Here is a 144,179-nt window from a genome sequence, read left to right as displayed (position 1 = left end):
GCTGCTGGCGGAGCCGGTGCCGCCGCGGCTGGCAGCGCTTGCTGCTGGCGGGGCGGGGGCGCGGCCGCTGCCGGTGCCCGCGGACCCCGCGGCTGCCGCCGGACTACGAGTCCCAGCGTGCCCGGCAGGGCAGGGGCCGCGGTGCGCAGCCGCCGCGCCGGGCGCCCACCTGCCGCCGCCGGCGCTGAGCTCGGGGCGCGGAGGGGCGCGCAGGCGGCGGGCGGCGCCTGGCTCGGGCGCGGAGGGGCGCGCAGGCGGCGAGGGCCGGCCCCACGGCGGGGTAAGGCGGCGGGCCGCGGCCGCGGGCGGGGACGGGGCCGGGGCCGGGCGGGCCGCGGGGGCATCGCCCGCGGGGGCATCGCCCGCGGGCCCCGGGCGGGCGGCGGCTCCGCGGAGCTCCGCGCACTGCGGGGCGGGGCGGGGCGGGCGGCGGCGGAGCATCCCCGGCGGGGGGCGCGGGGCGCCGGCCGGCTCCGACCCCGCCCCGGCGGCCGGGCAGCACCGCCGCGGGAGAAGGAACCCTGCTCGGCGGGGGAAGCCGGCGGGGCTCGCCCGGGCCGCCCCGAAATGTCCGAGGCTGCCGCCGTGTGCGGAGCGCCTTTCCCCCTTCTGCCTGTCCGTGCTTTTAACCGCGCGGTTTACGAGGGAATGCGTACGTGTTTATCTCGGTGTGCTCGCATCCTTTATGTCAGGCGTTAAGTGACAAAAAAATAGATGAAGCAATTTAATGAAACGTGAAAAGAAGGTGTTCCCGCAAATGAAGATGACCCGTCTCTCCGGAGAGCTCTCCTGCCTTTTGTATGTCAGAAATACAGCGGGGCTGATGGCGGGTGGTCACGCTCCGCGGCCGCGGAGCGGGTCAGAATAAATGTGCCAATGACGGGTTCAGGGCCAGGGTGCGGATTTAGTAACATTTAGCAACACTTCCGAGCTCTTGACGGGCAAAATATCTCCTCAAAACCTGCACGTTGGCATTAGATATCACACGTGCTCTGCTTTGTCATCTCCTGGGTACAAAATTATCAGGGTGGCCCTCTGCTAATTCAAGGGGGTTTGCGTTGATGGAAGCCTTGGGGGAATTCCCTTTGCGAGGGTAGGAATCCACAGTTGATCAATGTGAAACGTGTAGAGAAATCTGATGACTATAACACCGAGAAATAAATGAAAACTGGTCACATTCACGTGACCACCCTGAGCTTAGGAGTAACATAAACTCATGGAAAAAAAAAAAAATTGTAACATCATTAATGATGAAACAAATTCAGAAATGTATCAATATCAAATATCAATTTAAAAAGAATTGGAAGAAGTAAGAATATTTTTATACCATGAATGGTACGCTGTGTAGATCTGTGCTTTTGAAAACATTTAGTAGAGGAAGTCTTCAGTAAGGTATTGAGTTGCGTATTTGTAGTAAATAGGTGCAGTCTTTCAGTTTCTTACCATAGGAAACCTTTTCTTTAACTGATTATTCTCAGAAATTGTCCTTGAACTTCCTCTGTTCTGCCCTCCACTTCTGGAGATAAGAACGTGTAATGGGAAAGAAACACCTGGGACCAACTGGCCTAATACTGCAGGCATCGCATCTTCTAATTCCATGCAAGGGACACAATTATTAGAAAAATGAACTCAAACTCAGGGATGTATGGAGGTGTCTCGCTGAATTATACTAACGATATTACGATCTTTTCTGCGTTATTCTGTACCCATTTGCTACCTAATAGGCTGTCTGCCTTTGCTGCAGTGCTGTGTGCTGTGCAGCTCTTAACTGGCTTCCACCATATATATTTAAATTTTTACCACTATGTAAAAAATGAAGAAGGTTATGTGAGTCATTTTAGTGACTTTGCCAACCTAAATTCCATATCTATCTTTTCTCCCATTCATCGAGCTTGGTTGGATTTGTCTGAGCTTAGCCAGTAACCTCTCTCATCTTCACAATCTAAATAATTTTGTTCAAAATGGTGCTCTTTGCTCTCTTGTTGCATAACTTCTCTTCCTTCCCCAAATTATTATTATTTCCACTATTTTACAACTTCTGGCAAGCAATGTTTATGCATTTCTGCTGTTACTAATCTGCTCTAGGGTTTCTTTGTAGCATTCCTAAGTTATTGAATCTCATAGTTTGATGTCTTCCTGTGATTGAGTATCCTTTTGACCGAGGCCGTGGTAGCTATGCAGGATTTTGCATTGAGAGGCGCCAGGTAGCATCCTGTAGCCACATGTATTTGCACATAGTAGGTTAATACCGGGGTGAATGCATACGTTCTCTTTACTGACCGTAACACACAAGTGTAGCAGTGGCTTGTGTTTAACAGTGGAGTTTGGTCGTCATTATTTGGTGCTACAGAAATCTGTAAACTTATTTTTTAAATCCTTCTTTATTAGGATTATTTCAAGGAACAGCTGGGTCTGAAGGTCCAGCTGCCATTCTCAAATAGGGAAATCTTAGAACAGCAGTGACAAAAAAGGTAGCACACTGTTTGCTATCTGTTGGCAGCACAGGTGGAACAATGCTTTTGTTAATATTACCCAGGAAAAAATAAACTTTTTTCCTATTGATGTTTCCAACATCTGAAAAACAAACACTGGTGTTGTCTTTTCCAGGGCTGGTCTGATCTATTTTGTTGTAAAAATAAAAAGTCTGTTTCCAGGTACAGCTCCTTCTCCTATTTATTGTTTCAGCTGTCAGGGTGTGCACATCATGGATGGTTTCTGGCTTTGGTGTACGGCTAAAATGCAAAAAACGTAGGTGGTTATGATGTCTCTGTACATCGTAAGGAGAAAAAACAGCTTAGGAAAGATGCAAAAAGAGGTTTTTTTAGACGTTATCTAACAGTGATCATTATTAATGGTCATAGTTCTGCAATCAGTAGTATATGCTCTTAACCCAGCCTTTGGTTCTGTCTGCTGTGTTTTCACTTGGTGTATATTGCTCATTTAAAAGATCCACTTGAATGAACAAGACTGTCCGTGGAAGAAGGGACCCGTAGCCAAAGGAAAAGCTGTCCAACGCCTGATACTTGGAAGATGGGTCAATTCCTTGTCTTGCCACAGACTTTCCATTTGACCTCAAACAAAGCATTTCTTTCCTCTGACAGGACAGTGGAGAGGCTCTCGTGTGGTTGATGGTGTTTAAGGCACCACAGCAGTTGGTTCCATGTAAATGTGATCAATCAATGAGGATACCAGACCCTGGCCTTTGGCTTCCTGAGGATGCCTTTTTACAAAGCTGCAGATAATTCATACCCCAATGTATGCTTTGCTTTGCATTCATGGTAGATGAGCTGATGACAAGAACTACAATTCTTCATGCAACACAAAATCTGGGAGACTGAACTGGATGAAGATACCGTCTTACAAACGTTGCAGCTATTACTGTAACGTGCATGATACAGGAACTGATTCATCCATGTTCATCTGGGGACCACAGAGCAATGGGCTGCTGTGTCACAAGAGTGGGAGCATATATGCTCCAGGGCGGTGCTCACCAAGGGAGGTACAACCTCTTGTTCCAAGGTAAATCAGCACCCATCTACTGCACAATCAAACCTGCAGAGTCTGGTAAAGAGGTTAAAATATCATTGGTGCCCCATAGAAAATAATGAGGCTGTTTTCTTCCAGTTGCTATCAAATGGGCACTTATACTGTCACTTATAACACTGATCAGCATCATTATTGATAGTGTCAGTCAGTCGTGATATTAAGCCTTATCCGAGGGGCTGTCAGTCAACCACTGCTGGTACAGCTCAGCAGCAGGGTGTTTCTGTTCATGTTAGAGCTGAAGCTTACAGATGACGAATTGTGGGTGGAGCTGCCATTTCGTAGTCCATTTTGTCTGTATAAAGGGCTCTGCTCTCCAGGATCTTCAGCTAGCCTTAACTATGTTAAATTTTTATTTTAGAAAAGCTAATTAACCTTGCAAGGATTTTCAAATAATCACTTAAGTTCTAAAGATGGAAGAAACCTACCTTCCAGTTCCACAACGTTACCAGTTGCAATGAGCAGAAATAGAAGATGGTTGCTTCATTATTTTATAACTAAACTTTACCCCTCTAAAAGTAAGGGGGAGTCTCTCCCTGCAGGAGACAGGACAGACGGACAGGTCTCTCTAGTCTTTTCCATTTCCTATACTTCATGCATCACTGGAGTGTCAGAGCACCATACACAATCCCGCTAATATCTGTAACGCTTAGGTTTGTTCTGTCATCCTCTTCCTGTAGGTAGAAACTGAGTGATTTAAAGGCTGCTTTTTTAAAGTAAGACTGGCTTAGATCATCATATGATCACTGTATAATCAGTCATAGTTTTTGTATGGAAACAAGTCTAGCGGTTATGATCTAAAAATATGACGATACCCAGACACAGGTTATAAATTCATCAGGCATTGTGAAGAAATCTACTTCCTTCCCCGGACTTAGTTTCATGTTTTGAATGGTTATGAATAATACCACTAATATTATTTTAGAAACAATCAGAAATTAGTTATATAATAACTTTATTCTGCATCAGTGGGAGAAGCATTAATGTTTCATCTCTCTTTAATCACCAGTGAAAAACCTTTCATGTTATCTGAATCAAAGGGAGTACATCCCTTTATATCTTCTGTAAATAACGGTACATTCATATGGATAATTTTGCAATATACATGATGGTTATTTTCTTATAAAGGGCATGCTTGAACTCCCATTAAAGTGAATTGATGTCTTGCATTTTATTTGCATAGGAGTTGTCAATCCCTCAGTAAAGAAGCCAACTGTAATGTAAACTACAGAGTGGCATAAGCATTACCAAGGTTCAGAAAGGCTCATCCAGTTATGAAGTGGAGTTTCTGATCACTGAATGATTATCCTAAAGGTTCAGGCCTAGTCTAATATTAGGACAACATCATTGTTAATTATTTACCAGTCTCTATATGGGACTAAACCAGTTGCTAGGGACTGAAATAACCCTACATTAGCCCTGGAGAAAAATGGAGTTTTAAATATACAGGGATTTTTAGAGATTCTTTGCTGCACTATGACAGAAGATGGGAAACTGGGCTGGGAAGAGAAGAGGTTTGGCCACGTCATTACTTGCCCAGAGCCAGCCCTGAGCTCAGTGCCAGCTCATCTCAGAGCCTGAGAGCGCTCCCCACCAGACCCAGAGACACCCTCTCGAAGGACCTGGTTCTGTAAATCCTTAAACAGGTTATTTGCTTTGACCCACCAAGTGATCATGCTGTGTCCTGGATGGAAAGGGTTAGAAAAGGTGACTAAACCGGAGCAGTTGAGTGCTCCTTATGTCATGAGTTCTTCAGAAGTGTTTTGGGGAAAACAGGCAGAAAAGTTGGGGGATTCTAGAAGACCAAATCCTTTTCTACAGATCTCTCTTCCTTTTTCTACCTATGTGAGTTTTTTTCACGTCTACTGTCTCTATCTACATCAGGACCTGTGGCTAATACCATTTTCATCATACACACTAAAAAATCAGTTTCATAATGCTTCACTATATTCCTATCACACTTCCATGCTGTGCTGGCCCTAATACATCCTTTCTAACTTTTCTGAGATTTCTGAACCTCCTAGTTCAAGAAGAAATTTTGTACCACAAAACATGATCTCTGAGTATACATCTCCTATATGTTTATGGTTAGAAAGTAGATATTGGTCTTGCTTTTTAAGTATAAAGATAAAAAAGGAACCTTATTTATATGTCAAGTAATGGAGTATTTCTCAATTTATTTTTTTTTTTTTTAAGTTTGAGCTTTCAATAGCCCAGCCTTATTTTTCATAGCAGTTCCTGGACAGCAGAGAGGTCCCCTGTCAGGCATTGGGTTAAGTGCATTGGTGGGAACACTCCATTGCCTGGATGGCGCGGGACAATCACCCTCCTTCTACTGAGCATCTGCTTGTGTTGCACAAACACGGCTCTTAATCATAAGGGCCCGCAATCCTATTTATTTGGTCCAGTATCAGTTTAACTTGGGATTTATTCCACCTGTTTCTTATTTCATGTTTAGCTACTTGAGCCTATTTAAAGAAAGGGAAGAATTTTTCCACATTTACAGATCCGTTTCACAGCTATTTTTCAAAACACAAATATCCACCACTGTGGATACGGAGATAGTTTAAAATAGATCATACATCAGTATCCCTTCTAAACATCGGTTGCCATGATTTGGAAAGGAAAAGTGAGAACAATTTCTCAAATCTGATTATAAAAAAAAAGATTTTTTTTCCATAAAAATGCAAAGAACTCTATTGGATTATTTCCCATTCAGCACATCTCTTTTTACATAATAAATGCACATTGCCATGCAGCTTCATTCTTAGCTTGTACACACTATCAAAAGCTAGAAATTCACATTGTCTGTATCATAGTATTCTCGTCTCCACAGGACCCCAGAGACATTATGTTTTTCTAGGTGTGCAGCCTGTGTTTTAGACAGCGTCCGTGATCTGATGTGCCTCTGTAGCTGCTGGTCCATAGAAGGTTCTATAGTTCAGATTGTTCCAACACTTCTCAAGGGATCCAAGCAAATGTGAGTGGGACCGCTCTGACATCTAACATTAATTCAGCAGAGGACTGATTCCATCTCAGAAAGAAATATCTGTACCAGCAGTAGAAAATTATGACAGTATTATGGTATCAGCAGAAACTACAGCCTAGCTGCTCTAGAAAATCCTTTCAGTAGTGTATAAGGATTATAATCAAAAAGTACTTATGGAACACAGCAAAGTATAGAGGAGTTATAGCACAGCAGGTGTTGACTACATAGAACAATCATGATTTTATGCAGGCTGGCTAATGACACCCTTTTTGTCTTTGAAAACATATTTTGAATCCTGATTGTTGACAGGCATGGGTGAAAAAGCTGCCCCAAATAAAACAGAAGTGCGTTTTTCTTTCTTTAGAAGGAATCACAGATAAAAATACAGCAATGGAGTCTTTGAAGCTCACTGTGAAACATCTGTGCTCCACAAAGATTTAGAAGTAGCACATGGTTAGCGTAAATGTTACCTCTTACCGTTCTGCACTATCCTGAGTCGGCACAGATCTCACCTGTTGGGCATCTAACGGCATGCTTTGCTGTTTAGCAGCGGGTATTTGAGCCCATGGTAAACTGATGCTCTGTATTGAAACAAAATGGAAAAAACCGAATGGATTTGTGCTCCTCCATTCCTTACTCTTCTTGTTCACTCTTCCTAGTAAGTTTGAAAGGAAACTCCGTAGTCTTACCTGTGGTCCCTCATTCTGCTTCCCTCAGTGTCCCTAATGCAGTGTAACATTCAACAGCGTATTGCCTCTGCAATTAGATTGAACATCTCCTTTCTACTGTGTGACACCTGATCTGCTTTTGTGTGCTCAAAATAATAGTAGCTAGGAGCTGTTGGTTAGTTATGATTGCTTTTTTAACTGATTAAAGTTTGGAGTCTGTTTGTTTCATACAGTAATCTTAACAAAAGAACGCCAGTGGATATAGTCTGTAAAAAATAAACAGTATGTGCACACTCAGAAAGGTCAAACCACAATAAGAAGCAGCACAGACAGCATATGGCCCTGCTTACATACACAAAATTAACAGTATGAAATCCAATTAGGAAGGTGGAGATCATAATCATCACATTAGTCAGCAATTTCCAGAGTACATGCACTCAAGACTTCAGCATTTCCTTTCCAGACTGAATGATGCTCAGTTGTTAGATTTATCTCGTTCCCTTGGTTTCTGATAATGTGATTGTGGTGAAAGGTCAATAGAGAGCATAAAGCCGGAACATGAACGATAGGCATTTCAGCAGAGCTTTCGTTAGCCTGTACAGCAGGGTGCAAGCTCCAGAAAAGCTTTACTACTTAGAGGGATTGTGGACAAAAAAATTCCCTAAGCAGTGTCTTTTGCTTTTGTTCAGCCACTGAAGAGCAAGATTCAGTTGTGAAACGGAAACTATCAAGGGAATTTCTGTTGCGAATGTATGCATGCAAGAAAAGCATGATTTCAAGCTCTTCCACGCACTGCTAATCTAACAAGGGTTATCCAACATAGTGCTTCATGCAGAAGTTAGACTGATACATCTTCAATATCTGGGGTTTTATTTCTCTTTGGGTATCCTTGCTGCACACGGTCAAATATCTTATCTTCCTAATAATTAAAAGGAAACAGTTACAATATTGAAAACTGTCACATGTTGGAAAGTGTGTCCTGGCATGTCTTCCCTTTATGGCTAAGCACTTAAGTAATTTGCAAAGAAATCAAAACCGTCTGGTACACACAAATCATATTCTGCGGTAATTACCCATTAGCACCTGGCTTCAACTTTGCAAACCTTTTCACAAAAGCTGTTACAGACCTGGTCTTGCCGATATCAGTAGGACAATTCTTAGCTGTGTTCCCTGATCGTAATCTGTGCAACGCCGTACAACCGAGGGAGAGGTGCTGGTACCAGGCATCCTGCACAACAGAAGTGCTGAACCTCAGCCTGGAAAACTGTTATGTACTCTTACCAGTTACTTTTCCAACAATATTTAATTAACCTAAGCTTGGGATTACATTTCTGTCTTTTCCAGGGATGCAGTTAAACTCTAATAAAATAACCGTTTAAACTGTTAAATAGTTTTAAAAAGCTGTAATCCCCTCAAAGAAATTTTCAGCCCAGTTAATGACTGCTAGCTGTACTGTTAGGTTTTTAATGAGTTTATCCAAAGAAATTTAGAGAAGGTGCTTGATGCCTTAGTATAGAAATGTTGTATTGCAGCTGAATTTGTTTTTACAGATACACTTATCACTTTTAAATAAAATGCTTTCATTATTTAACAAGTAGTTTTGGTAACAAATTGTATCAATTAAATGTATGTAGAACTAGGGTTCTCTTTAAGCACCAAGTACACAAAAACATTAACTCTTTTGGACTTGTTTTGCCAAAATATCTCTCACTCTCATTACATACGATAGAATTTTGATAATATAAGAATTTTTCACAACTGCTGTAACTTTGTGAAACATAAGATGCTGACTAACTTCCTGAAAGGAATTCACAATTTAAAGAACAGTTGAATTCTACCATGATATTTAGAATGGCTTGACAATGATGTCATGCTATGAAAACAGGGACAATAAATAGAGCAGTAATAAGGAAAAAAAATGAGAGCGTATGGGGGAAATAATGCTTTTTCTTGGAATAGGATGTTTAAGTGTTTCAAGTCAAGGCTTATCATGCCTTGCAGTATTCATAGAATTCCAGATTTTTCAAATTCATAATTCTGCTCATTATTCTCTTCCCATTCTATAGGTTGCTGATTTCTAGTGTTTTCGATAAATGGAAAAATGAGATATGTTTTAATATTTAGAATCATAGTAGAATATTTAGAATCATTTAGTAATTTAATAGTGAAACTCTAAGTAAATGCAACATTTTCATTTGGATTTTGAATAAAAGAAAAATAACGATCAGGCTGCCAGCTCATATGAACAGCGACAGAAGCCGCATAGATTTTGTTAGCTTATGACAAGTAAGGACCTGGCCAAAGGAAATCAGTTTGGGTTGATACATAAGCCAGATGTAGGTGCCAGTTGGCTGGTTTCCCTATCAACCATAACTTTGAAATTTGGGAATGCAGAAACTCATCCGTAAACCTGCACAGCTAGCTGTGTCATTCGGCGAGCTCTGGTGCTGGTGTGGAAACAGGGCAGGCTTGGGAGGGCCTGGAGCACAGTTAAAGTCCCCTGCCAATGCTGTTTCTGATCATACATTAATTCTCTTTCAGTCCATCCATTTACAGGAAGATTCTGGCTCTAGAATTGTTTCTGGACAGAGAGTCCTTTGTCATGTGACAAATTATATGACAATGACTCTTGGGGCCATGCAAATGACACTTTCTTGTTACTGGTCGGTTGGGATCATTTAACAAGGAACCACATTCAAGTTTTAAAACTTAAAGAGTTTGTGAAATACTACGTCTGTATTTTTTTCCATGACTCTGTTTTGAACACCCGCAGGAGCCCCATGCAGCAGACTAATTTACAGATGATCTTTTGAGCTATAAGTAGCATATCCCCACTGCAAGAATTATTTTGATGATAAGTGCTATCATTTGTAGCAAAAAATTTTGAAATAAGGCTACCAACCAGCAGACTTTAAAGCTGCTTAGGTAACCAGAATGTACCAAAAAGCCAGCCAAGACGATGTGGGTAAGCTTTCAGCTGTCAGCAATGCTGGCATAAGGTAGAATACCTCAAGGCATAACATTTTGTCTCTTGTTTGTCAGCATTGGACTATTTTCTGTGACTATACAACTTTCCTCTTCATTTAGCCAAAAGAACAAGCAGATACTGCTGTTTCTAAGCGAATTAAATAAAACAGATTTATCTCTATGGAAAAGGATAAGTTCCCAATGTTTACCTATGTCTCAAAGCTTTTCTTTGCCCCTGCACCCATGAGATTCCCAAGTGTGCTGTACCCTTCCTTGCTATTCCTTGGCTACTGCTGCACAGGCGGCCCCAGCGCTTCCCACACCCCGTCCGCTGAGCCAGGACATCTCGCTGCTTTGTTTTCATTAATAAAGTGTAAATGTGACTCTCAGCATGCAGGCTCTTTAGGACTATATCAGCTAAATGGAGATACTCGTAATGCTTTATTGTTAACAGTGAGTGAAGCCGCAAGAAGCTCAGTACTCCTGGATGGTGGAAATCTTGAAGAGCAGCATCAGTAAAGCAGCGCAGCAGGAGCCATGTCTCTGCCCTTCCGAAAAGAGTTGGAGAAATACAAGAATATCAATGAAGATGAAATACTCAGCAAGCTCTCGGAGGATGAACTGAAACAGCTAGAGCATGTTCTTGATGACCTGGATCCCGAGGTTAGTAATGGGGACCGGGGGGGGTCATAGTTCAGAAGCTGTCTATTACAAATGCCACATACGGCGCCTTTTTTGATTTGTATTCTGTTACGGTAGAGGCAGTGTATCCTAAAGGATGAGCAGCTCAGCTAGGGACATTTTGGTTTTATTCCTGCTGTGAGGTGCTACTTGCTTTTCTAGAAGTGTGCCCTTTCTCTATCCGTTGTCTATTTAGACACAAGCTTGTCTGCAATCTAAATCTTTAATCATGTTTGTACACTGGAGCACAAAGAGAAGCTTTTTATGGCTGCTATTTCTCAGCACAGCAATAAACAAACAAACATAATGTGTGCTTGTGAATATCAGATCTTTTGAACTTCTGAAATCTGTCGACTGTGTCATTCAGCACAGAGATTTTTAGCTGAAGAGAATATATTTAGCCATGATTAAGAAAAACACGATTCAGCTGCACAACTGTCATTTTCTAGAGAGCAAGGATAATTTGGATATTTGAAGACACTCTCACAAAAAATTTAACGATCCCTGGCCTGGGAACCACTCAGTCTTGCAATAATGAGGTTACAGTCATAAGTGTGCTGGCTGGGAATTCTGACTGTAGCTACCCCAAAGCCTTCCAAACTGATGTAGGAATTTGAAAACTGGCAGGTAAACTGGCAGATAAAATCCATTCACTCTGGAGACAAAATAAATTGGAAAAAACACAATAGATTTATAGCTTCTGGTTCTGTAGCACAAATTTACCTGGAAATTAAGGGTGGGCTTTACTGTTCTCTTCCCTCCATGTTGCCACTTCCCTCACTACTACCACTCCTACAGTGCATTTTCTGCTATTTTCAAGTATCTGGCATCTCAAATGGAGATACACAACATTCAACAACAACAACAAAGCCACAGTGCATTTGTAGTCAAGCTACGTATGTGCAGCGAATTTGGAGCACTCTGGGCATGTTTGTGCATGCACAGATAAAATGTCTAGTGACTTGAGTTCACTGGATATGCTCAGGATTCACTGGATATTTACCGTGGGTCAGATTTACTGTGCATGTTCTGGCCAGCGATCAAGTGTTTCTGCAGTACTCTGGGGCATCTTCAACATGCTGGCTTTACTGCACATGCAGTGCAAAGTCCAAGTACCTGTATTCCTTTCTGGGATTTCCTGGGCTGAAATGTGGGACCCTTATGCATCTTCCTATATTATGGGATGCAGCTGCAATCACGTGGTCACACAGCTACATGTTTAAAGTGAGGCTTCATCTGCTTGCTTCCTGCATACTCTAAATAGCTGAAGTCCACATAATTCACCAGTTACTTTCTGTGCATGCCATTCATTTCTGGAGTCCAAGAGACATCTGCATTAGAATGAAAGGAATTTTTGAAAAAATGAAAGGGAGAAAAATGGGGAGGAAAAAGAGTAAATGAAGAGAAGAAAATGTATATAAAACTTATCCTGGTATATTTACCTGGACTGCAGACTCTTTGGTTATAATATGTGTAACACAAAGGGCTCTGATCTTGCTCAGTTCTTTGGTGCTGTGATTGCAAATACAGTTAATAAAAATATTAATAGGTGGTACAATCAAGAAGCCTGGAAGATATACTGGTTTTAGTGGTTACATTTAGGTAATGTGTTACTGCTGTCACCAAAGAGCATTATGTGAAGTAACATGCAAAGACTGGTTTAACTTAAAAAAAACCATTGAAATGAAGTTTGGAAAACTATATGAAATTGAGTCATCTCCTTTAGATGCCTCCCTCTCTTTCACAGAACGCCTTGCTTCCGGCAGGATTTCGGCAAAAGGACCAGACCACTAAACCTGCCACAGGCCCTTTTGACAGAGAACGCCTGCTCTCGTACTTGGAGAAGCAAGCGCTTGAGCACAAAGACAGAGAAGACTTTGTACCATTTACAGGGGAAAAGAAAGGTACCGTCCGTCTTTGGGTGGGTGTTGAGTAGCGGACTGCCTGAGCGCAGGCATCCATTGCTGCCTGGCCTTTTTGTGAAACATGCTGGGACAGAAGAGGTGGAGGCTGTTAGTGTGCAGGGTAAAGCTCAGGAGTCAGATCTAGAGCTGTTGTAGCAGGAGGTGAAGTGGTGGTTTTGGCTGCTGCGTAGTGGTCTGCCTTGCTACTCTGGAGTTGTAACTGCATGTTTAATCAGGCCCGTTGGTGGGTATGGGAACACAGAATGCCAGTCCAGCAAAGGGCTCCATCAGCAGCTCCCAGGTCAGCAAATGCCTCTATTTGCAGTCAAGGATGGAGAAAGGTGGCCTCGCTAACCACACCGGCACTATTCCCACATGAAGCATTAGGCCCATGCAAAGGTATGGTAGTGGGGGAGCTGTTCAGGAGGAAATGTATTGCTTATAATTGCTGTAAGTAATAGCTTAGGGAATACACTTAAAAAAATAAGTATTTTTCCACTTGTTTACTAGCACATCTGGCAATGCTATTCATGCAGACAGTTTCTCTGCTTCCCCTTGTCCTACAGCTACAGGAAAAAAAGGGAAAAACAGGAAACCCTAATTCTAATCATTCAAACGTTGGTAGGATACCCTTAGGGCAGGAACAGTCATATTTTTAAGCGAGCAATGTTCCTTTAGCACCATTATCTCCTTTTCCTCATTTATACAAATGGATAAAAAATGCCTACCTTAGGCCATCTCTTCATTCAAGAAGGAACTTATTATGTCTAGGTCCATTTTTGACCATCTGATGAATTTGCCATTATTTCAATGGGACCTGCTTAAGGGAAAGCAGATATTTCAGGGAAGTCAAGTGCAACATTTTTTACTTTATGCATCATTATCAAAGATATAAAATATTATTTGCAGGCCAAGAATTGTTAGTCATTACTTTGTGTTCTCATTCTTTGAAACAATGGTTTTAGACAAACAAGACAGTTTTCAGCTCGATCTGATTGATGTGTTATTTTATCATGCAGCATATTCTTTAACCTACCTTTTCCTCCATCATATCTCACGCTCAATGCTATTCACAGGGTTGACACAGCCCACTGAAACGCAGTGACACTGCAGTGATCCTGCCGGTAGCAGGAGTGATCAAGCGCATACTGTACAGAAAAGAAAACAGTTTATTGTATTATGGATTTACTATCAGTTGTTTTCCTTTTCCCATCTCCTACACACCACAGTGTTACCAGTACAAGTTACCGCTTGCAGGTCTCTGCATATTTATACCAACACCTTCAGTCAGGTCTCACCTTACTGATATTTACTGACTTAGGGCTGAGACTGCGTTTTGCACTGTAGTCATGCCTGAGATCTCCAAACATGCCTGAAACCTAAGTACACAAAAAACCAGCAGTGCATGGGATTGCATATACCCATAGGATCAGCCCTTGATCTGTACAAAACTGATCCCTGTATTGTCCGTGACAATGTTATTGTATGCACTGGTTTGTTTATTCTATTTCAGTTTTCTTTTGATGAGGCTAAAGCAGTATTATTCCTACATTTACTCCCAGATGCCCTTAAAGTGCTTATTAGTGCTGCTTATTAATTCCTGGTGTCTCTGATGTGGAAATACCGCTGCTTTAAAACGCAAATAATCACATGTCACTTCCCTCAGCACAGAGTGAATTCAGCCATGCTAGCATTTAAAGCTATTCTTCGGGGTTTTTTTGATTCACTGTGATAATTTCCTTCAAAATTACAATTTTAAGAATTATCATCACAATTACAAAGTTACGACAGCATTTTAGGCTTAAGGGAATTATTCCCTTAATTTCTTCTGTTCCTTGTGCAACACCAGTTCCTGACAAAATCTTCAGTTTTGGCTTTAGCAGATAAAGTCAAATGAAAACAACCACATGTTCTGCAATTTCTGCAGTCATTTTACAATTATAATCTAAACACAAAGAATTCTACTAAATTGTCTTTGAAGTCAAAGGCCAAATACCATGAAAATACCCTTTGTTTCTTTGTTAATAGTAGAAATAACAATTAATCTGAGATCTGTACACCTGATGAGGTCCAGTACTTTGACAACTGAGAACTGGATGCACAGCACAGTGTCATTTTTGTGCTGCTTTAAGGGAACTGGCTTTGAGAAAGAATCTGTTTATTTTGAGCTTCATCCCATATTGGTACTTGCATCTCTCTCTGCCCCCGACTTGTCAGGAGGCATCCTGCAGAAAGACGACCAGACTTCAAGCACTGGGCTTCTCCGTCTCCTGTTCTCATTCTCCTTCCCCCTTGCTCCGCACCGCAAAGACTTCAGCAGAATCTGAGCCTTATAAAACATATGATTGAGATTTCCATCTGCCAAGTGTACTGAAATCTTCCTCTGAATTGTATGATAATTCTGCTAATTGGGTGCATCTGGTGAAACATGATGAATGTCACATAAAGGCCATGCGTGGCTGGCTCTGGATCTTAGAATCCGTGCTTGTAACTGTGGCATTACTTATTTTGACAGACTCAACTGAAGAGATAATAACAGAATGACTGTATTAAAATATTAATGACTTCATTTTCATTTATACTAAGATATTTTCTGTGCAAGGAAATAAAGCAATCCTGCAAAGACATTTCCAAGATATGATACTACATGCTAGATGTAAAGTCACTTTAATTAGAGAATAATTAGTATTCTTCCAAAGCTTAGCAATTAGTTCAGGATAAATAATTTACATTTCTAAAATGTGTCCTCAAAAGAAACTAAAGAAGAATATTTCTTGAGGAAAGCTTATTCTTCACTTTCTGCATGTTGATGGTCTCTAAGGTATATTTACAGATTGGTAAATATTTATATTATTGTATTATATAGATGCCTGTTAAATGATTTATTTCCATTATAGCAGCACTATAATGTAGCCATACTGTTAATAGTCCCCAATTAATTTTACACTAATTCTGCTAGTTAAAAATCAAGTTCTGAAGCAGCTCCAAAAGGTATCCAGTTGTGTGTAATTAGAAATGGGAGGTGTTGATGTCAATGTACCATTTGGCACTATTTACCTCCTGAGAATATTTGTGTAGTCAGTAGGATTAGAATATGTCAAGTGTTGTTTAAGCTTTTGTCACTGTTTGTGCTTTGATATTTTTCTGCCACTGGGAAAGTATTTATTTTTTTCAAATTTAGGAAGTGGGAGGCTTCTACCAGATGTTAAGTGACATTTCTACCAGTTCCTGTATTTATGACGCAAAGCTGATACTGACTTGAAAATTCAGTGATGAGCCGAAAAGAGGGTGGCATTTAAAATATCCTCCTTCCAGAATAGTCTGTGATACATCATTATTGTTTATCTAGTGTCTCTGCCTCTCTTTTTTCATGTGAATGTTTTATGGGAGAGTTCTTGACCAAAAAGCAATACCAAACAGCTGCTGAAGGACAAAATTCAGTTGCCTACGTAGGTCTCTATATGCTGAGCACAACCATCAGGTTTTGATTGTGCGAGAAAACAAGGCAAAACAAATTCCAGAGCTGGCAGGGATATTCAGAGTGGTTAAAACAAAGGAAGTGTTAAATATGAGCTCAAGGTAGGGGGCTGGTCGTGCAGGGAATTGCCTTGTTTTTGATTGTAATGGTGGTTTTGAGAGGTTGGAAATGTTTGGCAAAAACAATGAAACGTATGGCACGCATTAGGGTTTTGGCCCTCTTTTAGCTTGTTAACATACTACATTAATTGCTGTACAAAAAGAAGGTCATAAGCCTGTATGGGATAGCTCTCAAATTTCAACGAAAACCCAAGTTTTGCGCGGAACCAGGGCCAGAACAGTCACAGCCTGACAGGCGCACACCCAGACTGGCCACCAAGCAATTTTTTCAGACCGCTTTGCCCCACATCCTCCCCACCACAAGTCAGGGGCGGGTGCATCATTTGAATGTCCCCATGGTGAGTGTTTGCTCCCAGTGTGGTACGCAAGCGATCTGGTGGCTTTCAGGAGCTGTTGTGCAACACAGCTGTCAATCAGCCTTGCCCACAGAGGGTTCGTTGTTAATGAGCAATGGAGGTATAGGGAATTAGGGCCGATAATTGTAGCCGTGGCGGTTGGCAGTGTGTAGGTGTTTAGTTTATGTATTTTTGGATTGGTTCCTACTTAGGATAGATATTCTAGAAATCCTTACATAGAACCTGATGAACTACAGAAGTTACTGAGACTGACCCACTGCTCTTAACGCATATAGCTGGAACAGCTGGTTATCACACTTGGATCACTGTGAAGCCTTTTCTGTATCATTTCCAAGTTCGTGACAGTTCCAGGAATAAAAAGAAAAGGTGGAGAAAGTAAGGGGCAGTGAAGGCACAAAATGTTAAAGAGCAATGTCAATGCTGCATGTTTTCTCTTACTGAATGTGGTGTGTACATCTGATCTCAGTTAAGATCTGAGTACTACTGTAATACAAACATAAACTATTAACAACATTTCTGTTTCTGCTTTGTTGCAGTGGTTCTCTTAACTACATGATACTAATGAAACATAATTGAAAAAAGTTCTGTTGTTGTGAAATATCATTAGATATGAAAAGTTGGCCATGCCATTTTTAATTGCTGTTTCAACCCTTCGCCACTATCCCTGTTTTCTACGAGGTCTTCCGTTCCTTGCCAAACCATTTCGTTTTGGATCCAATCCAGTTCTCGTCAAAGTCATGGAAAAACTCCAGTGGATTGGGCTATTATTATTTGTGGCTGGAAAGGGAAGGGGAACACGCTTGTATGTGATTAAATGCTAACATTTTTAGCCAACTGATAAAAGGGAAAAGGAAGAAAATAAGGATGATTAAACCAGAGAACTTTTGGCCAAACCCCTGTTTTCAGTTGCTCTGGCAGAGACCATCTATCTTGCATGTTGTGCTGTGCCAAGCAGAGTATCAATAAGCAGCACTAGTAATAACGACAGTCATTTTCAGAAGGTCAAAGTATTAGAGTAGATGCTAATGAGCTCCAATTCCAGTTTCTCTAATGGACTCTATATAAGAACGTTAGCGTTTAGTTTAGAGACACGGTATCTTTCTTGGATTGACAAAGGCAGTCTTTTCACCCCCAGTGCTGAAAGGGTTTGTTTAAATTTTTGCCACCTTCTTCCTGTTCTTCAAGGCTTAAATTTAGAACCGGTGTTTGTCTTTTAAAGCATTGAAAGTGCTGCAGTTGCTGACAGTAATGCCTCTAGCCAGTGCCTTTCACTGCTTGCTTTTGTAAGACCCTGTTTTAGTTGCTCATGACTTTGCCAAACTCACACAGTTCACACTGAAATTTCCCATGCTGAGAGTCTGCCTCAGGCTGAATTTTTGGAAAGTGTCAGCAAAAAGGACTCAGCTGTTTCCAAGAACAAGATTAGGAGAAAACACATTGTTTTAGCCATCTAAAGTAAATTTTTCCAGCTGTTCTTTTATGAGCTGCAGTGCCTCCATGCTTTGAAGGGGGGACTTGAAATGTATGTCCTTTGCAATCCCCAGGGAAATGAATTTGGCATCTTCAAAATATTGTACTTGTTTGTACATCCAGTTTGTTATAGCATTCTCCAAATATTCCCCCTGCAGTATTAGTCATGTCCTCAGAGCTTCTGCCTGCATGTGCAGACAGCACATGTGACAGCACAGAGGCACCCGGAGAGACCTGGCGTGGCCGGCTGGAGGGCGCGTGGGCTGTGCGGGATGCTTTTTGAAATTGCTCATCTGAGAGGCCACCGCCACACCAGAACCAGGGCAGGAAGACTCTCTCCTGCTCTGACAGTGTTCCCCTCACTTTGGAAGGGCACTGTAAAGGAGAAAAAAGAGTAAACAGCCAGCAGAGAGGCTGCTGCAGAGAGCTAGAGGGATTGGTTTTCGAGAAGTGTATAAATATACTCAGGATGAAGGACTAGATGTAGCAGCTCTGGGCAAAGGAGCTGTAGAAGAGAGCAGTGGTAAGGAATAGAGGGCAGAGGGAAAGGAGGTGGTGGGAAGGGTCAGGATTCAAAGATGTGCAAAACCAGGAGACACAGGGGATGGGGAAGGCATGGGGGGCAATGAGGAAAGGACCAGAGGAGAAGGACATGCAGGATGGACATGGGAGAAAGGAGGTCAGAGAGGAACGTAACTGGTGTGGCATCTGGCTCTGCCCAAGTTTCAAGGTTCTTTGAGGTCCCCTCTTTCAACGTCCCTGAGAACCTGAAGCCCGGTGGCAGAGCTTGACTCCCTCCTCCTCTGCTACCATTCCACATCAGACATAAGAGCTTTCTGCTGCTGTTGGTGAAGCAGGTTAAGCCAGGTGGTAATCCAGAGCACTGCTGTAGGACTGCAGGGATCCTAACTGTTGTGATACTCCATGTGAGGGTCTGATGAAATTCTGGGCTTCCTTCTGTTTTAAAGATTGTAGGTTGGCTTTTGTTTATTTTTATTTGAGAAAGTACGCTTTTCAGAAGAATTCTTTAAAGGGTATTGCTAAGTCAGCAGAATCACAGCACGCTGATTAAAGGTGCTGGTGCAATTTAACTTCACTCTTTGTGTATATACACAATAGATTTAATAACTTTGGAAAGCTTAACTTTGCAACCTTCCTATTCCATTACCATAATTTTTAAGGCATAGAATATGCAGACACTAATCCAAGAGTAACGGTACAGCAGCAATTATGATACTGCATTTTAATTACTACTAGCTTTCAGCATGACACTTATTTGAACTTGGCCTGTTTTCTTCTTCATAATACAAATTTATTCCTGGTAAGAACTAATTTAGCTCCATTATCATAGAATATTTGTAGGGAGGAGTTTAAGTAAGCCTCAAAAGAAAAGAATAGTGCAAAATGGAACAAGTGAATCAGGTGCCTGTGATTTATGCAAGGCACCAAGATTATTGAATTTCACTTCTAAGGTCAATGTAGCGTTCTGTAGTTGAGAATAAACAGGCACTCACTGTAGTCAGTGATTCATTGAAAAGTAAGAAGTAATGAGTGTAACCAGATATTTTCTTGAAAGTACAATAATCTGAACTACAGTTTATAGGAAAAGAAAGTACATTATTGTTTTATAATTATGGCAGAAAAGGCATTTGTATTATAAAATTAAGTAACTATCCTTAATAAAACCGATTTTAAATAGAAGGACATTTTTACAGCTGGTATAAATGGGCTTATTTCCCATTGCTCTGTGCTTCGTTGAGTTTTGGCTTGTACAATTTTGGCTTGTACAAGGTGGGAATAAATACAAAGTATTTATGCTAAATAAAAATGGTGGCAATTTATATTTATTCACAAAAGTCTAGTGGCATAAGAAGGAAGGCAGAGAAAAGACATACCAGAAATGATGTTCCAAATACTGTAAACTATAAATGAAGATGAAATCCTCAAAATGTTTTTTAGACTGGACACACTAGTAAAATCCTACCAACTATGCTATTCAAATTCCTCCCCCCCTTCCCTTATATAACAATAAACAAATAAACTTACTTCAGGAAAATACACTTGAAGTAGTTCCCTGCTCAATTAATGCATTTTCCTATAGATGTGCATATGTGGTTATGTAGTTAACTATTATTGTACAAGGAGATGGAGGTAGGGATATGGCTCATGTCCTTGCTTTACTTTGACATTGCTTTAATGGAAGCATTTGCGTAATGCAGGAAATCAGAGCTTGCTGGAACCAAGTGGCAAAATTACATCTATGGTTTTATGACTGTACCCAGTGAATTTCTTTTTTTTTGTAGAATTTGTCTTCCTCTCATCTCACTCTGCATTTCTGTGTCTCTCTGTAGTCCTTTTTACTGAATCCTTCTTCTCTTTGGCTTTCAATGGATTTTTTTCCTGAGCCGCTTTGGAGTAAAATACGAACCATATCATATTTCAATTTGAATAGAAGTTTTGCAGTGTGTGAAAAGGAATAGGTCTGTTGTTAGACTGAGGCAGGACAAATCTCTACTCACTGCACTCACAGTCAGAAAGTCCCCTGGGTTATAATAAGCCACCTCAGTTGTCATCCAGGTCACTCCAGGCACTTATCCCAGTTTGACAGAAAGAAGGGGAGAATTGCATTGATTTACGCTTAAAATTTAATGTTGAAAAAAAGCCCTTTGGATTCCAGACATTTTGGGTTTCTATGCATGTGTAAAAATAAAATGATATTTTAATGCTTACTACTTTCTTTTACTGGAATTTTTGTTTTGCAGTTAAACACAAGAAGATATGATTTTTGTACATAAATGTGGTTATCTTTGTGTTGTTAACACTGATATAGCTCAAATATGATATGTATAAACATAACTTTTGTCACTGTGTTTTTCATTGGTAGAAGAATAAGCTATTACCATTAAGACTTAGCACAGAACATTAGCATATTCTGGAGGCAAAATGTAACACAGCCAACATTAATTATACCACATGGAATGTTATAATAAAGTACCTTCTAAAATACAGGGTGAATATAAAGAGCTCTAAGAGCAGCAGCCTTTCTTCATAAATCTCATTTTAAAATAATAAAACGTCACTGTTCTTCCAAGGCTTCTTCCAAATAATAAATTTTAAATTTAAGCTGGACCATTGAAACAAGCAAGCCACAATCCGTATTTTATTTTGTCAGTGAATTCCATGACGGCACCGTTTAATGAATTTACAATGTATGGATGTAGGACTAGGAGGGACCTCCTGAATCTTTAAACTCTGTCCTTAAAATAATGAAGGAAAACGGGTTGACAGCCATCTATAAACACAGACACACAGTTTTGCTGTTGGTGGATAGGTAATGAATTCCTAATAACGTGCTAAATGCATAAGCTCTTTTAACGTCTGTTATGCTACAGGATTTCTTCACAGGAGGATAATGCAAAAGAATGTTCTTATCTAGATAGTAGAAAAAAGAATATTTTTAAAACGCCACTGGATGCCAGCAAGGCCCACATATATGAAAGATATATATTACCATCTTTGACATGACCTTTCCCCTTCAAATATTTCATATAACCAGTAATAGAATTTTTTTCTAAAACATTTGCCAAGAATTCTTTAAATGAAACTATCATTGGGAGTCATATACGCATTTAAAAAGATTTGGGCTGCCATCCAAGAATTACATATGCCTGAAACAAATGCTTAAAAATTGTATTCATGTATATGTGAACTGCACAGAAAAAGTACGAGCCTGTGCTGGTTTCCATTACCCCTGTATTTCTTGCTACACGAGATACTTGGCCTACCCACATCCAACCTCCATAGAGAAGGACCAACTGTAATACATATCGTGTCCAGTTTACACAGGACTCGAGGTCCTGTGTCCCCTTACAATGTTATGTGTGACAGTACAGACTTCCGTCAGTATTTGGTAACGGTGTGGCTGGGGTTTGGGTCTGTGAAGAACCACTTATTGCCTGATGGAGGTGTTTCATGCAAGCTATGGCTCTGTGGAGTATAGCTGTTAGGGGATAGTATTATCAGTCAGGATAAAGATACGTAGGATTCCCTCAAGATCTCAAACGACCTGCTGATTACTTGAAACTCATATGGAGCCACCAGTGATCTGAAAGGAAAATATTTTACGGACAGTACGCCTCACTATTGATTTTTTAACTCAGACATTCTGATTAATTTTGGTCTTCTAGCTTCCAACAGAGTCATGAATTTTTTTCCTTATGTGTTATCCTTACCAGTCAAGCTGGCATCAAGTTAAGTCTTGGTCAGTGGTGTCTGGAAGCTGCTATCCAACACTTCAGATTAGGTGGTAGTACAGAGAGAGCCTGAAATCCTAGCACCTGTGCTGCTATGAAATCTGGAGAGCATGACTAATCTATCTTCACAGAGTATTTCTCACCCCAGATTTCCTCTTGACTTTTGTTTGATGTTGCTTGGATGGCTGTGTCTGATTCATATCACCCAGTGCATGTGGAAAGTTAAAATTATTCTTACCTTTGGCCCACAAAGGCTTTTATCTTCTAGAAGCCTCTTCTTAAAAAATGGCTTACTTAAAATATCGCATGAAAAATGAATCATAATATGATACGACTTTGTCTTTCTACATAACCTTCTGTCCAGTATTGTACTCAGAAATTATTTAGCCTTGGTACAAATATCTCTAGGGTAAATAATTCAAATCCTGCGTCAATAAACCTTGCCAGAGTTTCAGAAATTTCCATTAAAATTTTTTTCTGAGCTTATTCAGTGACCTCAGTCATGGAAGCTGACAGTATAGAAATTGCTGTAGATGAAGTTGGATGAAAAAGATAAATGAATAGGGTGTTATCTACATGAAAATGATACTTTGGACTATAATGGGGAAAAATTAAGCCACAGAAGGATGTCAGTGTTGAAAAACCAGAGGCAAAGCATCTGTAACTCAACACTAAATATCAGAACTGCATTTATTAATGGTAACAAAATAAGATCACTAATACAGTAAAAATTTAGCTATTTTAGAGACATTTTAGAAAGCCACAGGATATGCTTCAAGCATTACATCTAGAGTGTACAAAGCTGCACAAAAAGACAATTTAAAGTTGACAGTGGGCCAAAGCCACCTGCATCCAAAGGTCATCACAGCTTCATTACGATGGGATTAACTAAAGCCTACTTGAGAAGTAGTTGTTAGGGACAAGGTGAGGGGAACCACTCTGCAGCGGACAGTAGAACATGGGAATTCACAGAATTATCAGAGCAAGGACACCGTCTGTTGCATGTGGCATCATCTCGTGCCTTAGTGACTGTATGGGTTTGGTACAGGAAAGCGTTGACTGGGAGGAAGGCCCCAGCAGCGCTGGTGACTGAAGTGCAGCCCTAGCTCTGATTTAAAGGGCCTCACTCCAGGCATTTGCAGTTACATCGTCACACGACTGGGGTTAACTGTAACAACAGGCTAAAGGCGTAGTCAGACGTCTTGTGTTGTTTCTGGATTTATCCTACAGTTTTCTCATTTCAGCAGAAAAGCCGATGATCTCACTCTTGGGGGAATATCGCATGGAAACACACACCTGCTAACCCCAATGTAACAGCAGCGTACAAAGAGAGACAAATAGGTCAGGAGTCTTTCTTGGGGAACATGTGGTTCAGTTCAGTTCAGGCCTGCACAGATGATCAGGAAAAGGCTATTTATGTGAATGATCATCAGGAGACACAGAGGGGAAAATACTGATGGAAAGGCTGGAAATTAAACTGAATTACTGGAAGAGAACAGGTTTGCTGAGCATTCAGGCTCTTGTATGGAATTTGGTAAACTGAAACGTTCTTGCAGTAGGATGGTTTTAACTGCTTCTGGTGCCTCATGTAAATATAAGGATGAAATTTCTGCAAGCTTTTTGCGTAGACCTGATTCTGCCTATTTAAGGCCACAGGAACTTCAGAAAAATCCCAGCTGTGACTGCTCCTGGGGATTTATTTTAGGAAATTTGCTTCCATATTAACAATCACCAACACAGAGCAGAAGTCTGCACCTTTTATTTTTAGACTCTTAGTAAGATCCTGGTGTGGAGCACAGCATCAAGTAAGAAAGAGGAAAACATGCACTTGATAATATTTCCAAGCAGTTCCACTGTCACAGACCTATTCTCCCACTGCCAGGAGGCAGAGGAGTTGTTCCAATAATTCATTACTCACTCTGGCTTTTTTCTTCTCTTAGGAAAAATATTTATCCCTAAAGAAAAGCCTGTAGAAACCCGTACAGAAGAGAAAGTGACCCTGGATCCAGAACTAGAAGAAGCCCTGGCTAGCGCTTCAGATACTGAGCTCTACGACCTTGCAGGTTAGATAATATATAGGTGTGATCCCCCTATACGTCCAGTTCTTCTCTGCCTAGACCTGCCACCAGGAGTGTCTCGTGATCATCTCTGAAGTACCCGCTGTTTCACTATACGGACCGGTGGCCAACCCGTGGGCCACGCGTTGCCCATGAGGACTTCAAGCATGACTCAATAGCTGCTGCATTTTAGACTTCTCTCATCTGCTTATAATTGATGTGTCAGGGAAGGGGAGAAGATGAACCAGCTAACATGATTTGGGGAAAGGAAGGGTAGACAGTAGACTGCAGGCTGGGGTGTTTGCATTGTAGCGGAGACCATGGATCTTACTACACCCACACTGTAGCATACTATTGCTACCTCCTCTCAACTCTGACATCCCAAATGGCAGGATGAACTTGTTAGAGGATGCAATGCATGAAGATCCTGCATCAATGAGGAAATTTGGACTCTAACCCTTTGAATCAGAAAATTGGTTGCCAGCTGATTAGACCTGGGTGTCTTCACCACTTTTAATTCTTTTCCTTTAATCCAGAGTATAACCTCATGTTCTAGAGTGTGCACAAAGGAAATAATTCTGAAGTGTATCCACTTGCATAAATAACATTTGAACCTTCAGTATAACGAAGGCCAATCTATAGTTCTTGAGCCACCTGTGATTTTCAAGCAGTTAGTATCATGGGTATGTCATATGTTTTTGCTAGATCATCATCTGAATCCCTGATTTGGGAAGAAGTGAACTATCCAGGGCTGGTGAGATTAATGTCAATGGGTCATCGTAAAAACCTGCTCAACCTAGTTGTTGAGACCTTCCTATGGAACCACTGGCGACATATGCCTTGTCCTCCCACTTTAGAGTGGATCCTGTATTTCCCTGGGCTCTCTGAGGTCCACGGTCTACCTTTTTGGGCCCTAGTAATACAAAAGTTTTGGTGGGAGAATTGTGACTCCATTGACAACTTTTTTGTTTTCATTAGGAAAATCTAAATTAAATATTTCAGCATAGATTAATCTAAATCTGGGTTAGATCAACATTAAACTCAAAACTTCTGTAGCTACTATATTGTCCTATTAAAGGAAGTGATCTTGCCATTATCTTCTGTAATTCTTGGCTACACCACCCACTGCTGGACGCATTAGTCTTGGCTCTGACTGAAATGTGGGGTATCAGAGGAATCACAGGATTATAATGCAGCTGGCACTTCTCAGGAAGTCTGAAGTTCATGGAATGAAGTTCCAAGTCTTGCTCAGCTCTGGTCAGTATGCAGCTATTCATGACAGAATTTGTAGGTATTGAAGTCTAATTAAAAAAAAAAAAAAGGTAGCACACCTACTGCCCAGAGTTCTGAAAGTAGTCTGTAACAGCAACTGAAGAGTCATTTGCTTACAGAACAGAGTATTTTCTATAAGAAAAAACTGATGATAACAGTAAAAATCTACATCAAATTAATAACTTTTATTTAATGCATGATCCTATAGAATAAAGTTCAGTTAGATAATTTATGGGAGAAGTAACAGCAAACACAGCACAATTTAATCTCTGACACTATGGAAGTTCATTTGCACAAAAGATAACTTTGCAGCTTCTTTTGTGGAGTTTTGGTTTCTCTTATCATTTCTCTCATAATAGTTTATGTGCTCACTATTTATTTTAAGGTCCTGGAACATATATATTTTTTTTTTTCCAAGCACATTAGCATCCATGTGCTTCTATAAGAAAGCCCAGTGTGAATGCCAGTTTATTAAGCTAACCACACGTAGAGCCAAATTCTCAGATATGCCAAATACAACAAAGAGCAATAACAGGTTCAGGTTGTATATTAGGGAAAAAAAAATGATTAGAAGTGTAGCATTGAAACAAGTTACCCAAAGAGATTGTGGGATTTCCATCCCTGGATGTTCTCAGGATTCAGCTAGACAAAGCCACGGCTGACCTGGTTAATGTTGGCAACACTCCTGCTTGAGGGGGAGGCTGGACAAGATGACCCGCAGTGGTTCCTTCCAGCTGGCATTTCTGTGATATGCATACTACATTGATTCAGTTGCTCAAAAACCTGTATTAAAAATGTCTGTATCTCCAGTGTTTAGACCCCTGAAGACTCTCCCTGCAAGCAAGCACGACTCAGAAAGTTAATGTTTTACAAAGGGTTTTTTGTTTGGGGAACTAAACTAGAATTTGTAGCAGATACTTTTCTTCAGTCTTTGTTCCTGCTATTAACATTGTATCCTGTTGCTGGTATTTACACTTTTTAGCTGTTCTTGGAGTGCACAACATGGTCAACAACCCAAAATTTGATGAAGGAGGAGCCCGCAGTAAAGATGGAAAAGGAACCCTAAGAAGTAAGCAAGCAGATTTCTCTTGTGGGCTATATGTCATCTTTAGGGACTTGTACACCTATAGGTTGGGTGTATTGGTCTAATTTAGTGTAATGTAACTGGGCCTTACCACCCTAAGAAGTAAGCAAGCAGATTTCTCTTGTGGGCTATATGTCATCTTTAGGGACTTGTACACCTATAGGTTGGGTGTATTGGTCTAATTTAGTGTAATGTAACTGGGCCTTACCACCCTAAGAAGTAAGCAAGCAGATTTCTCTTGTGGGCTATATGTCATCTTTAGGGACTTGTACACCTATAGGTTGGGTGTATTGGTCTAATTTAGTGTAATGTAACTGGGCCTTACCACCCTAAGAAGTAAGCAAGCAGATTTCTCTTGTGGGCTATATGTCATCTTTAGGGACTTGTACACCTATAGGTTGGGTGTATTGGTCTAATTTAATGTAATGTAACTGGGCCTTACCTTGATTGATCAAATTAATCACGAGGGGGAGCTCTTTAAAGTAAATAGAATCTTAATATTCATTATCTATAATGACAACAGTACTATGCAAATAGATCATTCCTAAGGAGCTGTGTTTTCCTAGAGAGCAATATCTGGCTCTGCAGAGGTGGTTGAAAGGATGGGAGTATTTAAGAAGCCAAGACATACATACTTTTATTCCACTTCAGTTTAGGCAGCGGACAGAAAACAGAGAGCTGTAGCTGAGAGGTGGCCACGTCCCAGGTCAGGCCATCTTGCCTCGAGTACCTATGTTTACGCAAGAATGACTTGTAGCCACGGGGCTCGAATGTGGCAGAATCCCCGGCAGAGTCACGTGTCTGACGAGAGCCACGTCAAGCTGCATTCACAGGAAGGCAAAGACTGCATGGATGTGCTCCTGCCCTGGCTGCTCTCTCTGATCTACTACCTCCATGTTAGTCCTGTGGCAGCGTGTTTAACTGCTGGCTGTTACGCAGCTCCTTAGGTACATGGGAAGTGTAATCGTTCAGGAAGTCTCCCAGCAGAAACAGCTGTAGTTACTAAAAACAAATCCAGAAATGTTTGCACGAAATAAACAGACCGTTGGTGAATCAGATCTTAGCCCAACAACCGACAGGAGGCTGGATGGGGGGAGAAATGGGTATGTCTGAATTCCAAGTTTTTCTTGAGAGCTGCCAAGCCTCGATCCAGAGCTCATCACCTCCAAGCTCTGGGATGTCAAGTGGGCTAAACTTTGCTTTTTAAGACAAAATTGTGGAATGCTCTTTTCTAGGGAAGCAGTACTCAAAAAGTGTTTTCTTCTCGTAAGGCCATGAGAACAGCAGCTATCTTTACCAAGGACTTTCCTTTCCATCCTTCTTTACTAAAGGGGAAGTGGGAAAGTAGACAGGCCACTGTGTCACTTCATTTTTCTCAGGATTAAGACTGCTCTGCAAGCCTCCCCAGTGGGGCCCTGTGCAAGCTGCCATCTATCTCATAACAGGCAACTGCATGCATTACTAATCCACATAGATTTCAGATTATTTTTATTGTACTGAGTCAAAATATCAGCTATGTGAGTCAGCTAAACTATGCTCCAATCACAGAGTTAAGAACCAGAAAATCACCGTCACATCACTTTGGTCCAAGAGCAATACCTTTCCTTAGCCAAGTGAAATCCTTCAGTAAAAGACAGAGACATCTCGGAAGTTGCCCGTCGATGTCACAAAACAGCACCATTATTAAAGAAACAAGATAAAACTCATGGGAAGCAGCAAGAAGTAGAAAGTGAAAAATACTGCTAACTCTAGACTGAGTATACTGTGATGTCTAACCTGAGGACAGGGTGCAAGTCTTTCCCTAGCTCCCAGCTTGGCAGGCTGTTGCCACAAGCACAAAAAATGCTTTGCTGTTTTTTGTTTACTTTCCAACCTTGCCTTCAAGATAGTGTGAATTCTCTGTATGCATTTTACCAGTAGTTTTCAATTTCCTACTCCCTAGGAAGGCTGGAGTGCTATTCAGGCATATGTGAGGTCTCTCAGGGAATAAGTAAAAAAAAAAAAAAAGTTTGGGGTAAAAGGGAGCAGAGTGAAAACCAGCTCAAGGTTTATGTATGACTTCATCTCTACTAAGAGTATGAGTATTAAAAAATATTTTTCTTTTGGCCCATGATACGGCATGAACTTTACCCATTGCACTGAACAGAAATGCGTAGTGCATTGAGACAAGCACAAGCCTTCAAAATAACTCACTGTCTGCAACATGAAATAAAAGGGTTTAAACATGCTTGTGGTCAGTAACGTATTCCTTTCTTGCCTCTAGTGGCTTGGGTGGTCAGGGCTTATAAATTAATCTCCACAACTATGTGCGTGAGAATTAGAAATACTAATTGTGTTCTAAGCTATGATTTTTATGCATCTCTAAGAATATTTATGGCTCATAGCTGCCAACATTAAAAATTGTGTCTCTCTGGAGCACGAATACTCAAAGACTTCATAAATCTTGGTGCTGGCAGACGGACTTGCTTTTCGTGCTTTGATAGCTTTATTATTTAGAAAGCGCAGATGTTGCATTTTACAAGACCTAATTGAATTTATAGGAAAGCTGATAGCATCAGCCTAAAGAAGGAAACTGAGGGGCCTCCTGATCGTGCTCCTTTATGTTCGCAAAGTCTGTACATAGGTGCAGGGACCTTTTCTCACTAATGTAATGAGCAAGTTCTGAGCACACCTTCCTTTACAGGTGTTAGACAAAGAACAAAGCAGCCCTTGCAGTATATTACATCCTATACAATAGTCTTTAAAGCTGCTTTGGCTCGAATTAATTGTACTGGGACTTCTGTACAGAAAGGAGGAATTTGCCCGTGAGGATACTGCCCAGCCACTATGACTGCAGCCTCCAGTGACATGCTTCTGGGTGCACAGAAGGTGCAAAGGGTGTGGCAGGGATAACGGGGCTAAGTCTCCTATTTCCAAGTTTTGTGGTTCATATAAACCCTTTCTTGAATGCTACAGAACGAACCTAAATGGGAATTGAAAAGCCAGACTGTTACTGATGATGCCTGTTCCTCACATCAACATTTCATGAGATCTTGTGTTGCAGATGTGGTGAAAGGTGAAAAGGTCAAGCCCATCTTTGAGGAGCCACCTAATCCGACCAATGTGGAAGGAAGTTTACAAAGGATAAAAGCAAATGATCCTAGTCTCATAGAAATTAATCTCAACAACATAAAGGTAGATGCTGTGGTTTCACTTATGTCATCACAGGAGGGTTTATTCAAATATTTCCAAAGGCCTTGCCTTTTCTCTTAAAATTCTGTCTGTCTCTACTGTTCAGGAAAAGCAGGACACACAGGCAAGGGGTGTGGAGGGAACTGTTGTAGAGGCTCCAAGGCCATCAATGCCTGATATTGAATTAGATGTCCAAGGGGTGACTCCCTCCGGCTGCCTTTCTTAGCAGATTGTAAAACAAGATATCTCATGGGCACTATATAATCATCACTGGCCAAATTCAATTAGCCCAAACGTGCACACGGATACTGAACAACCAGCAGCAAAATAGGAAAGTAGCTCAGAGATTGGTCACATGCTTGCGTTGGCCTGACCCAGTTAAAGGCAGTGCTGACATCGCATCCTAGGGCAGGCCTCCATGGGTCTCTGAAGGCCACTAGAGGCAGAGGATGCTTTGTCCATTCTGAGATACTCTTAAAAGCATTGAGGATGCTTAAATTGTGTAGGCTGTGGCGATTAATCAATCAGTTTGACAATAATTAAAATCAGTGTCTAGCAATGTGACTGGCTTTCCTAATTACTGGATTTATCTTCTTAATGCAGAATATTCCTATTCCAACACTGAAAGAATTTGCAAAAGCTTTGGAAAGCAACACGCATGTGAAGACATTCAGCCTCGCAGCTACTCGAAGCAATGACCCTGTAGCTATTGTAAGTTTAAACAGTGTTTTGAAAAAAAAAAATCAACATTTTTTAAGTAGGTCTATGTCTGCTTTAGGATGCATTCTTCATTTTCCCTTGCAGAATTTCCCTGTGACTATGCAAAGTAGAAGTGTAATCTCTTCTGATCTACCTCTATGTTCTTCTAAGCCTATTTGTGTTTTATTTCTTTGTAGGTACTAAGCCATGTTTTGCAGATTCTCTGTTATTCCCTGAAACTCTCAAGACATTATCTCATATTCCCTCTTTCTGACCCCTCAGGCATTTGCAGATATGTTGAAAGTGAACAAAACACTGAAGAGTCTGAATGTAGAATCCAACTTCATCACTGGGACGGGTATTTTGGCACTAATTGATGCACTGAAAGAGAATGATTCCCTGACAGAGATTAAAATTGACAACCAGGTAAAGAGAGAGCATTGAGTGAGTCCACTTTTGTTTCCCTTCTATATGGATTCCCAGAGGGTTCTCCTAGAGGGCTCTGGCAAAGTCAGGACAGCGTCCATGGCTCAGTCATTCTGCAGCTCATGTCCCATTGCCTGTGCAACAGAACAGTGGAAAACTTCTAAATAAAACTGGTCAAAGGCAAATATAAAACCCAGAGCAAAATCTCTAGGGACAGAATTCTCTTTGTAGTTTGCAGCACAGGACTGAAATATAACCACTTACTTCTCTTTCATACAAACCCAAATATTTTCTTTTCTTTTGGGGACATTTCACCACATCACCAACAGAGGCAACAGCTGGGGACAGCTGTAGAGATGGAGATTGCCAAGATGCTGGAGGAGAACTCCAAGATTCTCAAGTTTGGATACCAGTTCACAAAGCAAGGTCCAAGAACCAGGGTAGCAGCAGCTATCACTAAAAACAACGATCTGGGTAAGATGCTACTAAATCTACTCATCATTTGTTTATGTGAGCCAAGCTCTGACCTTCCTAGACACAACTCTTCCTGTCTGTACATAAGATTGAATTTTAACTCTACAACATTCAATCTGCTATGTGTGAGGGGTGATGCACAGTTCCATGGACTCTCGAGTAGACAACAGCAAAGATTTGCAACAGCAAGGTGATTAGGAGCCACTATTCTTCTTTTCCCACTTGTTCTGGGAAAGGAAGTTACTTCAGCCTTTTCCATGGAGCACCCTGGCTTTCCAGCTGCTCTGTCAGCTGTTCTGGCCAGTAATTAGAGGGCCAAATCAATCCTGTTTGTTCAGTGAACCAGAAGTCCTCACTTCTTTGCCCTGCCCATGACAGACCAAGACTGCCCAACCAAGGAAACAAAAAAGACTTTTCTGCCTGCGTGACCAAGTACAGGCAAAGACAATAAAGCTTTGCAAGTTTTACTTGAGTGTGACATGCTCTACCCTGTGTGCTCAATACACAGAACAGGGAGGAGATGACTAGGCAGGAGTAGTTTACAGTAAGAATAAAAAAACCCCCAAACCTCTGTGAAGTAGAATTGATTAATAACAAAGTGGAGTGTCAAACCATGATGCCTTCTCTGGCTTCAGCTTGGGCTTCTCTCTGTGAGAGCTAAGATAAAAGTTGAGCCAGAACCTACTTCTTTCACGCATACTTTTAATTTTTTTTTTTCAGTTTTAATTTTTAGCAGTAGTTAAGTATTCCCATGATATACTATTGTTCTTGAAACTATTAGTGTCCCAGAATGTATTTAAAACATCCACCAAAGAGAGAAAGACTTTTTTCCACTATTTAACCAATTGCCATTAGACATATATCCTGTACCTAATCTTCGTTTTCCTTGTTTTGTATTGTATGGTTTTGTTCAAGATTTAGTAGGACAGAATACCTTAAAAAAATCAATAAAATAAAATAAATGAAGCGACAAAACACTGAAAGTAGACACAAATGACTGATGCTACACTGTAGGCTTTGGAATAATGCAGTCTGTTTGCCAAGAAAGCACTATGAAATAAACCTTCTGATAGTAAAATAACAGGATGTTTGTAGTAATATATCATTGTTATTGACTTGCGGTAGTGAAAAGCCTTCATTCATCCAGTTTTGCTTCTTTTGTTTTGTACTTCAGCAGTTCAGTATCAGAAACAGGACATGACAGTTCAATGTAACACCAAATTTTGTATCACATGAACAGGAGAACCTTACTAATCTTATCTGGCAAAATCAGAGAAGACTCAATGCATTTTTATTATGGTATGGAGTAGCAAATGCTGCCCAACTAGACCTGCTCTATACCAACTGTAGTGTATCCTAAGTGCTGTAAAAATTCACATGGGACTGCTTGTCAAAATAATCCTGCCCATAACACAAAGCTTGCTCTCTGCTTTGCTAAATGGCAACTTCAACCTATTTTGTTTCTAGTGAAAATCCAGAATTAATTAACGTACTATCTGATGACTGATGTGATCCGAGCATGTGAAGTTTAAACAGATACTGAAAGGTCCAATATGATGTTTTCCTTGTTGCCAGTACTCACTGATATCAGTACTTAGGAGTACTTCAGATTATTTTCTAAGAGGGTATGATTGTTGCTTACCAATAGTAGACACTTGTGCAATTAGAAAAGTTATTAATTTTTGATGCCTAACGCTTAAATAATCCAGAATACTGTCATGCAGACTAGAGCAGACTAGCATCAACTTAGTTGGAACACAGTGGCTTTGAAAAGAACAATAAAACTGTAACAAAAGTCTAAATTGAGCCATTGGGAGGAGGCACTGGAAGTGGTGAATTCATCATCTAAAACCTTTAGCTCAGAATCTGATTTTTATAGAAAATGTATTGATATGAACATTTGGTGAAATTCTACAGCCTGAGATATAGAAAAGTACAGTTTAAATACAATTGTTTTATTTAGCATCAAGATCTGTTAATTATGGCATTTATGGACATAATCCTGCTGAGTATTTTTTAGAAGCTCTTTTCTTCTTATGTTACTAACAAGGGAGTGTGTCAGTGAGAAAAGTCCTTAGGTTCTCAGGAAAGCCATTCTAACTGTTCTTTTCTTGTTTTATCGGTCTAGTTCGTAAAAAGCGGGTGGAAGGAGAGCGGCAGTAGCCATGCTATAGAGGATGCAAGTCAAGATTGGAGGCTGCCAACAACTGCAATCTCAGAGCGTTCACTGGTCAGAAGGGAAGGCACTGGAAAACCATTACAATGGGAGTTGCTCATTTCTGTTAATGTTTCCTTTTAACCTTGAAAATGCAGCCTGTTCATTTTTAACTTTCACAGTTAATTTAATTTTTATGAGAAAGATTCATAGTTGGTTTGATTTTAATGCAAAAAATGTTTTGCAGTATCTGAAGCCAATATGCAGAATCTTAACTGTGTTACTGAGCATAACATAGTGACACTGACCCTTATTTTAGATTGTTTTTGGTATGTTAAAATATGAACTTGTGTATGGCTAAAGGGATTCTCTGCTGAAAATAGAAATTTTAGGGCCAAGTCCTGCAATGCCTTATGTTTGTGAATAATCCTTACTTGCATAAGTATAGTCCTGGCGAACTGAATCCTTCAGTGAGATGCTCCCAGGCGTAGAACTAGTAATGCCAGTACAGGTTTGCAGAATCACACCCTTGAGCCTCTCTCCTGCAGCCGGAACTGCGTTGGAACAGCACCCTTCTACCTTCTTGGGTCTTGGTCTCCAGGTCCAAGTGCAGGATCACACCTAGATGTATAAACATTGTCAAAGCCTACTTGTTTACATAAGCTTAGGTTAGGTGGATCATTTCGCAATGTTACACTGATATTTGTTATCCTTACTCCACATTGTAAAGTAATACTAGTGCTGCCAACCCTGTAGACTTCAAATGTTTTGGTTTTTTTCCTAGGCCAACAGGTTTTTATTTGCTACTAGAATGCACAGTTTACAGCTGTTAATCTTAATCTAAACAAGTATTCTGAGCAATATTTGTTTTGCTTTGAGCCATGTGTTTGACTTTTTTTAGTTCTGGTATTTATGTACATTTGTTAGTATTATAGAACTGTTCTCAGGACCTTTTAAATGAAGATTAATTAAATAGTTAATCCAGGAGAGCAGCTGTGCTACCAGGAAAAAACATTAAGAGAGCAGTTGTACCAGCTACGTAACTTACATGTATAGGCTCCAGTTCAGATTTGGCTGTGTATCACAAGGCACTTAGGTATTTGCATCAGTGCTTAGCTGAATAAGGGCAGATTTAAGCATATGCACAAATGCTTTGCTAAATCAGGGCCTTAACTCGGATGCTGTACGTAATGTTAACCCAGTGGAAAACACCTGTGAAGCAGCAACTATCCACAATGCTCAACAGCATCAAAGTTTTAGTAAGAATTCAGTCTGATGTTTCATTTTGTATATTTTACAGTCTAAAACTATTCTCTACCACTGTTTTATCACTGCCAACAGTTGCCTCTGACTAGCAGCCAGAGGTTCATTTTGGTTACACACAGACATGCTGTAAGAGCTAAGGGAGACTCTGGTTAGGTGCGTCACACGTACCAATGCTTTCAAAAAAGCTGCAGAAATGCACCTGGGGCTAAGCGCTGCTACTCGGGAAACGCTAGCCTCTCTTCCGAGAGCTCCTTCAGGACAACAGGGATGAAGCACTGCTTCCTTCATCTGGGTGCCAGGACAATGCTGGAAGTCACGGCCACTACAGTGTACTCCTGACCTGGGGGGAGAGCTGTGAGCCACTGTGCAGCTGAGCATCCAGGGTTAGAAAGCAGGGGAGCCCCAGGAGCAGTCGGTACGTGTCTGACATACTTCCCTGAGCGATGTTTTTGTGACCAGAGCTGGAGTGCAAGCTAGCAGGATGAACCCTCCCTCTGTGCCTTTTGTAATGGAAATGAGCAGGTCCAAGGCGACACTCTTCCTGTTGGATATTGGTCTTCATACTGGGGTCCAAACTGAATAACGTACACTTAAATCCCACTTAAAATAGTTTGCTAAAGTGGTCTGCTGAGCTGGGATCTGATGTGCAGTATCCACAGTTTACTTCCCTGGAGAGCTCCCAGTCTTTACAATTTCCACCCCTCCTTCCCTTCCTCGGAATAAGGCTGAAACCTTTGCTTTGCAAGTAAAAACCATAACACACAGGGGACTCTTGCTGAGATTTTCCCTGGATCCATGCAGGATTTGCCGTGAAAAAGTTTGATATCCCATTAAAAAAAAAAAAAAGTCAAGTTCTGTAACACAGTCATAACTCTGCATGGGCTTAAATAAACAGTCCTTAAAAAACATGCGGTTACGAGGGGGATACTGGGCTTTGCAGCATCAAGTCTCATGGGTAGGAAGAATCCCAATCCCCAAAACCAGAAGATTGTGGTTGCTGACAAACTTCAGCGATTAGAGTCACACTGCCCTTATTTTCTTCTTCTTTTCCTTTGATCCAACCCAAGGGAATCCCACTATCAATCTTTTTTTTTAATGCATTTTGAAGATTTTTTTTTTTTTATTGGTTACTTTTTTTGTTAAAGGGTGGTGCGTATATGTGTTTAAGGGAAATAAGTGCAATCCGTTTTTAGTCTTAATTGCCATTTAAAGTGTTGGTATTTGCATGCAGCAGTTTTACAAGGATGGATTGGTCTGGCTGCTTCACGATGTCTGCAGCATGTCATCCTATATAGCTTTGCTCAGAGCCACACAAGTGGTTATATAGTCAGGTGGCTCCATCCATGTCAGCTACAGCTTGCATCATGGACCAAGGTACCTGGCTGGGGAAGGCCCCGTGGGCTCACCGTCCCTTCGTCTGCCACGCTCTTTGCACAGGCGTGTTTCTGAAGGGAGGATTCCTCAGGCACTCGAGAGTATCATCTCAAACACCAGCACCACCATGCATTAGCAGACAGTGCCTGGAGCTGTGCACCCCGTGGTGGGGACCTGGGAGGTCTGGCTCCTTCCAGCATGCGTGAGAACTCCTGATCCTGGGCCATTTTCTCCAGGCAGCTGCTGCCAGCCCCTGCCAGGAGCGGGGCTTGGTGACCAGGGACAGCTCTGTCCTGCCTCTTCTGTGTGCTCCACACCAGGGCTCGGTTGTCACCTGGCCTTGAGCATCACAAACCAAACATTGCAACAACATCAAGATCTGTTCAATACAACAACAGCACACGATGGTGATGCTTGGAGGCAGATTTTTCATATTAATATAGGATTATTTAGCTGGTTAAAAATCTGCAACTAACATGAAGGGGGGCAGCATGTGACTACTTATTTTAAATTCTATTTTCAAGCAACATCTGGCACACTCAATGCTGAATGGGGAACAGGGACAGAAGAGTCCTTTTTTCTTAAGCAAACATTCAGGAGTAACTTTGTCTATTTTTGCACATTGCTTCTCGTGTTGACAGCCTCAGTTTGGTTTGTATTTTTTTTATACAGTTTTTTCATGGAAAAGCTCAACTTTGTGCGTGTCCTAACATATATGTGAATCGTAGCGTGCACTAAGGACTGTATGTGTACATGTATAACTCTAGATGACGATGTTATCTCTGGAACAAAAGTAATTGCATGCGCACAGTGTGGTGCATATTACTCGAGAGGAAGGGAATTACCACGCTATGTAACAGTGACTCCCCAGCATTGTGGTTTTTCTAAATAAATCTTCATAAAGGATTTGGTTTCTGCAATTTCTCATGGTTTTGTGCCTTGAATCAAGCCTCCCTTGATGCTCTGAGATCAGATTAAGCAGCTTTCTCCACTGTGGCTCCTGCAGCTTTCACTTGTCTGGATTATCTGCCAGGTTTCACCTTCTCTCCCCACCACGTTACATGCACTGGGCTGAAGCTTTGTGAATGATGGTTGGTGCTCAGCACCAGGATTGGGAGCAGAGAAACCTGGATTCTCCTCCCAGGTTTAACAGACCTCTCAGATTGAAAGCAAGTTCATCATACCTGTCCATGTCTCAGCTTGCACACGCTAGCATCAACCTAATGCTTTCCTGCCTCCCAACTCAGTGAACGCTTGTGAAACTCTGAGCCTTTCAGAGGAAGACGCAGCAAGAGGTGCACTTTTCTCTAAAGGAAATAAATGGGAAATTAAAAACTCCCATTTTCAGAATGTGTCACTGTCTGAGATACTTTGGATCAGATTTCTGTGATGCATCTAAACATCTAAAGCTGCACGTGAAAACCCGTGGTATTTTCAGGAATGACTAGGTACCAACTCTCACCAGCTGCAATGTAAGTTTAGATACATAAAATACTGGTTCCTGTCCTTAGCTACATACCATAAGAATCTGGCCCAGGTGCCCAACCCCATTTTGGGAACTTACATCCTTTTGAAAATTATGCCCTATATTCCAACGCTAGATCGTATTACTAGCATTTTTTTTTTAATATATACCATTGCTCTAAAAATAAGTACACAGTGGAAAACAAAGACAACTGAAAAGCAGGGCCCTTATTCTACAACGCTTAATATTTTCTTTAGCTCTGGTTTCAGTTTTTACAGCTCTGAAATTATGTGACAAAGCAATAATAGATCTCTGCAGGCTGCTGTTCTTTTTCGAAGTAAAAAATGAGTGCAATTTATAAAAGGCTGCTGCCATTGGAGCTGCAAAGACTAGATTTCATGGTTTTTTCATCACTGAGGGAAGATAGAAACTTCACTGTTTTGCAAAATTTAGAATCCAATTCAACTGTGTGCAGTTGTATGCATAAAATCACTATTGTCTGATTGGGATCTTGCATCTAAAACACAGCAGAAACACTATATCAAATTATCCCTCCTCATTTAGCTTCTACTCAGAAAGCCTGCAAAATGGGCTTTCTGTGAGCATCAGGTAGACACTTATTTCCTGCCCTCTCTTCTCCACACAGTGTCTCAGCAATTTTCCATATGGTGCCTCATTAGAAGTTGACACCAAGAACATATACTGATTTCTTCCAGGGTATACACAGCTCTAAGTTTCAAGGGAATCAAGCACAGTGTAGAGTGCCTAAAGGCATAGGCTGAGTTAATGAAATGGTTAAGCTGACCCTTAAAACCCATGCTGTACGTTAAAACACCCTGCAAAATACACAAAACTACACATGCATAAGGACAGTTTAAAAAGAAACCTCAGAACATCTCCCCACAGACAATGTGCTCTCTGTAATCCCAGGGAAGTTCAGTTTAACCACAGAGAAACAAAACATCTTCCCTACCCATTTAAAGGCTGCCTTTCCTTCTGTCAATACTTTAACTCCAAAAGCTCACAGTATCTTTCTACTTCTCCTCTCTTGCATGTCAAAAAATGGATGAGACTCTTCAAGAAAACGAGGAAATCTCAGTGAAAGAAGAAGAGGTATCTGCGTCCCAGTATGTGGTTCTGCTGGGATTTGCAGAGCCTAATATGAGGGAGTGTTCATGGGAACTATGCAGCACAATTCCCAGATCGTCAGCCATAAGGGAATCAGAGAATACAGCTGCAGAGAAGCTGATGAGGTCATACACTCCATTTCCTATCTCCAAGATAGGGTTTTATTTCTACATATGTCATAGCTTTTGCAGAAAGACTGGTTTTGGTCCTGCATCCCATTACAGGGGTTGTGCTGAAGTGCCCTGGGATTTTGACTATGAATGCAATATATGCCAAGGAACACAGATACCGTCTCCCACCTTCTCACTCTGAATCTTTATGTTAGGAATCAGCTTCTTCCCTTGCACCCATTTCTTTTCAGAATGAAAATTTCGTGTACGAACAGTTAAAAAATAACTCATTTACAAGAAAAGGACCGATACTATTCTTACAGTCTCTGAGCATTCATCTTCATATCTTTCCTATTCCAATCTGTTCACTCCTCTCTGAAGCCTGAGCAACAGCAAGTGCAAACCCCAGGTGTTTCATTTTCTACAAGGAATGCCAGGTCAGTCTCCCCGGGAATGTGCTCTGGAGCAACAGTCTGAACTGCAGCAAGCAGCATTTACCACTGGCCATCCATCTCCTGCTGCTGCCATGCAGAAGGTCCTTTGCTTGTGTTCTTTTGATGCATCTACCCCAAAGTCAAATCTTCTCAATTTTGACTGATATAGAGATTCTAGGGAGTTTTAATACATCAAAGAAAGAGGTGCAAGCTGACTAAATCTTCTGCCATAGTGCAGTAACTCAGATCTGTCTGTCTGTGTGTTTCTTTAGCCGCAGCCAGGAGCTCTGCACTCTGTGCCCAGCGTCAAGCTGCTGCCAAACCTGCAGAAGGCTGGCATCCAAATGCAGCTCGTGGAGAGCACTGACTGCTGGAGGGAGAAAGCACAGGGTGAGGACTCTGCTGGGTGTCAGGATGTTGGACAGCAACCACTAAACCATACAGCTCTCAAATCAACTTTTTTGCTATTTTAGTAGAGGACAGCATTTGCACAATAAAGCCAACAACCACCAAGGAATTTCTGTCATTCTAATCTGTTTCAGCCATAGCAAATATTCGTCTGTCTGAACGGAGCAGAATGGTCAATGGCATTTGAGGTTTCCTTTTCGAGGAAGAGGAGGAGGGGAAAAAAAGAGCAGAATTGTGTTCAGCTGGTTCCCAGCCACAGCAAAGCGCTTTAAATATTCATGCTTTTCTTGTCCATTCCAGTAAAGCAGATGAGCACAAACAAAAGCAGCATGAGGGGCCTCCCTTAATGAGGGTCTGATTGTTTCATATAGCCAGCTGCCTGATACGGAGTCTGACATTAGGTAGACTCATTCAATGAGCAAGGGAAGAGAAAACAAGGCTGTCGGATAAAGCAATTGCATGTATTGTTCCACTCTCGATCTTTTCTGATAGTGACTGCATTGATAGCATATGGAAGAGAATCTGGAAGCAACATTCCATACTCGCAAATTGTTTGTTTCCCAGCTGTCACCACAGGTGCGGGTCACCTAAAAGCTGCCTGGACTCTCAATATATGTTGGTGAACACTACCTATAAAGAACTCCCCAAACCTGAGAATCTTGCATTAATTCTGCCACTTGTCCATGAGAAGGTTATATACTCATCATCTGTCTAAATCAATGTTAAGAGCTTTCAGATGAGGATGGTGGAGAGGGAGGTGACTGCGTACAAGTGTCTTGTGAACTGGGGCGTTGGCATTCTTGGTTAGTTTGTACTCCAGCAGTGTTTGCACACTGCACATACTGGTGTTCGTCATCCACATTAACTAGGTTGCTTAGAGGTCGAATCTGTTTTCTTGTCGTTATAAGACTTGACTTAACTCTGCGCTCAGGAACAGAAAAAACGAAGACATCGGCAGGAGCTGCTAGCGAGGCTTCCCCCGCAGCCTCCCCCCCGCCGCTGCCCGGCCCCGCTAGGCAACACAGTCACCCTATCCCATTCCTCTGTTTTTTCCTGCATGCTTTTAGGCTGCTTAGGGGGAAAAAAAAAAAAAGTGTCGTTAAATGTGTCAAGCTCACTAGAAAATAAGGATATCCCCTCAAAATAATCTTTAAATTTTGGTCTTCAGAACTGATTGCTCTGGGGCAGCTGATTAAAGCTCCAGTTAAGCTCTCCCCACCTTTACACTGCAAATGCGCTGGTTGATCCAGGCTAACTACTGTGACATCATCTTAAATGAACCACGGGGAAGTTTATGGCATCTCTTCTGAGCCTGGAATAAGGTCAAGAGCCCTCCTTATGAAGCTGGACCGGGTTAACCTCGCATTTAAGTTGCTCCTCTTAACCATGCTTTTTTGCAGAGTACTGATCTCATATGCATTTGTGGAGAAAAACCAGAGTGCCTGACAGAAGGGAAATGGAAGTCTGATGGTCATAAGCAGACAGAAGTGCTCAGCAGCTGCGACAAACCCAGCCAGCAGGGTCCTAAGCAGTTATGCCACCTGCCAAGAGCTGGAGTTCCTTCCAGTTGTTAGAGAATCACAGAGTTTGAAAGATCATTTCCATAATGAGAAAGACTGAAGGTTTAAACAAAGATATGTGATGACATTTAAATAAAAATGCGTTTTCTTCCATTTGGGATGCGTTTTTCATTAAAACGAGACAGTCATACTTAATATCTTCTAGTTATTTCCTATTCTATTTTTGTACTGTTAAGAAAATCCAATTAAAAATACAATTTCCCTTCACTCTTCTGAAGCTTTCAAACTCACTCCATAATTAAATTAGCAAGTCAGAATGAGTTACTTTTACCATTTGTACAGTGGAAAACACACTGTTTACAAGGAGAAGAGGCATGCTCCTGCATGCCCTGAAGTCAGCCGGGACTCAAACCTGCACACAGCCAGTGCCGAGAAAAGCAGCAGTCCCCAGAGACACCGGCTGAAGTACCTGCTGGTCCTGTGAAGGACTCACTGGGCTGACTTGCTAGCTTGGGGTCAGAATGAATCACTGCAAGAATATCCAAGGAGCAGATCTGGGTGCTGAGGAGGGGACTTGCAAAAGCTTTTGCATATTGTTTTTCCACTGATGCACACAGTCATTGTAGCGTCCAGCTATGCCACTCGTGTCAGTGTCGGATAAGCTATTGCAAAGGCCACGTGTGTACTTAATCACCCTGGTGGTACAGGTCATGGCTGTGCCCACGAGTTACTGTCAGCTCCTGCTGCTTTGAAACTGCTTGTTGCTCTATATAATGATCCGATTGGATCTCATTTTTCCGTAAGAGGGACTATGGGTCCACCTAGTCTGGCCTCCTGTGTATCTGATATCCTTAAATTGCATGCCAGTACCAAGCCTATAATTTAATCAGGCCAAATACTTGCATCATTTAGAATAAAAGAAAAAAGTTAACACCAGAACTATGTTCCAGAGAATAAATGATGCAATGGCAAAAATGAATGAGGTATGACATATGCAGGTATTTCCATGTGCTGAAAGTAAAATCCACCTGCTACAGAAGAAGTGAAAAGCCTAAGGCATCTGTCAGCTCAGCTGGGGTGGAAGGATAGCAGCTCAGAGCTGGTGATTAAGTTTACCTCTGGACATATGAGCAGTTTGGCACACAAGATCTGCCAGAGATACTAAAAAAGCATTGGCAGCGACCTTCTGGATCCTTTTCCGGATGTTCACATTGAGCCCAATCATTCGCTCTGCTTGGAACTTAACAAAGGAGACCTCGGCAGGCTAATTTACTTGAAAATGTTTAAACCAATGCCAAGCTAATCAGCCCTCTGGATGACCCTTTGAATCTCCTCCCCTGAATAAAGCTGCTCTGGACTTAAAGAGAAATTTACCCCCAAAAGCATTTAGGTACCACAGAGGGTACATACAGTAAAACTCTCACCCCAGCTCTGAGGAATCTAGCACTGCACAACCAGATCTTAACGTCATCACCATCCAAGTTAGCAAGCACCTTTTAACTGCTTTCACTCAGACCATGCCCAGTAATCATCTGTGTGCTGATAGTGCCGAAGCAGACTGCATCTACCTTGTAGGAGTTTAGAATAAACACTGCTGCTAGGCTGAGCTATATTTGGAAATCCTCTCTTATCTGCTGCACAGGACATGGACAGTCTTCCTACACCGTGAAGGAAAGCCCAAGCAAGCAGCAAGTTCACTCTGTTGGAAACGCTAGTCACCTACTATTAATTAACATCAACTTATTGCAAAGGCAAATGACGACATTACCCTCAGCAAGTTTTACAAGCAGCAGGAATGAGAAAGCGAGCTCTGAAAGAAGTGCTGGCATTCAGTGGGGTGCCCTGCAGGGCACACCTCCCCACTCCGCTGGGCCTGGGGGTGGGTTAGTACTGGCGGCTGCTTTGCCAGGGACAGGGAGTACAGCAGGTTTGCCTCCAGTAACAAAGTCGTCACAGGATGACAAACAAGTTACTTACGGTTAACTGAAGAGGGAGGGGAGGCAGGACTGGATTTGCACTGAATGTGTGGCTGTCACTGTAAATGCACTGAGATTTTTGCAAAGCTGAGGAATACATAAAGCTCATAAAGTTTTGGGGGGTGATGCATCTTTCCACGTTTCTCTAAACTGGGCATTAATGACTACCTCAAGTTACTGATCCTCAGAACATCCCCTCCAATGTCAACTTTACATTTAGAAAACAAGCCTGCTTTAGAAGGGGTAGCTATCAATGGCACTCCCCCTTTGACTGGTACAAGTGACATTTCAATTTTTGGACCATCCTGAAATCATTAATAAATCAGTTTGCTGCATTTTGCCAAACAGTTTTGGTACAAACATTTAAAAGTACTCAAACAGCAACTACTGTATGCATCCTTAACACACTACAGAGGTGGAAACTGAGGCACAGGTACATTCAGTACTTTTTTCCCATTCACCCAACAAAATGTTAAAAATAGACGTCCCCTTGACGTTTCCTGTAGCAGCTCCTTACAGAGCCTGATGCACCGCCCTGTCAATGAAGATTTATCTAGTAGTCACGCATTTGGTTTCCAGAGGAGCCCATTGGGGCTGCAGTAATACTTCTCCCTCCCCTCTGATCTCTGCTGTGACTCACTGAAGCCTTTGCTCACTGTCTGGGTACGAGCGAGAGCAGCGTCACCCTCTCTGCAGACACGCAGCTGGGCATCGGGGCACAGCAAAGGGGAGCAGGAGGAGCGTGACTCAGGCTGGAGCATCCAGGGGCAGTGCTGTCATGGCAACTGTGCTTTAACCATTGGATTACTCAGGCTAGGCAGCCTCTAATTAATGGCTTGATTCTTGCTCCTTCCTTTCTCCCACAGTCGTAATATTTACTGCACTCCCTAGGCAAGCCACTAAAAGACTTCAAACAGACAGCAAACAGCAGAGACTACAGCTGGCCAAAAGAGCGTATGGGAAAAAGCACTTGGCTCCAAGGATGAAGTGGGGCTGCATACAGCTGCTGGCATGACCACTGCCTCAAGGAAGGGCAGTGCGAAGGTGATGGACACCAAGTAGATCTGCCTGTGATGCCTGTGTGCTCATCACTGTAAGACCTGAGATTCACCGCCAGCACCTGTCAGCCTCTAACATTCAGAAAGTCCCTTCAGCATCAGAGCAAGGAAGGAAAAGACATACTTGGAATCAGAAGCTCCCAAGCATGCCCTCGGTTGTATCGTTGATCATGGGAGGAAGAGGTTGGGGTTTGTCCACTCTCCTCCCAGGAGGACCTACCACAATAAGTTTACATCTTCTGGTAGATGGACAGTAGGCTGCTAACCTTCAGGAATCCAAAGATCATAGGCTAAAAATCACTATAGTACAGAGTTCAAACTGAAGACACAGCTGGAAATGTTGGGGGGTTTTGCTGTTTCAGTGTTAGGTGAAAGTCTATACAAGCAAACATTCAGGAAAAAGAGATGCAAAATCAAAGACAACAAGAAAGGCTAACCCTCCATATGCCTGTAATTTTTAGCAATGACACTTTTGAAATGCTTTATAACACAGGAAATTCCAGTCACAGCATGGACCATGGGAAGACATGAATCCAGAGTGGTGCTAAAAGTAATTTTTTAATAAAGAAAAATCAACTTGGGACAAGGTATACAATAGGTACTGTAAAGACCTATATTTAATGATGAGGCACTGAAATTCACAGCCCGGAGTAACAGACCAGCCTCTAAGTTCTACAGACTAAATAAGTGTGCAAGGAAGACAAGAAAATACTCAGAAAAAAATAAAATTAAAACATGAAGCAATTTGCTTTTTCAGATGAGAAAACTTGCATTCTCACAGACCTGATTTAAGCATTTCTAAACTCATCCCTAAATCATTGCATAGCCAGAAGAGCACATACCCATTGTAAGTATTCAGAACGGTTAAGCTGTACCCTGTTCTTCCAGTACAGCTGAATGGAGCGACACCACCATTCCCTGATACGTGGCCTTTGCACAGTTACCCTTACAGATTTTTGGGACTGGCTCCTCAGTGATGAGGAGCAGTTGAAAGATGGATTCACCTGTTCTTACTCACAAGGTCATTACATGTACCACAACTATATGCATATGGTTGCTGATGCTCATCCCACCTTCAGATACCTCACCAAAAGAAGTCTCTAGTCATATTACAGAGCCCAGATCTCCTCAGTAACACTTTGCACTACCTTTCCAGGTAATACCTGCTGCTCCCAACCATTTTTATGCTGCTAGGGAAAGGGCTGCAGATCTACTAGCAGCAGTAAATGGCACTGCATTGAGAATCTCCATTTTCCCTTTAACTAAAAGCACTCAAGTTGATTTCTGCTTTACACATATAAAATAGGTTTTAAAATAAATGGTACTGCTAATACATACAAGGTATGCAATAGGAAGCAGGAGAATGAGACCAGCATTGTCCCCTAATTGCCTGATGTCCACAGCAAAAAAGGATCTGCAGTGTCAGGGATACAACCACAGCTCTGTTCTTTCAAAACTTTACAATTGGCTTCAAGGTTCAAAGTCTGAAGTGCTTTTCTCTTAATGTACATAGCACAAAAGACTTCTCCAGATAAAGCCAAGCCTTTAGCTAAAAGCTCTGCCTTGTGAAGAGCTCCTATTTTAATCTTGGCACTGAGTGATGTAAATCAGCATCTGGACTTCCCCCTCTACCCCACTCCTCAGATACCATTGACTCTGGCTCCCAGAAAACACTCGCCCAAGGTTCAGGGCTCCTGCTGAACTCGCCTTACTAGGGCCAAATGACTGAACTGCCCAGAAGAAATTCCTGAGGATAGTCTAAAGAGTTGAGGACTTATTTTGGCTCAGGGAGGAGCAGGGACACATTCTTTCTCCAGAACATCACTTTCTCTTGAAAGAGAGTTATAGAGAAAAACCTGTCTGGATGCAGATGAAAAACATGACTAACAAAATGTGCTCTCCAATGAGAGGACATTTTCTTGTCCTGCACGTCACACCTGAGACACAGTGCGGTTTGATGTTAACAAGGTAGAACTAACCTATTTACAGGAATTGTTGCCAGAACGACACAGGGAAGATCAAACTTATTTTTCAAAATGACCAGTCCAGTTGTAATAAAGAACATCAAGGTTTTGTTGTTTTGATTTCATCCCATTTACATATGCAAATTGGAAGAAGACTCATGATTTTAATTTTAACCCAGTTCAGACTGACTTGAAAGATTTGTTACGTATCACACCACAGACTAATCAGAGCTCATGCTCTTGTTAGGAGACAAAATATAAAAATAGGTAGAAACCAATGCCATTCACAGTGATAGACTGGCCGGAGTCTCCTGAAACTCAGCGTAAACAGTAGCTGCCATACAGCTACAAGGAGCAAGTAAGATGCTCTGTGTAATGGCACAGCTGAAACAGTAGCAGCCTCATCCCCAAACCAGAGGTAACCACCCAAAACAAAGCCACATGCAGGGAGGACTGAGGTCACTACAAGGAAATGCTGCTACTCTGCCAACAGCTGGGTTTATGAGAAGGACTAGAAAGCCTGAGAGAATACAGACAACATGGAAGACCAACATGGATACACTAATGTAATAGCTGATACCTTAAAATGAAATTTTACGGACTGTCAGTGAAGCTAAGGTAGATTTAGTGCGCAGATGATATGTTGGCAATAGAGATGATGAGCAGACATCCTTGCAAGCAAAAACATTTGCTAAGAGAATTCCTGATTAGTGAATGTAGTTACAAAAGTGACTAAATTACCAGTATGGCATAATGTTGTCCACTGCAGAGAAATATGATTTAGTGTAATCACTTTTGGAAAAATAAATTCAATCCTAGTCTAATCCTCATAGGCTTCACCTTTGAAATGTCAGCTCTGAATACACATTCTACTTGATTTACTCATTTGCCAGATTTAACATTCAACAATAGAAGCCTGCCTGTTTACAGAGCCAGGTCAGGAGCTGGTGATGAAGAAAGAGCTACAGGATGTTACAAAATGGACCGAGGGATATAGTCCAAGTGAGGATGAGTAATGGTACCTGCTTCTTCAGAGGTGCATCAAAACCAGCCATCATTAAGAGGTTTGGACTGTTAATCTTAAAATCTAACAGCATTGCTAATCTTAAGTTATTCAAGGACAGAAAGAGTTATGATTCATAAAGAGGCTTTTAAGAAGATGAGTCTAAGCCCTGCACTGGAACAGCTCAGGTAGTGCTCTCCCTGTGGCTTAGATAATCACTCAGGTCAATTAAAAGCTACGAAACTAGCTCTAAAGATTGCATGTGCTTTTGTAACAGCTATTTAAATTTTACAGAGCCTAGCAGCCTCAGCTGAATGGGAGGCCCCACAGTGTGCCACACAGAGCCCAGATATCTAGCAAAAGCATAGTTACCATTGAAAAGAGATTAGAAACTAAACCAGCAGTTTTGTTATTTCTATTTTAGAGTTAAAAATTACAAACGCATGTCTGGCTCCATTGCACCTAATGTATAGAAGCCCAGCTGCATTTACTTTCATGTATTCGGCTCTCTGGTGACCTCAAGCCCAGGTACCTCTTAAAGCACCTGCGGTCAGACAGGACCAGCCCAGGCACGACCGACTGCCCAGGGACCCCACTCAGCCTCTGCAGCAGAGCAAGGACTCCTCACCCACTGCTCTCCACAGAAGTCCTTCTTTGTTTGCAGGCGCTTTCAGAAAACCCCATACAGGTGACCAGTACCATCACAGCTACTGAATCCAAACTCATAAGCAGCTGCAGTCCTACTGGGGAGAAAGATCTGCCTGAATGAACTTGGGCTTCTTGTTTCCACTTTCAGATTTAACGTAAATACCAAATGAAAATGTCAAGTCCTTTTAATCACGAAAAAAAGGAAAAGTAGTTTATGAGTTTATAAACACAAGCTGAAAACTGCTGTTTTTTCAGGACATCGAGGCACTGGAGAACATCATGTGTATTCATGGTGTGGATTATACAAAGAATTCAAAAATCAGTAACTGGAAAGTAGCATTTCTTTAATTTGTTTGTTATTTTTTGGACAGAAACATTGAAACTATTTCCAAAAGGTCCACCACTGAAAAGTGCTTTCTGACTCCTACTTTGAAGCAAGTCCAATAGCTGCAAACGTCATGGATTTAAAAGGTCACTGCATAATCCAATCTCAGTGATTAACATTTTCCTTTGTAGTTATGACTATACTAAAATAATGATCCCAATTCACAGGACGATTAAACACGTTTATTAATTTTACTTCAGTAAAACAGACTGAAGAATCTCTGTATAACCAAGCTAGCTGAAGCGTGCTTCACAACACCTTTTTCTTCAAGGAAGCTAATTTGGCCAGTTAAAACAAAAAAACTAGTTCTTGTTCAAACCCAGCTTTCTTATTCAAAGCTGTGAAATAAGATTCCAATTTTAGTATCTAATTCAGAGCCAGCATCTCAGAACTACCGCTGAACATTAGCCTTCTGCCTGCTAATTTTAAGGCACTCATTATTGCCCTAGGAGGCATATAATTGTTTACTATAAGAGTTCCCATGCTGTTTGAGCCATTTGTACAAATATTCACTGAGATGAGTAAGTGCACTTGATAGGAGGTGAAAAAACCCTGCAACTTCACAGAAATTATGCCCTCAGAGCCACTTGATATCCACAGTCATATCTTTCTGTGAGAAACATGATTTTAGCAGACTTCCCTCGATTTTTATTAGATTTCATGTATTTCTCAGCACTAACTTGGACTGATTATGTGAACAGACTTCTCCCTCAACCAGAAGAGCAATTCATATGCACTATTCTACTTCTAAAAAGTTTGTTCTTTCTTGCATATTTTGTACTCAATATACATTTCATACTAATCAGTCATATGAGTGAGCAGAAATATACTGATAGTATGGAATGCTACTTTTAATGAAGGAAAATTAACCTCTTATCCTGGCAGACAATTAGAACAGTAATTAATGAAAGCAGATGGCAACTAGGTCACAACACTTTAAGAGATTCATATATTCAGTACTTCTTGTTTCTTGATTCATGCATTAAATACTGGTGGTCAGCTTGCTGAGTTTGATCTATGTGACTAAATACATGGAAGTAGGGTGAGGAGAAAAAAGCCTAGCCAGCTCTTTTTGCAGAGTCACATTATCTCATGTTATGCTGCAGAAGAGGACAGAGGCAATAAAAGGGTCTGAATACCCATCCCACAATGCCATCCTAATCCCTCAGGATCCATGCAAGACAAGGACCAAATCATGACAATAACCATTGTGTAAGGAAAAAAAAAAAAAAATTAAAAACTCATTGGAGAGGCACAGACAGCTCTACAGAGACTCTGGCTCCAGAGGACTGCTCTGACTCTGCTCCTGACTTGTGCTTGAAACCTTTGAGCTTTTGTTCCCAGCTATGGAGCTGCAGAGTTAAGCTTCGTGTTTTGTACATGCAAGGTCAAGAGACAGCTCCTGACCACTTTGCTCTTCTGAAGGATTCCTTAACCCCTTGCTCCACCTCTCCTTCACCTTCTCTTTCCTTTTTTTCTGTGGCACGCTCTTCTAGAAGCAAGATACCAAACCATACATATAGTGAACAAAGGCATCACTTAGCGGTGCCATGTTCATGATCAAGCTACATTTTTTTGATGGAGAAAAGCATCCCAGCAGCTGTAACCAATAGGTAGGCCTCAAGGGTTTTATATAATTTTACAAGAAGGTCAACCTTGATACTAAATGCTAATTAATTCCATGATTACTTCCTAATGAAACAAACCCACCAGGGATGCTCACCAGGAAACAGCAGAAGACTGATTCTGAGAAATTCTGAGAAACTGAAGATGCCTTTTCAGGCTCTTCATATGACATGGGGTTAGGAAATGATTCACAGCAGCTTGAAAGAATTGCTTAACAGGAAAGAAGATGTGAAGCAAGTTCCAGCAAACTTGTATGACTAAGAGCAGCACAGGTGTTTGCATAAAGTGTTTGGGCTCTTTCAGGTAATTCCTCCCATTGGCTCACTTGCCATCTTGAAAATATTTGTTCAGCTGCTGTGAATGACAGGACACTCATAGGACGAGGTAGGTCTCACATATTGCTTTGTTCAGGTGAATTAGCTGATGGCAGCAGTTTGTTCTGCAATTCTTCCACTCCATCAGGCTGGATGGCCAGCAGTGGAGTTCATCTCAGGAAAATGAAAATCCCTGGTGCCAAAGAATAAAGTGACAGATTGGGACAGTCTATTTTAGAAAAGAGGTGCCACATCTAGTTAGTATTGTACACAGATTTGCTGCACAGTAACAAATAGATGCTGGGCTGAGCTTAGAAACTAAAGCCAAAATTATATTGATGAATTCAGCCAGGAAAGGGAAGGAAAAACCTTTTTCTGCATTGAGTTGCAGGGAGCAGGCATGCCTATTTTACTAAATTTCTCCATTTTGCTCCCTTCATTTCTTTTCAAGTTATCTTTTTAAGGACACAAGACACTAGCATAGATGATGCTATGCGTGACCAAATTTCAAATTCAAGGGAAGCAAAGATTATTTGATGTAAGCAGCAAGCAAATCAACGGGTCCCCTTCCCAATTCAGGTTCCACCATTTCACATAGCCTGCCACCATACTGCATCTAAACTCTGTAGAAGAGAGTAATCACTATAGGAAGCTTCCATACAAAAATCCCCAATTTGCCCCACCCATCAAGCAAAACGTTTTATTTTCTTTGATCTCATTTCTTTTACAGAAGAACCAGGTGATTTAAATATGAATCCTAACAATGAAACTACTAATAATCTATTTCTTTCCAACTGATCATATTAATCTGTTGTTCCTATTTATTACTCTATGCCATTATATATTTTACTGCTTATGTTTGCACCCATTGTTTCAGTGTAAAAAAAACCCGAAACCCAATTTGATACACTCACGGGTGTTTGGGCATAAGTCCAGCATTGTTATACTGTAAGGTAATCATGGCGTTATATAGATTACCTGCCCACCAAAACACATTTGTGAGCAGGTATAACTGAAAGCTGTAGGGTGATAGTAGCTGTTACAGCTTCTGATAGAAACAAGCAGGGATTCTGTTCATTTTCACATAGTGACAGCAAATTATTTTCTTTAAATTTTTTTTTCCCATAGATTGTCTTTCCATTTTGATACATCTAATTCACATTTATAGTAAATTGTTAATGTATCAAAATTAAATGCATCAAATTAAAGTAATGGATTACATGTATCAAAATGTATTCACATTTATTATAAATAAATGTGAAATCTAATGTAACTAATGCAATCTAGCTGAAAGAGAGAACATGCCTCCTCTCATTGCAGCTCTGGCCAGCTAAGTACTTTCAGTTGCAAGTCTAGTGAAAATTAACTGCTTCCAGGAGCCACCATTGTCCAAGCCTCCATATACATACAGCCTAGCCATTGGTATTTAGCATCTGACCTAGCACTGGTTTAATATTAGAGATAACCACTGCTTCAAGCACTCCAGCTTACTAACTTTGGCTCTAGAATTAGCTGTCCGTAACTTCTGCTTGCCAGTCTGGCATTCACATCTGCAAATTCAGAGCATAAACTAGTATGTACCTGGCTAACTACCATAATATTCTGGGCATTTCCTTTCCATATTCTTGCCTGTAGTAATAATGCCCCAGACAGTCTTCCCATACTTTACTCTGTTTTGATGGGACTTCAGATAGCGCTGGGTAAAAGCACATGAAGTGCCAATATGATAATTTGGGGAAGGGGGGTGGGGGGTAGAAATCACATTCTATGGCCAGTACCAGAGTCTTAATTAAGGAGTTCTCAGCAAGTAGAAATGGAGATGTAAATAATTTCCAATAGAGCTCTTCAGTACAGGCAGTCTTCAGCTGAGCCAAATCATCAAGGAGATTATTTTACTGGCAATATTTGACATAGGTATTTCACATAGAGGCTCTCAGAGGCCTTCATACACTCATACAGGCCGTATATTCACACACATAGGCACAACTATTGCAAAGACTAATCACCCAAAGGACGGTGAGCAAGAATTAGCTGTTCATTGCAGCAAATACTTTAAAGGACAAAGGCTGAGCAGTGAGGGAGGAAACTAGCTAAAAAACCCAACCAACCAAACAAAAAAACCCCAGACTTGTACCTTCAGAAGGTATTAGGATTCAGAAGGAATAGGGAAGTAGGGAAGACTCAGGCACTTAAACAAACAGTCCTGAAGGACTCCCTAGAAGGGACTCTGCAGCTGAAATTCTTTGAGGAGGAAGAAGGTGTTCTAATTACATGACCTTATATACTCACTTACATCTGACTCCACAAACCATACTGATGCTTGAACAAACAAGCCTATGCCTAATTAGACGTGTTAATGCAGAAATAAAGTATGGCATCTGCACATTGTGCAGGATGATAGAAGTTTACAGTACATAATAAAAGCACTATCCTCTGTCTTCAGGAAAAGATGAGAACATGAGAATATTCCCAATAGGACACACTTGGTACTTGCCAGAAGAGTTAATAACATACAGGTAGGATTATATTGCCCTTTGGATAATAGGTCTACAATGAAGCATGGAAACATGGAGTATTCTTCAAATACCCTGGGAATGCTAAAAACAAAGTCCTCCCAAAAGACATAACTCCCTTCACATAAAACCCCTTTCTCATTTTTGTTTTTGCTTTTTAACTTGCAGGCAAAACAAGTCACATAGTGACACACTTTTCAGTGGCCCAGGAAAACAAGCATCTCTGAGTTAAAGCAGTACACTAAGCTATGACTTACTGACTGAGGAGCCAGTGTCCTTATGCTCCTAGCAAAACTGGTGTAAAGACTGTAACCTCTGGCAGAGAGGCATAGTATAAAACTGAAAGCAGCAATGCCTCAAGTTGCTTTCCCACAAGCCACCATTATCCCTTTATTAACTCTTCATCTTGTATTCTGACTTAATAAACTGGCAGGGTGCTCTGGAGCTGATTCAGAGGCCACCTTCGCTACATGGTGTTTCCTCCCTAAGTGTCGCATTGTCAGAGCCTAACTCGAGTCTGCTCAGGGTTTAACAGAAAGAAAGTTATAAAATACTGTCGGGAGACCCAGAAAGCACAGTGGAAGTACCACTTAGACAAGCTCAGAGATCTTTACCCTGTCACAGAAAAACATTCTTCTAGAAAGTTACAGTTTCTACATTAAAACCATGAACTCTGGTCCAGAAACAGCACAACGGACGGAGTTACTGGAAGAAGCATTCATATAAATTAAGTTTAGAGGGCTTGTGATCAGAGTAGCATCTCGAATCATTACATTTCCTTCAGAATTACAGTTCTCCATTTTCTTGTAAAAGCTGAGGACACTCTTGCTGCCAGGGAGTTCAAGCCGCTGTGCTGTAACATTGCTTGGAACCCTGACATCAGTTACTGCACAGAGCAGGCTGGCCAGCTGGCTTCAGCTGCACGCCAGCTCCGGAGCCTCGCTGCGCTGGGCGGCTGCCTGGGTACCGGGAACATTTGCCCCGCAAAGGGGCACACCGGCCAGGCAGGAGCAACGGCTTGGAGATCTCCAGTTGGGATCAATCAGCTGGTCGCCACTCGAGGGCAGTATTTCAGTAAAAAAAACCCCATGGGAACGAAAATGAAGGACACAAAACTGCCAGACTGTTGTAGCTCACCATGAAGATTGTGTTTACAGGTTGATCTCAAAGCTTTCTGTATCTATATAAACAGGGTGGCAATATAAGCAGAGTACTGAAGTGTAAGCACTGAAGAAATAATAGATCAACAGCAGAAAATAAGAGCAGAGACTGTATGGCCACTTTAGTTTGTTGCGCGTCTTAGCTAGCAGAAGGAAAGGCAGATGCACCCACACCCTCGTCTCCCACCCTCCTTCCCAGTGGAAACAGTTTACCTGAGGGGGGGTGGGGGAAGTCAGTTTTCACTCAGATCAGCCAAGTGTCTTCTACCAGATCACAGAAAGTTGTGACACAATTGTGACTTTAAAAGCTAAGGAACAGCACCCAGAAACTGTCCGAATACAAAACAATGACCCACTCGGTCCATCATCACCTTCTCACTTCCAATAATACCATTATAGCACTTCTAAGGCCAACTCCTCAGTACCCAAAGAGAGAAGCCTGTAATGAAAAGCATGAACGCTGCTGGTTTAGTGCCCTATTTACACCAGCTAAAAATAGTCACAGGCCAAAAACATACTCCAGTTTTGGACACTGCATGACAGCATGCGCTACAAAGCCAATTAGGCCAAATTAAAATATTCCTACAGGAAGAAAATATACACTAGTAAACATCCTGGAAGGCAAAGAGAGCTCTTGGAATAGAAACTTGCTACACAGCTTCAATGCACTCTTGTCACTGTTTTGTCTTCTTATTCAAAGAGTAGTTTTCCCTTCCCACCAGTAACAGGCTGCTCTCAGAGGAGCACCACAAGGGCCACCTTCAGGCCTGGGGAAGCTGTAATCTGAGGCATCTTCTGCGCTCAGTGAAGACAGGTAATTTCAGAAGTGACTCATGGCAAAAGCCTAATTTGAGTCCCTCTTTCCAAGGCAAGAGTAAAACTTTGTTTTTCCTTGAAGGAAAATATTCACATACAGAACCCTCTCCCCCTTATTTTCAATTGCTGCTCTTTCTTTTTCCTCCAGACGCATGTATACCCTGCAAGCATACATCACAAGAGCATGCATCTGTATGCCTCTCCTAGCTCTTCTCTCAAGTGGGCAGGGGGCTGTTGGGGTATCCGCAGGCAGCTGAAGATTCACAGCTTGAATTTCGAAGTTACACTCTTAATCACCTAAGTGACTCCACAGATTGAAGCAAAGTGGACTCTAGAGGACAGACCAAGTGTACTGGCAGTTCAGATTCCGTCTGAGACTACTTCAATTCCATAGCTGAAGCCAGATCCAACCTGAAGAAGGAGAAAGGGCAACGAAGATGGAAATGTAGGAGGAGGATGGACAGTTAAGAGAAATAGGGCCGATGAGCAGACATAAGGAAGAATAACTATAGTTTAGTAGGTAGCACATGGAGATGAAAAGCTTGATATTCTGATCTGGATTTTTGCATGTCTGCTGACTTCATTCATGTTCTTGGGGCATTTCTGGACAGCTTCTTTGGATTCCCTGATGAAGCAGTTTGAGGTACACTTTGATAAAGGACAGACCTCTTTGAAATCACTAGTCGATTGCTGTTGTACTGAACCCTAAGATTGAGGGAAGGGTGAAAAGCGCTGTTTGATTATTTTTTGAGTCTTCCTGAGCTAAAACAAATCTAAAAGTATGTTTAAAATAAACAAGTTATTCTTGACCTGTTAGAATAGGTTATACAAAACTGTTGGTAAAAATAAGCCTTAAAAAGGAATTGTAATAACATATATAAGTAAAGCAGTCTTTTCCTCTGTGGTTCTTCACTTAATTAAGTTCCCTTTGGCTCTAGACAGAGCTGTGACTGGAACTACTTTGGCAAAGCTAGGTGCATAATGACACTTTAAAGAAAAAACACCCACTGACAAATGAATATTGCGGTGCTGGGGTTTTTTATGAATAAGCCATTTCTAGTGGTGAATCACCTGTTTACAGATTTTTCCAATAAAATACTCTCCAACCGAAAATGTTGAGAGTGAAAAAGCCCGTCACAGAGAAGCGAAGACAAGACACTTCCTTATTACCATCCCTCTGGCTATTCTGCACAGCTCTCCCACGTGACAGAGCTGTGTTTCTTATGCTTGTTGTTGGGTTTACACATCAGTGGAGAGACATTAACTATCATATTACATCCAGATTTACTGTATTCATTGCTTTTTAATTAAAAGAGGCTAAAGCAGGAGTTAATTGCACGGAATTTGAATTCAGCAGGGAAAGGAAGACATTATTGGTAACGTGGCACCAGAAGGCTCAGCAGCGATGGCAGAGTGGGATAATGGTGAGGATCCTGCATATGGAGGCCGTAGCTGGGGTGCAGGTGCACGTGAACAGAGGAAGCTTATGAGAAGCAGCGGTTAGCATGGACAGGTGAGGCAGTGTGAATAGAAACATACAAAAGCTAAATTACAAACGTGTTTAAACTCAGAAGTATTCTGCAATGACTAGCATTCTAATGCAATACACAAGAACTGATTTTGACATTAATTTCACTTTGGAAATGGAAATCAAACATGGTGTCATGAAGTCCAATGATAAACAGTCAGCTGTCCAGGAGTCAAAAAGTTGTCTGTTCTTCACACATTTCTACCTCCATGTTTTCCACACTATTTTTGGTGTCCATCTCCGCACTCCTCCCCTTCCAAAATGAGCATGATGTGCCGCCATTGTCTTGCAGCAGGGTTTACATGGACAAAACCAGATAAGCAACACCAGGCAACACCACCTGCAAATCTGTAAGCCATCCTGGGAGGTAAAAGGTATGTTGCCAATATTAGCTCAGTTGGTTAGAGCGTGGTGCTAATATCTCCTGTCACTAATACACTGACTAAACAGTGTAAAAGGGACCATGCTATTGACACATTATGAAGTTAGTCAACATGTATCCATCTGCTACACGTAATTCAAGGTTGCATACGTCATCAGCGAGGCATGAATTTAAGGAAGACTATAGCCTGACATTTTAGTTGTAAATTGAATACATTTAACCCAGAAGTCGTTGAAGGACAGCAGATACTCTCCCAGAGCACCTTCCTAACAATTGCTTCTTAGTGTAGAGCAGCATTTTGTGTAGTTTATACTGTTAATGGATACATATGCTGCTGCTCCAAATGCTTCCTCTTTCTGTACTGTTGACTTCACTGCCTGATAACTTATTAACCAGACAGAGCTGTAAACAGTTTGATTCCAAGGATTTTATGACTTAAAAAAAAAAAGTTAACGAATAATAAAAAGGCTAGAAAAAGACCTAAGCAAAAAGAGAGCCTGAAGGGCAGAGGCTGTCCCTGAAGTGCAACTGGACAGCTTGTTCCACACCCCTCCAAAGCAGCGTCAGCAGCAACTCCCTGCCTGCCAAGTGGCCAGTGCTGTGCTGCGTACTGCCTGCTGGCCCCATGGCCCACGGCCTGATACAGCCATGGATGGTCCCCTCTCGGGTGCAGATGTGCAGAACATGGTGATTCCATCTTGCATGTTCAGCCCACCTATTTTCAGTGACAATAACCATGAATTGCGCAAGGACTGCCTGCTCTTTCAGGATGCAGAAGTAAAAAACAAGTACCAGTCAAAAGACGTCATTAGGAAGAAGCAGCTAACTGGCATCATTGTTCTCCAGCAGCTCACACCAAAAGCCACAGGGCTGGAGGAAACAGAACACATCGGTGATAGCACAAGCCAGCCCTCACCACAGGACCCAAACCACTTGCATCCTTTCCTGTGCAAGATTGCTCCTATGAGCATAGGACTTAGAACACTGATGTTACTAAGTAGCAGGTGATGTGTAAGTAAAGCTAGAAGCAATGAAGAATGGATAATCATGCACTACAACACAGCTTACAAAGATATCCAGCCTCTGCAAATGGTAGGGAAGGGAAATAAATAAAACTTCACTGACACTTAACGTGCAGCCAAAAAAGCTCTGAGAATGCAAACCCACAGCACATGATATTGCAACGCTGTCTTGCAACCTTATTACAGAAACCCATAGTAACCCCTGCTAGGAGTGTTAAATATTAATAATGGCTCACAGCTGCTACTGCTACATAATGAGCTTATTTTGATGAGGAATATGTGCACAGCTTGAGTAACGTGCATCGGTTCAGACAAACCTACTTTCATTTTGAAATTCATGCAGGACCCTCTCTCCTTGCTGCAACTAATTGCAGAACCCAGGGCTATTATTCTTAAAAGGCAGGATTTGTCTCTCATCTTTGTCCTACATTACGGGGTTTTTTTTTTGTCAGAGGTTGCAACATGAGCAGAGGTGGACAGCGTAGCTTGATACGCCACTCATTACCGGGGGCAGCCTTCTTTCTGTCTATTCTGTCCTAATTACTGTGAATCTGCCCACACATATAGTCCACAAGGATAGTTTTTTTATTGTTCCTGAAATTAAAACATCCCTGTCCTACATCAGTACAACTATTATAAATAGTAATGTCCCTGGCTTGCATCATAAACATCAAAGTTAGGAAATGCTCGCTGTTTCATTTAACCCGTTACTAAGCAAATCTGGATTTCTTTACTGCCAAGTAGCTGATGAATATCTGATCATTAACAGAATGATTACATAGCTAGAAGGCATCCTCTTCTCTACTTCTTTGCCATTAAATCATATGGGCCGCCTTAACTAGACTCAGTTGATACTGATCTCTATTTTAGAAGATTGCTGACTTTAGTCTGTTGACCTATATAATATTTAAAATAAATCAAGACCACTGTGCACTTACTGATCCAGATATGGATGATTTTCAATGATAAAATGGCAGCTAAGTATCCAATACTAACTGGAAGTCAATGGACTGCATAGACTTAAATACTGCTAGTTATTTAGAAAATTAATCATGAAGCTCTACTGAAAACTCTTATCCTCAGAACAAATTCAGAAAGACAGAAGAGGCAGTGAGAGTTCCTAAACTGAATGATACGCTAGAATTACCTTTAACTACTGCTTCATGAGTAAATAATTGTAATATTAGCTTCCATACATCTTTTCTGTCCTTATCCAGTTCCTGTACAAGGGTTTTATATAGAATGCAAAGCTAGTATTATCTAGGTCTAAACATGTCCCCAAGAAAAAAAAATGCAGAAAGGGGTTTCCCCTTCTTCAGACTCAGCTCTAAGGAACCCTCAGGTCAGGCAGGCACTCCACAATGCTTAGTCAAGGTCTCTGAAATTAAAGCTTTAATTTTTAAAAGTATGTTTCTAGCTGCTATAGTTGCAGCAATAACCTCCCAAACGTGAAATGAGTAATAGATGTAGCGATGTCTGCAGCCAGCCTTGGAACAATGACTCAGAGGAGTGAATTTCTCTGTCCCGTGTAAGTCTGATGAGAGTGTCAAATCCAATTCCCAGTTACATGACTTCAATGCTAGCATTACCTAAAGAATTACTGATTTTAGTGCAAGAAACAGGTTTGGGCAAGTACAGCTTCTTGGAACTGGAAGCTACTGTGGGGAAAGAAATCACAGAAGCAGTAACAGAGAAACAGGAAGGACAGAAGAGAACAGGTAGGAAGGAGGTGGAGTCAGTAGTGCCCAGAGACTCCCTTGCTGAACAGACACCACCATGATCAGGCAGTAAACCAATAAATTAAAACTAATTAGCATATAGCCCCTGCCCATCAGGAAATACCCACATATGTCAATAAGCTGCTGATTCAGAGATTAGGAGGGAGAATATTGCTATGGGGAAGTGTCCTGGTTTTGGCTGGGACAGAGTTAATTTTCTTCCTAGCAGCAGGCATAGTGCTGTGTTTTGGATTTAGGATGAGAAGAATGCTGATAACATGCTGATGTTTTTAGTTGTTGCTGAGTACTGCTTATGCTGGTCAAGGACTTCTCAGCTTCCCATGCTCTGCCAGGTGCACAAGAAACTGGGAGGGGGCACAGCCAGGATAGTTGATCCAAACTGACAAAAGGGCTATTCCGTACCAAATGACGTCATGCGCAGTATATAAACTGGGGAGGGTTGGCCAGGGAGCAGTGATCGCTGCTCGGGAACTGTCTGGGCATCAGTTGGCGGGTGGTGAGCAATTGCATTGTGCATCACTTGCTTTGTGTATTATTATTATTATCGTTATTATATGTTATTATTATCATTACTATTTTTACTTTATTTCAATTATTAAACTGTTCTTATCTCAACCCAGGAGTGTTTCTCACTCTTACTCCTTCGATTCTCTCCTCCATCCCACTGGGGCAGGGGGAGTGAGCGAGCGGCTGCATGGTGCTTAGTTGCTGGCTGGGGCTTAACCACGACAGGAAATGAGAATCCCAAAGCTATAGCGGGGACTCTTTCTAATGTGGCAAGTTTGACGTCCCTACATTGAACGCTCACACCTCGAGGGGTGGGTAACCAGCGCAAACCGTTCCTTCCTGCAGCCCACTGGAGGATCTTGTCAGCTCGTCTGGAGTTAGACATGGGGCAACCCAACAAGCAGGCACCGCAGGCACAATGCCAATTCACACTCCGGTGCTGACTCAAGCCCCAGTTCGTGTGACATGGTGAAGCAAGTGAGCTCCACCTTCTACCAAGGTCAGACAGGGGTCTGACAACTAGCAACCTCTCAGAGCCTCTCATCTTAAAACCAAGAAACCCTAGGCAAGCTAGGTTTAGCTTTCACAAGATCATAGACCACTCCATGAAGATATTTCAGTAGCATGGACACCACATTTACACTGCTAAGACAATTTTCTTCCTTAAAAATGAAGTCTCATTAGCAAGACATTTCTAGTTTCTTCTGTAACTCATTTTGAAAGCATATTAAAAATACAGGTAAAAAAATGGGTTATCTAATTTAAGCTCTGGCTCAAATTTTTAACTCAATTTTTTGTTTAGAGGGTATTCACTTTATGTAGAGAAAAGGCAGACACCTAATCAGATCAAGTGTCTTGGCAACATCCCAGATCCAAACATTTCTCTGGCTATAATACGGATTTTGGGGTAAAGAAACAAACATCTCCACAAATTGCTGATGCAAAGAGAAGACAATCCAGCAACTCCAGGAGAAAAACCTCATACATATCCTTGAAAAGGTTTATTATTAAAATATAGCTTTCAACATTAAGGTATCTTTATACTAACGCAAGGGATGCTGCTGCTGTTCCCAGAGTTGTGACAGCTGATTTAAAGTGTATTGCACACACTTTGCATATAAAGAGAGTTTAAGATAACATTAGAAGGAATAATACTGTCTAATATTGGTGCACCTGTCAAACACATTTTCAAACTAATTGATTTTGCATGTTCAGCTCATCCTATCAGTAACATTAAACAACATTTCCATTTTATTGAACTGCAGCTCCCCTTTACTAAAAGCCACTTTAGCTGAAGTAACTGGTCTGAGTAATTCCAGCTCTAGGCAGGCATCCAGATGTTTGTAATTTCCATTGATCAGCCTTAAGAGGCTGAAGCTGAGCCATGACTCCACACTGCATACACAGTAGACATTTTTAATAAATGCCGACCTGCAGCTCAGCTCTTTTGCTAGGTGGGTCACGGCTGAACTGCTGATGCAGCCCAGCAGATCGGGGAGTTTCACAAAGAACTGAAAGCACAGAGATGTCACAATTCGGTGCTCTCTTTCTACAGCTGGGATAACCTCAATTGGACATCCCCAGGGGAGCCTCCAACTTCCCAATTACACAGTAGAACTACAGAAAAATGAAAGTCAATCTTTTCTTGCCATCGGTTTATATAATATCTTGTACTGTTCTGATATGCCTACTCATTGCCTACAGTTCCTCTGTTTGGACACTCTAGGATTGCCACACTGGCTTCTCTCATGTGATGACGGGGTGCTGACATGTCCTTCCTTATCAGTAACTCGTGCATCTTGCAGGACAGCTTTTACATTTTCCTAACTTATGCCTGGAAACCTGTAGCCAAATTAGCAAACTTCGTCACATCTGCCTTGATTTTTGTACTGTATTCCTTGGAGAGACTCCATGATCCACACACAGAACATAATTAATCTAAAACCCACAACTAGATATTATGTCAGTTGATGCATTTTGTTTTTCCAAATAATTATGTGAATATGGGCTGAGGAATGCTGAGGTTATCACATCAACCAATTAAGATCTCTCACACGTCTTTCTTGCTTAAGTTTAAGCCAGAGGTCTATTTTCCTAGGACTTCTCAGAAAAAAAAAAAAAATTCTACCAAACTATTTTTTTTTTTACACATACACTGCTTCCCGGAATCACAGCGTAGTTGAGGTTTTAAGTGACCTCTGGAGGGCATCTTGTCCAATACCCCTGCCTAGAGCACAGTCACCTAGACCAGGCTGCCCCAGACAGTTCTTGGTATTTTGGTGCATATTTGTGTCTGTACAGGATGCACACCTGTGCACCAGATATACGTAACACAGTTTTTCTTATAAAGCCCCAGTTAAGTAATAATGGTTCAGCTTTCAAAGGCGGCCTATACACAGGTTTCTTGGTAGGTACTCAAAACACCCTGTTATAACCTTCATTTTAAAATAACATGGATATTCTAAACCCGAAGTTATTAGTCATGAAATCTACTAGTTTTTCCTCAAAGGAATTTTCCCACTTCTTACTGTTACTTGAATAAATCTAGCATAATTGCTGCACTTCTATATTTGCACACTTACACCCAATTTTTTTTTAAACTCTTTGCTTCTCTGCCTCAATGACAAAGTATGCGTTGCCAAGACTCCCGGCTGACAAATGGGTTTTAGTCTCAACACCCACCAGTGCTCCGCTTGCTCCTTTTTAACTGGTAAGAGAAATCAGAAGTCTCTACTGCAGCGATACAGATTTTAGGAGCCAGCACAGAGAAACGCATCCCTTTTTCTTAGCAAGTGACCAATGAATCCCTACGGACAGCCCAGACCCCGGTGTTCGCGCCCTCCCAGCCCTGCCCTGAGGGCCGCGGGCGCAGCGCCGAGGCGGGGGCGGCTTTGGGGAAGCACAGGGCAGAGGCCCACGGCCTGCAGGGAGGCCGCCTCACAAAGCGGGGCGCGCGGAAGGAGAGGACACCTTCGCTTGGTAACTTTTTCTACGAAAACGTGAATTCTTTATCAGCTTGAGTATCAGCCAAACGCGTTAAAGCCCGCCCGGGCCCGGCGGCCCCGCTCCGCCGCCGCTCCAGGCGAGCAGGCCCCGGCCGCCGCTGGGCATGCGCGCTGCCCCCGCGCACGCGCCCTCCCGCGCTGCCGGCGGCGGCGCATGCGCGGCGGGCCTGCCGCGAGCCGGGCCGGAGCCTCCGCCGTTGCCGCCGCCGGGCGGGCGGCGCCTGAGGGGGCGGGGGCGGCGCGCCATGCCCGGGGGCGCGGCGGCGGCTGCGGAGCCGGCGCGGAGCCGCGGTCGCTGAGGAGCGGCGGGAGCATGGCCGAGTCGCTGCGGGAGGAGCCGCCGGGCGGGCCGGAGTCGGAGGCCGAGCTGTCGCAGCGGCTGGCCCGCACCAAGGCCCGCTCGTACGGCAGCACGGCGAGCGTGGCGGCGCCGCTGGCCGAGCGCTACGTGGAGCACCGGCTCAGCGCCGGGGACACGCTGCAGGGCATCGCCCTCAAGTACGGCGTCACGGTAAGGCGAGCGCCGCCGGGGCGGCCTGCCCGCCCGGGGAGCCAGCGGGGCGAGCGGGGAGGGGCTCGGCCCCGGGGGCTGCGGGGCCGGTAGCGGCCATTGGCTCCCCTAGCAGCGGCGCGCAGTTAGGCCCGAAAAGTACGGGAGCCAACGGGGAAGATGCGCTGGCAGTGAAAAACAGCCGAGAGGTGACAGGATGGAGTCGTCCCATAGAGCATTGCCTACCCGCAGCGGGCAGAAGATTCAGTTCTTACCGTGGGTACGGTGCTAGTCTTAGTTTCAGTGTTTAAAATACTGACATCGGAATCTTATGACCTGTTTGGAGGGGTCAGCGCCCAGTTCTGATGGTAAGCGGCTGCAGTTCGCACCGCCCGTGACAGGGCCCAGGGCCTTTTGCAGCACAGGTGTGAAGCTGGCGAGTGCTGGGTGTGGGGCGCTGGCCGGTGGCCCCTAGGAAGTGAGATGCACTTAATACCACAGAGTGGGCCTGTGCTTACAGGACAATTCACCACTACACTCATTCAGATTAAAAAAAACAATGTAATTCAACTTATCTTGAGAAGAATCATTATTTTGAGATTGACACATAGGCTGCGACAAGAAGAAAGAATTTCTTCCGGTAGTTTAAGGGCTAACAATTCTTCCATTGGCATCTGCCTACCAGCCTAGAGATGATTTACAACTGATTTGAAAGTGTTGCTGCTCTTCTGCTTTCTTCCTGTAGAGAAGAAAGTTTACTTGTGGGGAAAATGTTGACAGACTTGTGCCAGCCTAAGACACGGAGAGTCCAATCAGGTTTACCAGAAGGCCCTAACACACTACCATTCCCACAGAACAGAGCTCGCCTACACTACCTTCATTCCAGCTTATTTGGGGCCCAGTGAGCTACCAACTGACATATCTATGTGCAGCTTCAGTAGTCCCAACATGCAAAATTTCTTGGGGCAAAGCAGCTGATGAGCATAGCTAACAGCATGGTATCAGTACACAGTCAATGGCACTTTCACATCAGCTGCAAAGAGCACCTTCCCGTTGGGCTCTTTCTAGAAGAGGTACCATGCAGTCCCAAATTAATAGGTTCTGACTGGAAGGGGTTTCCTTTCCTTCTCTGGTTCCGAAAGACCTTCTAAAGCCTTCTGGCAACTTCAACAGCATTCAGCCTTTGTTGTGAAAAGGGTTAAAAGTCTAGAAAGATTAAGCCACTTTTTACCAAATCTTGTTGACAACAGGACTAATGGCATTTTGGAATTACATTGGTCCACATTAAAACAAAGTTTTGCTCACTGTGGGGGCAAAGCAAAGTGATCTAGCTGCTGACTGGATCTGAATTTTTATTTTTGACAGTACTTTCCGTACTGGATAAAGTCTCTGGCCTAAATGATTTAGCTATGTTGTTCTTCCTTCAGAAAAATGCTGAATTGCTCACTGCAATAAGTGAAAAATATAAACAGATTACTAAAGTAGTAGTGTTCTAGAAAAAAGGCATTTCTAAACACTTTACAACTCCCTTTCAGCTAAAGTGAAGTTGTGGATCAAACCTGTACAGTGTGAAAAAAACGGTTTAACTTATGAACCATAAACTTTGTTTACAGTATGAGTTTAATAAGCTTTTGCTGTGCTAATGATGCATTTAAAGTATAAATGCTGGGTTTTTTTAAACATCTCATTTGTTATTTGATTTAATGTTGCTAGTATTCTGCTTAAGAAAGTAGAATGGCATCATTGTAGACTTCAATTGAGAAAGGTTAAACTGACATGAAGTGTCCCTAAGAGCAGTGCCAAGTTAGCTGAAATCAGCCATTGTGTTTCTGCTTTAATGAGTTTCAGCCCAGGATAGGAATGTATGCAAACACGTTTGCTTTTAGCAAAATGAAGAATGTTATGTGTTCACACAATGACAAGGACTGTCTTCCTCTGAAGAGTCATTACATTTGCTTCCTGCATCCTGTATACTTGACTAGAAGTGAGAGTTGCTGTAATAGGAACATCAGAATTATCTTTGGCTGCCATAGCCTCCAGTATTACTATTTTTAGAAGTTTCCCCCTGTGGTTTTCCTCACTGGGAGTTACTTTGCAGCAAGAGACATCCTGTCCAGTGCCTGCCTTGGCAAGACATAGCATAGGCAGTTTAAGGTGGATGAAAATGTTGGGGGAAAGAGAGAGATCAGCGTGCTTTGTTTGGCCTCATCCTTTGCCCTTCACCTCTCTCCCCCAGATACTGTCTATTAATCTCATATGGCTTGTGTCATTAGATCTTCCTTTGAACACCCTTGGGTAAATTAACGCTGGGAGTTAATGTTTAGTATCATACTTACAGTTCAATTGGAGTGCTGTTTTCCATCATACAAAGGTATCCCTTTTGAGGGGAGAAGGAAGAGAACTATTTGTTTCATTGTCAGTAGAAGCAGTTTTGATGGATTAGTTCAGCACCAGTTTATGCATTAGTGCAGCTTCAGTTAAAAAGCAAAGGCTTTAGCACATGCTTTCACTCTTACAGGTCTGTAGCTAACCGAAATTAATTCAGTTTTCCTAGCACTGAGAAAACTAGTGTTAAATCCTGCTCTCCATACACCTATGAACGTGTGGAGTCTCACTGAGTTGTAGAAGGAGCAGTATATATTACACATATCAAGTAACCTGCTCAAGGCTGAGGGATGTGCTTTTTAGAACCAAGTATTTCCCATTCCATTGTTACTCAGCGCAGAGTCTTCCAAATGCCGCAAGATGATATTTAAAAGGTATTTTAGGAAGAAATAACCAGAGGTAGAGTTACAGTGAAGTAGGATAGAGAACAGCAGTACAGTGCATTATTTATCAGCTATTGAAGCATCACCTTCCAATTCCCCTGTAGTAGAGATCTCAGTTTTCAGCTTTTGTATTGTATTTTTAGAGAAAAGCTCCAGCTACCATTTTAAACATTTTTTGATACTCACCAAGACAGACAACTTTTAGACATTTTGACAATTGACGTTTCAACTAGCATCTGATGGCTGTTATAGGTCTCATTACTAAGTCAGGTGAAGCTTTCTTTGTGCCCTTCAGATGGTACTCAGCTTGGGAGAGAACTGAGAGGTACACTGTATACTGTGTAAGGCTAACTAAAAATAGTTTCCAGGCTTCAGGAACTGGAAAAGCAATAAGCTTCACTTACTTGAAGTAGTAGCTTGCTATCTGACACTGGATATTAGTTATTCAGCTTTTGAAAGTGATTACTAGATCTAATCATTCCATCATCTTAGCCATCTGCAGCAACAGGTTGGGCTTGTCTTTAAGTAGAGAATACCATTTTGGTATATTTAATGCATAGAAATAACTTACTGCTGAGTATTATGGCACTATTTTCACTATTCTCGCTCTCCCAGAGACCTAGGCTTTCTAGAGAGAATCTCCTATTTAGTTTTATGGAGAAAGATTTCATCAGGCTTCCAGGACCCAAGCAAATGCATCCATACATGACACCAGATCTATAATGGCACTGCAGCAGATACTCTTAACCACACAGTACAGGTCTGTGTTGCATGCAGGAGTTTATTCCAGTTTTGCAAGTGGCCACGCAGTCTCACATCTGCACAGAGAAGACTAGCATCTCTACTGTTTTCCCTTGGTTTTAGACAGCTTCCCCTGCTAGTAAGTTCAGTGTAAGAAATGCACAGGCCTGTTAACCCAGTTATTATCTGTTAACAATGGTCTTTTCTTTTGCAATTGGAAAGGACTCCAAGTGGTGTCAGGGCAAAGTTTTAAAGAGTTTAAGACTGACAAGCATAAGATGGTAGAGCAATTTTTTCGTCATCTGAGTGCCGAACTGAAGATACTTCAGACTTTGAAGCGGTGAGTGGCTAGTGCTTAGAGTGCTCAGCTTTTTCTGAGCTATTGTGCTAGCAGTAAGACTCCTACTATTACAAGACTTACAGTCTTTATTCTTACTCAGTTTAGCTCCATTTAGTTGAATAAAAATGAATAACACTTCTAATGTGGGCAAGAGACATTTTCAGTTCTCTTTATACCTGTTTTCAAGCACATTTTATTTAGAGTGCATTTATCGTTGCAGTACTGTAGTGATTAGGGATTTCTGCTTATTGCAGTCACCAGGGGACCAGAATGGTCATTTTTCTTTCTTTCACTTAGGACTTTGCCTAATGAAATCATGAGTTCAGGTTGTAACTAAAGCTTAAAGTTACATAATTATGGATACTGGTTTCTGTGGTTTTTTTAAAGCTTGCAATTGAGAAATAGAAAGCTAGTTTAATTATTGACTTGGAAGGGAAATTTTGATGAGTAAGAACTTAAACAACATTCTTAGTAGGGAGATAGTATAAACATTTACTGTGAGCTTTTCTTTGCCTGTAAAGCAATGGAATTTATAATAGCTTCTCAGGTTAAGTATAGAACAAGTGGGGCTTTATGCATTAGTATGCTGAGCAAGATGGGGTCGTCTTCTGTCATGAGATCATCTATACTGATGAGTACAGATGTACTCATCATCAGTAAGAAGTACTTTGGGTAAAAGTTGCATGAAAAGTATTTGACAGTTACGTGGTGGCTGTTACCATGCATTATTACATACAAAAGGTTGCTGTTGATCATGCTGTAGATTCAGTTTACTGGACAAGTGCAGCCACAAGTCTATGCAATTGCATTGCAAAGTGTTTAAGAGTCCCCCATTCTTTTCACTGCCCGAGTTCTCACTGAAAATCAGGACTTCGTCTGAAGTCTGAATTTGTAACATCAGCTAGGGGGGAAAATACTATGGATGAGGCATGTATTGCTCTTCCAAGATTTGTGGTGCTCACTGTTCATAACTAGCATGTCCTAGAATGTTCAAGGTAACTTTATCGCCCCTTGTTTGTATTACGCATGTTTTTTACCAGAGAGTTCACCTACAGCAGCTGCTAGCAGTTCTGAGCCTTAATCTGATATAAATCCAAATCAGCAGCACTTTTGCAATAGAATTTTTATTCTTTGGCAAGTTGTTCATGTGAGTCTGTATAGAGATTGGAAAACTGTTCAAGAAAAGCATCTTTAGGTAGTGCAAGACTTTAGAAAGACCGATATTTTGGAGTCATGTCTACATAAAAGGAAGAAACTAGGGTATTGAGTTAACAAGGCTAAGACAGAACATACACTCTGAAATCACTTTGAGTAAAAAAAATCCTTTCCTGAAGTCATTGCTGCTGCAAAGAAAGTATAGATTTATTATAACTAAAGGTTACTGTACTACTTCAGAAAGTTAGTACTTTATACTTTGCCAAAACCTAATAACTTACATTTTTCCTATCTTTTTCAGATGGAACAAATAAAGAGGGCAAATAAACTGTTCACTAATGACTGTATATTTCTGAGGAAAACCCTGAATATTCCTGTTATATCAGAGAAACCATTACTGTTCAATGGACTTAATTCACTGGAGTCTCCTGAGAATGAAACTGTTGACAGCTCTCCTTCTTGTGATGAAGGACTAGTGACAGTTCAGGAAGAAAGTAGTTCTTCTCCCAGTCCTCAAGAGCCTGACAATCAGCCCACTGCACCAGAAGAACTATCTGCCAAAGATTTCCTACAGAGATTGGACTTGCAGATTAAGTTATCCAAACAAGCAGCCAGAAAACTAAAAGATGGCAATGTCAGGTAAATGCCGCTTTTAGTATTAAGCATCTTAATCTCATCCTGAAGGCTTTTTAGTCTAAGCTGAACCTTCTTTGTGGGGTCTCAGCCAGCATCTGTAGTTTTGTCAACCGCAAGTCTATGCTATTATTCTGCACCAGCTACATTCAGAGCGCACCGTTAGCAGATGCCTTGATATGGCAGTTAAAGGCTGCCTCACAATACATTTTTTTAATAGAATAGCAATAATATTCCATGAAAGGTAGAAGGCCAGTATTCTCCAAGATGCCTTGCTACATAAGTGGGCAACTATTTAAGCAAACCTGTAGTTTTCAGTAGAGTACTAAGACAAGGCCTGTGTGGAAGCTGATTGCATACAGCAAGGCATGATTGCATTTTTCTTCTGTCTCCAGTTGCCTCATAATTGTGTAAATATTCTCCATGTTGCAGTTTCAGTTAAGCTATCCTGTCTCCTTTCCCTATGCAGTCCCTCCCTTCGTGGATCCACCTGTGCGGACTTCTATCTTTTCTTCAGTAGTTCTTCTACAGCCAGGAGCTCCCACACATTTTACTTATAGAAAAAGCAGTACCTTTTGACTTCTCTGCCACAGTGACTGTCCCCTCACATATGCAGGCATCCCATGGAGGGTAGAAAAAGACTTAGAGCAAGAATGGACTTCAGTAGTGTTTGTTTTCCCATGTCCTTGGGACAGGCTTCCTCAGCTTGTTCACAAGCAGTCTCTTGGGCTGGTTGTGTGGCCTGTTTATTTTTTTCAGAAATTGCCTCAGTGGGTGATGCTCAGGTGGCCTTTTTCATGACAATAAGAGGTATGGCTATGGGGGACAGGTATCACTTCTCTTACTAGACAGCTGGAGAGAGGTTATGCCTTCAGATGTGTACTTTGCTTTTGCAAATTTGTTTAATGCAAAACTTCTTCCATCATCCTGGTTCGCTTCACATACTCTGATTTTGAGCGCAAGCAACATACTTTTCATGTTAAGAAGAAAGTGACCTTTCAGGACTACATCTATTGAGCATAGAGTCCCATTATTTCTTTAAGAAGTTAAGGGATTATTTCAACGACTTAAAAATTTTGTTCAATATACAAAAATTTGAGGGGAAGCAGTATATTGCATTTAGCAATTGGACAAGCCTCATTTGGAGAAATAGCCCATAAGACAGCTTAAGGTAATTCATTATCTGTTGCATTCCACATACAACTGTCCCAGTGTCCTTCTGGCAGTGTTTAGAGTTACAGTCTCAGGGAAGGCTGGAATGCTTTCACATCTTGTTAACACACTTGTCAATTATTTTCTTTTGACTTAATTACATGAAAGAGGAAAAATAGCTGTTAGAACTCAGATCCTTCTCTATTCAAACTCATTCACTTGTATTGTTATATTTGAAACCATGTAGAGTATCTATCAAAATGTGCTGCTGCTGACTCTCAGATCATTAGACATATGTATCTAACACAGGTTAGAGTAGGTGTTGACCCAGCAGTTAAGCTGGGTGACAGGAAACCACAGTCCCTGCCAGAGGAAGGCAGTTATTTTAACATCCCTTCAACAAAATAACGTGATAATTTACAGAAGGAAATTCACTTAGACCTTGCTGCACCATGGGCAGAGTCAATATAGTCAGAGTGACACCACACAAATAGTACACTGCTACTACTAATATCCATTTCCTGTATTGCTTAAGTTACAACTTGGGAAATGAGGGCCTGGTACCAAATTTCCTCCCAGGGACTAATGGATACAGGAGGATGAGTTACTTTGCCACCTCCTGTTCAGATTTAGCAGGTAATGTTGTTAATTATGCACAGAGCACAGATTTTTATTGGTCATGATGCTACAGGAAGCATGAAGTACAGAGCTGTAGGCTATCTGCTGAGCAGGATGTTATCCAAAGCTTCTGAAGAGAAAAGTTTCCTGTATGTCTGATAAAGTCTTCATAATGTCACCTTCCACCCCACCACCTCTGGCTTTCAGTCATGGCATACAAAAGCCATCCTTGCCTTATCTTATCCAACTGTGTTCACCCCTTTACAGTCTGACAGGAAGTGCTAGAGGACCAAAGTGAATGTTTACTCCTTGCTGAGAGCAGAAGTAGAGGGACATCATTGCCAAAAGCTCTGGAGATACTTCTCAGCTGTGTTCCATCAATGGTATTTCTGGGCCCACACTGGAAGGTGACAACAACATTCCTTGCTCTGCTCCAGCAGCTCCCCAGGAGGCACCTGTTCTGCCTCCTGCCTGCATATTTCTTGTCCCTTGCCTGGAGCAGGAGGCCTTGACAGTCTCATGAATACACAAATCTTCAATTTTAGAGTGAAAGCCATTTATGAAATTGCATGCTGTTTCCAACTACTCTGGCCTTCTGTATTCAGATTGCCTTGTCAAAGCCTGTTTGGAACGTGACATGCACCAACACTGCAGTTTACTTAAGTGCCTGTTTGAGAGTAAGAAAGGAGCACCTAGAGTTAACATCTACTACCACCAGAAGGGACATTGAAACTAAGAAAATGCACACAGAAGCACACTAGCAGTTCCAGAATGTGAAGAGTTCTTCTCACCATACGCATGAGCCTGATTTGACAGATGGAGAGAATGACATCTCTTAAATTGCTCTTTGGTCTCCCTTAAAGTTGCCAAGAATGCATGTGCGTACATGCACTGAATCTGATGAAACTCTACAGGCGGTTTCATAGTCAGAAACTGCCTTGTGCTACAAAGACAGCTTAAGGTGAATTACGTTGTTTAATCATAACTCTTGAAGTCACCCCTTTAAGTGTTCTCAGAGGAGTAAAGTATATTAATCTCTAAAGTCAGCTTCTTCCCAGCTAAAGCCTCTTGCTGTTAGGTAGAAAAATTGAGGAGCACATAGGTGTAGATTTAGACTAGATATTAAACTTTACTAGCCGTACAAGTAGATGAGCATTAAAGATTACAGCATGTGATCCACCCAGTTTGTGCCAGCTGCCTTCAATATTAGAGTTTATGTAAGTATATGGCTAGATCTGCATGTAATACTACTTTTACTAGAGAGTTCACTGAGCAAGAAATCATTGGTTAATGAATCCCCCAATCAGGCATATTTACCCAAGATGCAGCACTAGGTGAGCAGCTTAAGGCAATAAGACCTGTTTTTGTTTTGAGCAATATTTTTATAATAGGCCAAAAGAAATGCAGAAGTATTAATATGGTTGTTTGTAGCACATGTCACCAACTCATGTATTTGCATACTAGGGAAGAATACCCATTATTAGTTTCATCCACACATGGGAGAAAAACAACTTGTAATAGTTTGAGAAAATACAATAGTGCTTCATCTTGGCCAAAATGCTGTTACGCATGTTTCAGGATGCTGAAACTGAAATTAAGTTTAGTGATGCTTTTTGTTTCAGATAGTTGAACACCAGAGGTCTAATGCAAGGTCCTTATAGAGTCCTTAATATTTTAGGGTGGTATTGTGGTAGGTTAGAACACTGGGGCCATACACTGTGCTTCTGGGACAGGTCACATCTTTCTGCGTTTGCCTTTTAGTGACTCATTTGGAAAACCTCATAGCAACTGAATAGAGCCACTCTAATCTTTATTGCTTATACGAGCCACCATAATTAACTGCTGTGCAGCACTGGAACAGAACCATAGAATCATTTAGGTTGGAAAAGACCTTTAAGTTCATAGAGTCCAACCGTAAACCTAACACTGCCGAGTCTACCACTAAGCCATATATTGTTATCTGCTCAGTTGCCTTGACCTGAATCTAGGAAAGAATAGGGTGTTGAAGCATTTGAAACTGATAACGAATTGAGTCAATTTGCCCAATAATTGTTTGCCATCATTGGCTATCAGCTAAGAAAACAGATACCTCAATAAAGGAGGCTGCCTGTGGAGAATCCTGTTTTCAGATTTCCAAAAGCTACTAACTCATGAACTCAGATTGCTGTCTTGTTTAATTGTGGATTCTAGAAGCATCCAGGCATTGGATTCGAGTTTACTTGTTCACACTCAGGTGTGTGTGGTCTTACAGAAGTGGTTATTAGCGTGTTTTTTTGTAGCCTGATACACACAATAGCTCGCAGTAAATGTCTTTCAGCTCCTGTAACCTGCTGGGCAAAGTGGCAACAGCAAACAGGAAGAGACAGCGCTACAAAGCATTGTAATGCTGTGCCGTTCCTTTCCCTTTGCCTGAAGGAAAATGTTGAAGTGACTTACCACTTCGCTATTTTAAGCATCTTAAAAGTGAAGAAAATTGTTTCGTCATTAAACATACACACACTGCCATGTTGTTGCTTGTGGACCATGGGCTGGAGCTACTACTGTGTAATTTTATTTCATATAAAGCTTGACTTGTTTTTAAGCTATCAGAACAGACTTGTACTTTCTATGTACAGTTCTGAAGATCTACATTAGTCATATTTCCTGGCCATTACCTTGGTTTGAAATAATGTGTTGTAGACCTCATCGCATAGGCTGGTACTGCAGCCTGGGACAGAAGGTTAGAAGCTGTTCTTGCCAACCCTTACTGCCAGCTACAGGATGCCTTGAGCCTTGGTCAGAAATTTATTTTGCACATTACAGCCAGTCACTGCTTTGCTTAGGTTGAAGCATAATGACCTACTGTATGGTTCTTACGTCCCTGCCACATACAGAAACCCCTCAAAGCTGGCTGTGACGCAAGTGCCGGTCTTCTGCCCTCTACTGACAGTTGCCAAGTAAGAGCCCATAGCCCAAGTATGTATTTCACAAGGGAAGTGGAGACAAACAGCTTAGACTACCTGTTATGTTACTTTGGTGTCTGAAGACCTGCTAATATAACATCACTATTTGAACTCTTCAGTTCTCTATATTCACCCCTACTATCTACCATAATCAACTGCAGCTAATTTCAGTCCAGTGTTTGGCTGTCACCGTGTCATGATGGATGTTATTCTTATACTAGGGCTTTCAAGAAAAAAAAAAGACTGAAAGGCCGATTCTGACAGCCTCTGATTAGAAGGAAGGTATGTTTTTGCTGTAACTCTGCCAAATTTTATTCTCCTAAAAGGGGAAACATAACAAAACCAAGAATTACAAAGTAGTTTTCAGTATACAGCACAGAAAGTAAGCTTCACCCCTACTGGACAGTCTAGGCTGTGAAGATATAGTTCTCCTTCATCATCACAAACTAGCAGGAGATTGCTATTGGCAACTGTGTTCTGGGCGTATGTGGCTAGAAACCCATTGCCCCAGAAGGGCATATAGCAGAGCTTCAGAATATACTTTTTGAAATATTTACCTTCAGCCAAGGAGTTATGGTTGAATTTTACAGTCCTGCAGTCCAATCTTACAACCTTGGTATGTTGATAGGTTTCAATTCTGAAAAAAATTTAAAATGTATTGTGTTGAGACAATTTATAGATCAAAAGCACTTTAGTGCTTATTCAACTAAATACAAATTGTTTGCTTCCTTACTTTACTGTCATGCCAGGTATTATGAACAGCATCTGCAAATTACAGTATTGCATGGCAGTTTTGCAATGCAGAATTGATGATATAAGGAAAGATACTACTTACATATACACAGATCATCTGTATCTTAAGAATCGTGCTTGGTGCTGGGTCTGTAGCATCACTAAAGTAAATAGATGTAGTATTTGTAAGAAAGGCTAAAATCTGTTTTCAGTGCTACTGTAACCGCATATCCCTGCAATAACTACCAGTTTCATCCAAAACCTGTTTTTTTGAGGTTTCATTTTTTTGACAAGGTTGTTTCAAGGCAAAAGCAGTATCATGTCTTTGGCTTAAGAACATAATTTTGCTGGACTACCCAAGAACAGGGAAGGGCTGGGAAAATGAGTGCAAGTTACTCAGCTGCTTGGTTAGTTTGTAGGGTTCTTTCCTCCAATTCTGTTCTGTGGGTGTTATATGAAATTTAAGTTGCAGATAAATAATCGTGTTTAGAAGTTAGTAGGGAGAAAGTCTGCATGATTTGGGCTTGGCATACTATTGAAATACATAATTTTTACCTTATACCATTATTAGACTATTTGAATAACTGTACCTTCATATGGAGGCACATACAGTATTAAAAGTAACTGGAAATCCTTTGAAGCTCACAGTGTAGCAACTGTTAAGTCTTTCTGTTCTCACCAGAACACTAACATTGGCAGCAGCTTTAAGAATAGGCTCTCGGGAACATAATTTTGACACTACAGTAGTAGAAAAGAATGATCTTTGGAGAACTTAGCATGCTTGAATTAGTACTCGATGCTGCACTGCAATAGGTTTACATAACCACTTTTTTTTTTTAAAGGCAATATTGTCAAGTAAACAGTAGGCAGACTGATTTTTCCTGATGATTTTTTAATAGCAACACTATTTTGGTTTATCCAGTCATTGCATTAACAGTAGCACTTGTGGGCAAGTATTTCCTCTTAAGAAAATCCAAGTGATCAGTCTCAATATTGATGATGCACAGGAAGTATACACCAAGGAGCCCACTCAAGGAATGTCCTTGCAGCATCAAGACACAGATCCAGCTACAGCTGTGATGGACTGTTCCTGTTCTTGCCTCATTTGGTCTATCTGCACACCCTGCCATTCAAAAGGCTGAAACAAACCTACAACTAAGCTTGCTTTTTTTTTAAAAAAAAAAAAAGAAAAAAAAGGGAAATTGAAAGCAACAGTACTGGAACTCCAGCCTGCCCTCCACTTGTTTAACCTTTACAGTATTTCCTTACTGATTTGGCACTGTAGTGTCAAGAATAGTTTATTAAACTCTAAGTACATCCTGATGTTGTTGAACTTACACAGCCTTACTTGTTTTCAGCATTCTGTTCTTGAAACAACATAATGAGAACTCCAGAGATATATGATTAATTCTATTTGTACAATACTTGACACTCTTGCAAATGTGTTTGCTTTTGTTAATCTGAAACAATTCCAGGATTTTACCGTCCAACAATGTTAAAAGAGTGATACGTACATATGTATTTAAAATCCCTTTTCATAGGATTCTTTGGTATGCCAAAAAAGTGGTCGTGAGCCACAAAAGGACTTTTTCATCCACAGGACATGGTGTTTTCTCAGTTTTCTTGCAAATGCTGTGGAAACAGAGTATGGATAATCTCCCAGAGATTTGATTAAATGTTAGCTCATTTAAAGTTTAACATAATGTTTTAATGATACGCAAATGAAAAAGTGAGTGTAGCATTTAGTGCTAAGTTAACGGTTGGACTTGATGATCTTAAAGGTCTTTTCCAACCTAAATGATTCTATGATTCTATGAACAGTAGTATACTGCAGGTACTAGTCCTGTTAGGCAATGCCAGTCTTACCTGTTTTGATTAGGAGAACTGGTTATCTGCATTTGCATTACGGTTTTACTGTTGAGACATGGTATGTTCCTGATCTGATGATAATGATAATTTTCTTTTTAGAGAGGAGGAGAATGAGGAAGGTCCCTATGCAACTTCTTCGTATCACCAGTAGAAGACAGATGTGATGGCCTGGAAACTTTCCATGAAATCAGTTCTTAAAGAACTAAATGGTCAATAATTCAAAAACCAAGTCTTTTGGACTCATCGTCTTGATGTACTTAAAACAAGTTATGAATAGGTAATTGCACTGAAATTATGACCTCTTCTGCCTTCCATAGGTTAATGTCCTTCTGCTATATCAACAAAGGGTTTAAGCCTTCCAAAACTAGCAATGGCCTTTATCCCCCTTCTGTGCAAACTGTAGCATGGTAGCAACAATATATCCTTGAGGTCACCTTTATGCAGGATGTTGATCTTTAGTAAAGATTTTGTAAATACTTGTTAAAGTGAAATTTGGTTTAAGTATTTAAAAATATTAAATAAGTTTGCTTGTCAATGACAAACTATGAAAATAATAGAAATTTACTTATTCTGCAAACATAGGCAAGTTTGCTGTGGAAGTTTTGTCTACTTCAGGGCTGCAGAACTTGCCTCTGAACTCTGTGTGTGTGTCTGTGTGTGGTTATGATGTATTCCTAGAAAGGGGAATTCAACTTGTTTTGATTAGTTAAAGCCTTTAAGATTAAACAACTGTTTTCAAATTGGATTTCTGCTAATAAAAGGGAAGAGTTACAGCAAGAGATTTTTCTTTGTGAGATATGACATTGGAATATCAGATGTGTGTTCTTGTGTACAGTTATATTTTGTGTGGTTTTAATTTAATAAATACAAAAATACCGATGTGTCTGTTCATAATGAAGTCGGCTTGGTTCTAGTCTGGTTTTTGTGAAGAATGGTTTGTCTAGTTACATGAGCTATTAGATGCTAATGTCCTTTACCTTTACCATATAGCTCACCCTCCTCAATGAGACCTGCAAGAACTATTTGAGCTAGTTGTGCAGTCAAGAAAACTGTATTGAGATTAATAAGAGCCACACTAGTAAGCCTTCACTGTTCCGAGAAGAGATGCCAGTATTCAAGTCTGCAGGTGGACCCCACCTGAAGCTCAGGAAGGCAGAATGCATTCATTCTTTGCCCTGAAGTTAATGTATAAGCAAATTCTTGTTAAGTATCCTACAATTTTTCAAGTATTCAATAAGATACTTTTTCCTATATATCAGCTTGTTTATATAGTTTATTGCTCCCTCAAAGCAAAAGCTTTCTGTAATGTGTTAAGATAGAAACAATATAGAAAGTTACATTAATTTACTAAAACTAGAAGTAAAAATTCAAAGCTAGACAGGAATTGATATTTCCCTAGAGCTTGCAGGAACTCGGACCAGGCAGGCTCATTCAAGTAATCTCTAGCTCTGGTCCCAAAGAGGAGGTCTGCAGTGGCACACAAGTTAACAAGAATAGGGAAAGCTTAGAGTGAATAAAAGTAAGCATTGATTTTTGAAGAGGCTAGTGAATTAGTTTTAGGTCTTGTGTCTTTCTTAAATTGGGATTTGTATCTATTCCTTACAGGACAGTAATTTCTATTGTTGTCAGTTAATTTCAGTAGGACATTACCAGAGCCAGAATAAACTACTTCTCCAAAGGCAACCCTACCTTCAAGCCCAGTTACATTTTATAATCCTACAGAAAAATTTAATCCTTTTCTACCAAAGACCTGCTATTGCAATACCCTCACTTATCCAGCACATGCAGGACCAGGGTGCTTCACTGAGCAGATCAGAAGCGCAGCTTTCCTTGCACAGCAAGCACACCTCTGGCAGCCGCACGAGGCTGATGAAGCTCCTGGCAGAGCCACGTTTCACTCCAGCCTTCTCAAGAGCTCTGCTGTGCTCATGGGCTGGAGGACCTTCAGGAGAAGCAACAGGAGATCGGTGACACCTTTTACATCTACTTTTCCTGACTGAGAAAGACGTACAGACGTGCAAGGGAAGAAGCAGCTGTGCCAGCCTGGAGACATGGTTGGGCAGAGAGCCACCGCCGCACACCGTTCCCCTCAGATGCAGGCAGACTTCAGTCTAGCCCCACAGCTCGGGCCAGCAGCACCCCAATCGACCCGCAGCATCTCTGGAAACCCCACCACACCAGCACTTGACGTGACATCCATTGCAAAACCATTAGCATAACCCAGGAGAGACACCTAACCCCTCTGTTCCAGACAAGCATCTTCCCACAGGGAGGATGTCAACACCACCATTAACCACAACAAAGGCTGCCTGCAAGGGGCCCTGTCTTGCTGGCAAGAGTCCCAGAGCAGGTCTCCCCTCCTTGCCTGCTACGCAGACTCTTCAGAGTGCCCCAAGGGCACACTTCTCAGCGCCAGGCCAGAGAGGACCTTAGCTTTTGCTTCCACTCCGTCTTCCTTGGCCCTCCCAGTCCTGCGTACCAAAACCTGCAGCAGCCACCCTCCCTGGGGGGAGGTTGCTCTTTATGGCCGCAGGGCCCTGGGGCCTGAGGAGCCCCTGATGGAGCCCCCGCTGGCAGCTGTGGGCAACCTGGCTTCTGCCTGAGCCCAAATTAAACGGGATTCTCCGTCCTGGCAGCCTAGTGCAATGTGGGCGACAAGTTACGTTGCGTTGTGTTTAATGCCTGCTCCTGGTTTTTGGGTAAATTGATACGGCGTTTTCATAGTCCCTAGGGCAAATACAAGGACCGAATGCCCGATTTTTATTTATAGGTAAAATATTTTTAGAAATTGCTTTACTGTGCCTCTGCAAGTTTCTCACACCCCTTCATTAGCGTGACGGCGCGCGGCTGCCGCGCGGCTGGGCCGCGTGCCCTGTGCGGGGCGGCCGGGCACACGCACCTCCCCGCAGGCGCACAACACACAGCAGGTCTGCTCCACCCCAAGGAAAACTGAGCAGATGAGAGAAAATGGTGCCTGGAAATTGTCTGTCTGTAATATATTCAGAGCAATTCAAGATGGAGTTTTCCTTCTCTGTAAAAAAGGGTTTCTTAAGACTGAAATAACTCATGTTTTAATATCTTTAACCACATTGTCATATTATTACTCAATAAAAAGACCGTTTTTGCTGTGTATTTCATATATTGTTTATACATTATCTTCTGCATTTTGCTTCTTGCTCTGCCTTTATTCTTCCTACACTTGTAACTTCATTCTTTGTTTATATATTTATACCAGTCCTACAAGGTGTGATTTAGGGTTGGAATGGGGCAATTTCAGGCAGAAGTGAAGCGCATTGGTGCAGGTAATATTCCATGTTTTGCAGCTGTTCTGTGGTGGGAAACCTGCATGTTTGCAGTTTTGTCTTTACATATTTCTTCAGTCAAAGCTTGAAAAGTCAAAACCTGGGCAGGTTGGACTAGGATCTTTTTAAATGAAATGCAGGACATATCCGATAAGAAATTTTCATTTGGGACTCATTTCAATGTGCCTGGAGGCCACTAAACCCCTGTAAATCCAGCTAACTCAGCCATCAGGCGCTGTAGTTGCATCTGACATTCTCAGAGGGGCATCCCCCTCCCTGCAGACATCAGGATGAACTCCTGTTGCTCCGTGGTGCAGGACGTCCTCAAAAAGCTGGGCAGTAGATAGAAAAGATGCATTCTCTGTAACACACAAAAGCAGTCTTGTACTACTGTAGCTTGTAGTAAAGTGTTTAATAAAGTACAGTATCAGAAACAATAGTCTAATAGAAAAGCTGAAAAGGTGAGTACCATATATATTGTACTTGTTACATTTTCAGTGATAATTTAGGGAGTGAAGGATTTCTGAAGGATCCGGCAGAGATACAAACAACATAGAAACTGATTTTTGTCAGCTTAGAACCAGAGATGTGCAGGTGTTGAAAATACCTTTCTCACCAGGAAAAAGGAAAGCACTGACAGAATATGATTTACTAAGTGTGTACTAAACACACTAGCAGCAGATGTCCAGTACTAATGTGCTCCAAGTGTTCCCTTCAAAATAAGGACATCTGTGGTACAGGCTGAAACTCATGTCACTCACTGTGATTTTATTTAGTATAAGTCACAGCCTTTTAGAAATGCAGGGTGATTCATCAGGCTGGCTGTGTTTTTACTGTCTAGTTCTGAAAGGTATGATTTACTCATAGATGTTCATTTGATGTACCAGCAATGACACCAGTATTTGAAGCATTCAAATAACAAGTTTAATGGGCTTGGGCAGGACGGGAAGCAAATCTAGTTTGAAGAACGTAGCTGAGATTGCTGATCTATGTGTCAGAGGGCTCGTTCTGTTCTCAGCTGGTCATCAGGTTGGTCTAATTGGTCTACATATGTACCCCAAGTGATGCACAGCAGCAGGGTAAGCGCAGAACAGGTCCAAGAACGTGCATACTCCTAACTAGAATCAGGTCATACCCATTACTTGGACTTTCTGTTTCTAAATGATGTCATCTTTGCTTTGTTGAAGTTACAAAATTTCCAAAACTGAGAGGTTAAAAAATATTGTACTAGCCTTTTTTGTGGACACAAACTGTTTGTAATCACAGGTTGCTAGTTGATGGCATCTTTCCATTAGTACCGGACTCCTGCATAGACTCCTGAGAGGCCAAAGTAAGAACCTAACTTGCAATGAAAATTAAAAATATTATTATACTACTCATTATATTGACAGGAGAAGAAAGTTTGCTCTTTTTTTTTTTTTTTTGAAGTAGCCATTGGGGAAGGAAAGTTTGGCCTTTTTGGTTTTTTAAGTGCAGATCCTAGATCACTACCACTTCCCCAACTGCAAAGGTCTATGATTAGTTATCTTTCTCCTGATTTTTTTCATAAATCCAAAAGCACACTTTTCCAGTGTGATATTCACATAAGAAAGTAAGTCACAAGCTGTTGCAGAAAACAACTGAGATCTATAGGGACAAGAAGAAATTCTGTTCTTTGGGAACATTAGCAAATAATAATAAAAAAGATTAGAGGGTTTAGATGAGAACAAAAACACTGATTCAAAATAACAGGCATTCTTTTTTCCTAATTATTTTCTGCAGTGTTGCTAAGGGACTGTTTTTCAAACAGGAAGGTTACATTGACTACATTTCTGGATACAGTGTTTATCTTAAAATAAATACCACCATTAGTGACTGATGCTGCAATTCAATGATCCGTATCAGGATGTCTATGAGGAGGCAGTGACGTACTTTTCGTATGGTAGAAAGCATTCATTGGCTTATGTATGATTAGTTTTCAAATAGATACGCTGTTACACCTCATTGCTATCACATTCATTTAATATTTGTTACCAATAATGTTCTGTTGATAATGTTCAGTTGATAATTTGTTTTCCAGGGATTCCAAGGTTGACTTCGGTTGGCTAAGAAACATTGCTCAGATCTGCTCTTCCTCCTTCATCTCCAGCTGTGCTGAGAAAATAAGGAAGGAAACGACCTGCCCATTTAACATTTACAGAACTTTGTGCTGTGCAGGCAGTGCTGTAAGTCAGCATCTCCCTTCATTGGCAGGCAGATACCAACCTCTGCATCAGCTAACATTTTTTGACTGTATCAATCTCAGAAGTATCATAAGTTTTAAAAAAAAATCAGAGCAGGGACAACTTTAATTATCAATGAAGAACCTGTAAGTAAAGAGAACAGGGCTTTCCTGGAGTTAATTTGGACAAATGACTGCTGCAGGGGATAACTCTCAGGACTTACATCTTCTGGCACTCAGTTTAAAATTTCCTTTTCTAAAAACTTCTTTACCTTTGATCTTGCTTCATGAGTTCTTCATACATAAAATTATCCATTCACTTAAATATAAAAGATCTCATAAACCATTCTTCAAAAACTCTGTAAGTTGAGGAAGAAGAATGAGGGTGACATTTTTGTTTTCCTTTTTCATGCTTTAGGAAGTACTAAATTCTAGGCTAATGATAGCATGTATATATGCCCAAAAAATAGTTTTCCAAAATAATACTGCTCAACACAGATCAGTAAACACACCACCGCCTTGATATTCAGAGATGCTGAGATATGATAGGTTCTTTAAGTTAAGCCTTTCTGAAAAGCAGGACCCACGTTCCTAAAAACATCTCTGGTTGCAGACTCCCCTTCCCATGCAAAATGACTTGAATTGCTTTCCTTTTTTTTTTTTTTCTTTAAAGAAAGTAATGGCTATCTACATGTGTTATCAGGCTACTCACATCAGAAACTCAACTAATTATGCATGCACAATCATCAAATGGTGCACCGAAGAGAACGTTTATACATGCTGAATGAAGCAACAATGGGGAGAATACAGCTCTGTAATATGAAAGACAGTTGTAGTGTCACAGATGTATCAGTTAGCTAAGGACACTATAGTCCAAGTTATAGACTACTACATAAAGAAATAAAAAAGGGTCAAGGAAAAAAGGTATTAGGATTTAAAAACAAGATTTCTGGATATAAAATCATATTAAGATTAATGAAAACTTTAATAGGTAAATTATTTTCAAATGTTTTATTTAGAGAACTATGAACTATTTTCTAATAATGCCCTTTACATCGTTGCATCTATAGAAAGCTAGTGGAGGGAGAGCAAAAAGATGTAGCATTAAAAGAACTTTCCATCAGAACTGTTTGGTTTATCTACAAAAATAAACCAAATACAAATAATAAATCAAAGAGAACATTACATAAATATTTACCCTGTCGAATAGAGATTCAGTGTCAGAATTTGGTGTTTAGGGTTGACTTGCAAGTGTAGGAAAATACAGTATGCAGTCAGTGTACGGAGCACTACAGCTCTTAATTTCTGTCTAGAAAGTTGTCAGTACAATGTAAACAGAGCATTTCTAATGACATCCTCAAAATAACAGATCATAAGTCATCGAGCCGGGAGTGGGGAAAGCTATACTAGTTTTCTACATGTTTGGCAGCCACTAGCTTTTTACAGGCTGCCATATATGCGTTTAATTACATCAGCCTCTTCCTTGTCCAGGATGCCCTTGTCCACGTAAGCATCAGCTTGCTGATCAATGAAATCCCTCAGCTTTGAAAGATCATAGTCTGAAAAATAAGAATTCATTTGCACAATGAGTCATTGCCATTATACTGCTTCACCTAAGAAACAATGTCATTGTAAAGTTTATCCAGCAAATGCAATTTATCCAACATGAAGGGAATTCACTGCAAGTGCAACCTACAAAAACAATTTAAAAAAACCACCTGCACAAAGTCTTTTTACATATCACGGTGCTTTTAATATTCAAGAGGAATAATCATCTCCTGCTCTTGATTGCTTGCTGGCAAATGCTAAAGTAAGAATATTTTCTGGTCCAGAGATTTGATATTCTAGTCTGCATGCAAAAGCTGTTGTTAAAACCCTATTATTTTCACAACTGTCATGGATTCAAAGCAAGTATTAAGTTGACTGTTTCCTATTGAAATCCCAGAAAAATTCCCACTTACTACAAACACCTGTAGTGAAAATTCAAGAAAGCAACTTCCTGAGAATAAATCAAAATAATACAATTATTTACCTTGATACAGAACATAATATTCTGACATGAAAAATATTGCAGTGAGTAATCTTTATGACAGGGTTAGCGTCAAAGTAGTCTTTGACAATCTTTGTATGTCAATCTGCAATACAGTGCTGAAAGACCCTTTCTCTTTTTCTGATAGATGGTTGCATCTATGCAGCATGATTCACACCATATACATTAAATACAGACTTTTCCTATGCTGGAAAACATCACTACCTTCCATGAAAAGAATTCTACTTTCAAATAACATAAAAAGGTAACCTATTGTGTAGCTGTAACTCTGGCAACAGATCCAGTATATTCACACATAAACACAATACAAGTTTCAGTTCCGTAATTTACTGCATAAAATGTAAAGCTTAATTTGTTAGAATCACAAGTTAGTAGTCTGGAAAACGTCAATGTCTTAAGGGTTCATACTAAGTTAAATGAATTAATATCTTCCACAAAATCAGGCACATCCTGAATTTTTCAGTATATATTACTTATTCCACAGACAGAACCTTCAGAATATATTAATACTGATTTTGTAATGTACTCCAATGTATATCACCATACAGCAGTAAGTGGAAGGAGCTTCTTTCAAACTGTACATTCTTAACAAAACAGACAATAAAGACTTTCTGTCTTTTTATGGTTGAGTGACCAAAATTGGATAGAAATAGGAAGATATTAAGAAGCAAATTAATGCTTGCAATCATTTTTATAACAGTGTAAAGCAATTTCAGGTGAGTAATACAGAAAATAGATATTCAAAACTCCCCACTCCTGCAGAGGTGTCCTCTCCATATCTGAGATAATAGGAATTTTTCGGTTTGCTGTACTGAGGCCAGGATTTCACATCTGGTCTGTTACCAGCATTACTTAAGAGAATGTAACCTGTTTGTCTCTCCATCCTATCTGAGTAAAAGGGACAAATAGTACCTAGCAATTTAATAATAAGGTTGTTAGATTTCATTCATGTTGACGGAATGAGAGTCTCCAGTGAAAAATACCAGGGAATGGAAATTAATGGAACAACAAATACTAAATTAATGTAATATCCACACTATTCACATCAAAATGCCTGAGCTTATTTTTCTTCTGGAATGGTATTTACAACTCTAAGATTATTACATGGAGATGTGAAGGTTTAATTACTAAACATTCATTATGAGATTGCAACCATTAAGATACTATCCAATTCTGGCTAATTTGTATCTCATGGCAATTTAATTTTATTTTTTTCTAGAAATTGATAACTGTTAATTTCTAATACTTATTTACAGCCTATTAATTTGGCCGAGTAATTAGAAAAATCAGCTTAGGTTTATATTCACCACAACAGCTGCAGCATTACATTGAGCTGTGAAACTGCTGCAGTAAATGAAGTGAGGTCTTATTTGCATATTCAGATCAAGCCATTTGCCATTGCAATTAATTATAGAATTTACTTTCATTCCTAAATGGCTACTGTTAGTGTTATGAAACTATAAACTACCTAAGTATTTTGTGAAAAATCCGAACATTCTATTTGCACGTATGAGTTAAATGACTCACACTTACGTTCGCTGGAGACTACCTGCAATAGAATAACCAGCAGCTGACGTCTACTGGTGGGAGCGTTGTTAATTTACACAGGAGAGGAGCTGATCTTAAAGAGCATTGGTTTCAAAGATCAAGCCAGGTCTGGGAGGTACTAAGGACAGGCCCGCAGAGCCTATATATTGTATATATGCAAAACAAACTTTGGACACAAAAGCCAATCAGGCCAAAATCTAGGCTTTTGACATATTTCTCTTTAAATCATCCGGACCGCTCAAGTTCACTTGCCTCCTTAATAGGCAATTGATATTTTTAAACTGGGAAAATGGAAATTAACATTTCCAGGCTCATTAGTCATTGAATGAATAAGAATTCTACTGAAATTCATACAAAATAAAGGATCTACAAACATTTGCCTGAAGAAAACCTAAACCTCTTCAAGTATATTCTGTGAGTAAAACAATCCATGAATAGGGGTGGAAAAGACTGGCCGTTTTAATACACAAATTACTTTGTGAATCACTTTTCCGCTAGCTCCCCGGTGCTAGCTGAAGTGGAGAAATGGTTGACGAGCACATCAATAACACCTAATCTTGTACTGAAGAAACACAGTGCAATGCATTCACGGTTAGATAAGCTTACCCTGACTGCTCTTCCTTTAACATCATCCCAGGAGAACTGAATTAGCATTTTACAAAAATAAAAAGTACGGAAAGGCACAATAAAGATAATGTATCAGAAGAGTAAGAACGCTATTCTAATTTTGTCCTAACTTACACTCACTTTAAGGCCCATTTCCATTGCCAGAGGACAATAAAGATATTTTAGTGCAAATGAAAATCCATCTACACTGAAAGCGTACATCTTAATGCATTCACAGGCAGATAAATGCTATTGATCTGCAGTCACAGCCATTTTCAGACTGCAGTAGTGCAGAGGAAAGGTTACTATGAAGAGGACTGAGGGGCTGCCCAGTCAGTATGTGTGATATAGAGAAATAATCACACATGACTGAGATCTAATTACTATACTGAATACACCAATAAACAGAAACATTTATTAGAATTGGCAGGAAAATTCTTGAGCAAATATGTATGTCTGTTGCTAACTGCCATCGCTGCCATTGTGTGGAAAAAAAAGAGGCAAAAAATTTAAAAAAAGGATCCTTCCTATTGTGGAGTTTCTATATAGGAAAATGAATGTGTTGGGCTGTAGGCATGCACTCATCTCTGAAATGTAATTCATATACACTTGTATAGAGTTTGCGCGGCAAGGTTTTGGGAGTGGGGGGGCTACAGGTGTGGCTTCTGTGAGAAGCTGCCAGAAGCTTCCCCTATGTCCAACAGAGCCAACGCCAGCCGGCTCCAAGACGGACCCACCGCTGGCCAAGGCCGAGCTCATCAGCAACGGTAGCAGCACCTCTGGGATAACATATTTAAGAAGGGGGAAAAAAAAAAACCAACGGGACTCAAACTGCAGCTGGAGTGAGGAGTGAGAATATGTGAGAGGAAGGACTCTGCAGACACCAAGGTCAGTGAAGAAGGAGGGGGAGGAGGTGCTCCAGGCACGGAGCAGGGATTCCCCTGCAGCCCCTGGTGCAGCCCCTGGTGAGGCAGCTGTGCCCCTGCACCCATGGAGGCCCACGGGGGAGCAGAGATCCACCTGCAGCCCATGGAGGGCCCCACGCCGGAGCAGGGGGATGTGCCTGAAGGAGGCTGTGACCCCATGGGAAGTCTGCACTGGAGCAGGCTCCTGGCAGGACCTGTGGAGAGAGAGGAGCCCACGCTGGAGCAGGTTTGCTGGCAGGACTTGTGACCCCACGGGGGACCCACGCTGGAGCAGTCTGCTCCTGAAGGACTGCACCCCATGGAAGGGACCCACGCTGGAGCAGTTCGTGAAGAACTGGAGCCTGTGGGAAGGACCCACATTGGAGAAGTTTGTGGAGAACTGTCTCCTGTGGGAGAGACCCCACACCGGAGCAGGGGAAGAGTGTGAGGCATCCTCCCCCGAGGAGGAAGGAGCGGCAGAGACGATGTGTAATGAACTGACCCCAACCCCCATTCCCTCACCCCCTGTACCGCTCGGGGGGAGGAAGTAGAGAAAATCAGGAGCGAAGTTGAGCCCGGGAAGAAGGCAGGGGTAGGGGGGAAGGTGTTTTAAGATTTGGTTTTATTTTCATTACCCTACTCCATTTTGATTGGTAATAAATTAAACTGATTTTCCCCAAGTTGAGTCTGTTTTGCCCACGACAGTAATTGCTAAGTGATCTCCCTGTCCTTATCTTGACCTACAAGCTTTTTCATTATATTTTCTCTCCCCTGTCCAGTTGAGCAGGGGAGTGATAGAGCGGCTTTGGTGGGCACTTGGCATCCAGCCAGGGTCAACCCACCACAACACTTCAACTCACAGAGAGGGTGGCTAGATTACCCAGGGCTATTCTCATCTTAGATCCCCCTCTGGTTGGCTGGTGCAAGAAGGATCCTTCTCGCCAGTCATCAGTCACACCCCAGGGACGGATCCCTTGGCCAGGAACCTTCGCTTACAGAGTGGGTGATGGCAGAAGACCCAGCAATGGCAGAAAGAAGGGATAGGAGGCTGGTTTTATGTAAGATCTTGAGGGTAGACATGGTATGGATAAATAAAGATCTGTGACGAAGAAGCTAGACATCCTGCTGCTGTTAGCTCTCTCCCTCCAGCTCTCATACAGCCCTGCCTCCAAGGAAGAGTCAAATGGTGGGGCAGCTGGTGAGCATACCCTGTGCAGCTGCTTCGGTCACTGCTCCCCTTCTACACAGCTTTGCGTGTGAGTTACAAGTCATTAGAGTTGATTTGGGCTGTAATCCAATATAATACAGTGCTAGTAATATAAGTTTGTATCTTAACTATTTATGGTTATGAAACAAAACTCATTGCTATTTGTGATGGCATGCACAGTGCTAGCCAGATGCAATGAGCTTTTCTAGACACATCCAGACATTTAAAATACATTTACATCATGTATAAAATCATAATTAAAGGATATGTTGAACTAAGACATGAAGCACTAGACAAAACTGACATACTGTTACCTGGTGACATGCAGACCACCATGACTATCTGGACAGCACATGACTAACTTCTAGCTGGTTAGTCACTGTGTGTTTCGTGGCCAACAGCTGTTTGAGCCTGCTTACATGAATTTGCCTTAGTTTTCATTCATTGATTTAACTTTTACATGACCTGTATTATTTAACATCACTAATTATCATTATAATCTAGACAAGCACAGTTTCACATTACTATTATTTAATTTATAACATAATGCTAAGTTATACAACACAATTTAAATTACATGCTTTGTAATATGTATGGTGCCCACCCCAATGTCAAGCCTTTTTACTTCATACCTTCTTTGTTACCTTGTTTGTCGTGGTTTTTTAGCCATTCTATGTTCTTCCTGATGGCTTCCAAATATGCCTCAGCTTTCCCTAGAGGAAAGGATGAGAGAGAAATCAGGCACTTACATCAATGATTGATGTGGACCAACTGAGTGGAGTTGGTCACAGTGAAGGCAGATTAAAACTATTCTTAGTTTCTGTTTGAAAGCTGAGTCCTGTCAACTTTAGTCAGGCAAAATTCCCACAGATGGCTAGCAGGTTTTGTCTGTGCAAGATTAGTCATCCATAAACTTCGGATCATGGCTTTTCTGATCTGTATACGTAACTTTTGGTGGTATCCACAGATACTGCATATGTGGGTTAAAGGCCACCTGTAGCTTTTTGATCATAATAATTGCTCAGCAAAGATGAAGCTGTTAAGACAGCAAAGAATGACTTAAATAAGACTGACAGCTTTGAGTATCTCATATACAAAGTGTCAGAAAACTCCTCTATTCAGTAGTACTGACAGCATACAGCAAATCTAAGATTGTGATATTTTGGGAAGACAAGCTGAAATACAGCTACTTATGTCTACTGAGAAAAAGGATGTATTAAAATTACCATGATAACTCCTTGTTATAGCCAAAATTTTAAAGTGATGGCTATTTTTGGACCAGAAAGCACACAGGCCAGAATTAGTTCAAGGATTACCTAATAAGGCCCCTAAGGAAATATTCCAGCTAATGGATTTTGAATTCTTAACTTGGCTGGAGCTTTATTGATGTAATGTTCTTACATTTGTCAGGGAAAAAACCCTAGCGTGATTAGCATGTAGAAGGCTACTGCTGCCAACTATGCAAGTCTGGTCCCATTAGTAAGTGGATACAGTATTAGATACGCTGTAATTTTTGAGCTGGGAGTGCAGAGTTAGCTTTATAGTAAGCTACTCTGAGAAAGAGCAGAGGGCGTTGCATGATGAGACAAAGAACTAAATACTCATCCAATTCACATTTCTAAAAAGCTATTGGGCTGCACATTTTTTCTGAAGGTAAAGGAAAATAACCTGAACCAAACTGAGCAGACAAATCTTCAATAGACAAGCAAAAGATATTTTTTATCACTTCCCACGAGTATTGAGACAATTTTTCTTTACTGTGAAATTAGACAGCCATCTTGAGCTATTTTCTTCTTCTACACTCAAATAACCACTGCTGGAAAAAATGTCACTTTCTATCTGTGAGGGGCTAATAGTTTATATGCCTGCACTGCCCACAGGACTGAACCAGGTGACCAATGAAAGACAATCTACTGTAGCCTTGATTACTGCAGTTCATTACCAAGCATTTTGCAGTGAAAACACATGCATTCAAAAAAGTACGACCGTAAAATAGCATCAGTGCAAAATAGATTATAAGCAATTTTTTAAACCAACTGACTACAAAACATAGATTCTTATGCTGAATCCTTAGCAATAAAAACCCACTGAAAGGTTTCTGCCCCAACAAACATCCTCCTTCAAAAGTTCAGCATTCATTACCTGACTAATCTCCTGTCTATACATCACTTCCTATGAAAGTCCATCAAGTGTAGTCAATAAATTGCTCATGAAGGAGTTTTTTGTGTGCAGGAGGGAGAACTTACTCTGGAGGTACAGCTAGACTATGGAACTCACTCTATCAAAAGACATGGGAGAGCCTGAAGCACTATACTGTAACTGTCACTTGCTAAACTAATTTCTGCAACTCTCCTTCCCCTCAGTAAGTTCTTCATCCACACACAGATCTAGAATGAACCCACTCTTGTCTTACAAGTTTACACACCAACCACTTCTACTTAGAATGATAGAATCATAGAATTGTTTAGGTTGGAAAAGACCTCTAAGATCATCCAGTTCAACCTTCTAAGATTTACTTCTAGTACAAGCTGAGAGAGAGAAAAAGTTGTATTTAAATATTTGAGACCTGTGCTGGACACCACAGAAATGCTTGTTTATACAAGATTAGGTAAAAGTATAGCAGTGCTTGTCTCTGGTCTTTGGCACACAGGCTCTGAAGTGCAGTGTAAGGAGGCCCACTGTGCTCTGCAGGTTTGTTTTGAGATATAGCAGCCGATTTACACCCCATGGACAGAGCGACTTCAGCTAGTACGGTCTAATATAGCATGGCACGTGGCATTATGTGTCATGCTGAGGCAACTAGGATAATAAAAGTACTACTGTGCTAAGTTTGCTGACTGAGACACTAACTTACTGTAACAGGTTTTCAAAGTTATGTAAAACAGGTTAATTGCTGATGACCTTTAACCTCTGGCAGTGAATAGTGCAAATTGTTTCATGTTGCAGAACTTTTCAGTATCTTTCAGTACCAGCTTGTTCTAACACAAACTAGAGGAGTCAATGGGCTGCTCATTCAGAATATTGAATATCCTGACGATCTGATTTCACTGAAAAGCCACAGACGCGAAGAAGCAAAATCTCTCTGCACGACTGTGTCAAAATGCATTTCATATTGCTTTCAAAAGGGGCTATGAATTCTGTGAAAGATTATGGCCTTACTCAGCAAGGGATATAGTTTCATATATTTAAAAGCAAGCAAATAAGTACACTTCCAAATCAAGCTGTTGTGTGCTGACTCCCAGTAACTATAAACTGAAGATATTTATGCTAAAACAATGGAAAAACAATACCAAAGCTATGAAAAGATTCCAATCACTTGGAGCATACACATGTAGCAAAAGCAATGGCTCTTTCGTACCTCTGGGCTCTTCGCTGTTCCCTGCTGCATTTTGTTCTTCATTTTTTGTAGAATCCTTTGAGACTTCATATTCCTTTTCCATTTTAGCTGCTTCTTCCTTTGTACTGTCTGCTTCTTCACTACTCTTGTCTAAAGAAATATCAATAAGAGCAATTTTGTATCAAATGTACCAAAAGCACTTCTAAATCACATCAATACGACCTTAAGGAAGTAAAACATTTTGACTGATGATTGAGGAAGAACCTCATTGGAGTCTGGCTCAAAGTAGTTTCTAAAGGTCATCTCTACCCCAGACCTCTGGAAACAGCAATGCCTGTTTCTGCTTTTACAAACAGTAGCTGAATGCAGGTGACAAATGCAATAATATGGAGTTCATAGAGGCATATTCCTTTGTGCAGAGAAAAATGACAGGAAATACGCATTCACCAGGTCCAAAGGTGACAAAGAATGATTTTTTTTTTATTATTTAAGTCTTCAAAAGCATAGATACAGCTTGCTTTTGTGTATATGTAATGTCTGGACTCCACTGAAGAAAAGGACAGTGAATATACTTCTCAAAGGTTGGACAAATAAGTAAAAATTCCTCTCTTGTTGTGTGTTTAGACATCCAAGCTGTGCCTACAGGTCCTTGAGGGACTGTATATTTAACTAGTAGTCTGGTTTCCAAAGCAATTAGCATGCTTTTAACTGAATAGGTTAAAAAATATGTTATTCCAGGAGAGAAAATTGTACCTGCTGGTAGCTTTGTTCTGGTTTTAGTGGAAGGGTTCTCAAGCTTCTTCTTTGTCTGCTCAGCTATCATTGTATCTAAGTTTTCTAGAAATCAAGGCAAAACAAAACCAAACCCCAGTTATTCTTCAACAGGTATGATGCAGAATCTGTACTACATTCTCTGCAACACCAGTTTGAATGGTAAGTAGAAATCTAAAGAACAGTCTTCATCTTTGCCTCTGAAGAATTAATGCAGAGCCAACACTGAAAGAACAAACAAATACCTGTATGGAACTTTGATCAACCTTATTAAAAAAAAAATTAACAACTAAATTGTGACAATAGGTGTACCAAATAGAGCCAATATTCATAAAGACAGTAAATGTGTGCATGTATATTCTAATTATTTAAGTCACGTAAGTCACAAAATATAGATAACTATCTGTAGCAATTTATTCTGATGAAAGCAATGAAAGGGTTTAATTAACTTCGCAAAGTATACCAGACTATGCTTCATCCTGGTGGGAAAATATTATCCCAAACTGCTTATCTGTCTGGATTTTATGTGGTTTCATTGGAAAAGAAGTCTAATAAAAGGTTTTAAATTATATTTAAAGGTTTTAAATTAGATTTAGATGACATAAGTATGTAAATTGAACTGATTAAAACAAATGATTTTTAAAGTTGCTGAGGTCAAGCATTTACCTGAAAACCCAGTAGACAGCCATGGCCATGTACACAGCTCTAGAAGTCTAGAAAATGGTTTTCTATGCAAATTTCAGGGCTGAACTCAACTAATTTGAAAGTAAAAGCACTTTTTCATCAAGACAAACGTTTCAGATATAAACATTGTACGCTTGTGTGTGAAAAACCCCAACACTTAACCGATATTCACAAATACAGATCATCATACAATCTGCCATATTTCCTCAGTCATACTGTGGACATGGTGTAGAATTTTCTTTCCCTTTATCAGCTTTTTTCTAAAGGTTCAGTTAAACTTGGACCCAAAATTTGACAGATGCCAGCTAGCTGGCAGGGTATTTTTGAAAGACTTTGTTATGAATTCTCAATATTCCCGTTCTATAAACAGCTAAACTATTTGGTATGAGATGTGTTAACTGTGGCAGAATAGATATTATGGGGCTAGGAAATATTTTAGATCATCTGTGTAAGGCCAACATTTTATCCATCAGCCAGGAGCATCTTTTTCCATCAGAAAGATACTCAGCACTGAAATCTAAAGATTAGTTTTTTAGCAAGCACATTTCTCTTCATGGCAGATCACCATAAGTAATTCTTCCTGCCATCTGATGAGAAATCACATAATCCTGTCTGCCTGAGTCCTCTATATTTTGTAATTTACATAAAATTAAAAGGTAAGCAGGTTTTGTTGGCACCCTACCTGATTGCACCCTGTCAATTCTACATCACATTAGGGTTTTTTTGTGAAAACTATTTTCATTTGGTACATATCCTTTTAATGTGATTTCCAGCCTTGCCATATGCCCTCAACTAAACAGGTCTGGGCTGGGTTACAAGCTGGATCAGACCTACTGATGAAGAAAAAAACAAGCTAGAATTATAGTGGTGGTATTGATGCCTCACTAATCACTTGATCCAAAGCTTATTGAAAGGACTGTAAACATTCCTTTCATCTGAGCTTAAGATACTATTTTTTTATCCTGAATCAGTACCATAGTAGTATTCCAGCAGGAATAGAAGGATTTCTCAGTTGCAAGAGGCACAGTTTTTAGGATAAGATTATACAGCTAAGAACTTAAAAACCCATTGTAAATTCAAGTGAATAGATTATTCTCCTTCACTAAATCATGCAAATGTAAAAATGTCACTGATTTTAGACCTTAATCCTCAAAATCTACTAAATTAGGCTTAATTTTAAGTGTAAACATAGTATTTTAAAATAAATAGGAGTATTTAAATGTTTAAAATGCCACACTTTTGTAAGTGCATTCATTCATAAATGCCTTTCATGTTCTGTCTTAAAAGTGTCTGCATTTAGACACTGCTGCAGTAAGCGTGTATTAGCAGAAAACAAAAAGACCCCACCACAAGACGAATTTATAAACTGCTTAGACATCTTTAGATTTAAATTTCTGCATACTGATAATATATCCAAATGTTTTTGTTATGTCAATAGACTGCAGTGTTTAAAAATTGTACACATATCCACATACAGCATGTGCTACTGAAGGCAATAGGATTTATACTCCTCCATTATTCAGTTACTTCTATAAATCCCATCAGGATTTCTACAGTTTCTCTGAGTCTTTTGATTTGGCTAACAATTTAATTTGAGTTCAATGTATGAGTAATAAACAAGTATTACTACTTTGTCAAGTGCAGTAACATGGTAATATGCGTTGTTTTCCAGACATATGCATTGCATAGCTACAGCTGTATATGAAGTATAATGTGGCAATGTTGACCACTAATGATCCAAGCTTTGCCACTAAAGCCAGACTGAATAAGATAACTATACTCAATTTTCAAAGCTTTATTTTGTCAGTAAAGATATGGACAAGTTTATATGACAAGTTTATAGTCCTTTTAATAAGGACTACATTTTACAGGAGAAATATTGAAGCTATCTTACTAGCTGGATGGCACATCAACATGAATCTCAAGGTTTCATAAGCAGCTGTATTTTCTGCGTGACAGAGCAGTTAACTGTGTAAGCCTGTTCATGTTTATGGGGATTATCTGGAGTACCTACATAAATATATCATAAAGAGAATGTTACCAGAGAATCCCCATTCTTCTTCAAGAGGCTTTATTGCCCTTTTTTCCTCTTTCGAATTAATGTCTTTAACAGCTGGTATTGTTTCAAAACACGTTTGTACTTGTCATATGTGGCTAGGCCAGGGCGGAACGATGTTTGCTCTGAGTTACGCTGATGGCGTCAGTCATCTTCTCAACTGAGATGTGCCGGGCCAGCAGCTAAGCAACTGCATGTCGTATTTGGAGGTCTAACAAGAATCACTTTGCCGGTATCGTTTCCCTAGCAACGTAATTTTTACAGAGGAAGAGTTCAGAAAGGTACTGACCTTTCCACAGAACCGGCCACTTATTTGAAATGGCACTAATTAAAACAACAGAACAATAACTACTGAGCTAATGGAAGTGACCTACGTTGGTAAAATAGGTCACTCCTCTGGCAGCCGGCTTTCCGCAGAGCAGTATAATCTCATCACTCGAACCAGACGCCAGGAGTCAGAAGATCTGGTTTCTGCCTTGCCTCGCTTTCTAACTTGCTCTTTGATCTGGGATGATTCACTGAAGCATTCATGCTGCAGAAGGACTCCTATTTTGAATAGGCATTCTGAGACACCCTAGGCTCAGTTTCTACAGGCGCTACACACTGATAGATCCTATTAATTGCATCTGAAAATGCAAATTCCCAGCACTTTTGAAACTCTGAAGTCCTTCGAGTTGGGCATTCAAAAATCTGAATCGCATAAAAGCAGAATGTTTATCTTTGGGAGAATGCACTTCAGTAACACCCTTTAAATCCATGGAAAAAGATACTATGTGAGAAAATATTACAAATTAAATTGCTTTGTTCTTATTAGAGAGGCAGAAACTAACGCACCCGCCCGAGTATTTAACAGAATTGGTAATGGAAGCCTGAAATGGACCCTTCTCTATAGACAGACAGATTCACGGTGTTTTCCGGACTCTTGCAGGGTTTTTTCATTTGCATAATTGTTTTGCACCCGGGAGGCAGTTTCACATTCTATCCTCGTCAAATTGACTGAAGCTGAGATTTCATGTCATTAAACTTCCGCAGAAAGACCTGCTTTGCTCTTCTGTTTTCATATAGCATAGGGAGGCTGTGTTTATTAAAGGAGAAAAGGGGATGATCATGGTACCTGAAATCAATCTTAACGGTAGCTAAAAAATGAGTTTACTTAATGAGTTCACTACAGCAGCTTCAGCCAGAAAGCTTTGTGCTGATGACTGCTTGCATGAGATGCACATATTTCAGGTATTAAAAAAGCACAGTTCTCCCAGGGCTCTTCTGTCTCCTGCAGCAGATGATCCTTAGGAGCTTGCAAGGCCTTTTTCCATCTGTGACAAAACTCAGGATATCTCAGCATTTGCTTGTTGCTATTCTGTGGGGAATAGCCTACCTGATTAAGTCTTTGGCCAAATCCTCCTGTTAGCTTACATGAGTGCAGGTCCAAGAACTGTCAATATACACTGGATTTTCACCAATGTAGCCAAAAGCAGAGTTTGACCTTTAGTCAGCTCGTCTATGTATCATGCATATGTCACATAAACTGCTTAAACTGTGATGAACGAGAGAAATCCCTCCATTGTGGAATTACAGATGGGTCTCAGCCTTGCAAATCTCCTGTTCCTTTCCAACTCCCTGCCTTACATGTCAAGATATGGCATTTTCTTTTTGAAACTTCCTGTTTGACTGATTTGTCATGGTGGTGTGTCTGAAGCCTAATGCTGCCATGAGGAATGACATGTCAGGTGACAAACCCCAGGTAGTGGCATCACTTGTAAATGGATTACAGGCAAGAAGATCAGACTAATTCGAAATAAAACAGCAGCAGTATCGCTTGGCAATCAGATTAAAAGCAACTCAAAAAGTAAAACACAATTAAATAGATGTGTTTTGAGGTGAACAAAGCTCTGACCAAGTCTCCTTTATTGTCCTTACTAAATTCCCTACCTCACGGACTACTTCTCAGATTTATCCTTCCAATATTCTACAGGAATTTCCTGTGCGTTACTCCAGGTCTCCCAGCGCTGTGTGGTGCAGTCCCTTTCCTAATCCTTTCCCATCCTGAGGCTGCTACATGGCCTGCGCACACATTTTAATGTTTTGATAGCATGCAGTTTATAAGCACGATGGTTTCAGACTGAAGCAGCACACGGCCGCCTCTACTGCAGGAGTGGGATGGAGCTTAGTTTTGAAAGTTCAGCGACACCCTCTTTACCCTGCACCCACATCATCATTTCAAATCATAACTTATGGTCTCAGCGCTCAGCTGTCAACAGAGAGATACTGAATTCAGAAAGTAAGGGGGTTTTATGCAGCTATTAAATACAGTGAGAAAAAATAAAAGCATTGCCCTCCTTTCTTTAGAAACAAAAACCACTTGGTAGGATGCAAAACCCGGATTTGCAGGAACTAAGCAATATACTTGTCAAAAGAGACACTACAAGGAGATGGAGATTTCTTACAAAGTATCCAGTTGGGAAAGCATAGAGGAGGCAGTGAAGGAAAATGGAGGAAGAGGCAATGTATTTGCAAGAAATAGCTGCAGATTTAAATGGTAGATAGTGATAAGCAAAGGAATGAACTGTAATATATTCATTTTTGTTCTTGTATACATGATTTGACAGTCATGTAATGTGGTGGGAAAAAGAATTAGTAATACTAAAACTACTGGATCTCCAAAAGGTATCTGAGAAAATTTAGATCCTATGGATACTGGAAATACTATGCTCTCACACCTATTGTCACCCTCAGGTGATGCCCATTTTACTGTAGCGCGTAGTGGTTCTGTTTTCTAAGAACTGTGACTTAGCTGTCATAGACTTTTCACACCATAGCTACCCATTTTTTTTCCTATGCAGTGAGAGTCTGAATGGAGGAAAATAGCAGGTAAGATCTAAGCAGCGGGGGCAAAAAACCAACCAAGTGTTTGTGCAAAGGCAGAAGTAGCATGGGACAGGCATGGATGAGGCATGGGATGAGGCTACAGAAAGAAAAGCTATAAAGTTGCAGTGGGGTCTGTGATCAATGTACTTCCTAGATTCCAGTCTTGTCTGGGACCTTTGCACGCTCTCTGTCCCCACATCCTTTATCTTACTTCCATGCAAATTTGTCTTGGGTTTAACTATTCACATATACTTCACACCATCACTGCTGCTCCTCAGTATTCGGCCCACTGCCCCCCTCTGAGGTGCCCCTGATTTCTGTTTTTCAGATATGTGAGAGTCCTTGATCTTCGTATCCTGGCATCTGTGTCACCTTAGTTCATCAGATACAAAATAAATAGCAGAGAAAAGAGAGCTGTCTGAAATTAAATAACTCCCACTGGCAGCTGTATGCATCCGTCATATGATAAAGTAATACTGCGCAAGGAAAATCACCAAAGGGAAATTCAGATAGGGAAAATCGGTTAAAGATTTTAATGCTTATGAAGAAAACCTACAGTAGCAAAAAAGAGCCCTTTGGAAAAAAAGGACATTAAAAAAGAAAAAGAAGGTATTATGCACGAACAGTTCCCTGAAAGAAATACTGTCAGTGCCCCTCATCTCCCAGGTCAAAACAAAGGAAAGAACAAAAGGTCCGCACAACACTGTCCATTTATCACTTCTAGCCTCTGGCACTGGTTTAGCCACACCTTCCCTCACTCCTTACAAATCACACAGTCTGCATCAGGGAGCATCTGCTTCTGGAGACAGTGAGTGGGGGAAAGATGATGCCAGTCTATGCTGTGATCTGCTCTTTGCCTCACGCTCTTGGCTCTGTGCCTGTTCTTGCCTAACTAAACAAATATCAGGATCAGACCTTTGGCCTTCAGCATCTGTACTGATGAGAACTTCAGGGATTAGTCACAATATTCAAACAAGTCCTCCTCCCCCAAGAAAAGGCCAGATTGTGTCTACTATGCACTGGCCTATGCAGTAGGGTACTTTGCAGTGGGTAAATTGCAGAGCTCTGCCTTCATCAGAAGTGGAGCTGTTGAGGGTACCAAGCATGAATCCGAGAGGCAGAACAGCTATTCCTTACTCCTTAGCATGGGCTAAGGGGAGAGGCAGGGGCATGTTAAAAATCAACACAGGGGACTTTCTGCCTCTTCTATTCCCCCTGGATTTTTTTTCATGCAGCCTCAGTCTGGCTAAAAGAGACTATTATAGTAAAACAATCTCCCAACAGCAACTTCAGAAAAGGACCGAACTAATGAGTGCACGTATACCTCGGCAATAGCTCACCAATGAACCATCCCTCTCCCTGTTGCTAGTGTGTCTTGCAGTTTGGTCTTCTTTCCAATTGTCCATGGAGAACAAATGATGAGGGGGTAGAAGAGGTAAACAGAGACATCTGTTCATGCCCATTTCTAACCAACACAATCTCCTACTCAGTCACGGGGGAGAGTGTGGATTCTGACAGTGAGTCAGAGACAAAGGGAGGCGGTGTGAGAGGTGACTTTGGTTTGGTCTATGGAAGGAGGCAGCTGTGACTCAAACACTGCATACCGATGAGCTGGAGCAATCTCTCTAGTTCCCTCCGAATTAAAGCGGGGTTTGCTCCCCAACCAGTCTGCTGTCGGCTGTGTGTTGTAGACTGTGGCTCCAGTAAGCTAAATGCTCTGCCACAAGGAGGTGAAAAGTGGGATCCCCCTCAGAAAGAGAAAAGCTACAGAGGGCTTAAACTTAATTTTCTTCCCACTCCTTTGCCTCTTTCTCTTCTCCAATGTTGTTCAGTTGTAGAAGATACAGAAGCCCTGATTTAGAAACTGAAAACAAAATGACCAACCTCAATCATAAGATGCGATAAAATACACATTATATGCAGTATCACGGTGAAGCTTCTACATACCTGTGAGATAGAGAAGTACTGAAGGCAAAAGTTTGTCCTACATGTACTAATCAATAAATAAGAAATCCACACAAGAATACAATGTGCACACAACTAATTTACATTTCTAGGGTCATAGTTCATTGGATAACACAACTTTCATTTGGTTGGGGTGGCAATGGATAAATTTGCTACAAATCTACTCTTGTAAGCAGTGTACAGCAGGAGTATATAATCAATGCACTGTGTAAAAAGAATTCATACATAGACACTGGTGCCTCTTAAGAATTTGTCTATCAACTCTGAAAGCTCTATTTTTGTTATGGTCCACTAGGCTCTAGTTACAAATATTTCCTAGAATGGTTCTAAAAATCACTCATTATTTTAGTCTAATTAGTGGGAGATGATTTACAAGTGTAACTGAACAAACTGGCAGAAACCATTTGTTCCTGCTTCTGACAACAATATTATTAAAATAAATGTATTACAAAACTATAGTTTACTTTACACAATTACTATAAATAGAGCTTTTACCAGGACGGTAGTGGACTGATATGCTTTCATTTTTAAATTAGCTAGATAGCCTGGCAATGCAGGAAAAGTCACTCAGCACACAGCAAATTCCTCTTCTTTTTGTGGTATAGATGAAGCTTTTCCTTAATATTTATCTGGTCTGTGATAGATGGCTATGATAGAAAAGCTATCTGAATATCCACCACGACAGTAGTCAACAGACGGAAGGAAAATGAAGGAAAGTATGATATTATCCACAAACTAATATTCAAACAGTACAAGTATCTATGCAATGCATTCCTTATTCTGCACTGCTGAAATCAAAGTGAGTTTTGCTTCTGGCTTGAACAGCACTTTTTCCCTTGAAGCACTTAGCACCATGAAGGATATGGTCCTTTCAGTTCTGCATGGAAAATTCAGTATCAGCTATTTATGCAACAGAAACAGTATGAGTGCCATGAATAATGAAATATTTTATGCTGAATCAGTCAGAACTTCTCTGAAAGCTTCTTGCTGCTTTCTGCTGGTCATTACATGGAGAGATTCCAACTCTTTCATTCCACTCCGTCACTGCACCCTTGCCAACAGCAATTGTTTCAATAACTGTCCCAAGTCCCTCCCAATACTCAACCTGTTCAGTGACAACAGCCTGTGCCTCTAGCAGGTTGGGGCAAGCAGGGAGAGTTCACCTGTTTGGGCAGCATTTGCTGGATGCTGACAACAAACCCATAGGTGGATAGGTTGATACCACAGTTGGATCTAATTCACAAGCCACCTGTGTTAGCTGTGATCCTGTGTTATATGATTAATTACCTTATCCTTTCTGTACCAAAAGCATTTGTCCATTCTTTTAATAGCAAAAAATATTTTAAAGCAGCTTTCAATCTTCAGAGGGCAGATAAGCTTTCTAGAAAGATTTCTGGAAGCCTTTGGACAGGTTAGAAACATATGATGAGGCTTTCACTCACAGAAGAATTTGCTCCCAGTACATCAAAATACAGCATTCATAGTTAAGAAAGTAAAGAGTGATAGAAGGTAGTGGCATTTTGCCACCAGCAGGGCAATTCTCAAATACGATGCATTTCAGCTGAACGCACATTTTGTAGTGTTTGTTACAGCCTCTCTTTAATGCTTCCAGAGCTATACTTTCTGAATACATACTGAAAAAGGTAGGCAGTACTTTTCCACCTCTTTCATATATACGGATACGTTGGGTTTGGCTTTCTGGGTTCTGTGTTACAGTTTATATTTAGCATATGGAAAACTTTAAAATATGTATTACATAATATTGAATATATGTATTAAAACACGAACTTCCTCTTCCTTGCATTTGTATGTGTGTGCATGTGTGTTTTTCTTGCACCACACTGCAGCTAGATCCTTTGTAACTTAAAGCTAAACCTAATAACATCATTCACTGCAGCAGCAAGATACTTTCCCCTAGAGTAGGATACAATGATGATGACATAGTGCTGTGGTTTCCAAATCCCAAACCAGCTGTTACTAGTATATGCATTCAAATTCACTGTCTCTACGTCCATGTGAGAGGCACAAAAGCTTATGACTTGATTCAGTAAATGATTTATTATTTTGAATGTGTAATTCAGGGACATAGCTTACGCATGGCTTCAACCACAGAGTGGGGAAAAGTAATTTAGGCAGTTTCCTACTGCAGTAAAACAGAGAAAGGATATAATCCATCTGCACAGACCCAGTAGGTATTTTCCACCAACTAGCATGGGATCTGCTCACTGATTTTGGGCTGAGGGAACAACTAAAAGCTGCCAAAAAACCCAATTTTTGTAATTGTTTCTTCTCTCTGACAAACATTCATACTAATTTCTTTATCTGCTATAAATAAACACAGCTGGGCATCAATCCCCTTTCCCAAACAGTACCAAGAAACACAGTACCTATTCAAGTATTACTGGGTATATTATGTTGTAACTTCTAGTTGGATAAGGTTGGCAATAAAACTGCTGCCGTGTTTATGGATACTGCAAGAAGCTAAGATTCTCCTGTGCTTGATGTTCTTGAATATTTGAGAATATTAGCTCAATAAATGAAGGTCAGCTTTAAAGTCATTTCTCAACAGCAAGTCTAAAAAAAGAATACCACAGAAGCAACTTGAGACCTATGAGAAAGCTTTTTTTCCACTTGAGTAAGTTGCTTTGATGGAGTACAAAATACATCTCTGCATAAATCACTCCTTTCCAAGCCAGAGTCTGGATACCTCAGTTGATAGTCTTACTTTAAATCCAGACTAAATCAGACCTCCGAAACTCTTAACCTAATCCCTGCCCCCTGTACTATGTCATCATGGCAATTTGTTTCCAGGGTTACAGTATTTATTTACTCAAAGTAAAGCCAATGTGAACAACTGCCCTGAATTTTAGCAGGAAAAATGCATCCCTAGCATCAGTAATTCCATTATCAGAGTGGTCTTGCGTCAGGGATGAATTTAGCCTATTAAGTTTTGGCACAACACTGTCAGTGAGGGCAGTACCTGCTCAAGCCATATTATCTGCATTTGTAGAATGACACTGAAACCACTGTGCTTGTAATCAACCATTTCTTTATGTGCATCTTTTTTTAAATGTACAGGCAGCCAGAGAAATAAAGAGCTGAACTCTAGTGTAAGTTGTCCAAATATTCAAAAATTCAAGGACTTCTCACAGAAAGCAAAGGGATAATCTTGGTCAGAGATATAATGAATTCTTTAAAGAGGAGGTGCAGTCATGCACTGAATGTGAATCATGATCCACTGGATTTTTCGTAGCCAAGTAATTGATAATCAATCCGTGTAGTTACAGTTGCATCAATCAATCATGTATCTGCAACAGCCTGTATCAAACAAGCCAGCAGAAGTCATGAGAGATCATTGCCAGTCCTATCTCTCTGACAGGCTGATTTATTAAACTGAGAAATTGCCCGGATGTAAACAAAAACTTTTCAGGCTAACCCAGACCAGGAATACTTCAGAAAAATGAAAGGGTTGTGCAGAGCTTATGCAGATAAGCCTTTCTTCTGTAGCTCTGCTTGTTTAACTAGAAAGGCTATCAACAGTTAATATAAAAGTGTTTGTAAAAGCCAGGAGAGGTGTGTGAGAAAACAAACCAAAACAAACCAAAAAACCAAACCCAGCCTGTTCCAAAATCCCTCTTCAGGAAATTGTAACAATTTTACACAATCTGCATAGCTACAGACTCTAAAATGGATCCAGGAAAGAGTGCTTCAAAAACTGCTCCTGTGCCAAAATGTAACACTTTCAATAGACGGAAAGAGTTTTACTTCGTAGAAGACCACAGCATTAGGTCCATCTACTCTAGCTACTTATAGATGACAGATTAAAGGTGCTGAAGTGCTGGATTCTTTTTGGAAAATGCAGGTACCTGATCCACCTCAGTACAACTGAGCAAAACACTAATCTTCCCCGACATAAAGCCATTGAAATTGAGTGCACTTCACAGGTGTGAAAGTGGAATAATCCTCTAAATACATATGTGATAAATAACCTTTCCTTCATTAGATGGAAATAATAAAGTAGTATGCAATTCAACATTGATATAATGAATGATCAATCATTTAGAAGTACATCTTTAACATTTTGAACGAACAAGTCTGAAACAGGACTCATAAGAGCAAGAAAGATGAGAATATAATTATCACTGTTGGTAGAGTAAGAACATAGCATTAGTAACACTGTTGCATAAAGTATGTACTCTCACCCAGATAGGAAACTCCTTCTTCTGGTGTGATTGTTCCATATTTAACCATCATCTTCACAAAATCAATCAGGGTTTTCATGATAGTTATCAAGGTCTCTTTCTCTTTTGCCTCTGCCTCTGTGTGAGGGGATAAAGCAAAACTAGTCACAGACTTCAGGCAACTCAGAAAAACTCAGTTCTGCAAACTCTGCACAAACTTCATGCGTAAAAAAATGATCTGCTGACTAAAAAGAAAATGCTGTGTTGGATTAGCAAAGAGAACTCCTATATATATTTTCCTTTAAACTGCTCCTGCAAAGTACAGCTAAATATACTTTAAAACTTCAGGGTTTGGTTCTTTATAGCTTTTTGTCTTGAAGGTCTACGCTATGGAAGGCAAATGGTATTGATTCCATTTTACAGATAAGAACACTAAACACACTGTCATGAAGTGACTTCAGAGAGTTCAAATTGCTGGTCAGAGGGCAGGTATAGGCAGTTTTCTACAGTCTCTGCCTTTTTCTTTTATTTGTCTGTGAAATAGTTAGTAGACCAGTCTGTCTCTGGATGAGGAAGATAGATCAGAGATCCTTTCTCCTATAAGATCCCTGGGTTCAATGACAAAAATATAGTGTCTCAAATGAGATTGTTACTGTGCACAAGACCACAACTCAGGTACTGGGAAAACATAATATTACATGGTTGGGAGGATCATGACTCCAGAACAGGATAAAAACAGTTATAAAAATCCATCTTTCTTGCCCACACATATCTCTGACTATCTGCACGATCACTGCTTCTTAGCTTTCTTTTTCCATTGCGTTTATCTGCTGAACAATACTACTGCTTTTTCTGCATTAACAGCATGAAACTCCCCCATCACACGGTTACACAAGCTCTTCCTGCACCCCAGGTTGTCACTGAAGGATAGTGTTGCTGACTGTGCTGGAGAGAGCAGAAGATATGCTGGCTGCAGAGAGTGAGAGTGGGTGTGTGGTAGAGCGTGCTGACAAAGGGGCTGTGGCGAGGTGCCACAATCTTGCCTGCAATAACTGGAAGGCAATGATGTCTAGCACCGGAATAGGAAGAGACATGCAGAGCTTTCATTGCAATAAACAGCAAACCTGTGGTTTGTGAAAAGGCTGGGAGGCTCAGACTCATTTACTGGTACCATCACTGTGAGGATTCTACTGTGGCTTACTCGTATCTCTGTTGGCTTAGAAGACATGGATATTACTGGAAAGATCTCTGGAGAAAACAACTTGCCAGTTTTTCATCATGCCCTTACGGGAATGAAAAGAATTTGGGACTCCTGAATCATACAGCACAAGATGGGAAGGGCTACCCAGGTCACACAGTTTGCAGTTCTGAGTGCTGTTCCTCCCAATGTTTTGCCATACTCACTAATCAAATTAGTTTCTGCTATGCATCTTAGAGAACATTTTTAAAGCACATGGTCTCTTGCAACGAGGGAAGCTGTGGGGAAGGGAAAGGAGTAGGAGAAAACAGAACTGTGATTTTCTACTTTTTTTCCTAAATATTCCTGTAAACACATGACGAGCTCACCTGAGTTAAGACTTTTTAATAGTGCATAAAAGTTTGGAAAATATTGGAGGTCTTCGAAATTATCTTCAGAAGGCAGCTCATTTCTTCTTTCCAAGATATTAGATGATGACCATGTGTTATCGAGTGTATCATCAGTTTCTTCATTAATGAATCTATCCTGATCAGCTTTGCTTGGTGTCTTCACAAAAGACATAAAAAAAAAATATCTATAAACACATTGCTTTGGTGATAGAGTTAATAGAGCGATAAATAGCATCATAATCTTATGCCAACATTGTCCTAATTATGAGGTGAAGACTATACTATTTTCTCACAGTTATTTCAATTTGGTATCTTCCTTAAACCTCAAAGTAACTCACGATTCGATTTTCTATCTGATGGAATTTCTTTAAGAACACCTTTAGTTTCCAGATTAAACTAATTATTCCCTAAAGCAAAGCAGTGTATTGGTCTACTTGTACCATTTGGCAAATGGGTTAAAATGATTAGCTAAGAAATTACCATTCTTTCCTGTTGCTTTTCTTTTGTATCACTGTCTGATCTGCTTGGAGGGTAATCAAAATCTTCAGACTCCTTCTCACGATCCTTTGCTTCATTTGCAATTAGCTGTTGTAAAACCTCTGCAACTTCATCTTCCAAGGTATAGGCCTGGCTCTCTGTGATCTGTTAAAATATTTGTGCAGAGTACTTATAGAATATTGTGTTTTTCCTAGATTAAACATCAATACGAAACCTGAGCTTCGTAAATAGTTTGCTCTGAATATGTTTGCTTCAAAGCTAAGCACAGTCAGATTAGGTGTAATACCTTCACTGATGTGTGTGTGTGTATACATGTAGTAAAAATGCCACCCACCCACACATATAGCCTCCATTAGGAAAACAAACCTTTATAGGGCTTGGAATGGAGTCCAGCTCGAAAGATGGAGCTGCAAGTGCAGTATACCTATGTGTGTATATATGTGTGTGTATATATATATGTTCTGCAACATACCAATGCAGAATTGAGTAACTACAACAGAATACAATAATACAGAAAGGGAAAAAGCAAATAGCTTTCTACAGCATCATCAAAATGTAAAGTTCGTAACAGCTGTCACTTGAACGAGAACTCTGCCATGCAGCTGTCCCACAGGTGCCTTTGTAATCAGTGGGATTCAGCACGCAATAGCTAATTGCAAAATCTAGTGCAGAAAAGATAAGGTTAGTATTTTAAAACATAAGGACCCCTTATTGCAATGGCTAATTGAGACATCCAGAGGTCAGAGACAAACCCCGTCTTGCTAAAAATCAGTAATAATGAGAAATGTATCCTCAACTAACCAGCATCATTATATGTCTGCTGATGACAATAATTAGTAGGTGGATAGGAATGAGCTCAGACCTTTCTCCATAAACATCCCAAAGAAATCAATAATACAAAAGAACTCAGTGAGACTCGGAAGAGAAATTAAAGGAAAAACGAGGGCAGACATGGAAGGAGTACAATCAGTGAATGTTTTTTCCACATCAGAAACATTCTGAAGTTTGGCTTATTTTGTTGCAAAGCCATCACAGGAACAACGTTATTGCAGATCTAAACCAATGTGCCCAAATGAGTCAAGAAGCTTGCCTAGAGCCTGAATCCCATTCATTTTCACTCAGGTCAGCATTATTAACCGGGCACAGTGTTCGTCCAAATTATTTTTTAAAAGAGCATTAAACCAACCCACGAAAGAGCTAAATGAAGTATTAACAAGATACTTACCAGCCCCAGATTTAGAAGTTTTGAAACGATCTTGTCAAACACTCCTCTATCATTTTCCTCATAAATTCTTGCAGCAATTTTTTGAACAATGTCTTCAGCAGTCAAAGGAGTGCCATCTAATTGATGGAGGCCATCTGGATCATCTGAAAGGATTACAGTTTAACTGTGTGCTGACTGTCCTAACTCATTTGGATTAGACATCTTGTAAAAAATATCTGCCCACATCTTTTTCTCTTCAGAACAAAGCTGCACTTTTTAGACACATTAGGAATATACTTTGATACACCCTTTGGAATCCATTACATCAGTCCCAATGAAAAGTTCTTCGTGTCCATTTTCCACATCTGAAATATGTCTTTCTGACTGGCTCTTTTGAAAGAGCAGAGATGAATGTCAGGAGCATACTCTTCTGTTTATACAAAAATTTGTGAGAATGAGAGAACACTGCTCACATATCCGCTTACATGCATCTTCCTGGCATCTACTTTCATTGTATGGCCACTTAGATCAAAACGGATCATGACAAACAGCATACTATCTTCTTGTTTGGATTTCAGCAAATGAAGTTTTAATTATGTAATTATTACTTATGGTAAATAATATCATCATGACCAATGGGAAACTGAATATGATGTGTAAGCTTTGGTCTGTGATCAGCATACTTTCATATAATTAAAAATATCCTGAGCTAAACGCTGCTCAACTTTCAGAGGACTCAAACTACAAGTCAATTAACTACTCCTGTAGTAAAGGCAAGTGTTCTTTGGCCTTTGGTAACTTCTTTTAGCTTTGTGATGAGGAGAATTATCTAACATTGCACGTAACATTTGGAACAAATATATGTGATTTAGCTTCTTCCTTTCAAACCAGAAGAAATATACTTGCATTTAAAAATGTCCCATTTTCCTTCGATCAAATCTAAATTGCTAAAAAACATAACGCAAATTACACAGTTGGATTTTCCTCCACAGAAGACGACTGTGAAAATCAATAGCAATTCTTTTGTATTGTGTTTCAAAACCTAATTGTAATATGACAAGCTTCTGCAACTGGAAATAATTGAAATTGCACTCTAGTAACAAATAGAGCTCGTGTTTAGTGGTGAGTACAACCTTCATGATTGCAATCAGTTTGCAAGAGAAGTCTGACCTAAAAGTCACTGAAAGATGATTGTAGAATACCTTGGAATTTATAATCCAGCCCACTTTTAGTGGAGTCATAGTCATCCACAAGCCTGCGGTTCTTGGTGGAGTCTGCATCATCAATGGCCAGTTGCTGTTCATACAAAGAGCTTCTAATTGACTCCCTCTCCTTCTCATTCCTCTCTCTTTCTGCTACTGATTTTAGCAGGTTCAGGTCATCAACAAAGGAATAATTCCTGAACTCTGGCTTATTTTCTGGAAAATATATCAATGCACACATGACATAAAATCTTACACCTCTTTGAATATACCATTATGAATATTGCTATAAAACCAGAAGAGATGTTTTACCTGTGGGAGCTGTTTTCCTATTCTTGTCTGCCTCAGCTTCAGCAATCTGATATACAAAAATAAAACAAACAAACAAACAAACCAACCGACAAAGAGGCAGAAAGAATAAATACACTAAAATGTGGGATCTCTTAATTTATCAATATCAGCAGGAGCCTTAATGCCTGATCTTCACTCCTAGTAAGAAGTTTGCCTTAATAAGTAGAACATGATTAAGTGCTTGGCACTTTTTGTCAGTACCACCGCATCCTCTGATGAGGATCAGACATTATGAGAAGCTGCAATAGACTTTCCATTTTAAGATAAATGTCAGTTACATTTTCCTTCTTCAGTCCAAGCTCCTGCTATATTCCCATAGGATGTCAATACAAAGGGGTTACACACCTGTGAGCTGTTGGAGCTAACGACCTGCTTTCGGAAGGCTGGACAGTAAAACTCCATGTGCCAGTTCTTAAAAATTATTGAAACTCTATTTTGTACCCAACCCCATCAGTATTTACTTTACTGACAAATCTATTTTTAACTCATTTGTTAAGCCATTAGGATATTCATGGATCTGGTACCTGAAGGCTCAAAATATTATGAGAATACCAAAACAAAAAAACATTGTAAATATTTTTTATTTCACTTACCTGTTCCTCCAAAGGTCTTTCTACACTTAATTGTCTGTTGTGTATAACTTTATCTAGAATAAACAAACACACACATATATACTCGGTTATATGATGCATGCAACTACAAAGAGACAGCACATTTTTTTCCTAATTTATAGTTTTCTCCCATAAAACATGGTGTCTTAAATATGATGCCAACTGCTAATTCTTGTAAGAAAATTCATTGTTCCTAGAAGAATGAGAATACAATAAAAAAGTCAAACATTTAAACAAAGCATGATTGTTCGGGGCAGAGGGAGAGGTTCTGCAAAAGATGGAATAGAAATACAGAAGTAGACTGAGTAACCCCTTTCTGATGAGAAAACTCATAAACAAATTGGGGAAAAAATGCTCTAAGAGATTGACTAAAATAGCAATAATCGGATTGGCACAACCAAGAGATTAAAGATCTCTTACATCCAGAATACCAGGGGAGACAGGGAGCGCGTGAGAGAGACTTGTGCGGAAACTGCTGCAGACTGGATGAAAACGCTGCTTGGAAAAGACTGAAAAATGTCAGAGCTTTTCCCTCTACCAGCACCTACCTCTTCACTTCAATATTAGATCTCAACTTCACTGATCCAGCATCTTGCGCCAGGAGCCTTGTTCCTTTAGGACCTAATTGCTTTTAGCCAAGCGGGAGGAAAGTTTTTACTTTCCTCTGTCCATGCCCTGCAAAACTTTCCCCACCTCGGAGAAAAGGGAGGCAATGTGTTTAAGGGAGGCGCCTACCTTTGCCCCCGGGTTTCGGGAAGCCATGCACCCGGCTCGCCAGCAGCGACAGCACCTGCACCACGACCGCCAGCTGGAGAAGCATCCTGCTGCTGCCCAGCCCCCTCGGAGGGGGAGGGCGAGCCCGGCCCGGGGACGGGGCCGCTGCCCGCGGCCGGGACTCTGCCCGCTGCCCGCTGCCCGCTGCCCGCTGCCCGCTGCCCGCTGCCCGCACCGCCCCGGCCCCGCCGGGCGCTGTCCGCCGCCGCGGTGCTGAAGCCGCAGAGCGGAGCCGGCCGCGCCGCTCGGGAAGCCGCTGCCGCCCGGGCTCGGCCCCTCGCCGCCGCGCCCGCAGAAATGGTCGAGCCCGTCCCCGCGGCCAGCCCCGGGCGGCGGGGAGGAGACGGGGGAGGGCCGCGGCCGGCGGAGCATGCGCGCCCCGCTCCGCGCCCCCGGCCGCGGCCGCCGCAGCCCCGGCCCTCCCGCTCCCGGGGGAGGGGGCCCGCGGCCTCCGCGCCTGCCGCCCCGCCGCCGCGGAGAGCGGGGCCGAGGGGGTGTGTGCCAGCCGCCGGGGGTGCAGCAGTGCGGGGGCGTGGGGCGGCCGTCCCCCGCTGCGGGGTCGGGCACCGCCGTTAGCTGCAGGGCGCGCTCGGGGCAGAGGCTGCGGGAAATCCCGGGCGGCCCGGCCACCCCGGCAGCGCAGCGGCGGGCAAGGCTGTGCTTCGAGGCAGCGCGAAGGGCTGGGCTGCGCACGCTTTTTGAGCTACAGAAGCGAAATTCGGCCCCGGAGCGGGTGCCTGTGAATCGTTTACGTCTGTTTAAGCCCTTTCCACGGGGCTGAATTGCACAGCAGAGGCACCATCCTCAATGGTTCTTTTTACTACAAAGAGAGGACATCACAAGTTTAATTATAGCGCATCTTGCTCTTTAACATTTCGAATCAAAAAAAGCAGTAGCACAAATGGCAATAAGCATGTAAGCTAATTCTGAACGTCGTCGTAAATTAAAATCTCGCCCTTGCAGACACAGAACAGCAAGAAACCCCCGGGGATCCGGGGAAGACATTTTCACCGTTTTATGGCAGAACAAAGGATCGCAGCGGTAGCTCTTTTCAGAACCGTAGGATCTGCTTCCAAAATGGGAGACAAATCACAGTGCTTTTTCTTCAAAAAAAGACCTCATCATTTTGTAGTCATAAATGCACACATGCAGGATTCAGCTGAAAATACTTTAATATTAGAAATCTCAATACTTGCTAAGTGCTAAAAAAATGGCCAAAAACTGTTTGAAGAGATGAAGGGGACTGGTGCTTTTACAACTGAAAACCAGGAACAGAGTGGAACTGCTCAATCTCTTACCAATGTATAACATGATTATAGTATAAGCCGGGCAGAATACAAAGTAAGAGAATGATAATTAGTTGGACCACAAGCACTAAAAAAATTGCTTCTTTTCCCCCCCTGTTAGCAACCACTGTATTTAATACTCAAGCCTTTCCATATAATTTAGATGAAATAGCAATAAAATCTGATGCTCTAGTTTACATCAGACTCACTTCTATAAATCAATCTGCCTCTGATCCACAGATCCAGAGCAATGGAAATAACTTGCAGAAACACACTGATAACCCCAGAATCTACCTATAGTCGGGCTCCTATTCTCGGAGCTGTACCAGAGTTAGCAATTATAAGATATTTTGGATAAAAGCTTTTCGAGCATAGTTGTAAGAACAAAATAGCCTTATTTACACATTGCCTGGTAACCTACAAGGAAAACTATTATACTAAACAGAACCTTCCCTCACTTTAGAAGCACAGAAGACAAGCAGCTTCCACACTCTACTTTAGAGTAACCCCTTCCGCTGCTGTCTTCAGCACATATATATATACACCCCAACAGGAATCTCAAAACTACAGAATATTACTGACTTAGAAAAATGAAAAGATCAATTCTTACTTTAATGTGGCTCGATACTCTCTCCCAGTTTTGTATTAATTCAACAGTTCATTGCCTATCTAATGTTCTCAGTGCTCAAAAAATGTGTATTTTCTCTCCATTTACCCTTCCCAACTTACTTCCATACCACTTGAGCATTTCCTGCAATGCATCGTAAACACGCATCCATTTATAGGACCCTACACATTTAGTCATTCAGACAAAAGCCACCATACAATACAAAAGCAGTAAATGTATTTTAAACATGCTGAAATCAAGATAGCTATAAAGCCATGAGATCAGAACAGGAACTCTAATTGGTGACAATAGTGCAAAGAAGTTGCTGATTAAAAATACACCTATTTATGTGCTATGTCTACATACGCCTTTTTGTGTATAATGATATGTCTAATTGTGTTCAAATGTGTTTATTTTACAGGATATGCCTCTGCTTATGTGATAGCTGTTTCCATTTCTGTGAAATCTTTTCTATACTATTTCCCAATTCCATACGGTTTGTTATTTCCTTAGTGCTAAATTGCCTCCTGCTTTGCCGAGCCTCTCTAACAGGAAATGGGGCAGAAGGACTCTGCAGGGGCTGGGACTGATAGTGGGGAGAGAAAAGAATTCAAAACCTGCCATCATCACAAGAGAGTATGACTGCAGTAGCCACTCTAGTTCTTGACTTTGTAAGCAAAAAAAAACATGCCAGGAGAACCAAGCCGAAAACTTCAGACACAAACCATCACGCAGACTTCACACGGAGGCCCCGTGCTCACAGACACTTGCTGTAACTGGCAAGCACAGCGCACACGTGCAATGCCATGCTCTGGTTTTGCACATTTGGCCCAGTACTCCTTGCTGGGGCACCGGTAAGCTTGTATGACAGACAATACATAATCTCTGCTAATTACAACAAAATATGTTTAATCACCACAGGACAATGACTGGGTAGATGTGCTGCCTTTCTTTCTCACCACATCTCTGTTTTCATTTGGCATCGTTTACATCATCTACTACTACACACTCCTCTTCCCAGCGCAGAGAGAATACGGTGAAGAGCATAAGCTCTTCTATTTTGGGTTGTGTTTTGGCTCACCCACAATCAACCCATTTTCTATTCTAAAACTATTTATTTCCAGTCATGATTCATGAGCCAGAAAGAATACCACTTGCCTATCAGATGCCAAGGAGAACTTACAGGAATGGCAATTAGAATGTTTTTTATTGTGGTGAGTGCGGTTGATATGGAGCCTAGAGAAATAACTGGAATGCAGCCTTTCAGTGCTATTTTTACAGTTGTTTTATAACCACACTTCAAGGTTTTTCATCTAGACGATGAAAACAGAAGGCAGATGAAAGCAGAAAAAAACCCAAACAACCCAACAACCCACCTTGCCAAGTTTATGCCTAGATGATAGACACTCCTTACTTTTGTGGATTTGCTTTTTCTACTTTATCTCATATTATGCTAAATTATATACTAAATATTCTAGCATTTAAAAGAAAAAAAATGTTGGAAAAGAGTTACTGGTGATCTTTATGCAAGGCATTAGATATATCTATAATCATCTGACAATGTCATGTATTTTGTACATATGTGTGCACTATGAATAGTCCTCTCGATTTCAGTGCAATCATCAAAAGTATGAGAAATTAATCACACACAAGCCTGAGGGTTTGTACTCTACAAGTCATTTTACATACAGCATTTATTTGTACACCACCTAAGGCAAAGAAAAGGACTTAAGACCCGAGAAACAATAAAAATAAATAAAAAAGTCAAGCTATTGAGATTTTAGCATTTATTCAATTTCCATCAGCCTTACCAGCAGCTTTTCTTATGTTTATTGAACCTACATTTTTGCTCTGCAAAGCTTACAAGATTTTCTGCCTTCTACAACACAATATGACGCCTTTACATGATGAATTCTTAACTGAGATATTCTTAACCAATTCATTTTGTAAAATTAACTTTAAAAAATACCAGTACAAATCTTTCAACTTAGCTTCAAGGAAATGCTAACTTTTAAATACTTTTAAAACTACTGACCTCAGTTTGTTCCTATTTGGCTTTTTTCCTGATAATAAATCAATTTATAGCTTTGAACTTCAGCATGATTTTCTGACCAGACGTGTTGGAGATGGAGAGGTCCTTTTTCCTTGGAAACACATAGCTCAGAAGGGATTACTTCAGTTTCTTCCCCACCCTTTCTAGAAAAACAAATCACCTTTGAACTGAAATACAAACTAGAAAATGTCAAGTAATTTTGTTTCAGAAAAATATGTGTACCTGAAAAATGCGTATGTGGGTTTCTAAAATGGAATTAAGCATCCAAAACTACATAGATACAGTATTATTCTAGTCTGCTGTCTTTAGTGAGACGACTGACTCACATATTTAAGTGGCACTAAGCTTCTTCCTTGTTGACAGGAAAAAAGAGTGAGTGAAAACCAATTCTGTTAAAAAACACAGTAAAGACTATCTGAATATATCTTGCTGCAATTGGCTGAAGATTTCATTACACAAGTTTGGAAAGGCATATCCTAACAGATCAGGCAAACATGACTGGGTTAGATGCACTTTTTCCCTTGTAGGGTGAAGTATCTACGGAAGATATCTGGCACCCTTCTTTCACGTGTTCATTTCATTGCTTTGCCGGTGAATGCCCAGTTCCACCCAGCCACACAGTCCTGCAGCAGCCATGTACGGACCAGAAGGCATGTCACGGTTTCAGAGCAGAGCTGGGGTATGGCCTGTGTCTGACAAACAAAGGAGGAGCTTTTTCTGTTAACTGAAATAACTTCTCTGGGTGTACCAAATAACCAAAACTAACAAGTCTGCTGCTCATTTAGCATCTGCAACTACTCCTGTTCAGCTATGGTGACATAAAACTAACTTTAATTTGAAAGGTACAGTATTACAAAATGGCAAAAATGGTATCTACTGAGTCCAAAAAACCTGTAATCTTTAACCTTAGAAATTCACACCTTACTTTTCACGGGTAAGAAATCCTTTGTTTCACTTGCAAGAGCAATGAATGCAGAGGTAGTTGCCAGGAGCTACGAGGTGAAAACCTTCCGAAGACGCCAAACCCCCGCTGCCAGGGGAGTGGGAATCGCCTCAGAAAGAGCTCCTCTGCCAGCCTCTCGGCCAAGACCGCTCTCTAGGTGTTCCCACTCACGCTTTAAGAATCATATCTCCCATACGCATCTAGAAATTATCCCGCTGCTCTCTTTCTAAACACACCTTTAAACGTCTTTGTTTCGTGATGCTGACAAAAAAACGAGCTCCGGCGGGCGGGATGGCGGCTAGGCCGCTCCTACTCCCGCACCCCTTGCCCGGCAGCGCTCCCTCGGGGCGGGGGGGGGAGCATCTGCTCTTATCTCGCTGCGATCTGTGACCGCCAGCCCGCGGGCGGCAGCCCCTGGAGGCCGGGCAGGGCCGGCCGTCACCCCCGCCGGGCCGACCCGCTCCACACGCTGTGTTTCAGCTCCACCTTCCGGCTCAGCCGGGGCCCATCGCAGCCACGGCACGGCCCGCCGCCCACTTTGGGCGGAGGGCAGCGGCGGGCCGGCAGGGCCGGGACTGAGGGAGCGCCTCCCGCACTGCCCCGGCCGCCCGCCGGCGCGGCCACCCCCGAGGCTCCTGCCCGCCCCTCACGGCGCGGCGCCACCGCGGTGCCTCCCCCGGCGCCCGGGCCTGCGGCGGGCGGGGCGGCGCCGCCGGCCCTCACGGGGGGCGGGCCCAGCCCCGCGAGCTCTTCCCGCCCCCAGCGGCGGTGCAGCGCCCCCTGCCGCCCGGCGGGCGCGCCCCGCAGCCGGGGCGGTCCCGGAAGTGCGCGGCGAGGCCGGCGGCGCGGCCGGGCCCTGCCCTTCCCGCCCTTCCGTTCCGGGCGGCGGCGGGGAGCGGGCCGCGGCGGCAGCCGCCATGAGCGACGTGGTGGAGCGGACGCTGAGCGTGCTGCCCGGGCTGCTGGGGCAGCACGAGCCGGGCGCCGGGCCGGGGGGTGCCGGCGGCCCTGGCAGGGTTTCGGCCTCCTCCCGGCTCGGGAGCCTCATCCGGAGCATCACGGCGCTCACCTCCAAGCATGTACGGGCTGCGGGCGGCGCCCCGGGGCGGGGCGGGCCGGGCCGGGCCTCCTGCTCCTCCCGCTCCTCCCGCCGCGTCGAAGCGGGCGGGGGCCGGGCCTTCCTCCTCTCCCTTCCCGCCCCGCGGCCTTCCCGAAGCGGCGGCGCGGCCCCGTGGCGCGCTGCGGGCCGCTGAGGCGCGGTGCCTTCTGCTGGGCTGCGGGCCCCGTGCGCGGTGGCGGGGCGCCGGAGTCTCCCCTCAGCGCCGGGGCTGTGGCCTGTTGAGCTCCGGAACCCGACGATAAACCTCACTGCAATGCATATTCATGGGTTGCCGCGTTACGCTCTTCTGGGGGGAGATGGTATGGGAAAACCCGGCCGCAGAGCGTCGCCACCTGTACTCGAAACAAGCAGTCCGGTGTTACTGCCATAAGTGGGTTTGAGGAGGCAGTGGAGTAAATTAACACGTCTTCTTTGACTTTTGTTACGTATTGTGCCTCCAAAATTTACGTGAGATTAAAACAAGAAGTTTAATCTTTTCTAGGAAGAAGAAAAATTAATCCAGCAGGAACTAACCAGTTTGAAAGCGACAGTTTCTGCCCCCACCACAACACTTGTAAGTTCTGTGAGTGGTTACAGGCTGTGGGAGCAGCAGACCAAAGGTGAAGCGTTCTCTTTTTGCCAGGTGGAGTGTACAGGTTATCTGCACTATAGATAGTGTGCAGGTTTTTTGCATTGTAGATATTTAATCGTCAGCATTAAAAGGTACCAATGTCTGTGGTTTTGCAGCATGGTTAAAATAGTGAGGATATTGTGATTCTGTCTGATGTGAATAAGCCGTAACAATACGACACCCAGAGTCTGTCATTCTGTAGCTTCTGAAATAATGCAGGCAAAAAAGCTAGGTAATGAACTGCTTCCATCAAATAACGTTCTTTGCAGGCTGACGCTGTTCTTACAATTTGTGCTATATAGGAAGCTGTGCTTTGTTGTATGCGCTTTTGCTTGTGTCTGAGGTGCAGGAGTTGATATATTCTGGTTTGAGTTAGTTAATGCATATCTCAGTCCCATGGGTGAGAGTTTTTGAAGGGAGAAATAAGGTTTTGCCTCGCACATAGTGATAACCCATCCTAGGTCAGTGTAGTGATTGGTAAAAAATAATTTGCATTAGCAGTGTGGTCATCTAACACTTCAGGTAGTTCATATTTTTCTGTTATAATTAATTTGGTATTGATCACATGCATGCTAATCAAAATAAGATAGCATGTTTAAGAGTTGTATGTGGGAAGCTCTGCTCTTACAGTCAAAAACTGATACTGATTTGCAGAAGAGGTTCAGAGCAAGGGAAAAATTATGACTACCCTGATTTTAGAAAAGGGATGTGAATGCGCATATGTTTCTATCGGATAAAGTCCTCTGCTTCATTAGAGTGGTGAAGAGGAGCATAAAACATGGCTGACTTAAAATTTTCAATAATTTATTTTTGGTATTTCAGAGACTGATGAAAGAATGTATGGTGAGACTCATCTATTGTGAAATGCTGGGGTACGAGTCTTCCTTTGGTTATATCCATGCAATCAAGCTTGCACAGCAAGGGAATCTTTTGGAGAAAAGAGTTGGTATGTGCGTGGAGCTGTAGCCTTAATAATATTCTCAAACTGTATTTTAAAAATTTATTAGGATTTGTAATTCATGTAAAAATACAACTTACTTAAAATGTTATTCTATTTTGTGGTCTTGTTTCATAGTGTCTCACTCCTCTCTGAAAATAATGAAATCCCTAGTTTGTGAGCTGCTTTGTATCTGCTTGTAGAACAGAAGGCAGGGGAAATTAATTTAAATCATCAGTTGTTCTTTCATTGTGCTCAATTGTGGCACCAATAAAAAAGTAGTTTACGAGAAATTTTGTTAAAAAACACATCAAGCTGAGTTTCTGACAGGATATGGTTTCTTTTTCAAGTGCTGTAGTACAAGAGTAGGCAAAAGATGTTAATGTCAGACAATTTCTGCAAGCATAGTATTGGTTTCCCAGTAGTTAACTTAGAGATAGTTGTTTAGTATTTTTAAAAGGGCTTATTGCTGTTACCAAAGTGGCCCTAGAATATTTTCTGTTTTGGTGCTTGTAGGACTTCTTTAGTTTAGAAACAGTTGTAGGAAATGAGGAAATAGGGAGGTCCTTATAGCATAGGTGCAGAAGTTCCTGAAGAAATCTGAAAGGCTAGTTCAGATTTCTTTGAAATTTCATGCCATTGTGATTTCCTTGCCCGCCAGTGTCGCTGTTAACTTGTTTCCGGTAGATTTAGTTTGGAGTAGCTGTCAGCCTGTCTTGTCTGGAGAATTTCCTTGCAGTTGCTGATTCAACTGCCTAGTGAAGACATTTCTTCTTGTTTGCAGAGAAAATGGTTTAACTCCAAGCAATACTATGTCTGCATACACAGAAGGAAGGCAATGTCTTGCGGGATATGCTTATTTGATATCCTTTGTTTGAATTCCATCTGGATCATGCACTCAAGTATTGGAGTTTCTAGGAGAATGCGTTACAAGTGATGATTTAAAGTTGCTTTATACCTGAGTAATGAAAGCCAGTGCAGATGCTCTGGTAGGGATTAAGAAATTCTATCTTCACCAAACCTGGGAGGGCAGGTGGTAAGCTGTTCTGAAGAAAACTTTGTGACCTCTGTAAGTGTCAAGAACCAATGCGTCTTGTTATTAATCGGTTTGAGACCTTTCCACACTAGGCTTCTTTTTGAGAAGTCTTTGGTGAAGCGGCATTATTTTTTTAAATATAGGTGGCTTGAAGTTCTCTGGACACAAAGCACCCTTAAGCTTTGGTCTGGTAAAAGGATGTTATCAAGAGTGTGTGTGGTTGGGTGGGGGTGGTTTGGTTTTTTTTGTTGTTGTTGTTCTGCAGTTATAGGTGATATATGAGGATGACCTTGTCTGTTCTTGGTGCAGTATACCAAAGTCTGTGTTAAGGAAGTGTTGTCAGTTGATCCAGTCAAGATGGGTTACTCTTTTACCCAATGTGAGCCTCAGTGAATGGGAGTGAACTACATTTTTGCAGGTGTGCTAAGCTGATCAAGTGCATAGTTTCACAAGCAGATAGATCAGTCTGGTAGCCCAGACAATACAGTTATTTGTATTGAAGTTGCTCGTTTTGATCCCTAAGCCCTGAATGAACAAAACCTTTTTTTAGATCCACCTCTGTAATACAAATATTGTCATGAATTGTGGCACCTCCCCACCCCCCCATAAGTCCCTTAGTTTAAAAGGAAGAGGGGTCTTGAAGAAAAAGGTGTCTGGCAGGTTTCTTTTCTGGGGTTCCAGAATTGTTTCCTCCTTGTTAAGAAATAACAAGGGAATATTTGGCATAGGATGGTGAATTTACTTCTGTATTCCAAGTTGAATATAAAATTTATTTGAAATGGAACCTGTATTTTTTGAAAAAAGAGAAACAAATATAAGTCAGTGCATTTGTTGTGTAGTCTAGAAGGAATATACTTCTGTCCGTGCAGAGAAGATACTTGTTTTCCAGGATGTGATTTCTCATGGTGTTCTTGGCTGCTCTTTAGCTATAACAGTATTATAATGTCTCTTATTTCTCACAGCTAATGAATTCTTAGCTGTTATTTGTTGAGCTTTACTGCAGCTTAGATGCAACTGGTTTGCCTGGAAATAAAAGAAACTCGATAGTTAAAACACAAGCAACTGTCATCTGACAGTGAGGGGTTTTTGGGGGGTTTTTGGTGGGTTTTTTTTAATTGTTTGAATTAACTTACTACAGACAGTCTTAAGTTTTCTATCTTGAAGTTGCTTATTGCTTGTAAGTAGTAATGCAGGCTGCTTTCTTTTATAGGTTACTTGGCAGTTTCTTTATTTCTCCATGAAAATCATGAACTGCTACTTCTACTTGTGAACACAGTTGTGAAGGTACAGTGTTTTTGGAGGTCTGGAGGTAAACTAAACTTGGACCAATTCTTCCCATTTTGTGTCACACCACATCTAAGCTATGTACTCATTAATTCTGTCTTGCTGTCTTAAAGTTGCTGTTTCTTTGGTTAGCAGTGAAAATTTGAAATGGCTTTCCCTGGCTTTTTAATTTAGTCTTGGCATTCCTGCTGTTGAAGCTATAATTTTAAATTTTTTCAAAGGAGATATACCATAAAATTTCCTTTGTAAAATGTACCAATTCTATACCTTCTCAACTCCAGGAGGAGCCATGCATGCATATTTCAGTGAAAACTTTTGCTTTTAGCTGACAGGAAGTATCTGTTGGCTTCTTTGAGTTCTTTTGATAGAAAATGGAAATATGCTTTGGAGTGACACTGAAAATCTATTACCTAATAATATTTCATAGGTGGCATCTTATGTATAACTGCCTCTTACATGGAGCAATTGTGACTTACAACTCTTCCTGCATGATTACTTTTATGTTACAGTAGGCTGAGGTCACATAAATTATAGACTGAAAGTGATGTTCATTTTGCTGTTGTGATTGAAAACTGTTTTATAATCTTTAAAAATCTGACTTGAAACTAGTAAGGGTATAGAAAGAAGTGAAAAAATGAGGTGCCACAAAGAACTAAACCAAAATGGGCACTAAAACCTATCTGGGACAAATGGTCAGAGCAAATAATGATATGAGCTGGAAATCTTACACGTTTTGTTTGTTTTGAAAAATAATTCTAGTCTTGCATTTCATTAATTCATCCATCCTTTTTTGGTTTAAGGTTTCAGTGAGCTAAATCTGCTATTTTTAATTGTATTTGGGACAGACTGTGAATTTTTATTCTTCTGTAGAACGTTACATGTAATTTGCATTCTCTTCTTAGGAAGTAGGTAATGTCTTATTTTAGTGTACATATGTAATTGGCAGTATTATTGAGCTTGCCCTTTCTTCTTTTTTTTTTTTTTTAATTCTTTGGGTGAGATCAAAGGCACTAGAGAGAATACTGTTGAATTCTGTGAGAAGTGACTCACCCCGCTGATCCAGCTGGGGACTCAGCATAGTTTTGCAATCATCAAACTACTTCAGTAGACAAATGTTGATTGTAGCTCTATATATTAATCTTGCATATGTTTAAAATATGAATGTAGTTCTGTAACATGAATGTGAGGAGCTGCATGGTCCTTCTTCATGTATAAGAGAAGAACTTGGTTAGCTCAGTGAGATCTGACACTTCTCAAACACAAGCAGACAACAGAATGGCTGGCAGCAGGATGCTTGCTGTAGGTGGGCTGTGTAGGTGGGCTAGATCCAGCCTGCTTGTGAAAGGTTTGGGGTATGTCTGTGCAGAATTTAAAAGTCTAAATGAAAAATGACTGTCTTATTTCAATGACTGTAACAGGACTTACAGAGCACTAATCTAGTAGAGGTGTGCATGGCATTAACCATTGTCAGCCAGATCTTTCCACGGGAGATGATTCCAGCTGTTCTTCCCCTAATAGAAGACAAGCTACAGCATTCTAAGTACGTATCTGTTTACAGAGTTCCAAGTGGCCTTGTACAGTTAAATGACTTCACTTTGTAAGTAGTTTAGTAAACTGGTGTTTTTTCTCTGAGTCAGTCTTTCTAATCATTACCTTCAGAAAATGTTCCTCTCCTAGTTTTTCTCTTGGATTCTTGTCTCATTTATTTGCAGTCTTGACTGAGTATTGAATAGGTATTAATTTTTTTCATAACCAGTTTTGATAGGTAAATGTAATTGAATTTTCTCTTGGATTCTTGTCTCATTTATTTGCAGTCTTGACTGAGTATTGGGTAGGAATTTTTTTTCATAACCAGTTTTGATAGGTAAATGTAATTGAATTTTCTCTTGGATCCTTGTCTCATTTGTTTGCAGTCTTGACTGAGTATTGGATAGGTATTAATCTTTTTCATAACCAGTTTTGATAGGTAAATGTAATTGAATTTATCTGCTGGAGTCCTTGTAACAAATACCTGGATGAAGAAGTGTTTGTAGAGTAAATGGAGAAACAGATCAGGATCCTTGAAGTACTTGACCAGTACTTTTTTTTTTAATAAAGCTCTGTATAGAAACTTTGTTGGTAAAAGCATATCTGCAGATATCAATACCCTTGAATTGTTTGATTCTTAATTTATAATATCCCATACACAGAACATAACATTATAAGTGTTTTGTTGATTAGCAAGGGAACTGCAGAATGAACTGACTCAGTAACTTCTAGATCGGTATTTTTTGGAGCTGCACATGTGACCACAACAGATTAGTAGTGTCCAGTTTCATTGTTTATTTGGTGCCCATTGTTTTGAATTGTCAATCTGATATAAAGCCCTGCTATGCTTTTAAGTTTGCTTTGTCACTTCCTCGCTTAGACGGTATTTGTAAAGTCATTTGCTATCAAACATATAAAACATGGGTTCTCATCCCTCTCCAAATCATGGTGTTCTGATGGCTAGCCACATAATTTTACATTGCTGTAGAAATAACAAGTGCAAGTTGTTTTGGTAAGTCAAGTACTTAAAATATACAAGCAGCTTCATTTTGTTTTGTGTAAATCTCATTTCACTTCAGGGAAATTATCCGAAGAAAAGCTGTTCAAGCTTTATATAAGTTCTATCTCATTGCTCCTAACCAAGTTCAGCATATTCATGATAAGTTCCGGAAAGCCTTATGTGACAGGGATGCTGGAGTCATGGCTGCTTCTTTGCATATTTATCTTCAAATGATTAAGGTAGGCAAAGAATTACAAGCACAACTGAACTTAGGAGCTTTATATATGTTTTTTTTTTTTTTAATATATATATTAAAAAAAACATTTTAAATACGCGGTGTACTGCACAGAAGTTTTGCAGAAAAAAAAGTTACTTGTCATTGTTAGAAAAGTTAATTTATGTGATCAGGATACCTGTTATGTTTGTTTGTGCTAGCTCTCCATTTAGCTTGACAGATCCACTTCTTGCATGACCAAATGCTCAGCATCATTGGCATCCTTAGAGGATCTAACTTTTACAGTGTGTTAAAGGATTTGCTGAAATTTGCTTGTAATTTTTTTTTTTTTTTTTTTACTGTTGCCTCCAAGTTACATTCACTTCCTTTCCAAATGTGGGATAAAATAGCATAGGTTTAAAGTGAAGAGCTTACAAGTGTTGAGGGGTGAGAGTAGAAGTTTGATTTAAAGAAATAAAACTATCAGTGTAGGTATTTTGATCTTACTCAATTTGTGGATTATTTTTACTTTTGAGGTGCTGTATCAAAATGTTTGAATTGTATCTCTTTTTCATTATTTAGGAAAACTCATCTGGATACAAGGACTTGACTGGGAGTTTTGTAACCATCCTAAAACAGGTAGTGGGAGGAAAGCTCCCTATTGACTTCAACTATCACAGCGTGCCAGCACCATGGTTACAAATTCAGCTTTTAAGAATATTGGGGCTGTTAGGAAAAGATGATCTAAGGTAACCAGATCTTTCTCTGTAATTAATACTTTGAAGGTACAAAGAATACAGTCATGACCTGTACCTCATAGACAGCTTCCTGTTTCTTTTTTTTTAGAAGAGGATTTCACTGTTGACCTTCTTATACATTTGTTATTAACCAATACAGTGAGGGGATACTTTCTAAACTGCAAAATTACTTTCTTAGCTTCTGGATTGGCTAAACAATTGATTGTTGTGGAATATGCTTAAAATATATTTTTGCTGGGACTTATGTTACTAGGTTACCAAACAACTGTGTGAAAATCCAGAGTAAAGATACTTTAAAAAGTGGTGACATTTTGTGAGGACCTAGTTGTCTGTGATCCTTTTCTTGTTTGTTTTATTTTTTTATACAAGCAGTGAGGGAAGTATTTTTATTCTTGTGATATGGTACATGTTTCTTTTGAAAGCTGCAAACATCTTGTTAGATGCCATTTTAGAAACGTGCTATAGAGCTCTTCCAAGTTAAAGTGAATCTGTGGATGTGAATAATTTGTGTTACAGATTTCAATACTACTGTTTGAGCTATTTGGCAAAATAAGACTACATGCTTGTTAATGCTGCAAATAATTTTAAATATTTTTTTTTTCTCGTTAAACAGGACAAGCGAATTGATGTATGATGTTCTAGATGAATCTTTAAGAAGAGCAGAGATAAATCATAATATTACATATGGTGGGTGAAGTTATTTTATGTAATTATCAGTATTTGGAAAGCGTGAAAATATAAGTAGTTGATAATGCTAAAATATGCGTGCAGCACTCTTGAAAAGTCTAGTTATATTCTTAATATACAACTGTATTCTTAAGTGTCCAACTAGTAAATTGTAAAGCAAGTGATGCATTGCTGTACAACGCAGTTTTTTATCATTCAGGTAAAATATTTTTATTTACTGGGAACTCATGTTGACTGAAAAGCCTCTGTCCTGTGTTTGCCTTGCCCCTGCCCTTAAATACAGAAAGTCAGCTTCTTCATGAAAGCTCTAATTGAACATTGATTAAGTTTGAAATAAATGATAAAAGAAAAATCCTAGTGAAACAGCCCTGTTTATTAGACATGCTTAGATCTTCTTTTCACTGCACTGAGAAAGGCAATAAAAAGTGTGCAAGAGTGACAGCATCAATTCCCTACAGCTGTGTAGGGCTTTTTTCTCTAGCCGCAGTTAAAAATTACACCTCAAGAGTTCAGTGATAGGTTGCCTGTGAAAAGATGATTTTGGCACACATCTCAATTTAAAATTTCTAGAATGTTGTGGAAGACTATGTTAATTTCATTATCTCCTCAGCAGAGGAAGCTGTCTTTGCTGCTAGAACAAAGCAAGAGGAATAATTATACTGTGAAGTTTTTCTAATAAAAAAACTGAGCAATTTATTGGCATTTTTCTTTGCCTTCCCCTCCCCAGGTCTTAATACCTCCCCAAACACCCAGATCTGATGTTCTAGAACCCTACATTAAAGAGCTGTTTCACTATTAAGGAAAGGCTAGCCCCCCCCATTATTTTATTGTTAAGTAAAGCCCCATAGAAGTTGCCAAAGCACCTGTGCTAATGGAATGGGAAGAAAATTGAGACTTTTTTAAAACAACACTGGGGGGTGGAAGAAACATGGGCCAAAGCTCTAGATGTCTAATGCCTACTTGATACGTGTTTTGTGAAGCATTGTGTAAGCTTCACTTCCACTAAAAAGGGAAGCTTTGGGGAAGTATTCTCTTTTAGTAAATAATACATGAGGAAGCCTCTGTCAGACATTTAGTGTATTCAGTTTATTGCTTCTGTTCTTTTAGGCAAGAACATGCAAGATATTGGGAGGTGTGCTGCCTTATAACACAGACAATTTGCAGATTGCTAAGAGTTAAGCAGTAAATTTGTTTTAAGCACTTAAGGGGCCAAAGTGGGCAGTTTATTATGATTTATACAAGGACATAGAATGTAGGTATGTAGTTTTTGTTCACATACGATAAGCTTTTTATAAAACTTGAGTTGATTATCCCAGACAAAAGAAAAATACAATTGAGTGATTACTCTTTCTTACACAAAGTCCTTGGTTATTGTATGTTTCTTGCTGCTTGTAGGCAACTGAGTTGTTAATATGCTAGTCTTTCTGAGATTTAGTTTTGTAATGCTTAAGAAGAATAAGTGGTTGTCTGTTGGACAATTCAGTTAGAGACTGAATTACAAGAACAACTGAAAAATCGTCATGATTTTAAATGCCAGTTATCTTGGAGAGAGTCACTTGGTCTGAATCTTTGCCCAAATTGCTTGCCACAAAGGATTAATTACTCTTTTTTGTTCAGTTTACTTCTAGCTTTTTCAGTTTAATTCTAGCTTTTTCTCAAACTACTATGCAAAGTTGTTTTAATAAGGATGTTTTTGGAGTGATTTGGCTGTTGGTAGTAGCTAAGAAATAATATGAATTATTGAAAAATATTTTGTCTTGAATGCTTTATAGTTGCCCACTAGCTTTCTAAATAAAGACCGTCCCAGTCTAGCCCCTTGAACAACTATAGGGGACTTCAAGGTTTGAAGAGCTTTAAGGACAGACTGTTGTATGCACAGTGGCAAAGGCTAATTAAAAAAATATGTTTATACTAAAGGAGATAGTCTTTCATCCTGTTTTTACTTGTGTAAGTATAGACTCTGCAGTTAGATTCAGTGGGGGTGGGACAACACTGCAATTCCTTCACACAGTCAATGAGCTTGTTTGCTTGTTAAAATTTTTTGCATTATAGAAGTATTTAATACACATTAATTATGTGTCCTTCTCCCTCCCCCTGACAGCCATCTTGTTTGAATGTGTCCAAACAATTTATACAATTCATCCAAAATCTGAACTACTTGAAAAGGCTGCCAAGTGCATTGGAAAATTTGTTTTGTCACCCAAAATTAATTTGAAATACTTAGGTAAGGATACTGGATTTCATTAAGATGTTTTTAATTTGATCATAGTAGTATACATTCTATTATATCATTTCCAATCACATATATTCCAGGTTTAAAGGCTCTGACCTATGTTATCCAGCAGGATCCTAATCTGGCACTTCAGCACCAGATGACAATAATTGAATGTCTGGACCATCCAGATCCCATTATTAAAAGGGAGGTCAGTGAATTTTTAAATGCCAAAAATTAACTTAAATTTTTAAGATGAGTGATAGGTTTTTTAAAACGAGTAGTGTGAAAGACATGTCTCAGTTATTGTAAGAGCAGTTATGAACCATATTAATGTGACAAGCTGTGTAGATAAGCAGTGTATTTCATTTAAGACTTGCCAAATAGGGTTGCTTAATTTGGCATCATTCTAAAGTGTTTCTGTTTGCCTGTTTCCTTTTTTGAGTCATCAGAGCCAATTAAATATATTTTTTGCTTTCTCTTTCAGACTTTAGAGCTTCTCTATAGAATTACAAATGGACAGAATGTAATTGTCATAGTTCAGAAGATGCTTGACTACTTAAAAGAAAGCAAGGAAGAATATGCTATCATCAACTTAGTTGGCAAAATAGCAGAACTAGCTGAGAAATATCCTTTTATTTTTCTGAAGCTTTGGAGTCAGAGCTCAGGCAAATGTAGCATTTATACCTTTCAAAGCATCTTTCATGATCTTTTGAAGTAGGAAGTGTTACAGCTGTGCTTTCCACTCTTTCAAATGACAAAAAAATATGCACAAGAAAATACATTAAAAAAATGACCACAGTGTTTCTTGTATTTCACTGAGAGAAAGTAATGGCACTTGAAATACTTTATTTTGGCTTTGGTGTTCAGCGTTAAACCTTGTATTCTTATATTAAAACTTTGAAGCCTACACCACTGCGTGGTGAGAGAGATCTCAGTGCTACATTGGGTGCTGTTCTGTAATTGTGGGAACAATCCTCCTATGAAAGAACTCACTTTATGGATTTTAAGAATAACACACTTTCATAGAAATAAAGAAAAGATTATTTAACTATGCCAAAAAGATGAAAGTGATGATTAGGTGTTTGGCATATGGTGGACATTGCTGTTAGATTTGCCATTGCCTGATTTGCTGTATGTATTCTTGTCTGATAATTTCAGTTGTAAGCTCTTTCTAACAGATTGCTCCCATAACATCCTATTTGTACACTGCTTGGCACAGAGAGTAGTGTACAAAAAAAAAAAAGCTATGTTGTCATGCAGTATGCAAAAATATGACAGTAATATTAATTTTTCTGTACTGTTGAAGATTTCTATTCAGTAAGTGTGCATTTTCAGGATTTATTTGAGGGAAGGCAGAAGCTAACTTCCAAAGTTAGCAAAGGCTGATTGAATTGTAAATATATAAAAAAAGCAATGCTGCTTTCTGTGGAGCACTTCAAAATGTTTATTGTTTTTCACCAAATCAACAGCAAAACACTGCTGAAAAGAACAGCTACTCTATCATTGATCAAGTGATATTGGGTAAACAAACTCAAAAGATTATGCTGGAAAGCTAGCATGGAACAAGTGTGAACTTAAAATACAGTAGGACACATTTCCAGAGCTAAATCCTTGTGTGAACATGTAACTGTTCCTACTGTGTGCAGTCTACTTAAACTCTTATTTTTTACTCTAACGTTTACTCATGCACAACTTAAGAAGTATTGATTGGCAAGCCAGCAAATTGCACATAATGGATAGCTGTTAAGTTCATGCACAGGCTTTTTCAACAGGGCCGTAATTTAAGACTTCTCTACCTGACCGCCAGTTTTGATGAAGTTTAGAGGAAAGACTTTATAAAAGATACAGGAATATTTCCTCTTTGGTTAGATTGACCATCAGGCCTCCAGCTTACTGGGGAGAGCAAGATGGGTGGCTGATTGTGGAAAATTTGTTTCCTTAGGAAACACACTAAAAAAGAAAGAAAAAGTTAGGCATTAGCACTTCATTCCTTAACGTCTGGACACGTATGCCCCTAACAATGAGTGGTTCATCCAAACAATGAATGCCGTATTTTCAGTTGGAGGTGACGTTGTGCATCCTGATATCCCAAACAACTTTCTGAGGCTGTTGGCTGAAGGTAACTCTCTGAATGCTCTGAAGAATTAGATGGGTTCCTTAATCATCTGGCTTTTTTCTTAAAATGCACTTTGAAATATTTGATGGGAGGTGTTATTTGTGTTTCAGGCAAAGTATATGTTGCTTTTTGTCTAGGATTTGATGATGGAAAAGAAGATGATCAGCTACGGATGTATGCAGTGCAGTCTTATTTAGCATTACTTGAAGAGGAAGATGCATTGTATCCACAGAAATTCCTTCAAGTTATGAGTTGGGTAAGGTAGATACATGGTCAAAATTGAATACACAGATACGAGGGAACTGTCAAAAGTGGTGATGTTTTTAATAAATATTTTTAACTTTTTAATTTTAGTCATGAGTATTCTGTTTTTACTTGAAGTCAAAATAATATGCTGAAATCTGGTTTTAGTGACCTCTTTTAGTGCCTGAGGACTACTTAGCTTATCATAGTTTGTGGAAAAGCTGACTTGCTCCCTTTAAGGCAGGTAACTATTGGAATGGCTTAGCAGCCACATGAATCTGACTGCATGCTGAGAGCCTTTCTGTCTTCGTCAGGATTAGGCGAGATGTGGTTGTGAAATGCATTTTTAGATTTGCAGGTGACTGGCCAAGTGATGTGCTAGTATTGTCTGGCACCTGGGTAAGCTTTACCTTCCACCCAAGGAAGAGGCTGCAGTATGAGCAAATCATGTTTTGTAAGGGCCTAATTGCTATATTTAGCTTTCTTTTCAAGACAGCTATTTGATTTTTAAGAAGCTAAAAGTTGGAGTCTGCTGAGATAAACACAAAGGTCTTTTCAAGCCTTTGACATTTAAAACACAAAATGGTGAAGAAATAATTTAGAACATGTTTAAATAATAGTTTCTTGAATGTGAGGTGGATTTTACTGTGTTGTTATTTAGTACTACATTCTAATTTCAAAACGGAAGGCACTGCTCTGTGTGACTAAATGCATATTTTTGTCTGTTCTTTGTGAATAGGTGTTGGGGGAATTTTCCAGCCTTGTTACAGATGTTGATCCAGAAGTTATTTTGACAAAGCTGTACGGCCTGCTGAAGAAGACTTTTGTTACCTCTGAAACTAAAGCGTGGATAATGGCTGCAGTCACCAAGATAGCATCACGTACCTCCTGTTCAAAAACAGTTGACAAACTAATCCAAGAATTCAGCAGCTCTCTAGACACCTACATGAGACAATATGCATTTGAATTGAAGCATCTGTGTGAAGACAAAGCACTGATGAAAAGCTTGCTTCCACTTGATGCTAGTTGCAATGACATGGTGGTAAGACAGCTGCAATGTGTGTTCTTCATGAACCTCTTTGTAGTGCGGGGGGGGTGTGTCCTGGTTTTGGCTGGAATAGAATTAATTTTCTTCCTTAGCTGGCATAGTGCTGTGTGTTGGATTTAGGATGAGAAGAATGCTGACAACACACTGATGGTTTAGTTGTTGCTAAGTACTGGTTATGCTAGTCAAGGACTTTTCAGCTTCCCATGCTCTGCCAGGTGCACAAGAAACTGGGAGGGGCCACAGCCAGGACAGCTGACCCAAACTGACCAAATGGCTATTCCATACCATATGGCATCATGCTCAGTATATAAACTGGGGGGGGTTGGCCAGGGAGCAGCGATCGCTGCTCGGAAACTGTCTGGGTATCGGTTGGCAGGTGGTGAGCAACTGCATTGTGCATCACTTGCTTCGTATATTATTATTATCATGACTATTTTACTTTATTTCAATTATTAAACTGTTCTTATCTCAACCCAGGAGTGTTTCTCCCTCTTACTCTTCTGATTCTCTCCCCCATCCCATTGGGGCAGGGGTAGTGAGCGAGCGGCTGCGTGGTGCTTAGTTGCTGGCTGGGCTTAAACCATGACAAGGGGTTGAATATTTTGGTAAAAAGCGTTTTCAAAATGAATGATATTTGACAGTTCTGACTGGTACCAGTCTTTGGTCTGTTGAAAGTGAGTTTTCAGAAACATACTTTTTCAGGCATATGTGATGAATCATAATGTTCTATACTGAAAGATAAAGAACCGTGGTGTTTAGATAGTAAGCTGGAATGGCTTTTAACAAAATTATAATTTCATATGCTGGTTTTTTTTTTTTTTTAAAGACAAGTTAGGCCTGCTTTAATGATGTGGTACTGCTTTTTAATTCGAACGGTTTGCCTCCTATTTAGAAACAACTGATCTTGACAGTGAAATGTCCATAATAAATGATGGAAAATAGTATTGATATTGCTGAGGATTTTGAGGGGTTTTTTTTGAATTCAGTATTTTCAAATAATGGTAGGATCAACCATTTTGGGAAAATTCCGCTCTGCTTTTTTCTTTTTTTCTTGTTTAGACAAAAAAGATCAATAGTGGAGGAGTTGAGTTATAAATCTCTAGCTCAGTCTGTTTCAACATACTTGCTTAACAATTTCTGTTAATACAGCATCTTTACTGGTAGATATGGGAGGTGTGAGACAGAAGATCCTGATTTGCTGATGAGACACAATATTATTCTGGTAACATCAGGGTCATGTATAGAAAATACTTTCATTGCTTTCTCACTTCTCTTAATTCTGTGTAGGTGGATGCTTCCTTGTCTTTTCTGGATGGGTTTGTGGCTGAGGGACTTGGTCGTGGTGCAGCACCGTATAAGCCTCACCACCAGAGGCAAGAGGAGAAACTTTCTCAAGAAAAAGGTGACTGTTAGTTTACTGCATTTACTAAATAGCTGGTAAATTACCTGATAAGTATGGACTAGCAATCTAAGTGTACAGTTAATACTATTTCTTAAAGTAATACTATCTTAATACATCTCTTGTCTGTAGACTTAGCTAAGTTCAACTTAGATCATCTCTCTAGCTGGTATCTGTAACTGTTCATTTATTATAGGTTGCTGTTCTGCAGATGAGAATGTTTCTCTGGTGGTCTGTGGGTTTTGAAATGTGTGGGGATTTTTAAAGTAAAAGCAAGGGATTCCTAACTTTACTATACTGAGCACCTAGTCCTGACTGGAATTATAGTTTGCAATAGTAACCATTGTGAACTTATTTTATAATGCAAGCCTCACATTTCTTACCTAGTGTAGGTACAGTTAAGACAGCAGTACATGCTTTTATTTATTTAAAAATACCCCAAAACTTCATCTATAGTGCATTTTTTTCATTTTTACTTTTTTGCCATGGAAATACTCATTTACTTTATTACAGCCAGTCACATAAGGATTTCTTTTAGATGCTTCTTAATAATTCACTTTGAGGTTGGAAAGCTTTTCTAAAACATTCTTTGGCTTTGCTTTACCGTTGAGGAATTAGAAAAAAATTAGTCTCATACACTGCATTATCTACAATTAAATTATTATTTTTAAAAGAAGATTTTGACTGTGCAGGTTAATGCATACAATGAATAATACTGTCCATTTGCTTGCACGTGTAGCTTGGCAGAATTTAACACTTTTCTGAGATAATTATAAATAGAGAGTATTGCATCTTAAAGCCTCCACTCTAAACCTGCTAGAAAATTCAAAATTTTGGTGCAGAAATGTTGAACAAGGTCAAATATGTTGAAACTGTACTGTGTTTTCCATGCATGTAAAGACCAATGAGGGATACGGTCTACTGTATGACAGATTGAGCTCATAATAGTGCTTCATATTGAGGTGTTGAGAACAAAATTAGTGGTCTTTACTGCTGAAGAACACCCATTTAGTACTCTGGTATTTGCAGTGTTCTTACAATTTTACAGGGAAGCCATTGTAGGAATCAAATTATGAACTGCTGGGTTTTTTTTCTCAGTAGTCCAAGTATTGATTAGCATCTTCCAATGGTTCATAAATATTCTAGGAGGTAAGATATAGGTGAGAGAGAATATTCAGAAATAATCTAGAAGGGGAGTCGACTGAGTTTGTTGAATTCTTTGTTTATAGATAACTAAATTTATGGGTTGGTAGAGCTTGAGTATCTTTTATGTGGATGCTGTTTATCACAAAGCCCCTTGGATCTCTGTTCCTTCTTGCTTCTTTATGGGACAGGACACTTCCTTAGCACTGCCTCCTCCTTTATCAGTAGACTTCTCTCATCCCAGATGCCCAACAGCTTTGCCCTGCTGCTTCACTTTGCTGGGAAGAAGAAAGTGTAAGGCTGGGGTGAGGGTGAGGGAGAGGGACTGTACGCCTTGATAGTGCCAGGGCTGCAGAGGAGAGTCTGCGCTCTGCTTTGTACATAACAGTGACTGTTTATGTTATAGTCCCAAAAAATTTTTAGAAGCTATTCAAACCACATTTTGATTTGTAAAGCATAGCTAAGGTGGCTGGTTCTGAAGCCTGATTTGCAAGTCTTAGTGAACATGATTTATCACCCAAGATGTCAAGTACGTTTGCAAAGCAGACAGTGACATATGGACATAATGCTGTGGACTCAATGTTACTTAGTCTCATGAACAAATGGAAAAACTCGCTTATTTAGATCCAATACAGTACTTCTGTCTACAAATACTAAGCATTGGCAGCTGTTTTAGTGATACACTGTAAAGTCGCTACTTCTGTTTAATTTCAGTATTTAAAACCAAATACCAAATGTATACATGTTTTAGATAAATCCTCTGTGTGTCTGAAAAACTTAGTTGAGAACAGAAACATCCATTTTTAATGAGGATAGGATCCTGCATGGGAAGCCTGAGAAGTGCAGCAGTACAGCATATTTAATATCAGAAAATAGATTTCTTTCTTACCTTTTTATGCCTCATTGTAATGTTAAGATTCTGTCTGTCTTGCAGCACTGAATTTTGAACCTTATGGATTGTCATTTGCTTCAAGTGTGTCCTCATCTGCTATTACCGGCAGACAGTCCCCCACTGGTTTATCTTTTGGTTCTGATACGTCTGGTAATAGTGCTGAGACAGGGCATAAAGAGTGAGTTAATTTTGTGTTTTAAATGAAGTACATCTAAGCTTCTGTTCTTCTCAGTATCATGTGTCTTTGCTTCTTCATTACATGGAACTAAAAAGAATGCAGTTGAACTTGGAAACCTCTATTGTGTAAGAGGAAACTCAGATGGCATCTTCTTTGAAATAACTAGGAAAAAAGCTAATGCAGTTAGACTGTTTTTCCACTTTCTTGACAAAATACAAATTAAGTGATAGTTAATGCAGTAAAATTGGGACAGGATTACCTGATACCTGATGATGACATGATTAAGTATTTTTTTTTCTCTGGCTTCTTTCTTTTTTTTTTTAGGCTGTGCTTACTTTTCATGGGCTTACAATAATGTGCCTTTTAAGGAAACTTTTTTAGATAAAAGTGAGGCTAAGATTCACAGTGTAAGATTTGCAGTTTTCTAAAACTTAAGGAGTATAAATTCCATATCCATAGTTCCATACAAATTAATAACTTAATTTATGCACTGGTAAATTGGTATGCAGGAAACCTTGGGAGTCTTTTCAGATTCTTTAACCAGTTTGTGTAAGAAAATTTGAGTGAGGCTTTTAGGTGTAGGACTTGGAGCATTTAGCCTGTGTCTGTTGAATTAACTTCTGCTAGAGTTCGGGGTGTCTGAGAACATGAACACTTTTCATGAGAAATAAAAATACTTTCTAGGTATCTTCTAACTTTCAGTCTCTTACGTTAACTTAAATTATTTTTTTAAGCAATCAGCAATAGAACTATTCCCAGAATCTTTCTCCTGGTGAGGAAGATAGATACCATGTTGCTTGTATTCACTTTTAAAAAATTATTCGAATACATTATAAATGTAATCTGAAACTCTGGACGAGTTGGCAAATGCAGTCTACTACTGACTGCAGGTGTCTAATGCTGACTTAGCATAGGTCTGTACGTAGGACTATATAGCCTCATCCACGTTTGCATTTGTGGGGTGTTTTAAAAGTAATGAGTGACGTTATGAACATAGAACTTTATGCAGATGCAAAAGTGTGTGTTTATATTCCACTCCTCACTGTGTATATCAAAGTACCAAAGTTGTGAATGGTGTTTAAAGTAGAGTGTTGGCATGTTTTTATGAATGTGGTGTTCATACGGTTGATCCTGCTTTGTTTTGTTTGTAGGACAAATACTCTGAAACTTGAGGGAGTACGCAAGCTATGGGGAAAAGAAGGCTATCTTCCAAAGAAAGAAAACAAAGTAGGGAAAGAAAATGAGCCACAAACTGTTTCTTGTGGCAGGTTATTAGCAGGACAGGTGGGCGATCCTCCTGCATTGCGGTCTGATCAAGTTGCCAGCCTCTCTGAGGAAGACAAAGAGAAGCAGCAGTTAGCATCAACTTTGTTTATTGGGCTAGGATCAAATGCTGGTGTCAGTCTGGTAAGTGGTTCTTTTGAGACTTAGCAGTTTAAAGTTTATATATTGCCTTATTTACAATTACGGATATTTATATGCAAATGGAGATCAAATTAGTGTTGTGGTAAAATGAGGCAAAAAACCCGAAGTGATTGAAAAACTATTGAAAATTACTTTTGTAATCTGATGATTTGTTAAGAACCTGAAACGGGTTAGATACTACTTGATGAACTGACCTCTGGAGCAGGTCTGATTCGGTAACTAGAACTTCGATCTGTTTACATGTTGTGCTGCAAGTTTTAGTCTCAGTTTTCCCTAACAACTGTTCCTTGACCTAACTTTGCAGAGCTGTTGGCATTCATCTGGCAGTAAGGCTAGAGTTTGATGCCCTATGTCAAGACCATTTTTTATTTATGTATGGTAATACGCAGAACATTAGAGTTCACCATTAGGTAACCTTTTTAAGACTGGCATTATCATATTGGCCATCTCAAATCTTGGCATTTATCACTGGTATAACAAGAAAATGTTTACTTGTGCTTGCTTTTTAATAGGAGCTTTAATTTATCTTTTAAAGAACCTAGAGTCATTCTTGCATTATAGGCTAATCCAATACCCTGTAAGAAATACAACAAAAGCCTCTTACTGGATGCATTAAATGTTTGGAATCTATTTGTGTTTGTCATCTGAATTGATTCCTTGGTCATTATTTGTCCTTGCTCACTCTGTTTCATGCTGTTAACAGTTACACAGCTGGTTGCTAGAAACTTCCCCACCCCCTTTTTTTTTCTTTTTCCTTTTCAGATGGGGAAAGCAGACACGGTTACTCAGAAGTTCAAAAGAAAATCAAAGATAAATGAAACTCAAAATACTGAGGAAATGTCAGACTTCCAAAATAGTGCTGCTTCAGATTTTGGTCCCTTACTTGATACAGTACCTATTAACATGGAAGACTGTGAGGAAAATATACACACAAGCTTAAGGAAAGCCTCCCTGTGTTCTTCAGATATTGTAGAAGATAACTTAGCATTTGAAACACCTCAGTCCCTAAAAAAATCTGGGCTGGATGACAGACTTTCAGATAGTAGGCTGTCACAGTCGTCTTTGTTTGCTGATAGTAATATTGAAATTTTTCAGCCTTCTCCAAGTGCTCAGTGTGAAAGTGCCAGTAAAACACCGTTGGTCCCTTCCTTACCAGAAGAGCTAGAAGAGCTCGCTCACTCTGAAGTAGTGGAGCTTTGTCAGAGTGATGCCTTAGCTCTGTATTTATGTAAGGTGTGGACAGATAACTCTTTGTTGCTCATTGTTTTTGTTTCAAATAAAACCACTTCTGCACTTCATGCTGTGAACTTAGTGTTTGAAGAAGCAGAACACTTTCAGGTAAGAAACTTTGTTTCCATTATAGTTCAAATTCACTTGGAACTTCTTGCTTTTTGCTTGCATTTACGTGTGCAATATTTGGTTTAATGTAATAGCCATGCCTTTTTCCCCAAAGCATTTTCTTAAAACCTGTGGTATGGCTATTACTCACATGCTAAAGAGTGATGAAGGAAATAACAATCCTAAACTTAGTGTCATTTGGTATAAAAGTTAGCATCTTTCTTTTTTAATTCACCTTGACTTTGTTTCCTACTGCTTGCCTCCATATAACAAATATGTATGATTTTTCAGTTCTGAATTCAGCTTCTTCCTGGTGTTTAAGACTGAATGCAAACCTAACCAGTCATACTCAGAATGGTATGACTTGAGTTGCTGAAGAAATCGCCATGTAACACTTTGGGTGTGACTACTGGGCTTGTGCATTCATTTGTGTTTATCCAGGGAGGTGATTGTCCCCCTGTACTCGGTGCTGGTGAGGCCACACCTGGAATACTGTGTCCAGTTTTGGGCCCCTCAGTACAAGAAGGATATTGAGGTGCTGGAGCATGTCCAGAGAAGGGCAACGAAGCTGGTGAAGGGTCTGGAGCACAGGCCTTATGAGGAGCAGCTGAGGGAACTGGGGTTGTTTAGTCTGGAGAAGAGGAGGCTGAGGGGAGACCTTACTGCTCTCTACGGCTCCATGAAAGGAGGTTGTAGTGAGGTGGGTGTTGGTCTCTTCTCCCAAGTAGTTAGCAACAGGACAAGAGGAAATGGGCTCAAGCTGCGCCAGGGGAGGTTTAGATTGGATATTAGGAAAAATTTCTTCACGGAAAGGGTAGTCAAGCATTGGAACAGTCTGCCCAGAGAGGTGGTGGAGTCACCATCCCTGGAAGCGTTCAAAAAACGGGTAGATGTGGCACTTTGGGACATGGTTTAGTCTAGTCTACCCTTGACTGGTTTAGTGTGGACTTGGTAGTGTAGGTTAATGGTTGGACTGGATGATCTTAAAGGTCATTTCCAACCTAAACGATTCTGTGATTCTATTATCTGATAGCAGACATGATGCAGTTTCTTCCTGCACATAAAACTTGTGTAAGCCTGCTTCAAGGGTGGGTTTTTTTTTCTTCTCCTCCCCCCCAAGACAGCAGTCACATTTCATTCTTGTTCTCATGCATTCAGTTGATGTTGGAGAGGAGTCAATTTATTTTTTGACTTTGGCTACATCTGGGATTTAATTATGGTTTGTAAAAAGCATGTGATAGTCTTGGTTGAAACTTCACTTAAATAATAGGAAAGCTATTTTGGAATTGCTTGTCGGCATGACTATCCACAGATCTTCCTGAAAGAAGCACAGAATTATGAAACCTTGGAGACACTCAGTGAGTGTTAACTGGATAAAGAGAATTAAGCAGAATGTTTCTTTTAGAATTGACTTAATCAAGAACTGCTAATTGGTTATGAAGTCTCCTTCCTTCCCATTTCTGACTTGAATCAAACCTGCCATGGCATTGATAGAAAGTGGGCATCTTGTGTCTAGTTTTTCCTTATAATTCACTTGTTTCCATTACCACAGATAGATTCTGTGTTACTAGTTTGTTTGGAGAGGCCAGGGACTGCTGAGTAACCTTGAAATTATCCATGTTGTTAGGGATGATTTCTCAACTTCTTGCTTTTAGCATATAGCTTGGGGTATGTTGCAGTGTTGCTTGCTCTTGTATATTAGTTTATTTTGGGACTGAACTACATAATTCAGATTCTTGGTCATCAGTTCTTGGTCTACTCTGAGCAATCATTTGGGGGGGGGAAGCCAACTGGCAGAGAGATCAATTTCTTCAGTGTTTTAATTGTCACAGAATTTTAGATGTTAATGATTGATTTAACCTCGATGAGAGCTGAGAAATGGTAGCTCTGTTCACTTGCCAAATAGTCCAAGAAAAATCAATTGAAATAAAAGGACTTACACAATTTTATAGCTGTATCTTAGCCACTTACACAACTTGACAGCAAGACTTATATTCTATATTCCTTTTAAAAAATTATATAGATTTTGGAGAGTCCCACGTACCAGTTTTCTGTAATTGAAGCTCAAAGTGTGGAACATTGCCAGAAATATGTGTGGATGGACAAAATCTGTATACAGGGAATTCTTTCTGGCTCCGTTAATTACCAGTCAGAGATGGAAACTCACCTCGAATTTTCAATAACTTTATCATTGTTGGACTTCATCAGGTAAATAAAATAAGCTGCAGTTTTTAAAAACGTGTGTACTCAAATAAGTACTAGGCAAGAGCAGGATTATTTTGGGTATTGATTATGAAAATACAAGGCTTCATCTTGAGCAGTAATTTTAATCTGAGATGACTATTAAAGATAGTAAACGATAATTTATGCACTTACAAAAAAGGGGCAAAGTTCCAGGAAGAAGTACAAATCCAGTGAGAATATTGACAGTAGCTGCAGGTTAGAATGGTCTTGAACTACAGAATGCGTTTTTGAGGAGCCTAACAGAACTGAGTGAACAGAAGGGCATCATGCCGTTTTAAAATACGGTCTAATACAAACATGTCAAAATGGAGTGAGTTGAGTACAGAGACACATACATTATATGAAAAGGCTGACAACTTCTGCACGGGAAGAAGAAAGCTCATTCTGTTAATTTTTGAATGCTGCATTTATTTTAGGAGTATAAAAAGCAAATGTTTTTTCATAGACTCTTCTGTTTTATAGTGAAATCCACCTTGTTTTCCAAAATAGTGTACCTCTCATTGAACTTGTTTTGTCTCTTTCAGTGGGCAAATATCTCAAGGCCATTCACTTTGGTCTTCCGTTTACATAGAATAATGTATTTTTTCTTAAATTTCTAAATTTTAAAAGTAAGGAATAGAAACTTTTTTTAAAATGTTAAGCTGGGAAGAGGAGGGGTTCGTTTAAACTAATCTGTATTTGCGTATTGCTTGCTCTATTGTCCATTTGCTTCCAGATAGGATTTTTTGGGAGACCAAATATATTCTGAATAGTGTATCTTATTTTGCTAAGATATGTGGTGCACTTAATTTTAGGCCCATGGAAATGACTACAGAAGACTTTGGGAAGCTGTGGTTGTCCCTTTCCAATGATGTGAAACAGAATATAAAAATGTCATCTTCTCAAGATTCCCTTTCAGCAGCGCTGAATACACTGCAACAGAAGCTGAAACTCCATATAGTTGATATTATAGGTGAGTGAAAGTATACTGTAAGGTTGCTTAAAACCTATAATTTGTTCCAGGAAAGTAAGTGCATGGAAGCAGGTATCTTACAGTTTAAGGCAGGGAACATTTAGGAGCATAATAAGCACGGGAGCATTGTCCTGTGGACTTTTTTTGCCTTACTCAGGGGTCTATGTGAAGACTGATGTAAAGGTACAAGTGTACAGCAAACAGTAAATTTTACAAGGGAACAAACTGTTGCACTGTGAGGAGTTTTGGACAGGACAAAACAATGGGAATGACGCTATATGACAAATATGAAGTTGGGATTACATACAGGAGGCATGATTTTTGGTGACATGTTAGAGGAGTATAGGGGTAAGAGGAGAAGAGAACAGCAGAAATGAAGTTTGAGAGAAAGATACATTTTTTGTGAACTATATTATAGCTATTGTTACTTGTTACTTGATTTTTTTCTGTGGCCTCTGTTCTTTTAAGGTAATGAGGGAATACTGGCATGCCAGCTACTTCCATCTGTGCCCTGTCTGCTGCACTGTCGTACTCACTCAGGGATGCTGGCTTTGTGGTTCAGATCGCCTTGTTCTGCTCTTCCAGATGGTTTGCTTTATCAGTGTCAAAAGGTGATGGAGGAATCCTCATAACAATAGTGCCTGCCTTAATCTGTTTGGTGTGTGAAAAGTAAATCAAAGATTTATACAGTTGCACAGGTAATTACCAAAGCTAAATTAGGATACTGCTTCTCAGAAGTATTAAGTTTTCTTCCAGCTGGCATATATCATGTGGACTTGGGGGGAAGAATGATGACCTAAATTGCACCTGCAAAAACATGCTCAGGACTGTACAGTGACTACAAGTAATCCACTGAAGTATTGTTACCTGTTTAAGTGAAATGTATATTTCTTAATTTTGTTGTAAATTACTGAAAGTATTTATTTTTATTATGCAGCTTTTATAGATGCCAACAATTATTCCTCATGGCAACTACATAAATATGATTTTTAAAAAAACATATCTCCATTATGAGGTCAGACTTGATCAGTTATCAGGATCATCTAATTTTATTTTGATAGTTTTTCTAAAGCTATTTTTAAGCACTGCTGGCAACAAGACCTCTGTTGGTGGTTGTATAAAGTAACATGTAGCAACAAATGCATGTTTTGAAAATAGTTAAAAGATTTTAGTGAGCAACACACTTCCTATCATCTTTGATAGTTACCATTTAAGTGGTAATGTCTAAGTAGGTTTTTGATAGGAGGCAGGCATGTGAAATTGTTTGAAAGCACCTCACGGGGGAAGATCTAAGGTCCTTCAGGTTAGTTCCTGTCTGCAGTTCTTCCTGCCTCGTATTTCGGTCACACACCCTTTCCTTAGGGGTCTGTGACAGTTACTGAATATTTGTGCATGTCTAAAGATAAGTTTCATGTGGATCAAGTCTGAGATGACTGAACTGGGGGTAGTTGGCTGTGGACATGTTGACTAGTTGGTAGTTGGCTAGTGGACATGTTTATTGCTCTCCAGTCAATCATGTAAATTTAATCAGGCCAATATCTCTGTCCGAGGAAATTTTCATTTATTTTTACTTATAATTATTTATAGTCTCAGTATGACTCTTCAAACCTTTGACTTGCACAGATGTGGCTGTATTGTGTGTGCATGGCTAGGAACTGCAGTAAGGCGTAAGTGATCTAAATCAGAGCAGCATATGTGATAAATGTGTCTGTCTAGATTGTCTCCTTTTCTTCCGACATAACCTCACAGTCTTGAAAATCCAGCAATCTTTATTCAGATGCTAAATGAAAACTTTAATACTGTTTAATATTATTTATAACTGATCATGTTTTTTATTTAAAAACATCCAAGATTGTACACACGGTTCAGACATGGTATAAATGGATTCTACAGCAGAATTCTCTCCTTTATGTGTTTAATATTAACAAGGAGATTCTCTGTTATATTTCAACATTATTGATTCTCACCTCATAAGCACTGGTTGTAAAGGAAAATAAAATATTCTGTTACTTTGCTAATGTTTTCATAAATGTTCATGAAACCATCATAAGAATGTTAATGTGCTGATAGTTTCTTTTTTCTTGTTTGTTTTTTTTAAGTCAAGCCACTTGTGATAACACAAGTACGGTCATTTAAGCAAAGCTCCTTTTTTATTGCTGTTTCAGTACCCTCGTACTGAGGAATTTAAAGTGCACTGAACCCGTAAATATACTTAATGTTCTGCATACTTTAATGTTTACTTGGCACTTCAAGACAGTTTATATAAATGAAAACTGATTTATAGCGGAATAATTTCCATCAAACTATTTCCCTGCTGGTAAGTCAGACTTGTGTTATGCAATTGCACTTCTGTAATCATATGAACTATAACAGAAGTATCTGTTTCTGGCCTATGCATTTAGGCCATTTCAGTAATGAGAGGTTCAATGTCCTAGTGTTTAAAAAGAACAGCGAAAGATAGTAATGCCTTCTGTTGTACAGGTAATGTTCCTCATAACCTTTTTCACTGTATGAGTAGTGTATGTTAAGCTGTCAATATGCAGATTTGAAGAGCTTTATTGTAACATCACATAAAGGGGGTTGCAGGGAATTGTACCTGTGTCAGTCTTTATTTTTACATTGCCCAGCAAATATTTTCTTAATCTATCACCATCTTTGGATTTCTTGGAGTTTAATAAACTTCAGTTTCATTTAAAAACAAAAATTAGCTTGATACTTGTTAAATATTCTTTGCTACCACATATAGCAGTGTTTCTGCATATTAAGAACTAGGTTCTATTTTAATTGTTTCTCTTTGCATCTGAACAGTGATGAAAAATGTAACATTGCAGAAGTCTTGAATCCATTGGTGATTTAAATGTCCTGTGTCTCAGCTGGAGGTATAAAAAGAGTGAGAGAGTATACTTTAGATCTTTTGAACAGCATTCTGTGTGCCAGCTCACATTCTCAGATACTCTTTTTGAAATACTGTGGGATTGTGGGATTTGTTTTTAGGCATTACAGGAGACTTCGGGGTCCCTTGTCAATCATAGTTGACAGCAATAGCTTTTGGGTTTTTTTAAGCCCGATGCTAACATAACACACCATTTGCTGTAGTATTGAGAAGGAGTTGGGAGTTCGGGAAGCTTGACATAATTGCTGAATTGAAGGTGGTTGCAGCCCTGATCTGAATTGTGAGGCTGTTTTTGTATAGTGTGGCTGTCGGTGTGTAACAAGAGTGCATGCTACACTGCAGTTCTGGCTGATGTAGGGAGCTTAGGCCCTTGAGAACCTCAGCAATTCAGTGCTGGGAATCCCTCTGATCTTGATCTGTCATCCATTTGTCTCTAAAATGAAATATAGCTGCATAAGTAATTACACAAAGGAGTGTTCTTTCATCTAGTTCTGTATTGAAAATCCTTTAGTGAGGATCTTCATTTTCTGTGGTGTTCCCATTTACTTTTCTTTTACTAGATCTTAAAGGATTAACCTGTTTTCAGGGAAAGGGAAATAAGGTGCGTAGACAGAGGCTAGAAGGAAGAGAGCGCATAATCCAGTTAGCACGACGAAGTTTACTTTCAAGAGGCAACCAGAAGATACTCAGAGTATATACTGACCTTTTTGAACTGGTAGGTTAACAGTGTGTTGGACCAAAACCCTAGGTACCAGGAGATGCCACTGGTTTACTGCTCTGTGCCATGGGCAACTGGGAGTTCTGGAAATTTTGGAGTCAACAGATAAGTGATTGTATTGGATCCGTATTTCAACTGTTTTGTCAGGTTGTCCCTCCTTACCCCAAGTATTTTCAGATGTTTTTAATGAAACAAATACTTCGGTAGGAAAATTGGTGTAAGTGCAACATGGCAGTATGATACAGTATGTTTTCCTAAACATAGATCAAATCTCCCATTGTGTTTATATTACTTTCAGCTAGGTATTCCGAACCCATTCTCATCCTGTAAGGACCCGAGAGAATAAATCTGTGTAATGGATGGCACTATCTTGAGGTTTTCCTGTAGTTGCAAGAAGCTCATAAATGATGTTGCCTGATGGTTTCTAAATATTGGGAAGACAGTTCTCTCCTATAGAGTCCCACTGGTAGTTTTTCAGCATAAAAAGCTGTATTATCTTTTCTGTGTGGATAAGACTATGCATTGTCTTTTTCTGACATGGAGGTATGTATCATAGCATGTAAAAAGGAAGTAGACCTGCTTAAGTCATCCAGTTAAGACTTGCTTTTGCATTTCTGTGGCTGTGGAGTTAATTGTGCTTTACCTCTTGGTTCTGTTCAGGGTCAGCTATTTATATGCCTTTCTGTCAGAATGTTTCCCTAACACAAATAAGGTTACATGTTTGGTGCAATGCACTGTTCTGTGGTACATGTACAATTTCATTAGGCTGCCAGAAGTGGTCACTCCATTGAGAGTTTCTTGAACGTTAACATTTTTCTCTAAATTTATGTAATAAAGTTGGCAGCGATGAAG

General features: G+C 40.5%; 4 protein-coding genes across 9 annotated transcripts; 3 read left to right on the top strand and 1 right to left on the bottom strand.

Moving 5' to 3' along the window:
- The first annotated feature begins 10,704 nt into the window (after positions 1–10,704).
- On the top strand, positions 10,705–33,774 carry LOC104035114 (tropomodulin-2). 3 transcript variants are annotated; one of them, XM_075713689.1, is made up of 11 exons: positions 10,705–10,830; positions 12,596–12,752; positions 24,369–24,491; positions 26,359–26,382; positions 28,005–28,029; positions 28,623–28,645; positions 29,885–30,015; positions 30,616–30,723; positions 30,994–31,137; positions 31,467–31,611; positions 33,740–33,774. In XM_075713689.1, exons 1-11 carry the CDS (start codon positions 10,705–10,707, stop codon positions 33,772–33,774), a joined length of 1,041 nt encoding a protein of 346 aa, XP_075569804.1. The 3 variants fall into 3 exon arrangements, with proteins under 3 accessions (XP_075569804.1, XP_009486580.1, XP_009486589.1); XM_009488305.2 differs by lacking the exons at positions 26,359–26,382; positions 28,005–28,029; positions 28,623–28,645 and adding an exon at positions 26,740–26,826; XM_009488314.2 differs by lacking the exons at positions 26,359–26,382; positions 28,005–28,029; positions 28,623–28,645; positions 30,616–30,723 and adding an exon at positions 26,740–26,826.
- A 29,497-nt stretch (positions 33,775–63,271) lies between these two features.
- Positions 63,272–77,434, top strand: LYSMD2 (LysM domain containing 2). 3 transcript variants are annotated; one of them, XM_075713945.1, is made up of 3 exons: positions 63,272–63,628; positions 68,913–69,250; positions 76,657–77,434. In XM_075713945.1, exons 1-3 carry the CDS (start codon positions 63,272–63,274, stop codon positions 76,706–76,708), a joined length of 747 nt encoding a protein of 248 aa, XP_075570060.1. In that variant the 3' UTR covers positions 76,709–77,434. The 3 variants fall into 3 exon arrangements, with proteins under 3 accessions (XP_075570060.1, XP_075570061.1, XP_075570062.1); XM_075713946.1 differs by having other exon boundaries at positions 63,431–63,628; positions 68,913–69,240; positions 76,659–77,434; XM_075713947.1 differs by lacking the exon at positions 68,913–69,250 and having other exon boundaries at positions 63,431–63,628; positions 76,657–76,705.
- A 6,065-nt stretch (positions 77,435–83,499) lies between these two features.
- On the bottom strand, positions 83,500–110,507 carry SCG3 (secretogranin III). Of its 2 annotated transcripts, none has more exons than XM_009489858.2 (12): positions 110,423–110,507; positions 109,670–109,722; positions 109,038–109,083; positions 108,726–108,941; positions 107,545–107,687; positions 106,302–106,463; positions 105,801–105,978; positions 104,256–104,372; positions 92,466–92,549; positions 91,734–91,862; positions 89,008–89,088; positions 83,500–83,618 (listed from the first exon to the last, which is right to left on the bottom strand). In XM_009489858.2, exons 1-12 carry the CDS (start codon positions 110,505–110,507, stop codon positions 83,500–83,502), a joined length of 1,413 nt encoding a protein of 470 aa, XP_009488133.2. The 2 variants fall into 2 exon arrangements, with proteins under 2 accessions (XP_009488133.2, XP_075570379.1); XM_075714264.1 differs by having other exon boundaries at positions 89,020–89,088.
- Positions 110,508–116,267: 5,760 nt separating this feature from the next.
- Positions 116,268–141,408, top strand: AP4E1 (adaptor related protein complex 4 subunit epsilon 1). The gene is made up of 21 exons (XM_075713690.1): positions 116,268–116,429; positions 116,952–117,023; positions 117,903–118,026; positions 120,264–120,337; positions 121,756–121,877; positions 122,944–123,103; positions 123,661–123,827; positions 124,450–124,523; positions 126,625–126,747; positions 126,837–126,946; positions 127,223–127,362; positions 128,745–128,857; positions 128,992–129,110; positions 129,837–130,139; positions 131,433–131,547; positions 133,622–133,757; positions 134,909–135,164; positions 135,945–136,520; positions 138,544–138,728; positions 139,559–139,716; positions 140,185–141,408. Exons 1-21 carry the CDS (start codon positions 116,268–116,270, stop codon positions 140,346–140,348), a joined length of 3,453 nt encoding a protein of 1,150 aa, XP_075569805.1. The 3' UTR covers positions 140,349–141,408.
- Positions 141,409–144,179: the final 2,771 nt, after the last annotated feature.

This window comes from Pelecanus crispus, chromosome 7, assembly GCF_030463565.1.
Source record: "Pelecanus crispus isolate bPelCri1 chromosome 7, bPelCri1.pri, whole genome shotgun sequence".
In the NCBI taxonomy this organism is placed as follows: domain Eukaryota; kingdom Metazoa; phylum Chordata; class Aves; order Pelecaniformes; family Pelecanidae; genus Pelecanus; species Pelecanus crispus.
The sequence above is the reverse complement of the archived record's forward strand: the minus strand, read 5'-3'. Positions and strand labels throughout refer to the sequence as shown.

What these genes read in the sequence shown, in the direction of transcription:
- LOC104035114 (XM_009488305.2), top strand. Translation starts at nt 10,705, where the DNA reads ATGTCTCTGCCCTTCCGAAAAGAGTTGGAGAAATACAAGAATATCAAT. An exon ending in GCAATGACCCTGTAGCTATT is followed by an intron (nt 30,724 to 30,993) that starts GTAAGTTTAAAC and finishes CTGACCCCTCAG; the next exon opens with GCATTTGCAGATATGTTGAA. An exon ending in CACTAAAAACAACGATCTGG is followed by an intron (nt 31,612 to 33,739) that starts GTAAGATGCTAC and finishes TTATCGGTCTAG; the next exon opens with TTCGTAAAAAGCGGGTGGAA.
- LYSMD2 (XM_075713945.1), top strand. Translation starts at nt 63,272, where the DNA reads ATGCGCGGCGGGCCTGCCGCGAGCCGGGCCGGAGCCTCCGCCGTTGCC. An exon ending in CCCTCAAGTACGGCGTCACG is followed by an intron (nt 63,629 to 68,912) that starts GTAAGGCGAGCG and finishes TATCTTTTTCAG; the next exon opens with ATGGAACAAATAAAGAGGGC. An exon ending in CTAAAAGATGGCAATGTCAG is followed by an intron (nt 69,251 to 76,656) that starts GTAAATGCCGCT and finishes TTTTCTTTTTAG; the next exon opens with AGAGGAGGAGAATGAGGAAG.
- SCG3 (XM_009489858.2), bottom strand. Translation starts at nt 110,507, where the DNA reads ATGCTTCTCCAGCTGGCGGTCGTGGTGCAGGTGCTGTCGCTGCTGGCG. An exon ending in CCCGAAACCCGGGGGCAAAG is followed by an intron (nt 109,723 to 110,422) that starts GTAGGCGCCTCC and finishes TGTTTATTCTAG; the next exon opens with ATAAAGTTATACACAACAGA. An exon ending in AAAAGCAACAGGAAAGAATG is followed by an intron (nt 105,979 to 106,301) that starts GTAATTTCTTAG and finishes TCTTTTGTGAAG; the next exon opens with ACACCAAGCAAAGCTGATCA.
- AP4E1 (XM_075713690.1), top strand. Translation starts at nt 116,268, where the DNA reads ATGAGCGACGTGGTGGAGCGGACGCTGAGCGTGCTGCCCGGGCTGCTG. An exon ending in TCTGAGGCTGTTGGCTGAAG is followed by an intron (nt 128,858 to 128,991) that starts GTAACTCTCTGA and finishes CTTTTTGTCTAG; the next exon opens with GATTTGATGATGGAAAAGAA. An exon ending in GCTGAGACAGGGCATAAAGA is followed by an intron (nt 133,758 to 134,908) that starts GTGAGTTAATTT and finishes TTTTGTTTGTAG; the next exon opens with GACAAATACTCTGAAACTTG.